Source organism: Triplophysa rosa, linkage group LG17 (assembly GCF_024868665.1).
Source record: "Triplophysa rosa linkage group LG17, Trosa_1v2, whole genome shotgun sequence".
Classification (NCBI taxonomy): domain Eukaryota; kingdom Metazoa; phylum Chordata; class Actinopteri; order Cypriniformes; family Nemacheilidae; genus Triplophysa; species Triplophysa rosa.
The window spans coordinates 5,772,628-5,916,806 of NC_079906.1; the positions used below are offsets into that span (position 1 = coordinate 5,772,628).

The 144,179-nt window shown below is 37.2% G+C and overlaps 10 protein-coding genes and 1 long non-coding RNA gene across 14 annotated transcripts in view; 4 read left to right on the top strand and 7 right to left on the bottom strand.

Moving 5' to 3' along the window:
- Nucleotides 1–5,411: 5,411 nt before the first annotated feature.
- On the bottom strand, nucleotides 5,412–8,361 carry LOC130568398 (E3 ubiquitin-protein ligase NEURL3-like). The gene is made up of 4 exons (XM_057357231.1): nucleotides 8,279–8,361; nucleotides 7,109–7,612; nucleotides 6,751–6,909; nucleotides 5,412–6,576 (listed from the first exon to the last, which is right to left on the bottom strand). Exons 1-4 carry the CDS (start codon nucleotides 8,322–8,324, stop codon nucleotides 6,404–6,406), a joined length of 882 nt encoding a protein of 293 aa, XP_057213214.1. The 5' UTR covers nucleotides 8,325–8,361; the 3' UTR covers nucleotides 5,412–6,403.
- Nucleotides 8,362–10,625: 2,264 nt separating this feature from the next.
- On the bottom strand, nucleotides 10,626–16,726 carry LOC130568108 (uncharacterized). Of its 2 annotated transcripts, none has more exons than XM_057356777.1 (11): nucleotides 16,595–16,726; nucleotides 15,998–16,495; nucleotides 15,860–15,922; nucleotides 15,593–15,709; nucleotides 15,265–15,506; nucleotides 14,734–14,877; nucleotides 14,416–14,630; nucleotides 13,614–13,881; nucleotides 13,361–13,521; nucleotides 12,005–12,237; nucleotides 10,626–11,826 (listed from the first exon to the last, which is right to left on the bottom strand). In XM_057356777.1, exons 1-11 carry the CDS (start codon nucleotides 16,596–16,598, stop codon nucleotides 11,576–11,578), a joined length of 2,196 nt encoding a protein of 731 aa, XP_057212760.1. In that variant the 5' UTR covers nucleotides 16,599–16,726; the 3' UTR covers nucleotides 10,626–11,575. The 2 variants fall into 2 exon arrangements, with proteins under 2 accessions (XP_057212760.1, XP_057212759.1); XM_057356776.1 differs by having other exon boundaries at nucleotides 15,998–16,498; nucleotides 16,595–16,721.
- Nucleotides 16,727–20,868: 4,142 nt separating this feature from the next.
- Nucleotides 20,869–22,966, top strand: nkx6.3 (NK6 homeobox 3). Its single transcript, XM_057357555.1, has 3 exons — nucleotides 20,869–21,283; nucleotides 21,847–22,013; nucleotides 22,549–22,966. Exons 1-3 carry the CDS (start codon nucleotides 20,869–20,871, stop codon nucleotides 22,777–22,779), a joined length of 813 nt encoding a protein of 270 aa, XP_057213538.1. The 3' UTR covers nucleotides 22,780–22,966.
- Nucleotides 22,967–25,147: 2,181 nt separating this feature from the next.
- inpp5l (inositol polyphosphate-5-phosphatase L) lies at nucleotides 25,148–52,319 on the bottom strand. Its single transcript, XM_057356931.1, has 16 exons — nucleotides 51,882–52,319; nucleotides 46,465–46,503; nucleotides 46,048–46,148; nucleotides 45,841–45,925; nucleotides 42,662–42,725; nucleotides 40,274–40,377; nucleotides 37,674–37,726; nucleotides 34,177–34,296; nucleotides 34,002–34,080; nucleotides 33,807–33,914; nucleotides 33,153–33,227; nucleotides 32,851–32,924; nucleotides 31,652–31,763; nucleotides 31,444–31,512; nucleotides 31,265–31,331; nucleotides 25,148–29,555 (listed from the first exon to the last, which is right to left on the bottom strand). Exons 1-15 carry the CDS (start codon nucleotides 51,939–51,941, stop codon nucleotides 31,290–31,292), a joined length of 1,185 nt encoding a protein of 394 aa, XP_057212914.1. The 5' UTR covers nucleotides 51,942–52,319; the 3' UTR covers nucleotides 25,148–29,555; nucleotides 31,265–31,289.
- Nucleotides 52,320–53,582: 1,263 nt separating this feature from the next.
- LOC130568372 (glycerol-3-phosphate acyltransferase 4-like) lies at nucleotides 53,583–69,443 on the bottom strand. 2 transcript variants are annotated; one of them, XM_057357196.1, is made up of 13 exons: nucleotides 69,279–69,443; nucleotides 68,337–68,818; nucleotides 65,887–65,956; nucleotides 64,983–65,307; nucleotides 64,017–64,091; nucleotides 63,111–63,200; nucleotides 62,359–62,452; nucleotides 61,965–62,080; nucleotides 61,773–61,828; nucleotides 60,990–61,075; nucleotides 60,522–60,650; nucleotides 55,739–55,818; nucleotides 53,583–55,422 (listed from the first exon to the last, which is right to left on the bottom strand). In XM_057357196.1, the coding sequence occupies exons 2-13, from the start codon at nucleotides 68,502–68,504 to the stop codon at nucleotides 55,314–55,316; spliced, it is 1,398 nt and encodes a 465-aa protein (XP_057213179.1). In that variant the 5' UTR covers nucleotides 68,505–68,818; nucleotides 69,279–69,443; the 3' UTR covers nucleotides 53,583–55,313. The 2 variants fall into 2 exon arrangements, with proteins under 2 accessions (XP_057213179.1, XP_057213178.1); XM_057357195.1 differs by having other exon boundaries at nucleotides 68,337–68,834.
- On the top strand, nucleotides 69,354–74,993 carry LOC130568373 (C2 calcium-dependent domain-containing protein 4D). The gene is made up of 3 exons (XM_057357197.1): nucleotides 69,354–69,466; nucleotides 71,404–71,580; nucleotides 73,036–74,993. Exon 3 carries the CDS (start codon nucleotides 73,060–73,062, stop codon nucleotides 74,203–74,205), a length of 1,146 nt encoding a protein of 381 aa, XP_057213180.1. The 5' UTR covers nucleotides 69,354–69,466; nucleotides 71,404–71,580; nucleotides 73,036–73,059; the 3' UTR covers nucleotides 74,206–74,993.
- Nucleotides 74,994–79,348: 4,355 nt separating this feature from the next.
- Nucleotides 79,349–81,607, bottom strand: foxb2 (forkhead box B2). The gene has a single exon (XM_057357036.1). The coding sequence runs from the start codon at nucleotides 81,254–81,256 to the stop codon at nucleotides 80,297–80,299; it is 960 nt and encodes a 319-aa protein (XP_057213019.1). The 5' UTR covers nucleotides 81,257–81,607; the 3' UTR covers nucleotides 79,349–80,296.
- Nucleotides 81,608–96,641: 15,034 nt separating this feature from the next.
- rfk (riboflavin kinase) lies at nucleotides 96,642–99,430 on the top strand. Its single transcript, XM_057356744.1, has 4 exons — nucleotides 96,642–97,005; nucleotides 97,511–97,662; nucleotides 97,928–98,030; nucleotides 98,188–99,430. The coding sequence occupies exons 1-4, from the start codon at nucleotides 96,924–96,926 to the stop codon at nucleotides 98,334–98,336; spliced, it is 486 nt and encodes a 161-aa protein (XP_057212727.1). The 5' UTR covers nucleotides 96,642–96,923; the 3' UTR covers nucleotides 98,337–99,430.
- Nucleotides 99,431–99,775: 345 nt separating this feature from the next.
- On the bottom strand, nucleotides 99,776–112,000 carry LOC130568089 (proprotein convertase subtilisin/kexin type 5-like; the record flags this gene model as incomplete). Its single annotated transcript, XM_057356741.1, has 17 exons — nucleotides 99,776–100,912; nucleotides 101,026–101,215; nucleotides 101,371–101,465; nucleotides 102,693–102,904; nucleotides 103,288–103,465; nucleotides 104,190–104,423; nucleotides 104,585–104,821; nucleotides 104,953–105,167; nucleotides 105,290–105,479; nucleotides 105,601–105,684; nucleotides 106,420–106,620; nucleotides 107,189–107,331; nucleotides 107,416–107,458; nucleotides 108,843–108,911; nucleotides 110,491–110,691; nucleotides 111,623–111,759; nucleotides 111,873–112,000. Coding segments are annotated over 17 exons (2,982 nt in total), but the record flags the coding sequence as incomplete, so codon positions are not given.
- The window catches only part of pcsk5b (proprotein convertase subtilisin/kexin type 5b), a 48,937-nt gene continuing 16,647 nt past the window's right edge, over nucleotides 111,890–144,179 (bottom strand). Inside the window, exons 4-21 of one of the 2 annotated variants that reach the window (XM_057356740.1) lie at nucleotides 143,920–144,063; nucleotides 141,838–141,914; nucleotides 135,867–135,955; nucleotides 133,598–133,770; nucleotides 129,139–129,351; nucleotides 127,823–127,923; nucleotides 127,033–127,136; nucleotides 125,488–125,605; nucleotides 124,913–125,101; nucleotides 124,697–124,833; nucleotides 124,454–124,579; nucleotides 124,265–124,367; nucleotides 121,831–122,024; nucleotides 121,060–121,144; nucleotides 119,100–119,203; nucleotides 118,312–118,450; nucleotides 118,114–118,229; nucleotides 111,890–116,677 (exon numbers count right to left, since the gene is read on the bottom strand). In XM_057356740.1, the coding sequence (XP_057212723.1) occupies nucleotides 116,571–116,677; nucleotides 118,114–118,229; nucleotides 118,312–118,450; nucleotides 119,100–119,203; nucleotides 121,060–121,144; nucleotides 121,831–122,024; nucleotides 124,265–124,367; nucleotides 124,454–124,579; nucleotides 124,697–124,833; nucleotides 124,913–125,101; nucleotides 125,488–125,605; nucleotides 127,033–127,136; nucleotides 127,823–127,923; nucleotides 129,139–129,351; nucleotides 133,598–133,770; nucleotides 135,867–135,955; nucleotides 141,838–141,914; nucleotides 143,920–144,063 (2,319 nt within the window). In that variant the 3' untranslated portion in view covers nucleotides 111,890–116,570. Of the gene's footprint in view, nucleotides 116,687–118,113; nucleotides 118,230–118,311; nucleotides 118,451–119,099; nucleotides 119,204–121,059; nucleotides 121,145–121,830; nucleotides 122,025–124,264; nucleotides 124,368–124,453; nucleotides 124,580–124,696; nucleotides 124,834–124,912; nucleotides 125,102–125,487; nucleotides 125,606–127,032; nucleotides 127,137–127,822; nucleotides 127,924–129,138; nucleotides 129,352–133,597; nucleotides 133,771–135,866; nucleotides 135,956–141,837; nucleotides 141,915–143,919; nucleotides 144,064–144,179 lie in introns of both variants that reach the window. The other variant, XM_057356739.1, reaches the window with a different exon arrangement.
- LOC130568094 (uncharacterized) lies at nucleotides 122,093–127,945 on the top strand. The gene is made up of 3 exons (XR_008964668.1): nucleotides 122,093–122,201; nucleotides 125,518–125,597; nucleotides 127,834–127,945. It is a non-coding gene; the product is annotated as an uncharacterized LOC130568094 (long non-coding RNA).

Genomic DNA, 144,179 nt, shown 5'->3' on the forward strand with positions numbered 1-144,179 from the left:
CAAAAATGAAAATTCTGTTATAATTTACTTAGCCTTAAGTTGTTTCAACCTGTATACATTTTATTGGTCCACTGAACACAAAAGAAGATATTTGGAATAATGTCAAGAACCGAACAGTTCTGGGTCACCGTTGATCTCCATATAGGAAACGAAACTACTATGGTACTCAACGGTGCCCAGAACAATTAGTATACATTATTCTAAATATATTATTTTTTGTTCAACAGAACAAAGAAATTTATACAGATTTTAAACAACATGAATGTAAATAAATGATGACGGAATTTTCATTTTTGGGTGAACTATCCCTTTAAAGGCAGTCACCCTACAACTTTAATCCTTGATTCCATCTTTTTTCTTATTGTGAAGGATTCGGCAGTACACTTAAAAAAATGTTTGTCTTAATAAATCTATAAATATAATAATATAATGGAATATTGCGAGTTTGAAATATACACAAATATAGATGAACTGTAAGTTAAGCAAATGCACATATACTCACATCTAATTTTCTGGGCACATAGAGATAGCTTTAAACATTCTCCCCAGTGACTCCATGTCACCTGTATTGTGTGCTGTCTCCCATTTCTGACCTCTCACAAAGGTTTCCCGTTGTCTGCGATAATCGATCTTCCTATCTGTCACCCTGACCTCACAAATAAGATGGTTTACTTCAAAGAGTTGTGGAATAGGAACATGGCACGGTGACAGAAATTGTGTTGATTGGTAAAAAAAAGTCTGGCTTTGTTTATTTTTGTTTCTGTCAAACAGCTATACTACGGAACAAATGTGATGATTTCTCTTTCTTGCAAATGTATTGGATAAAAGCTCCAGGCTGGGTCTGCAATGAAAGATCCCATAATACAACTTTGGTAATATAACCAGCTACATCACTGCCATCTAGTGTTTGAGTGAAGCAACAACGACTTTTTTATGTGTTGGCTAATGAATGTATTCATTCATGACAGACAAATTTATGTTGTATGTTCTTATGTTTTTATGTTTTATGTTCAAATTTATGTTATGCTGAAGGCTTTTATTAATTTATTATATTAGCCATAGGGTATTGTTTAATGTTGTTTGCTCTTATTTCTGCCCTTACAAGAAATGTCTAGATGTATTCATGTTTATTTTGATAATTGTGTGTTCAGATAGACATTGGTGTCATTTTGTTGTGGTGGCCGAGGGACAGATGTTTTTCATTCATCTCAAAGGCAGTTACTCGACTACTGCGGAGCTTCAGAAGCATAAGTATGAAAGTAAGTATGCTATATAGGCCTATAGCATATTTTTTCCCAAATAAAATGGTCTCCCTTGGTGTCCTTTCCTTTTAATAACACTTTATTAACACATTTAGGCTTGGACCCGCATACATTTGCATACTGGCACAACCTATGCTGGTCTAGTATTTGGTGGTGGCCTGTTTTATCTCCAATAAAAATGTAAGCATGGTCTTTCGAATGAAACATCAGAGGTGGTTTCCTGGTTAAGAACCCTTGTAGGGACACACACTATATTTAGGTGTACTGTAAGTGCCGCGTTAATGCAATATTGTTCGAGTAGGAGTGTGATGGGGCTCTATATCAGCATGGCTGTGATTAGGCCAGAGGAGGCAATCACAGTCGCTGATATAGAGCACTATCACACGACCACGAGAGCGATACTGCATTTATACAACAGTTGGATGGCACAAGTGTGTAGATAAATCAGAAACAACATCCCTCTGGTTTTTAAAGGAACTGGGGAAATACTTTCTTCCACAAATTTCAGCCCAGCATAACCTCTATTACCTCTGAGTACAAAATTATACTAATTAATCTTACTCGTAATCTTGACAGGCAGACTTAGAATATCATATCATAAACATAAACTCATATTTGTCAAGTTTTGCCATCCTCAATATGGCAGCGACATTTAAAGCTGATGGCCGCCAAGCCAGAGTCTCCAGCCGTCATGGCCGCCAAGCCGGTGGTCCCAATTCCGGTGGTCATGGAGGTGTCTGCTCCTGAGGTCCTGTCCTGGGAGTCTGCCCCGCTGGTGATGGTTGCTGCGTTGGTGTGTGTTTGGGCTGTGCATTGCTCTGCCGCTCCAGAGCCCGCTGCCAAGGTGGCCGCCTCACCTGAGCCTGCTGCAAAGATGGCCGCCACGCCCAGGCTTCCAGCCCTGCCTGTCACGTCCAGCCCTGTCCAGCCGGCATCCAGCCCTGTCCAGCCTGCTCCTCCCTGGCCTCCAGACCAGCCTGCGCCTCCAGACGGCCACCACGGCCCAGGTCCGCCTCTGCACCACGGCCCTAGCGCTGTGCCCCTTCACGGGCCTGGCCCTCCGTCCCTGCACCACGGCCCTAGCCCTGTGCCCCTTCACGGGCCTGGCCCTCCGTCCCTCCCCCTGTTCCACCTCCACTCCTCCACCCTTTTGGACTGTCATATAAGGGCATCTGGAATCCTCCCTTAGAGGGGAGGCTATGTCATGTCCTGTGGCTGGTGACTATGTTTCGCCACCTGAGGGCGCCATAGTGCTCTGTGTTTCTGCTTGTGTTTTGTAGGACTCCATTTCCCATTATGCCTTGTGTCTCGTTAGGTTTCACCTGTGTCTTATTTCATGTTTGTCTCTTCTCTTGTGTATATATAGTATTGTGTATATATAGTATATTGCCCCTTTGTTCAGTTGTGCTTTGTCGATTGTTGTTGTTTGTTACGCCTTGTGTCACCCTGCTGTGTTCCTTGTTTCATTGTGGATTATACTCACTTTGTGAATTGATTAATAGAAATTTACTGCACATGGATCAGCTCTCCTGTTTTCCCTGCTGCTATTCGAGTGGCCAGTGTAGTCTGGCTTTATTGTTTTAGTTGTTTTAGATTTTTTCATATTCAGATATTTGAAAACATTAGAGCAAGTGTGATTATAGTTCAAACAAACCTTTGCACTCTGATGAATTGAGGGTTATAAATTCTTTTTATGATTTATAATAGAATTAATAGAATAAAATGGAATAAAATCAATTTTTCACACTATCAAAAATCGACCGATAGTTTAAAAACAGCCGATGATCAAGGCAGTCATATCCTGTCAATCAAAAGAGGACAGGAAAATGAAATAAATTTGTGCTGTGTATACAGAAAATGTTAAGAAACATAACCAGTTTTGTTCAATAATAATAGTTATTATATGAAATAATAACTTTAAGAAAGTTCAGAATCGTATCGGCAGATATCACTCTGAGTAATCCGCTATCGGTATCAGTAGAGAAATTTTGTATCATGAATATATATATGAGAAGTTCAGATATTGTTTGTTTAAATGAGCATTTTTCATCAGGCTCCTTTTACTTTCACCAAGAAGTGTGGTATTTGGGTCAAAACTATTTGAGTAACGTATGTATTTATAAAAGAATATAAAAAAAGTTTTGTTAGAATAAATGAATTGAGTTATCATTTTCTGTGCTCTACATGAAACCCATGAACTGAGTAGAATTTCATGAAATAAAAAAGCTTTACTTTCAAGACAACAGCATTTCTTTTTCTCTTTTTGCGCATTGCTTTAAAGAGTGTCTTTTTATTTGCATCTTATATTTCTTTTCCGCTGCCATCCTTTTTGTCCAGTTACAGGTATCTCCATATTGTGTATGTAGGTGGAAGAAAACCTGCTTTATAGTACAAGCACATGTTGGGGTTTATGGATAAAGGAGGCGGGGCTGTAGAAAATTACCTTTCAAATGAATTCTCTATTATAGACTGACAACAGTTGGATTTTCTTTATTTGATAATGCGTACATTTCATGCATACAAAAAGAAGGCAAAAATTGTAGACATGAATTCTGACTGAGATTCAAGCACCTGCAGAATGAGTCACTCATAAGAAATCATAAAATGTATAATAAATATAGCATATCCCTGCTGTCCTTCTGAAACAATAAGTCGAACAAAATAATAAGGGTGGGGCACCAATCTTTGGACTGCATGCACATTTAGAGGGCCCTCTCGATATCCAGGCTCCTACAATATCATTTTCACTGTTTACATTTTTAGTTTGCAAACTTCTTGTGTCATACCAAGATAACCATCAGGAAGTAATATGTCATTAATTTTATCAGATCCATTTGTTTACTTTTTATTATGTGATAAGCTTGAAGAAAGAGAAATGTCCTTCTGTCACCAGGCTGCACTGAAAAAAAAGTTTTTCCTTGTAGGACGTGTATTGACTATTTTACAGAATAATGTATGGATGTGTTTTAATGTTTATTCTGACTTCATCTGATGAGAAACAGATTTAAAACGTGTTATTATACCAAGCCAGTAGAAAGGTTTTCACCAAGACAATGGAAAATGACTGCTTCACAACATTATCTCATTACGTTATTTTACCTTGTGATAGAGACCAATGGAGACCCATTTGTGAAGACTTAACAAACAGCATGTAACATAACAAAAAAATATGAAAGATAAATGGAAGATAAATATAGAAACATCTTCAGAAGTTAGAAAATGCCCATTTGAATAAGAAAGTGAATTGATATCATAGAAATGTGTTTAGAATTAAATTAAATTCAACACAAATGTACTTCATTCATCTCTCAGATAATGCACATGGTGTATTCATTATTTGTACACACAAGTTGCTTTCAAGAAACTTGGATCCTAAGAGCAGATTTCATGTCACTACAATGTGATCATATTTAATATTTACTGTATTTACATTTATAAGAATTTTGATCTTTTTTAAGTCTCTGATCCCTTCATAATGTAAGTCATTGGTTTGCAAGATGACATCACCTGTGCCTTGCTGCATGGTTTACAGGAAATCATATGTCTGTAAATTCATCATATCCATCCCTCTGGCATGTACCCAACCAGTAATTTTCCAATAATAAGAAAGTATAATCATGAGAAAAATCACATTATGATTCCAATAAAGACATAAAACAATGACAGCATGCATATAAGCAATCAAAATAAGAAGTTCTTTCTTTTCTTTAATTTATTTACATGTGACATTTGTAAAAAAAAAAAAAACAATACCTGTGGTCATTTTTAACAAAAAATAATACAAACATGCACATTTAGTATACAAATTATGGTAAATGGAGTAGAAATCTTTGTCATAATAAAAATATAGCATTTAAGTCACTGTATACTGAAGCAAGCAATTAAATAAAAGCTCATACCAATATAAAACAATGACATCACACATAAAATCAGTCAAAACAACTGATACAGTAATTTCATTTTCTTTAGCAGTTTATTTAATATATAATACATATGACATTTGCTAAAATAAGCCAAATAAATACTCACAAATACAGATGTAGTACATCAAAGTATTGACAAATGAACGAAAACATATTTTTGTCATAATAAAAAATATAGCATTTACAAGTTACTACTGTTGAGAATTTATTCTGTGCGTACAAAAAGAAGGAAAACGTAAAAGTAACTAAAATCATGAATGTAATAATATTTTATGAATGAAGATATTCCAAGCATATACTTATGGTTTCGTAATATGCATTTAAGATTAATAGATTTGCATTAAAGAGGGGTAGATTTGGATGAATATGCTGTACGATTAATAAACTCTTTCTCTCCTACTTTGTGCACAACAACTCAAAGACTCTGCATATGCAACATAATTTTAAACGTTTTTGAAAAACATGGACTCTATGTGGAATAATGTTTACATTACAGTACCTTACATTATTTTTTTAATAATTACTATTTATTTTTGCATTGTCTATTCTTAATCAAAATGTTTTTTGTTCTATACGGTATTGCTTAAAAACTGTATTCCATTTTAACTGCCTTATACAAATGAAATGTCTGTACTGCATGCATATGCGTTATGAACGTTTTTAGTGGAAACCTACTCAATACTGATAAATTGTGGGGTACGTTACCTACACACAAATCAAATTTGTGTTATAAAAGTTATATTTAAATTGTAAATGATTGGGAGAAATTGAGAAATTCTAAATATTGGTGATGTAGAAATTGTTCGTTTACATACTTTTTAAAGACGAATACCAAATAAAACCTTCAAAATGCTTCAACAGTTCATGACGCACTCACCTGGGTACGCTTTGTGTACTGCAGTTTAAGAACAGTTTAAGAAATTGATGAGAATAAAGTCACGCATACTTACAAAAAAAGTGTATTTAAAAGAATGTGTTGTACAATACATATTTACATTATCATAAAACAATGAATATGAATTAACTTTGAATAAACACAGATCCAAACAAAGAGAGCACCACTTTACATGTTTACATACACTAAAAAATGATAATGGAAGAGTCTATCACGTATACATAATTGTTGTATTTACAAATCAGAGACAGGTGGAGAGTGCAGTGATCTATACATATAACCACAGCACTTCTGAAATGACCAATAACAAACTAGTTTGGCCACTAGATAAACTGGACGAGGCATATGCACTGACGACACAGGGGACAGGTACCGAACTCATCATAAACTCTTATGGCACAAGGGGTACAAACACATTTATGACCACAACTCAGAAGAGTGTCTGAGACGTTACTGCAACACACTACACAGTCTTCGCAGTCGAAAGTTTCAAAACCTGAGGAAAACAAAACAAGATAGTGGATGCACATCAGTAAGAATGGTCAAAAATTCAACAATCACATCATTTAATATTTGCATTTAACATACTGTAACATTAACTGTACGCCTGGAAAATGGGGCAACACTTTCTTTGTACATTAGATTCACATATGACGTGTGTGATTCTTACCTGTGTTTTTAGGATGATGGTTTCTCTGTTCCTGCATGCTCATACTTTCCAGAATTGCTTTGCTCATGTGCCTATAGCCACAGTCATCATCATTTTGCTTGTTGTGTGTGAGCGCAGGGCAGGACGTGTAGGTGCGTATCAGACCCTTCTTTTTGGAACCTGCAAACACAAATATGAACCACAAACATTATAGACAGAATGTACGCCGTATATTCATAATTAAGCTTTCTTAAACTACATGCATTGGCTGTAATGGATATATTGAAGGTGCCATAATGGATATTAACATGGTAAAAATATACACCACAGTACAGTCTATGGTGGTACTTTTTGTGACGTTTGCAACTTGTCCCCTCACCAAGCAACACCACTGCGGTTGTCTGTCCATAGACGTCAATCATCGCCCAGATGGGCCAGTGAATATTCAGAGTGGTCGACTGAAACGACGTTGTCCCGTCAGAACTTCGCGTGCATAGACTGCCGTCCCTGTCGATCCAGAACTCAATCTCTGATCCAGGGTAGCACGTGCTATCGGGAAGCACTGTCGCTGCATACAGTTCGCAGTCAGTCAGGTCTGGTATCGCTAGAGGGGGTACAGATGTGTTCTCGGGTGAAACATTGGCAAACCCGACCCGCAGCGAGCCCTGCCAACTAGACGAGGAGCGCTCGATTCGCAGGCGCACCTTCTCCCGTATCTGTACCGGTCTCTCGCTAAACACAAGACCGTGACGAAACGACGACTCGTCTCTGGTCGCCCGTCGACCACCTTCACCCAGAGTTATCAGATGCCCTTTAACATGTGAATGGAAGGAAAGCGCACCCAGACATCTGCGCTTGTGACACACACACTGGTGCGGTGACTCTGGAAGATAAGTGTGTCGTTAGAGAGGAATACAGATCAAATGAAAATATTCCGTTTCTTTTATTTTCTGTTATATCTTTGTTTTTATAATAATGTATGTTTGCAATTTTCATTAGATTTAAGCGCTTATTAGCCAGCAGATGGCGTCATTGTTCACGTCACTGGCAAGAAAGTCCGTAAACCAAGTCCTACAAATATCGGATTTTCGAACTTTTCTCTCTTTAATTACACATTAGTAACATAATATAATCGTTCAAACTGAATATTAAATGGTATATAATGTAAATGTTGTCAATTATTTGACTATTTATAACAACATAAAAAGGTTTTTGTTAAAATAGTCTAGTCTTTTTTTTAGTCACCATGTCTGTTTTTCTTATTTTCTCCTGTTAAGCTGCTTTGGGACAATGTAGGCTACATCGTGAAAAGCACTATATAAATAAAATTGTATTGAATTGAATTGAATTGAATTTTATGAAATCCATGAAGTGAGCAGTTAATGAAGTTAATAAAATACCTCTATAGTTTATTAAGAGATTACGTTGTCCCATAACCTGCTAACTACATTCAAGGTGAAAACTTAACTACGTTCTTTAAACGCTTCTCCAAAAGTATTATAGTTGCTGCTTTATTTAAAAAAAAGTAGATTATTAAAAAATAAGTTACCATTTCTTGTTATTTGCATCTTCCTCTCTTTCTTTTTCGGTGTCATCCTTTTTGTCCAGCTTATCTTAAGTTTCTGTATTAAGGTGGAAGATAACTTGCTCCTTTATAGTAAATGCACGTGTTGTGGTGTATAGCTAAACAGTATTCCTCATTGGACGAGGAGGATGGAGGCGGAGCTGTGGAATTTTACATTCAGGAAAGTTAAATTAAACTGAAAGACAGTTGCTGATGCAAATTTTTGTACGCGATAAATGCATTTTATGTACACATGTGTACATTTTACGCATACACAGGGAAGGTAAAGTAAAGACGCGACTGAGATTGATAATGTGTCCTCTTTTTTTAAAGTAATGCTAATCGAACATTTAAGCACCTGCGAAATGAGTCAAAATTATTTGAATGAAATTCTTACACAAGGTCATGATGGATATGACTGTGTTATGATTTTGTTATCAACGGTACTTTCAACAGACTAAACACTCCAAACGTAGTGCAACATGCTTTCTCTTTCGGTTTGAGTCAAGATGAGGCTACTACGTTTTGGCGTATGTTATCATTGCATTGAGAAATAAACACGTATGATAATGATCAATTGTGTGATCTGAAAGACCGACTCCGTCATTCCATTAAGTCTTTACACTTTATCCAATCTGGTAGGTTCATAACGTAATAAAACGGGCTTTCACTAAATCCTTTGTGTTTCGAGTCTGAAGTCATCACGCAAAAGGTAGTTCAGATGATTCATTTAAAGGTTTCGTAAGACTGGAAACACCAAGGATTTTGTCAAAACCAACAAGCCACGCCCACGGATCTGACTCGAAAAAGTAGCGCGCTTTACGTGTTTTCCGGGGGTCTCATTTATAATAGGTAGGTACGCACAAAACGGGGCTGGAAACGTGCACATTTTGGAGACGAGTGGCGACACAAATGGTGAGCTGGAGAACTCAAGTTAGATTGCAGAAAGTAGGTGTGATAAAAACGATTATAAGCATTAATGCCTCACACACATTTAATTTCACCTCATATCCGTAAAAGATCCACATTATCACGAAGATTAAATCTGCAGTTATTTGCGCTTGAATTGAGTGATAATTGTTTCATGCACCTTCTTGTAAAATCCAACTCAAATCTTAAATAAAAATTCATTCTAAATATTTAATCAGCGCTGTCTCACCATCACACTATGAGCGCACGAGGAGGAGATGATCTGATCCAGCATCAAATACCATTAGATAACTGCAGAACACAGTGTAAATAAATAACTAAATACATGATTTTCCTTAAATACTGAGCATAATCATCGAATGTCAAAGTCTGGAAATACAGCCATTAAGCTCTCGCACAATCGTTTCGCTTTATGTTCTCGTTATCAGTCCTAATTATGTTCATAACCAAACCGGAATGAAGAAACGTTCGTCTTTTACAATTATGTCTTCAAATGTTATCTCAGGTGAAGGACACCACTAATTAATGATGTGATTTTAATAAGGTGTTAATGATCAGTCTAAATGCTGTAAACAGATAAAGGCTGCATAGACTTTCTTTGGCTTTAATATAATTATCAATAATTATTATTATTGATAATTATATTAAAGCCAGTTATCCATTTGTAAATCGTAGTGAATCTCATGTGTGGCCCTTTGTGATTTCGTTACGGAGATAAAAGATGGGATCGGGGGTTTTCGGCAGTTTTACATCATTTTTTGTTATTTTCCATGGCATGATAGTGGTTGGACCCGGAAACGGTATACGTCCATTATGGTGCGTGACGTCAGGCTTAACAAGCGGATTGGGATGCCAGTCTGATTAATATAAATCAGTATTCATGAGGTGCTTTGCATTAAGTATTTCTGGGTAAAAATGGGCGTGTACAGGGCGGGATATGAGGCTGATTCACGTACGCACACTTGCGATCTGTGATTTATAAAACGAATATTGCTTACAGGTGTGAGTACCCACGGTTTTATAAATCGGAATATTTTTTGGCGCACGTACACTTTAAGTCAGGATTCTAGCCTAGGCACAGTTTTATAAACGAGACCCCAGGTGACGAAAGTTGAAAAATGTTCAAACTCAGCACTCGTAACCAGCCGTCGAATCACAGTAGAGGCGGGGCGGGACAAACGTAACACTGACCAACTACGTGGCGTTTGTCACTGTCACTTTTTACCCAGCCGCCGAATCACAGTAGAGAAGGGGCGGGTCAAATGGAACACCTACCAACCACACAAAATGAAATGGAAGAAGACCTCACTGCCTGGCTACAATTCAAGTCACATGCTAGTGAGTCTATCACATCCATTCCTTTAAAGGTGTGTCAGCAGACTGCAATGAACTAAACTAATAATTTTCCTAAAAGAAGAATGTTTTTATTGCAGGAAATCACGTAATGATGCAATAAAGACATAAAACACTATGGTAGCACACTTGAAAGTGAAAATGAGGGGTAGGCTACAGTAGGACAATTACAAATATTATGAAAAATAAAGTTTTTACCAAAGATTGTTACCATACTGATAGCACCGCTGTCAACATTTTGTTGTTTAAATACGCATGCAAGGTTTCTCTTAAAGTTTTTAAAGCATTTTTTTCAAAGCATGATTTTCATCATCCTTACAGCCATTCCACATATTCCTCATAAATGGGCACATAAACATTTAAATATAATAACCCTTACTGATATTTTTCCGATGTCTACCCTCAACAGATGTATATAAATATGAAATAATAACAAATGGTTCAATATATTGGTAACAAATACTCTTGGCAGTTGGCATACAGCTAGCATCGTTTAAAGTGAGTAACTTTTATGTTACAGTATCAACACTTCAATTTCATGGTGCAAAGACTGACAATACTCCTAAAGAAAATATATTTTCCTCCAAATGAAAAGGGTAACTAATTGCTTCATTTTTTTTTTGCTTTTGTGCTCTCATTTGTATGCAAACAATAACTCTAGCACAAAATTTCATACAAGATATTTGTTCTCAAAATACACCAGACTTTACCTTAAAATGTACATATTTTTTTTTACAATCAGGTTTGTGCAATGTTTTGAATACGCTTAAGAGATGTTCTCAATAACATTGCTTTAAATAGATGTATTTGTACATACAGGACATGTTTTTGTGTGTTGTGCACACTGTTCCCCCTTAAAAAAAATAGGTGCATGATGCCCCTGGTAACACATACAAGCCTACTCATTCGTTTAAGTAGAGAAACGATAAACAAGCTTAAAAATGAATAAAATCGTGAAAATAATGATATTTTGAATGAAGATATTTCTTGCATATACTTTCATGTTCTCCCAAAATCAGCAGAGTCTTTGATTGCTCTCAAGAGCATTCGGTGAAGTTCTGCTTCATTTTTTACACCACTGGGAAGACACAGTCGCATCATGCATGTGTTCGCATACGGTAAACGACATCCACGCTTCTCTGGCTGGTAAAAGTGAATGCTGGGCTTTTGGGGAAACCCCAGTGGCGGGACTTGATCTGCTCCAGTTATGAAAGCCAAAAGTTCCTCAAAACGTAACTCTGTTTTTTTGTCTATTACGGAAAAAATATAAAAAAGTCAATCGCCAAAATATAATATCAATGTGCTTTAGGTTGCTTTCTCTCTTTCGGTCTTTCTGTTAAATGATGGCATTTTTATTGTGTATTTATGAATGTATAAAGTTAAAATGCAGTCGAATGATGTTTAACAAACTAACAACAGTAAACTCACCTTCAATCATCTTAAGGACCAATTCCCAGGAATGAATAGTCTCCTCTTCGGGCTCCCTCTTCATTGCTTTGCTCCAGTGAATTTGGAACAGGGCTCTGAAGGAGCTTCTTGTTATGGGCTCATGCGTGTTGGTAAAAATGGGCAGGAACTCAGCCCAGTAAGATTTAACCATATCCCAAAACTGTCCATAAGCATTCAGTCCCTCTGTGAACTGATGAATCATTTTAGAGGTTCTGTAAAAGTCAACACAGTTTGTTAGACATACATTAGGACAGCATGTATGTCTTATAAATGGTATAATCTTAACCAATGGTTGGGTAAAATCTGGAAAGAACCAACTATTGGTATATAAATTAAACTGTGTTGTTACTCAACCATGGATTCAAATTAATGGGTAATAGACAAATGTATAATATACGTAAATCTGACACTTTGACCATTTTCATTTAGTTAAACAATTCCTATAAAGAATTCAACTCACATTGAGAGTTTGTCAATTTATGTCAATGTTAATTTTCTGTGGAAAACAAAGGTGTCATACACTGTAAAAATACCCATAAATCTGTAATGTTTTTCATGTTATTTTACGCACAACTGTTAAATATACAGTTTATTTCTGTAATTTGACATTTTTACCACATTTCAAAAAGATGTGCAAATAAAATTTCGTAAAAGTACCAATTTTACAGTGCAATTTTTTTAGTTCGTAGGACAACACTCCTTTATTTTTTAAAAAGGGGCTAAGAGTTGTTGTATGAAAAACTGCTGCATTAATATTCTTAGGTCAATTTCATATTGTGTTCTTCTAAAAATATATAACGTAATGAATGGCATACCATAAGACATTTTTATTTATTTTAATAGAACAATTATTTATTTCATTTTATTTATTTATTTAACATATGATTTTATCCAGATTCTTTTTATTCATGGATATCCAATAATGTCCAAGATATTACTGAGTTCACATTTATTTGTGTAGTGGTTTTCACAATACTTTTCACCATATTTATCATTTCAAAGCAGCTTTACAGAAAATGCTACATTTCTACATTACAAATAATAGTTATAGGTGACATTGTCAAAGTAACGTACATATTGCGAAAACCGTAATCAAATAAAACAAACCATGCAGTTAGCTTAAGTCCAAATTGAGGTTAACAGCCGTTTTTCTATTATTTTATTTTTTAATAATATAGTTAACAATGTTAAACAACGTTTAACTGTTGAAAGTTGATGGTTAGGGGTTACTCAAGTGTGCATGGAAGAGGTGTGTCTTTAGTTGTTTTTTGTCCAGTAACCACTTTACATTTGTTTTTCAGTGCATCCAAAGTAATAACAAGAACGTCTACATACCTAAGATATATGTAGTGCCGAATGGCGTAGGAGTAAATCTGTGGTATATCTCGAATGGAAATGTCAGGCCTGTAAATCCCTGGAACACCACACTCACAGATCCAGTCTCCCTCCTCTCTCTGCAGCCTATGGAGATCTGTTGTTCTTTTACATGACAAAATCTAAAAAAAAGTAATAGTAATCAAAAATCGAATTAGACCTTGTTAGATCACAGAAGAAAGATGATTGAACAAATGGAGAAGTGGATAGATGCCCTTTGCAGTTTGTTCTGGATGTCAGCATCTGGTATGAGGCGCCAGTTGAAGTCTGCCAGTGGACATTCCTGAATGCACATCAGCTGGTAGAGACAGGGGTCAAGAGCCTTGAACCCGGGTCCACCATGAGCCACAGACCACGCGATCAGCTTCCCAGCTAACTCATACTTATGCTGCTCTAAGGCCATCTGGTCATAGGTGAAGAACAAATGTCCAGGTTTCCCCTCGAAGATACCCAGAGAGCTTTGCACCTCCATCATTAGAAGTCTGGAGAAGTTCAAATACATGTCAAACAAAGGTTTAATGTTTTTGTAACAATATGTTCAATCTACAGTGCATGCATCTGTTGGTTGGAATTATTTTGAATGACATCAAAGAAGAGACAAGCCATTCATAGAAAAATATTACATCCAAATCCTAATATGGATGCTGTGAAAGAACCATGTCAGTGATAGTTCAGCCAAAAAATTGTATTCTGTCACTTTAAACCTGTATGACTTTCTTTCTTCCGAGGAACACAAAAGAAGATATTTTGAAAAATGTTATTAACCGGCACCCATTCACTTAAATTGTTTTTTTGTCCATACAATAGTAGTAAATGGGCTCCAGTGCTGTTCCGTTACCAACTTCATTCAAAATATCTTCTTTTGTGTTCCGCAGAAGAAAGAAAGTCAAACAGGTATGAATTGACAAGAGGGTAATGACAGAACTTTCGTTTTTTGGTGAACTTTCAAATTACCTTTTGATACCGTTTCACAGTTTGATTTAACTGTGCATCTATTGAAACAATAAGTGGTGTACCTGAGAAACTCTCTCCTCGGACCTCCACAGTCAATAGCCTCCTCACCCACAAATTTCACAAGAGGGATTTTGGTCCATGAGAAATTGTAGTTGGAGACGGCATTTTTCGCACTCTGCAACAACCTGTTTCGGTTGACCAATATTGAGACCTGCTCACTGCCTGAAAGATGGTTTTGCTGAAACTCTCTGAGCAAAGATCCAACATCAATGTCCTCCTGTTAGAAAGATGCAAACACGGTTAACTACAATAAAAACCCACACAGTTGACTTTTAAAATTACCAAGAAGTTATTCAAATGATATGTTGAAAGAGTATTACCATTGAAGAGTTTGGGCTTGAACAAGACATATAACTAGTGGATGAAGTCAGTCGCTGTCTGCGTTGAGCAGGAACAGATGGAGCAGAGCGTGACGGTGATGAAGCATTTCTATTAATGACTGATGATAATGTGTGTGTGGGCATCTGAGGAGAAAAAGCCATCTAGTGTCATTTGTTGCTTGTGTAATTGAATATACTTTAAAGGATAGTTTATCCAAAAATGATAATTTTGTCATCATTTATCCACCCTCTTCTCATTCGAAACCTGTCTGTGACTTTTTTTCTTTGAAACACTAAAGAAGATATTTTGAGAAATGTGTCAGTGGTTTTGTGTTGATGGGGCACCAAATATTTTATTTTGTGTTCTGCGAAAAAAAAGAAACGCATACAATTTTGGAATGACATGAGGGTGTGTTGATGAAAGAATTTTCATTTCGGATGAATAATTTAAGGCATCAACCAACCCAACCAAACAACAGCAATGCTTAGTCCTTGAAGGTTTACAAATGAAAAACTGAATTCCGACAATACCTCATTTAAAACAATATCTTTATCAGGAATTATATAAAGCACGCTCTCGCCCAGCTCTTTTTTCAGTTTATTCATCGTTTTGGGATTTATTCGGCAAAGCCTTCCATTTTTGTCAGCCTTGACGGCACTGAAACCGATCCAATCTAGACCGACCGATGGATAGCTGGAGCAAATGAAGTGATGCATCTCTCTCCAGGTCCAGTTTAGATCTACCCCTCTCTCTGATTCATGATCAGGTATTCCTAAAAAGTAGCACATATTGTCAGATCCTCCATCTGTCTTCGGTTGCTGTATTGTATTTTAAGCTGGAAGCAGCTGTGAAATGTACCTAAGCCCGCTTGTGTGAGTTCAGAACATTCGGTGGGGCTGGGAACAGTCTTTTGATTGGCATGCCGTAGGAGGAAGACACTCGGTGACCATGATGTCTTCTGTACGCTTCTGGTTTCTATTAATGAAAGAGAAGATGTAGGAAGAATTTTGATGAAAGATTCTTTATAAAAAAGTATGATTAAAACCTCCATTCTTGCTTGGTGTGTAATTCTTGAGAAATCGTGGACAGTATAGTCAGGCTTTTCCTCTGAAACTTTGTTCTCACCAACAAGACAGTTGATGCCAGATGCAATGTCTGGGCACGATGTCCTACTGCCTCTTCTCGAGCCTGTGCACATAACAGAAACATTCTTTCAGACTAATTCAATTCTTACTTCTAAAAGCTCACAAGTTGCACACTTACCCAAAAGGCGAACGGTGCTTGTGTTCCCGTACAGATCAATGAAAACCCAAAGTGATTTGTTCAGGTTAAGTCCCTTTGCTTTGATGTAATATCTCTCTCTTGTTATGCCTTCAACGAGAATCATGCCAGCATAGTTCATCCAGAAGTGAATTTCTGCACTGTGCACGCACAAGTCCACAGGCACTGGCAGAACACAATAGCCGGGCGTATCACTCAGCTCTGGGATAGAGGAAGCTGGTATACAGCGTTTGTTTGGCCTGATGTTGGTGAATCCTACGCGGAGAGCCCCGTCCCACCTCGAGGAGCAACTCTCGATTTGTATACATATCTTCTCGTCGAACTTGATGGCGCGGCTTAGAAAAGCCAAACCGTCCATGAAGGACGAGGCGTCTCTGGATGCAAGTCGTCCTCCATGGCTGATGGTCACATATTTGCCTGTCATTTCCGTATGGAAGGTCATTGGACCCAGACATCGGCTGCCACATATGCGGTCGTGTTCTGCTTCAATTAAAACATTAAAAAATAAAAAACGACAATGTTATATTTAGCAACACTAATAAGCCTATTAACTAAAAAGTTTTGACCACTTGTACTCACTCATTGTTGCGTATTCTTTGCCTCATGCAAATGGTTGTGAAAATCCTAAATAACTAAAAGCTACCTGTGACTCCTGCGTTTACTGTGTTTCTGATTCTTATAAAACACAAAAGCCTGTTTGACTAGTTTCACTTGCTGCTTGAGAGAAAGGAAGCAACCAATGGGATGGGCAAATGCAGGTGTAGCCCAGTGAAGGAAATTCCTAATGGCTCTGTGCGTTCCGGAAAGGGAATTTTACATCTGACGCTTTTAAACTGAAAAGCAGGCCATGGCACCTTTCCATATATCATTGTGTCGTTCTCATGAAGAATTTCTAGAGAAAAAAAGGAACTTCTATTTAGCTTTAAGTCGGATAATTAAGTTTGTTTTTTGTGTTATGACATTATTTTCGTTACAATCAATTCCTCCCTTACTTAATTATCTTTACTGTATTTTGGGCATTTTACGTTAGTTGCCTTTTTGGGCAGTTGCTATTATTCTCAATAGTGATTTTTATTTTATTCCTATTACCATAATTTGGTAACTTCTAAAGTACAGGATTGTGTAGGGTCAAAAAGTAGCTATGTTACCTTTCTATTATCTCAATAGCAGAGCTTCATTTTAAGCAAAATATATTGACATAAAATTTTATGGAGATTTAAGACAGACATACCCTTGAGGCTGTTTCAGATTAGACAGATTTACATTATAACAGCTGTGTTTTAACTTTTGTAGATAAATAACAAATCAATAAATATGTGCAATATAAAGATACATTAAACCATAAAAGATCACGTCACAAACAGTTCCAAGACATCAAGGTCATGAATGAGTGATTTGTAAACTTGAAGCACGTTCTGAAACCATTTCTATTGTGTGTTCAAACACCACCACTTTGTACTTCAAAACATCTCTTAATCTCTAGTTCTGCTCTGTCAAAACATCCACCCTTTCCAAGAAAACATGAACATGGCTGCTTGTGTCTATGGCTGGAAAGTACATTGACTGTAAATGGCTGTAATGAAACTGAAAAACACCTTGTATCATTAATGTGTGTACAAAGGAATGTATACAGACACATTAAATATTGATATTATAATCACTTCTTTAATTTTTGTATAGTGCATTTCCACATTTATTTATTTATTGAAATTGTATATAACAGAACTGTGGATTTTGTCATTTTATTGATATATTTTCTGCATTTATTTGATAAAATAAGTATAATGTATTTATGATCTTTCACATAGTAAATGTGATAAAAATGTTTCAATGGGAAAATTTCTCTTTGGATATATTGTAAATGGCTGCTAGTGCACAACAAGTGCTGTCATGTGCTTACAAAAAACAACAATATTGCTTATCACCTTGTGGTTTACAAATGAGACAATACTTCTTTGCACTTCGGGGACAAAAATCTAGGCCATGAAGGCAGTGAAAGGTAATATTCATTGAAATACTGGTAAAACGAGGCATGCCGTAAACCTTTCAAAGACGAGTTTTGATGAACAATAGTACAAGGCAAACACAACACCTTATCTGCATGAAGAATGTTCACAGGTTATAAGTTATTTATGCTCAATCTTGCTAAAGTTTGCTGAGAATGTTATTTGGATAAAACTAGGGACGTTTTACAAGTTACGAAATCACTGACATTTTGTGCATATTATTTGCAGGGTGCGCTTCTGTCCAGACATGTGTGTGAAGCTACTGTCATAATGAAACCAAAACCTGAACTCTGATGATCTCAAAGGTCTCCGTAGAGTAAATGATTCAAATAATTCTTCACTGATTTTATTGACCAATTAAGCATTTAATACACTACCTTGTCTTGTTATAATGTAGTAATAAAAACAAAAAAAGTATTCAAATGAAAAGAAAAATACTAAATAAAACTAAAATGACAAAACAAATCTGAAAACCATTTCAAAATATGGAGAAAATTCTCAGGACGATGACTCTACTTAAATATTTGCTGGATTTATGGTGGAATTTCCTTTAGTCAGATCTGAACTTATCATTCATCATTCTGTGTGTTGCACCGTCAACAGGAGTGATGAAATATGAAGCAACTGAACAAGTACACAAAGATCAATGAAATGAAACCACAACATGTGTGACCACTTTTGGGTTTTCAGCCATCAAATAATACACAAAAATAGCCGATATTTCTCTATAATATGTGCATATTGACCAGAGAAACATGAAGACCTGGAATATAGTTCACATTAGCATCATATACAATGTGCTGCCAAATGCAAACAAGACTCCTGCATTTAGAGTCATGTCCATATATTTGGCTATCAGGCTCATATATAGCTAAAGAATAAATACTATAGCATGACATGGAATTAAAGTAGACATATTTAAGCCCTTTAAGCATTTGGTTACCCTGCTTGGTTGCAGGTTTGTTGTTGATTGTGTTTTAGCACATTAGATGCTTTTGTCTCTTCATTCTGAAGGATGTTTATCTCTGATACTATCATCTATCGCCCTCTACAGAGAAAATCACGCAATGCAGTCCAAAAAACAGGAAGGGAATTTGTGCTGATTTAGTAGCAGTACCAGTAACCGGACAGAATATCAAACCGTTTTCACAGGCCAGCAGTTACAGAACAAAACCCAGCATTTTCTCCCACAAATTTTTTTCTTTAGAGACATCAGACTGTTCTGCAGTGACTTGGTGAATATCTGGGGTCTTACACTATGTTTTTATATACATTGCCCAACAAACAGGCTATGAAGTTGAATGCTTACAGGTGGACAAAATATCAAACGCCAATAGCTTGCATGGTTTTAATTATGTATATCAACTAATTATTCTGTACTTCAGTTCTTCCTGATATTCTAATATATTAGTCATAGTTAAAGTTACATATAAATGTGCTTCGCGAACATTTGACTGAATGGTTCTTTATGGAACCAAAAATGGTTCTTCTATGACATCGCTGTGAAGAACATTTTAAGCACCATTGTTTTTTTTTTAAGAATGAATAGTCACATGTTGTCACATGCCAATTTCATATTTTAATCCAAAAACATTTTAAAATCATTCCTTTAAGATTGTGTGTTACCTTTTTTGTTTTTAGAGAAACAGTGACAAAAAGCAGAACCTTAGAAAGTTTGTTTCACGTGAATCAAACAACTTAGAATCTACATGAAGTATTACAGCTCAAAAAGCTTTTCTTAATGCCACAAAAATATTTAGCAATTGGATAATTTTCCTTCCTTTGAATATCAGATAGAATATCTATCCAGCAATAAAAGCTTATTCCTTGCACATTTTGAGGAGTATGCATATATTTTTAAATGTGGAATCCTAAGGGCTGGAAATGGGAGGAATGTGGGGGGCAGAGTCCAGGGAGTGAATTTCATAGGGGGGACAGAGTTTTCCTGCTTTCCGTGTTTTATTCATGAAATAGCTTCCAAACAATATGCAATTTTCATAAAGTGACATTTTCGTATTCCAAATATAAGAAAGGTCCCCCAGTGAATCTGCCATTTCCAGCACTGGAAATCTTAAACTGGTTTTTGAAAATAAATCTATCACACACAGAACATTTCAATTATTCCTCTTTCCCAATACCACCATCAACACAAAGAAAAGCGATGCAAGACATTCCAAATGGCCAAGAAAGATGACAAAAATCCTTCTCTGTTGTGTTACGCTCTAGCTGCTCCGCTGCAGCCAAGCTCGACACCCCATCAAAAATCAACTCCTTCTCACCCAGACTTTTTAAAAAACTATTAATCTGTTGTCAACCAATCCAAGACTGTCCTCCCAAGAACAGACCAATGAGGAGGTCGGGCACGTTGAATGCTCAGCCAGTCAAGGCAAAGCATTCAAATTCTAACCATCAGAATTATCACGAAAGTGCCACACCAGTGTAAGGTAGCTCATATTTATGACCGACAAACAGAGAAGCAGACGTGGGACATTTATTTGTTAGACTGAGAGTGGCACTGGGATAAAGTTGACCTGATAGCAGGTGTTGACTTTGGAGCTCCAGCACCCATTATGGAATAGTTAAGAGCTGAGAAGAGGAAGTACAAAGAATAGAATTTTAACTGACCTTTGAGACATTTCTTTCTAACTTGGGGTGATGTGAGGACCAAAGCCAGAACTGAAGCACTTTAGGAATCCTCAACATACTCGAAAGCTAAAAAATACCAGAGTTTTGAACTCGGATGAGTACCGGACTAAAGCCTTCGGAGTACTTGATGTCAGAATCTTGCTAATAAAATCACTCTTAATTCATCATCTTTGGAAACAGAAGAGGCGTACACCGGTTTCCATGGATTCCAATATTTCAGGGTCCTTTCTATTCAACAACAGCTTGAACCAGTTCCCCTCAGACATCAAGGCCCCCATGTGCCAGTACTCCATACCCAACTCCTTCTACAAGCTCAGCCCCGCCAACATCAACGCTCAACTGCAGGCTGGCACACCGCACGGCATCAGCGACATCCTGAGTCGAACTATGGTCGGTGGCCCGGGAGCCCCTGCATTGTTATCATACCCCAGCATGAGCGGCTATGGGGCATCTGTGCCTAGTCCAGGGATGTATTATAACCGGGATTATGGCCCTTCAGGACTGGGCAGTTTCCCTAAAACAAGTGTAGAATGTCCAAGTATAAAAAGTAAAGGCGGCAGCTGTTGGGTGGAAGGAGGGTACGAGTGGAGAGGAGCAAGACAGCAGTGTGGCAACAGTAAGTTTATTCTGTAGTTGTTTATCGTTAATGATTTCAAGTCATAATGTTTGTAAGAGGTATGTGTGGCTTATTTAGCTACAGATATACTTTTTGGTCAACTTATGTGAACATTTGAAAATGAAAATTAATAGAGCAAAATGGACAGTGTTAACAGAAGCAAAAACTATTTTTCAGCATATTTCAATATATATTAGATATACTATGTACTATATCATGTAAGTGTAAATAATACACTTACATTATTTCTTAGTAAACAAGTGAAAATATAAATAAAATCTTAAGATAAAAACGTTTAAATAAATGTTTTATAAAAATTAACAAAACATAACAGAAAAATATATATAAAACTTCAACCAATTTTATTACACACCTGAATATAGTTATATGATCATGTTGTGAAGCACAGTAATGCTCGCTGCTCATTATATAACACTTATTTTTATGTTTATTTACAATTTAATGTTTGATGCATTGACTTTATTTAGTTTTATTCAATTTAAATGATATTACATAAACGTGCCAGCAGATGTTCAATTTGACAATATTGCCTTGCCCTATAGACTTGCATAACACAGAAGCTTCAGGGAAAAAGAAGCACACAAGACCCACCTTCAGTGGGCACCAGATCTTCGCCTTGGAGAAAACGTTCGAGCAGACCAAGTACCTGGCGGGACCAGAGAGGGCAAGACTGGCATACTCACTAGGGATGACCGAGTCGCAAGTCAAAGTAAGAGAACATGTTAAAAACATGTCAGTTCTTTAAAAGTTCTATTTGTTTTCTACTTCCTGTCAAAGTGATGAAATTGCTTACTTTAGGAGACATTACCCTGTTGAAAGAAAACCAATAGAAAACATCACAGAAATTCTAATTGAATGGTTATGGAATTGTATTGGATTTAATTGACAGCTGTGTGGGTCTCTACCATGGTAATGTCTTGTTGTTGTTTTTTGATGAGATGTTATTTAATGGATGTTAACCAATAGAACTGAATTAATTACTATAAAAAACATAAAGGGATTTTGTAAAGGTTTTAATGGTATACAGTTGATGATTCATAATAGTTATAGTGGAAACAGTTGTATTTTTTCAACAGGGCACAGAATGTTTGAAAACCTGCACATCTTAGCACACAAAACCATCTCCTTAATTAGCTAAATTAAATTAAACTTAACTTATTTAAATGAACATACAAGTTTGGTGTGATCTATTTATCGTACACTTTTTCTTTTCAACGGTTATAAAACATTATGGTTTATTATAGGTGTGGTTCCAGAACAGGCGCACGAAGTGGCGCAAGAAGAGCGCGTCAGAGCCCAGCTCCACGCAGACCTCGCGGGGCGAGAGCGCGGGAGACGTGTCGGAAAACGAGGTGGAGGACGAAGAATACAACAGACCGCTGGACCCCGACACGGACGACGAGAAGATCCGCCAGCTGCTGCGCAAACACCGCAGAGCTTTTTCAGTGCTGCGACTGGGACCCCATCAAGTCTGACGATCCTGTAAAACTCACCAAATAACCACCACTCATGAAAAAACTCTCAATTTACGAAAGAAAAACGGAATATTCAGACAACGAATGCGCACAGAAAGTTCTCTGTATCACTTTCTATTGAGATTTATACAATATAATCCTAGATTTATTTTAAAGGTTTTACCACAAATAAATGAATATAATGTAGGACAACCATGGTTACATACATCATGCGAGGCACTGTAAATAAATTATATTGCATTAAAAACATTGTCGCATAGCTATAAAAGCTCAGTGTTATCCAGCTGTAATTTCTTTAAATATAAAAATGTTGCTCAGACATATTAAGAGGTAAATGCTCATAAAATCAGTAATAATGCGTAAGATTAGAGACAACAAATAAGGCACTGCAACACTCTACTAAAGAAAAAACGGTTCAAGTCAATGTAGTTTTACATTCTTTATGTTGCCCGTTGTTTGCCTATAATAAGAAACTGTATTAGTTATTAAGTTATTCGCAATAGCAAAGTGTTGCATTATGTCATGTAAAGAGATATTTGTCGATTTAAAAAGACCTTCAAAACACTGAAGTTTCATTTGTGAGTTTATTTTGACATTGATATCCTCCCAAAACAAATCATTAAAGAACGAATACACTGAAATGTTTACATCTAAAATGCATATAATCGAATGCGTATGACCTATGAAATATCATGATGAAAGTGCATAATAAATGACCGTATTGAATGTCGAGTGTGTCCTGTTATGTTGAAAAACGTTCTCTTTCCAACATTTTCACAAAGCTTTTAAGTTGGTAACGGATGCCCTTTTCTGCATGCTCCAAATTTGATCCAGTTTTATGACGCATTTTAAACTGGTCCCCGAGTCTCACCTGTTGAAGAAATCATTACAGGAAAGCCTGTCAAACTGCAAACGAATGTAAAACCCACTCTAATCATTTTAAAGCAAATCAGCATGCGCTCAATATGAAGTGGCCAATGTCAGTTTGATGAATCTGATTTAACTAATGGCTCCGTTGAGACCGCTGGTCTACAGGGACGCATTAGTCTGGTCTGAAGCGCTTTTAATCTAAATGAGAGACCAGATGGTGGGAGGGGTATGTGTGATGCAATAGTTTGTTAAACAGCTGTGTTTGTTATGGAAGTCATAACAGCACAAATCAATAAAAGAGACCAAACACGTAACATATTCGTACCGATAATGACTTTGGATTGCGATCGATGTAAAACAACAAATACTCATCAGTACTTAGTAATGCTAATTTTAACATTTGCCTATCCATTCGCTCCACAGCGTATGATAGGCTATTGGGGTCACTGCTTTCAATATTTTGAACAATTAAAGTGTACAGTATTTGTTAGTTTGTACAAACACACTTGGTGATAAACTAGAATAAAGCTATCAGAGTCAGGATGTGTTTCGCCAGCAGCTATTTTAATAAACAGTATGTAAACACATTCATCAAAGCCTGATTCAACAGCAAACAGAGAGCAGTGTTGAATAACAAGGCAGAATTCTTACCATAAGACCAAGGCCCGGTTTCACAGACAATGCCAGGCCTATACTGTATGCCTTAGTTTGGATTAGGATATTTGAGTCACTTTTATAAAAATACATTACCTGTGTGCATCTTAAGACAAAACAATGGCACTGACATGTTTTACAATATGTTAGGGCAAGCTATTTTCAGTTGAGACAGCTCCTTCATTCATTTAAGTCTGGGACTTGCCTTAAGCCTTGTCTGTGGAACCGGGCCCAAGAGTTACAAGTGTTAACCTGTTACTTTAAGGATCTTACTTGATCTATAGCCAAGTTGATTCAGTAATAATAAATAATATTACCAGCAAATTTAGATCCAGGTGAGGCACATGTGTGAGACAAAATGTTTTAATGTTTTAGTGTCAATCTCATAAGCAACATTGGGTTCAGGTAAAGTTCATATCTTAGGACCTAAAACTAACTATGCTTCATCGTGAATCAATCACTGTCAATTATAAACCTCTATTGCTGTTAGAAACATTTCAGGTTTCTCTAATACCATGTCTTTGAATGTCTATATTACCTGATGTAAACTGAAAAAAATATATTTTTCTGTAATTTGACGGTTTTTGACCGTATAACAAAAAACTGACATTTTCCAGCAGCTGGGGCGGCAGAAATATACAGTAAAAATAATACATAAAAAATAAAATATATTTTTATATTAATATCAAATATATGTTTTACTATAATATTACATGTTTTTCTCAGTCTTTTTTCGTAATTTGACGATTTTTGACCGTGCTTCAAAAATTTGTTAAAAATCTCTTAATAAAACAGTAAAATGTCGTAAAATTCCAGTGGGATTTTTACATTATACGTGAAATTTCTGTAAAAAAAATAACTGTAAAACTGTGTTGTTTTCAGTGTATGAGTATATTTTATTATAATAATAATTATTATAACAAATACTGTTGTAACTACCATTTTGGTCCATGTACCAAATACACTATATGGACAAAAGCACAAATATTAATGCTACAGCATATAATGATTTTCTATAGAATTGTGTGCTTGTAATTTTATAGCAACTGTTTGGGCAGGGCCCTTTTCTATTCCAACATGACAGTGTCCCTGTGCATAAAGCAAGATTCAAAAAGAAATGATTAATTTAGTCTAGTGTAGAAGAACTTGACTGGTCAAGAGCTGAACCCAGCTGAACACCTTTGAGTCAAACACTCATCACGCAAACCCATCCGTGACTTTTCCCACAGGGTCATTTCGGCAAAGACAAAGGCCCTTCCAAAATTGGTGTTGTATGATATAGGGTTCACATTTGTTTTGATTGGAATTAAACATGTTTATTAAAAGGGAGCGTCCCAATACTTTTGTCCATATCGTGTATCCAATTTAAGTGAAATACATCAAGTGCATGTTTGTTAATGAATATATGTATTTTATACATTTTATCAGGAAACAAAACACAGTATCATATTTAAGAAACAAAAAAAAACATTCATTAATGTTGAAGAAAGTACAGTGATGGAGTCTTTCAGGCTTTTCCAACATTCAGCAGCACCCGAGGCTGAATAAATGCATTGTGGTTCTTACTGCATTCCAAAAACATAAAATAGGAAAATTGAGGGGGGGTTTGGCACAGTATCTTATGTCCACAATTTGGGATTTTTTTCCTGCTTAGCTACATGAAATAGTACAGTAACATAACATTGTTACATACTGTATATCAGAACCAACATGACAGGTGGGGCAAGAACTAGTGACAAATTACCCCACATTATTTCAAGCTATCTATCCTGTTCCAATTCTGAGGTATGGATATGACTGGTCAATATTTCAGCATTTTACAACAACAAAAACAATTTCCTAATGCTAAATTCCATATCCAACATTCCCTCGCATGAATAGACAGATACTGTATACACTATTACTACTTAGTTTTCCATTGGTTCTGGTCTTATCCTGTGACAATGCTTTGTTTATATGATTTGGAATAAGAAGAGTTAAACACAAAGAAAAGAGAAACACCCTAAAAAGGATCAAATTAAAATAAGCACTATGACTGCTTTCTCACAAACGCTATTTAACAAACCTTTGTTGTATGTTCTACATATCATAAAAAAAGTAAAATAATTCCCAACAAGTGCAAACATATATGGCTACATACAAATTTTACTTAGCATGCGAAAGTACTCTAAATAACACAAAAAATGACATGTCAAAAGATTGTAGTGTTTCTGTATATAAAAAAGCAAACGCTAAATGACATCAACGCTGTTTCTACTGAAGCGGAGCTTGAGGTGATGCCCCAGAGCACAGTAAATTATGTCGACCATACCATGAATCAACTACAACAAGTCTATTATTGACAGGTGGGCTGTACGATTTAACCCTTACCCGTAAATTATACACGGGGGGGGGGGGGTTCGGAATATACGGATTTCATCAATAAATTCTTGTTGAGGTGAGAAATGACAGAATTGTCATACCTGATCGCTCGTGGATAACAGGTCGTGTGATTTGATGTAAATGAACCGTCTATCAGAAACAAAAACGTTGTTGAAAAGCATATTTACCGCAATACTTTCTCAACCAATACAGAGTTTAACTAATCACTGCATTTCCTAATTTATGAATAAACACAACTTGACTATTATTCCCCCAGCAATCGTACTAGACAAAAAAGGCTTTCCATGAGCAGTCATTCTAAACACAGTCATTTTAAATTGGAAATTGTGCTTAAATCAATTTAGTACATTTACATTTATGCTTTCAGCAAGCGCTTTTATACAAAGCGACTTACAGTGCAAGGTATTTTCTTTTGCCAGTATGTGTGTTCCCTGGGAATCAAACCCATTCTGGAGCCCAATAAAACATCAATGTAAACCAGGCTATTCAGCCAACTACAAAGGGATGAACATCCCCAATAATGTCAATAAAAACAATTAAATATTGAGATTTTAGATGTCTTATATAGGGCTTTTTTCAACTGGTCTTCATGTTAGCCATATATCAGATAGTTTGTTCAGATAAAAATGAAATATTTTGAGTATTTCTGTACTGACGTATTTCCTATTAAAACAGGAAATTAGGGATTTGAAGTGCTTGTAGCCAATAGCCATACGTATGCTTTCATTACAGCCATGGTATTGGTAGTCCCAAAAAAAGGTGGAATTAGTTCATGGGACATAATAAATCCATAAAGCAGTTTTAGACAAAAATCTATATATGTTGTTCACCCAAAAATGAAAATTCTCTCAAAATGTACTAATGGCATCCGTAAAGGACTTTCTTTCTTCAGTTGAACACTCCAGTTTCTTTACTAAAATAAAACTTATATGCACATAAAAATATATACAGTATGCACATATTGGTAATTCTTACGAAACTATTGAAACATCATGGCAGCAATGATTTTAAATATAAAACATATAATTTAGTCACACAAAAAATGATCACAATAAAGATAATTGTTTTCCACATTTTAAAAAATTACATTTATAATTTTCTTTAAAAAAGTACTTTTTAAATGTCTAATTATGTATGATGGCATTGCCGGAAGGTCTCATTTTGAAACAAACATTTTTCAAAAATGTCTTAAAATTTAAAATGAATGCTTTAAAACATGTCAGACCTTGTTTTTAATGCCTAAAGCAATTTATTGAGGCAAGTATTTAAAAAATCATGTTTGATATTGTGGAAACTAGGATTTCATAAAAATCATTCAAATTTGTTCCAAAATAACTTTAGTGGGTTTACAAATCATCGCCTTGGAACTATAATGTTCTGTGTTCTGAGCAGTTTTGAGATAACAAGCTTTAAAGTTTTTACATTCCATTTGACTTTAGATAAAACCTTTTCATTTTATAAGAAAAAGTCCCAAAATGTACACAGCACAAAGAAAAACCATAATGTAAATGAGTTGTCACAGAATATGTGAATAACTCAATTGTGACAAAAATGTCAGAAAGAATGTTCTAATTCCAAGGTGACGAAATGTCTTCTGAAACAAAACCATACTTTTGTTTTTGTATTGAAAACAATATTTTGAGCTTTTTAACGAAAATTCTAACCGAAACAACATATCAATTACTTCAAATCTTGGTGTATCATGAAGAAACTAATTGTGAATTATAAGAGAATTTCCATTTTGGGGTGAACTGTTCTTTATATTCCCCATGAGTCAATAATATTGGTGATTTTCCCAGAAACTAAATATAAAGTTCATTTAGTCAACCTGTTGGAGTACACTAGCATATAGATGACCACTAACATACCAGAGATGGAGCTCCTGAATTGATTTCATGGGGTCCTTAGAAAGCATTGTACCACTTCACACCTTATCGTATCTGAGCAACCCAACACAATTCCCAACACAAAAACTCAAACTAAACTAATAGAACCCAGATTCATCGCTGCTAAAAACAAACACATGTGAGAGTGCAAAACTCCACATTACCATTCTCCATCGCACATCTTCTCTAATTAAAAGTCTGAGGGGCGTCCAGGCCAGAGCACTCTGTGTGGGATTTCCATAATTCACAAGCGCTAATGGCTTTTTAACTCGTCCCTTGCTGTCCTGTACATATTCTATCGATCCGAGTCTGACTAACAACCCCACAGACACAATGACTGAAGCTCAAGAGAGGGTGACCGCCATAACTGCTGAGGTGAGTGTAAATGCAAAAACACACGCTTAATATTTCAAATATAAATCCACACGCGCACAAACACAAAGTTTAAGAACCAAAAAGCGGCAGCTGAACAGTGTTCCACCGGAACGTTCCGCGTTTAGGACAAGAGCATCAACCCACATACACGAATGTCAATAAAAACATCTACAGACGAAAGCTTGTGCGTTTGGATATGTTGCAATATTTTCTGCATACCTGTACACACATCATTACAAAAACAGCGAGGAAAAGGAAATCAGGCGATTGTATTTTGCATACAATTTGAGTTGACATGCGCTACGCAGTCTGAAGCTTATTTCCGTGTTGAAAGTCCAAGCTTTGAGAGGTGCCTTGAGAACTTTCTGTCTGGTTTTCTTGGTTCTGTTCATTTCTTACCATTTATTCAGCTATTTCTGAAGTAATATTGAAATTATAATCAGAAAACAGCTGTCAGAAAAGGAGAGGTTCTTGTGTTTTACAGCATGAGCAGCGCATGGTGGAGATTTCAGTGGTGTTGCATCTGAATAGGTTGCGTCTATTCGTGACTGTTCATGAGGGGTACATCTGTCCATGGAATAATCTCTGGGTACACGTTAACAGCAAAACCTAAAAACAGAGAAAGACGACATAAAATAGTTTATAAAAACGTACAGTACATGGCAATCATGCAGATGACAACTGCTTGGAGGAATAAAGATTATTGCCTTGTTTATAAGATCAGCAACGTTAAACATTTAAATTCTGTCATTATTTACACGCCCTCTTGACGTTTCAATCCAGTATGACTTTTTCTTCTTCTGCAGAACACAAAAGAAATGTTGGTAACATTGGCATTGGTTTAGTGTCCAATAGAAGCGAATTGGATATAAAAAAAATTGTTGTTACCGACATTCTTCAAAATATCTTCTTTTGTGTTTTTCGCAAGAAAGAAAGTCGCCCAAATGAGTAAATGTAAAATAATTTTTAGGTGAACTATTCCTTTAATTCCTGACAAGATATTATATAATAATAAATATATGAAATTATACACAGCATGGCATTTAATGACACACTGTAAAACATAAAAGTCTAATAAAATGCAATGAAATTATTACCAAGACAAATTCTTTTTCACACTTCTAATTCTTTCATTTCTTTTCTTTAGCCAAACCCCTTGTCTGCAACTGAAGCCTAATTGAACGCAATGACAAACCGACAGCAGTAGTAAACCCATCAACCCCTAGACAAGCATTACCTATAGAACACACATAAAACTGGCAGCAAAACAAAATTACGGCCCTAAACATGTCAATATGAGACAACAATGTAGGATTTGTGTTCTGTGTGTCTGTAACTAATGAACACTGGTGCTTTAACGGCGTGATGCTGAGCGTATCGCTGGCACTGGTTGAAGGAGACAGAGGATCCAGCAGACATAGATCAAGGGAGGGATCTGTCCTTTATCACACAGTTAATGAAGGCAGAGAGGCTGCTAATGACCCTTTAGGGAAATGCAACAGAACACTTGAACTGAACAGCATTTAGGGACAGACTCAGTATCCGTACAGAAGTGGGAGGTTTGTGCTTGGGTACACACAGGTACAATAGACTTTTTAGGGTGAACATTTTTTAAGGCCAACAGTTCAAAATTTTCTAAAGCTCTGACTGTTGACTATTTGCTATAAACTTTTGATTAGATGGAGAAAAGCATGTCATACACGGATCAAGTAAAGCCTTGACCAATGGAAATTTTATAAATAAATGCAAACTTTATTTACAGCTGTCTTCCTGATGAAAACCATTTTAAAGTGACAGATCGTATACTGTAAAAATGGACTGTGAGAGTCACTTGGTACATAGTGAAATAAGTGTGGAAAACATTTTTTATTCCATTTCATTTTGTGTATTTTTATATATTTCTTAACTATTTCATTACGATCAATGATACAATAATTTTTGGGGGTAATTCTAATGATCATTGTTATTATTAGAAATAACTGATCATATAAAAATTGTGGAAAACATTTGTAAATTAATTGATTACATTTCATTACCTATTTATTATTGTTATTATTTGTAGTAGTAGTGGTAATAATAATAATAATTGATTGTATTTGTAAATTCATGAATACAGACCTAAATTGGATAATGATAATATATTTTAATTATCTAATTATCTATCAATACTGTTAATTTTGATGAAATAATATTAGCCATTTTAATGGATTACAATAAAAGCAAACCGCTCGTCTGTATTTTGACAGATCTGTAACCCAAACTAGTTTATGACAAAAAACAGCAAGCTCCAAAATAAATAATTGAAAAAAATGTCTCACCTTCCGACTCTCCCAGTCCTGTGAGTCAATGTGCAATCGTCTTCAGTGTAAAACAGAGAAAAACAGGCTGGAAAATATAGAAAAAGAAAAACAATTATGTGTCCATCAGGTTTTATTATTCACTGAAGCGTATGAAATGAAAGGACAGGAGATGTGATATTTGAGAAAGATCTAATCACCTTGTGGTCCCCCATGCAGACATTGGAACCCAGTGTGTTATAAACAACATTTCTCTCACCATTTTCTCGCTGGAGACGAAACAAAAACAAACAAATTCTTAAACACATAAACATTACGTACATTCAAGTGAAAGATGCATTAGTCATTCTTGTATGAACATGTATTAAATGAATGCACATTTGTTCATTTTTCTGTGTATAAACCCACCCGATGGATGATGTCTTTCACACCGTGGGACATCAGGATGCGGTCACACCATGCCGGGCAGCGTGTGTTCATGTATTGGGTAGGTTTAGTGTTGTCTTCACTGTACGGGTAGCTAAAAAACAATATTTGTTTCAAACTAACTAAAGCAGATGGAAAATCGCAGTTTACAATGCATTTAAATCCTCAAATGCGATGTGAGTTAAATAGAATATTTAGTGGAATCAATGTAGGATGGGACTTATTCAAGATTTAATACAATTTGTATTATTTCGTTCTGCTCACTTATAGGTTACGTACAGAATATAGGAAGGAGATGTTATTATAGACCACTTCGGAAAATGTAAACAAAGCTGGTCCAGAAGCATTTCCTGCTTCATTTATAACCAAATCAAAATGTTAAACGAATATCTTTAAGATTTAATTATGTAAAAATAAAATGTAATTTCACAGAAGTTGTTATTTTCTTTTTTTACAGATTTTCCACTTACAATGTCAAAAAACTGTAATTTTAAAGAATTTTACTGTTTTTATACAGATTTTCATGTATTCTTTTAAATAAAAAAACGTTAAAAAAAACATAAAATTATGGTTAAATGTTATTTTGCGGTTTATTTCCGGCGCCAAAGCTGTCGGAAATGTTCAGTTTTTATACAGGATTTTTTTATTCAGGTTTATTTTTGAAAATAAGGACAAAAATTGTAAAAACACTGAAAAAGACTGCAAATTGTAAAGGAAAACAAGGAAAACGTGTAATTCTACAGGAAAAACATTTCTTTTACAGTTTATGTTAGCTTTTTATTGGAGTTTTTTTACAGTGCATGTAATATTTGGGAGGAAACCGGAAGTGCTTCTGGACCAGAGTTTACATCTTGCGAAATGGTCTATATTTGGATTTTTTCATTGGAAAATACACAGCGATTCATCACGCATTAGGGGCGATTCACATTTCACGTCTTTTGTGCACGCAAGTTCGGTGGCGGCACACACGTTTTTCTAGGTGCTTCGGCGCCACATCGAGATGGAAAAGTTCAACTCTTCAGAGTGCCGCGTGCGCACTGTGGGTCATTTTTTGACTATAGAGCAAGCGCCGCGGCTCGCGTTTTCCGCTGGTTTTAGATGCGAAATGTGAATCGCCCTTTAAATGTAAAATAATGTTTTATTTTTAAAAGTTGTCTTTCAGTGTTTATGAAGTTGCTTACCTAGGAGGAAACTGTATATCCTCCTCTGTGATGATTTCATGAAATGCATAGATCTCCTTATCGTACTTCAGGAGCTACAGCACAAAAACACACACTTCTTGATCTTTTTTAAGCTTACTGTATTTTTTCAGTAAAAACATTTTTTCATCATTTGCAGATTTCAGTTTCTCTGGCTAAGCTTTTATTCAGAAAACACATTTAGACATGAAATCAGCATGTTTTGAATAGACATCTGATTCAGATGTCAATAAGACACTGTCCTAAAAATGTGCACAACACTATTTATGAAATGAAGTTCAGACCTCTTTTCCGTTGTTTTCCCTGAAAACGGCCTGGTGCAAGTAAGCGAATAACTTGGTCTCTATGTGAAGAAGGACCTAATGATAACCAGAAGGACAAAAAGAAAGAATCAAGTATTGAAGGGGAAACGGCCAGAGAAAACAAAGAGGAAATAAACGCAGGAAAGACAAAGCGTAAAAAGACGACAGGTGGGGAGAGACAGAGGTTAATACGGGGCGAATAAAAACTAACAAACAACAAGGGGTAACTCCAACTTGGCCGGCAGAAAAAAAATGAATCGCACGTCGGCAGGAATGATCTAAATGCAAGCTCGCATTTTCTGGGCTGGCAAAAAGTCAATATCAACCCTCCAAGAACCATAAATCTGGCTAGACAGTGTACTGGATATGTCTGAGTGCACACAAAAAGAAAAAATTCATCATCTACTGGTGCAAGAGTCAGAACCTTTAACATCTAAGTGCAGAAAAGGTGACGGTAGATTTGCTCTGTAATTTTGCAGGTATGTCCACAGACAGTTTAAGACTATAACACTAGATTGTAGATATTTTACTTTAAGCAACTGAGAAGAACACAAGACATAAATCTCAATCATATTTACATGGATCAACAATTAAGCAATAGAATTTAGACAGCTCTAACAATAAATAATCAATCACCTTGTGGTCGTTGTCTTTCTCCTCGAAAATGATTTTTTCCACCTCGTTGCTACTGTCTTTGTTTTTTACCGTCTTTACCGTCTGGATATCAGCAGACGTCGAGAGATTCTGTACACAAACAAAAATAGACATTCACGAAATGACTCGTGAGTGTACATTGGAGCACAATGTACTTTGTGTGGCAGTCAAATGTACCTGTACTAAACTGAGCGTGTCAAGACGGAAATTGAAGTCACCAAACAGGAAGAAGGGGACAGGACTGCTATCTGATATCCTGCAAGACCAGCACAAAGTTTGATCGACCGCTCATTCATCATTTAAACGAAAAGAATACACGACGTGAAATATTCAAAGAACAACAGAGACAAACCTGCTGATGACGTATCTGAGAGCTGTCTTGCGGTTTGTCGAATACACAGACGGACTGGAGTCGCAGGCTATGAGGTTGGAAGCGTCGTGAAACAGGTGAATATTCACAAGATCCAAAGCCCTGTACACACACACACACACACACACACACACACACACACACACACACACACAGAGTGCACACTTGTGTTATGGTTACAACTTACTTGCCTGTTGCATTCATTCTTCTTAATCAAAACACAGCTTGCTTTTATTAATTATGAGCTGTAATAATGTTGAACTAAACCCCATACTGGCTAGCCAGTGTGCCTTATGCTGGGTTAACACCAAACGCGAACAATCGCGTTCCACACTCTATATTACTCGTGGGAAAATTTCATTATTTTCACGTGAGCGACGCGATCTGACAAATATTTTCAACCTTCAGGGAAGACGAAATTGAGACGCGTTCGCGGCAATCGCGCCGCCCGATTCGTGTCATTCGCACCGCCTGCCACAAGTTTGCATCTATACACGTCTTTGCATTGACTTTGTATGTAATTTACTTGCGCAAAACGCTTGGTGTGAACCCAGTTCCCAGTTAGTCTTTGCAAAAAATTGAAATGTACTCACATACATTTTCTGTATATTGCATTGCAACACACATTAAACCAACACAGTCTCACGGCAAAAATGTAAGTGTTTTACGATACTGCTCATTTTGGCTCATTCGTATGAATTCGATTTGTACGATTTGGGCAATTCCGTGAAAATGTCAACCTTACCACGAAAAAATTAAGTTTTTACCAGCGGTTTGTACTATGGTAACAGCACAGATTTTAACATTTGGTGGTTCAAATACCCATGTGAGATCTCTCTTCAAATTTGTAAAGCATTTTTTTATTTTTAGTGCATGATTTTTCATAGTCCGGCAAGTGCCATTTTCAGGATTGTCACATCCATAGCGCTACATATTCCTCATAAATGGACACATGAAAATGAATATAAAGTAACTATTTTATGTTCTATAAAGAGGCATCCCTTCTCCATTCATTGGGTATTATTGCTTCAGGATTGTGCATTTTATTTTATAGAAATCCTACAAAGTTTATCGTCTCCCAAAAACCGCATCCTTTATTTGTCACATCCATAACGCATGTTTATTTCCCTTTTTTTAAATATACATTTTTTTCATAAACTGACATTTTTTTATGTTTAGACTCTATCAACAAGGGTTCAGCAAAATATAAACAGATGGTTCAATATAATTGTAACAAATTCATTCTCTGAGCATTTTTATGTCACGTCCATAACGCAAAATGTCACATCCATAACGCTGGAATTGCCCATTTGCTTTTGCGCCAGTGATGTTAGGGTTAGGGGCGGTGCCTCAGTACTGCTTTTTTCTAGTAATCGTATGTTTTGTACAATTCACAGCGTAGTCATACGAATAAGCCACCTCATAAAATAGTTACAAGTGCCCGTGAGATCAGGTTGCATAAAACACAATGGTACAGTATTACTTGTATGACTTTCTTATTCACTTGTAATACAACATATGAAAGGATGGTTACTGAATTACATTGAATGAGGATTAAAGCTTTTTCAGTCAGATTTTTATTCAATAAATTGGTTCATTCAATGGTGTATATGCATGACGTAATTCGGCTAAAATCTCTGCCAGCTCTGTTACATCCGGTGCCATAGGGAACAATGGCGTTTCGCTTCAGGATGTACATAGGATTACGATCAACAACGTGAGTCTAATTATTCAAACACTTCGCTATACGTAGACAACCAAAAAGGAGAAGCACTTGAGGCTATCCGTTTCAAGGTACATCAACGAATATGAAAAAAAGCAAGTTTTCTAACTAAACACATCGTTATTACTTGGTGAAAAATCCCCTTAATGCTATGAGAGCGGAAGTGACCTAGCTGGCTGAGATTTTAGCGGAAGTAGGTCATCGTCCCATATGCATATACCCTAATAACAAAATTGACCTAAATTAGGGGTGTCCCAATTTACCTGTATTGACAATAAACGTGCAACATGCATGTGCTATAAAAATCTGTCACAGAGTGACGTATGTTTGTTGTATGCCAAAAAAGCACACATTTGACGCTTTGCCTTGAAGTGACCCCAAAAAAATGCCAAAATTGCAAATTCTGTCATCATTTACTCACCCTCTTGTCAATTCAAACCTGTGTGACTTTCTTTCTTCTGTAGAACACAAAAGATAGTTCGAAGAATGTTTGTAGCCATTCTCTTCTATTGTATGGACACAAAACCAATGCAAGTCAATGGGTACCGCCGTTGTTCAGTTACCGACATTCTTCAAAATATCTTCTTTTGTGTTCTTCCGAAAAAAGAAAGTCATTTTGGTGTTAACTTCATAAATATATACATATCTACACTGTAAAAAAGAATCCGTAAAAAAACGGATAAAGTACTGGCAGAAAATTACCAATACATTTTCCTTTATTTAACAGACATTTCCGTTATGCTAAAATGCAATTTAATGCACTGCAAAATGTAAAATACAGGTAAAACAACTGTAAAAATTGAATACGGAAAATTCCTTCATATTAATGCAGTATATTGTGCCCTATTTTTACGGATTTATTTGAGAGTGTATACAGTAGTATGACTTCAGAAGACTTGAAATATAACACAAACTAATTACATTTCTATGATACTTTCCTATTATTTAGGGGCTCAAAGCTTTAGTCCCCATTCATTTAAAATGTTCCCATACAATTCCTGTAGAATATTTCAACATTTCACTTTAAAGTTCAAAGTTTATTTGTCACATACAAAACCATACTGTACATAGTACGACATGCAGTGAAATGCGTTTTCGACTGTCCGAATAGAGTAGAAAGGAGATAGGAAAGGAAGGAAGGTTAAACTATATATGGTGTGTTGCATGGAAGAAAAAAAACATACAAGCCATAAAAACAAGCGTAGGTTAGTGAGTAAATTATAGCATTTTTCTATTTTTGGGGTGCACTATCCCTCTAAAAAACCTACTGTCAAAAAGGTCTCCTGGTGTTATAGACTACTCATTTTTATATCAAATCTGTTAGCCTGCATCACTTGGTGCACCGTCAATGTGCGTTTCTGCGAGAGTGCGTATTGATTTTATTTACATTGCGATATCTTCCATTTGTGTGTGGGTCTATCAGTGCTGTCAGTCTCGCTGACTGATGTGGGACGTTAGCTGATAGGAGCAAGTGCAGCTCCGCTAAACCTGAACTCTTTCACAGGCTCCATTAATTTATCACTCAGCCATCAGGTTCCAGTACTGCTCTATTGTACAGCTGCCACACGCCAGCTATTAATGTGCTTCTGATGAGTATGCTCACACACTGTTCCACCAACACACGGCTAACACAACGTTTGCCTTGAGCTGAGGCCAAAAACATACATACACTTAGACACATGCCAGACTGTAAAGGAAATTGTAAAGAACACCTGACAAGACTTGTGCTTATTGAAGTGTGTGTGTGTGAACATACTGGTTGTGAATGATCCACCGTGTCCTCATATAGCCTTTCCTAGACCACTTGAACTGTAATCAAAACACACAAACACACATTGCACGTTACATTGAGGTATATTTTACAGTGCATAGATCATTCTTAAAGGTTGCGTTTAATCCAAGATTATTAGAAAATGAAATGAAAAATGAATGTAAAAGCATTTATTGTATGTCCATAATGAATAAACGCCCTGGTTAAACTTTGTGGATTTTGGTATAATAACGTGAAACATTGTGCAGTTTTTATTGTGTTGGTAATGATGTGTGATGGTAATGACACTTCTGACATTTTAAGGAGCAAACTTTTGAAAAGGTGTTAGCTAGCCGTCAACTACTATTAAACTTAGAATATATGAATTGTTTGTAAAAACATTACAGCAATAAAGTTGTAGAACTCTCAGATGACAGTATGTTGGGTCATTCTCACAAACCACCGAAACATCATGGCAGTAAATATTTTAATAATTAAACATATAATTCGGTAACTCAACTCAACTCAACTTTATTTATATAGCGCTTTTACAATTTTCATTGTTACAAAGCAGCTGTACATGAGACACATTGTTGTACCTGCAAAAACAAGAAAAGGTAACACAAACATGATCACAATAAACATAATTGTGTTCTATACCTCGCACAAAACATAGGAATTAATTATTTCTGTATTTTTTAGCTTTTTCTGCTGAAAATATCATTACCGTAATGCGCCCCCGAGTGCATTATATGTTGTAATTTAAACAACAGTAAAATTTGTGAGAATCACCCGTGTATAGGGATGTAACGATTCACCGTGAGCTGGTTGAAAATCGGTTATAATGAGCGACGATTCAAATCGGTTGAGGCTTGAACTGAATCGCAATACATTTTTTGAACAGCAGGGGCCGCTATTTTCACTGCAAACCTAAACGTGGATGCTGATATTTCTTAAATGCAAAAAATCCAAGAAAAGCACAGACAGTATTAGTTTTTCTATTATTAATTTGTTATAAAATTGCAGTTTAGTTTTGTTATTTGAAATAAAACATTATTTTATCATACAAAGAAACGTGAAGCATTTAAGAAATAATGCAAGGGACGTTGTTCATTTCTAATTTGTTTCAACTCATTTTTTCAAAATAAATCGTGAGTAAATCGTGAATAAATCGCATCGTGAGATCAGAATCGTGAATCGCATCGCATCGTGAGCTGAGTGAATCGTTACATCCCTACCCGTGTATACAACAATATTTTCAACTAAACATTTGTATGCATTTTAGCTGTTTGTTTACTTAACAACTGCGTTTTGGTGGCGTATGTATGTGAAACTTCTAAAAAACAGAAACAGATTCCTGTTTTTAGTACATTGTTGTTAAGTAAATGTAACATAAATAAAAAATAATAATTATATAAACAAAAAAAAACTTTGGGAAAATAATTCAAATTAAAAAAACTCAAAATTCATCGAAATTCTTGGTGTTACGGTAATGACGGCATTATTGGGTAAAGTTGTTATAAAAATACTAAAAACTGTACATATGAATAGGAAGTACCAGCCGAATAGGAAATAAAATGTACTTTTAGGTTTTAGGAAAGTAAAAGTCTGGCAAATTTAACTTCTAAACAAACATATATCTGCCGTAAAACTGCAATGATTGTTTTACAGGAAACAAAACCTTTAAAAGCATCTCATACAGTATATTGGAAAAACGGACGTGTCATATAAAGTCTAGGGGTGACCCCGATGAATATGAATTAACACCTTCTCTTTAAATGCACGTAGTCCGTTACTTAGACTGAACTTTGCGCTGCATGATACAAAAATAAATAAATAAAGTAAAATAACCAAAATCACCGCATATAGCAAGCACGGATCTTTTGGAACTTGACATTCTCTGCACTGAAAGCAAGCGTGCGTCAGGAGGACGGAGAGCGAGTGCGCAGGAAAAAAAGGTGAAAGGGACTTTTTGACAGTTTAAATGGGAAGATGCTTTATTGCATTCCTCCTTTACATGCCGTAACTAAAGCCACTTTATTGGTAGTGCATTGTTAATGAACGTGCTGCATTCCCGTTTGTAAAAAATAATTCATTATTATCAAGTAGTTTTAAAAATAGTTTTGAGGTGAGATCTGGTCTAGTATTGTATGGCGCAGCATTGTTACGTGATGTTTAAGGAAAATGTCCATTAATTTTACTATTTGTGGCTTGTGTTTTGAAAATTATGTTCCCCTGCATTTCAGACATTTTGCCTAAACACGTTTATTTTGCACATTGTGACTTGATTCTGGCGTATTTCTTTTTTTATTTTTTATTATAAAGGTAAATTCTGTAAATTAATGTGTGATTGTTTTTTTGTGCATCAATGTTGCGCGCTGCACTGAAGAAAGAAACCACCTGGTGTCGTCCCCACATGCACGCACGCGTGCACACACACACACACACGTCTGATTCGACTATCAGTCGACTAAAGGCAAGACGTGACAATTCTGATTCGACTATGTAAATCCTTATTCGGGGACACCCCTAATAAAGTCCGGTATAAAGTCCGGGAAATTCAATGGAATCATTTTAAACAGTAGAGATGCACCACACACACTCACATCAGGCCAGAAGTTCTTTGGGAATTTTTCTTTTTCCACCGTTGTCACTTCTTCCAGTGAGCCCTCGTACTTGTTGCAGCCCGAGACGGCTTTAAACTCCTTCACTACAGGAGGAGGAATAAACAACCAAGACATATTGAAAGAAAAACATGCAAATGCAAAATCAATATACTAATGTTGGGCTTGTCCCGTGGCTGTAAGCTCTGAGAGCAGGATCTATGGAACACTGATTTGATGGGGCACCAAATTCATTGGTCCACTGATCTTAATGGCTCTTCTATTAGTGCTCTTCTAGAGAGCTTATTCATAAGGTGCTGTGACTCGAATAGATGAATACTAGTGAAAAACCCGCTCATCGGGTTAAATTCTGTTCTATCAGAGACACTAACCACATGAGTCGCTTGTGTCATGCCAAAGGAGAACATTTGTTTGTGTTGCGTTGTAAATTTATCTCTTGGCTAATGTGGCAGTTTTTTAACCGTGAGATTGTATTTTAATGAAATTCACAGTTTCTTTAAATGAAAAATTGTTCGCTGTAATATAGTTTTAAAACTTCCTTTGACCTTAATGTCAGTTTGGCAGTTAATGGAAATAATTATAATGGCCAAATAGGAATTCAATGATTACAGTCATCCCTTTCATTAAGCGTGATGATTAAAACACAAAACAATGTAATAACATGATAAACATCTGTATTAACAGCTCCTACACCCTACAATACATTGTGCTGGTTCATGTTGGCACAATGATAAAGGTCTAAAGAAAATATAATTAATATTTACAGCTGTTTGCTTTACTAAGGTGGGGATATATAGTAGCTGTCACAGCGCTTTATATCAGGGGTCAAGGTGAACAGTTCATATATTGAATACAACAACACTGCATGTATATGAAGAGTTTATTTCAAAAATGAGATAACTCATGAAATAAATCGTGTTTTTTATTGTGCATTCCAATTAATATCAATCAAACTGCAGTTGGTTTGTTTTGATTTAAACCATAATAACTAACACAATAAAACACAATAAAAACATGATAACATAATAAAAAACATGATTTTTGATTTTTTTTAAACGGAGTTATCTCATTTTGGAAACATACTCTTCATATGTATATGTACGTGACATTTTTTATGAAACAGACAGTTTCTGTTCTAATCTGGATGCTGATTATTCAATGCAATGTTCCAGTCGGACCATTAATAACATCTTTGCCGTGAAACACCTGCTCAACTAGATATTGTGTTTCTGTGAATGAGAACACCGTATGTTACTGTTTACTGCATATGTCAGAGACTGTAACCTGTAGCTAATGTATGGATTGTTTAAAAAAGTTCATATTAAAGTTTTAATGATATTTGTTGAATTAACAATAAAAGCAATAAGGCATTGTCAATATTGTCATGGCAGAAGATGTTGCCTCTAATTTTCTTTAGCATGACCTATATGGCCTTTTTTATATTAGTAAATATTAATGTACACCAAAAAATAAAATTAAAGGTTTTTGATTCATTTAATTCTATTTACTAGGGGTTTATTAAATCCTCAGCACTGTATGGGAGTATTTTTAATTATATAAATATTACAACATATCAGAGAGTGACTGTACAAAAACACTACCATGATGAACACTTCAGAATTTAAAGGGACAGTTCACCTAAAAATGAAAATGCTGCCATCATTTACCCACCCTCAAGTTGTTTCAAGTCTGGATAAACTATGATGAACACAGAGAACGATATTTGGAAAAATGCTTGTAACCAAACAGTTCTTGGCCACCATTGACTCCCATAAAATTGCTTTGTAAATTTCTTTGTTCTGTTGAACACAAAAGAAGATATTTTGAAGAATGTAGGAAAGCAAACTGTTCTGGGGCACTTTTGACTACCATTGTCATTTTTCCTTCTATGGTAGTCAATGGGGTCCAACACAACAAGAAAATGATACAGATTTGGAACAACTCGGGGGCGAGTAAATGACAGAATTTTTATTTTTGGGTGAACTGTTCCTTTAATAAACACATTTAATGGTCATAAAAGTAGGCTTTCTTTAAGCAAACTATATTACTCCCTTTTTTCTTTTAATTCTAAAATGTGACCCAGATCTTCATGAATTTCATAAAATTCACTTATAAATTATAGATGGTTTCATCGGACGTATGCGCCTGGCCCGAAGTTCATTTCCGATCTGTGTTTGGTTATAACCATTCATTTTATTGTACAGTATATTCATTGTTTTAAATTGCATTAAAACTACTCAACAGTTATTGATTCTTTGCAGACGTTTCCCGTAAATTAAGTTTGGGCCACATAACGTTTGTTTATGTTGTTGCCGTTGAAACCGTCTATAATGTACTATAAATACACTCAGTGTGAGTTTAATTTCTTACCATTGAAGTCATATTGTTGGATATTTTTCAGTGATTTGTGGATGTAATACATGCTTCCCAGAGCCTAAAATCAAATAAAACAAACAAACAAGTGAGGTTCTTCTTAAACAAGCATAATTTCAAGGTTTTGATGGAAGCCCTGATCATAATGACCTGCCATCTTAAAAGTCACACACAAGCAGAGGTTAATGAAGACATCCGATTTCATTTTAGATGATGATGTACTCGCATCATAATCATTAAACCTCCACCTTTAACAGTCAATATCCTTCTGTCTGTGAGACAAAACCATCCAATCACAGAAGTAGCCACAGTTTTGGATCCCAAACGTAAACCCAACATACGGACATCGCTAAACACAAGAAAAGCATTTGGAGAATGAATCCTATTCTATAAATGACCACGTTGCCCGTGTGTTTTCTGGCAGCACTGTGAATGGATTTAATGTACTGGCTGTTTGCTCCAGTGAGCGCTCATCAATCCAGCCCCACAGAGATCAATAGACAGAAAATTAAAACAATCACACAGAGATTAAACACAAGAGCCCGCTGTTGGCCCACCACGAGTCCCATCGCAGGTCAGAGAAAAATCACCTGCCGTTCTGGGAGGTTTGGACAAGAAGTAAACACGACACCCATTACATAAACACACACACTTATGCGTTAACACACACTTATCCTTAGAATTTAAAATATCCCAGGAGAAGGATATAAATCTTTTAAGTCAAATTATGCTTGTTTGAGAAGACAGAGATTTCTATTTTATCTGTCTTTAGAGACTGGAAATGAGCACAGGGACGTGAAGAAATTACTGAGATTCGGAACATGACGCAGACTTGATTCGAACCCGCAGCTACAGCGTGAGCACCAACTCTCAAGGCATTTGATGCACATGGAGCTTAAAATTGAAGTTCTTTACATCCAAATCATCTCAATTTTAGGCTTCTTTATAAGCAACTAAGAAAGGGTCGACCAACAGTCATTACCAATTTTGGAAGGCCTTTATTTGACAATTTTCTTCTACATGTGAACAACCCAGTAAACTTATCAAAACTAAAGAATAATTGTATTCTATAATAATTTATAATAATTGTAACTATAAAAATTGTTATGACACAATTTGAAAAGTGCAAAATAAAAAATTAAATATTTTGCAAAATTGTACTTTTGACCTTTTATCAGACAGCTTCTTGAGTTCTCACCCTGTGATGACAGATGCTTTTTTTAAACAACATTGAAGAAAATTGGCTGCTTTTTCCTTATTATTTGATCAAAGTCATTTATTTCAAAAATATTTTTCAATAAAATGTTCTGCAGTTTTATAAGGGGAAAAATGAATATGTTGGAACAATTATATTTTTGTATATACAAAAAGTCATTTCATACATTTAAACACCTTCGGATTAAAATGCACTAAAGCACTAAAAGTCAAAAGATTGTATTGCAGTAATTTATCATTAAACACATTTAATAAGAATCTAATGTATTTCTTCTTACAGTCTTCAAACAATTTTGCATCTTTTCAGGACCAAGGTTTTAACTGCACATGCTTGCTCTCTCTCTCTCTTTCTCTCTATCACACACACACACACACACACACACACACACACACACGTCGGCTGTTAACACCCATCTTCATTCTCATTTCTCTCACATCATCTGTATTGATTTGCAATTAGTTTTCCGTGGGCTGCGATTCATCGCTTCTGCTGGCGAGAGTGTGTGCGCGTAAATGCGGAGATCGTCTGGCACACTCGCCGTACAAATGGTGTTTTGATAAAAAATCACTTTTAAGTCAATAAATTTTTATTAAACGCTGCACTAGCCTGATTGATGAAGATAGGTGTGAGGCTGAGTGTGTGTTGATCTCTGTTTAAGTGTGTGTACGTGAAACTGGCTCCTGTGGTGAGGCAAATGAAAAATTTGTTTGATTAAAATATTTTTTTTATATTTTAAGCCAAACATGTTCACAAAAAGTACAAAAAATTGGTGTGGGGGTGGCAAAGGGTCCACGATCAGAAAAACTCCATGACCCTCCAGCAACAACACCACAAATACACACTCGCTCACCATCACTCGAAGACACATAAACCAGCAGTTTATTTATCATGTTCAGATGTGAAGGGCCTAATCAATAGTTTTAATCTGGAGTTAAACGTATTGACTCGGTCCGCTGGCTGGCCACTCCTGCACATTAACCCAGTCCATCAAGGTACACACCAAACACCTAAAATATATACACACACATGCAGCACCCCTCACCTGGGTGGGCTGAGGGTTAATATCCTGCCATTTTCACAAACACCAGCAACTTCTCGTCTTACTGGATTTTCACGCATTTTACTGGGTTACTTGAGTAATGAAAGGGCCCCTATTGTTGGACAGGCACTGGCATGAGGTTCACTTTAAGGTTTGGCTGGTTAGCAGGGACTAGGTATCATCTGCCGGTATTTGCCAAATCTATACTGGGAATCTTTTGATGGATATTAAAAGTACTGTTTGTTTTGAAAGCAAATGCTGTTGAAATGGGTGTGAATATTAAATTGCTTAACAGATGTGATCAAATATGATCTTCAAAAGTATTTCATACATATAAAAGATGTGGTGTGCACACAAATTGGCAATGAAAGACATCAAACAGAACAGTGTTGTGTCTTAATATTCACATACGTATGATAAAATCAATGTAGGGCAATACACAATAAAACATACAGTATGCACAGATTGAGGTCGAATATGACTTGGTCATTGTATAAAACTTCCAAACTAGTTTGTATGACAACACTACATGCAATTATTTTTATTTTTTAAATGTTTTTTGTAAAAAAAATCTATTCGAATATAATGCATTTTAGATTTAATCTTGTCTCTAATATCTGTCATTGGCATTATACATTAAAAACGGTCTTGATGGTTTTGCATCTAACTGTTTATTTATATATTATTTATATCATATTAACACTGAAGTCCTGCAGTGGCAAAAAAGCACTGGAATAACCGCCACAAATTGAGCAATCTCAAGATGGTTTCAGAGCGCCATCTAGTGGATATACAAAGCAACTGCAGTACTGAAGGTGCTATAATAATGATTGCATGACATTACAATGTATTTTCCCCAAAAGTCAATGAGAAACTAAATGAAGTCATCTTGTGATATATTGCAACAGCCTTATTACTCACCGTGAAACTGTTTGACTTAAAATCATTGTCTATATAGACACATGCTCTGTCAAAATCTGCCATCCCAGGGCTGGTCTCTATGGTCCTATTATCAGAAGACATAAATAAACATGGAAACCATGAATAAAAAGACGATAAATTATGAGTACATATAAATAAATAATAATAATAATAAATTATTCAGATTCCAAATATGACAGATCATACCGGAAAAACTTCTCAGCGTGGTCCATGTTACTCGTATAGTCCTTTCCACCGACTTCTTGAAAGTGCAGGGCAATGAAGCGCGGCTTATACTTGTGCACCGTCTGAAAACACAGAATGCATTCATTTATCAGTGGGGATAATTGAAATTGACACTGAAAACATGAAAGTTTTTGCTCAGATGTCAATGTTTTGTGGTTTAAATACCCATGTCATGTCTCTTTTTTAAGGCATTTGTATTTAAAAAATAATAATAATTTCAGGAGCAGTGACATAAATGTGACAAACGCTTTTTATGTTTAACAGGGTAAAGTTCACTCTACAGATGATGCCTGAGGTATGTGTGTTTATATTGCAGTTTGAACAGATGGAGCGCTTTGACAAAGAAATGCTTGTGTATATAAAAGACATCAAACTCACCGAGAACTCTCGCAGCCAGTCTCCTTCAATCTCACCCACCTGAGAACAAAAAACAGATTTCCCTGTTAGGGCACTTTTTAATATCAATCAGATTTAACCTCAGTTTAGTGTTAACAAAGAGAGTAACAAAGATTAACTAAGCTATAAAGCGATGCTGGATTGGAATATTGGCTATATATCATTCACATGGTTGCTTTAGATTATTAGGCAGACAGGTGTCTTTTTCAGGAGACAAGAAACAATAACTTGACATATCTCCGCTGTCCTTCCAAAACCTCGGATGTCCAAATTCAACGTTTTTCAGGAAATGATTAAAGGGGTCATATGGCGCGAACATGTGTTTTTCTGTGTCTTTGGTGTGTTACAAGTTGCCCATGGATGTATTAGACACGTAAAATTGCAAAAATGAAAGTGTCGGAACAAAAGATGCATTCTATCTAAAAGCGAATGCTCACCCAGACCTGCCTGAAACGCCTCGTGTAACCACACCCCCACAAATCTACGTTCGATCGTGGTATGATTTGACTAAGACCGCCCAAATGTATACGCAAGTGAGGTGGGTGTACCTGTCAGTACAATTGCTTTGGAACCTGATGTTCCAATTATGGTAAGAGGCGTTACATTTCCGTCACACGCTTGCAGTATTCGACCAATCACTACGCACTGGTGAACTGGCCAATCATAGCACACCTCGCTTTTCAGAGCGATGAGCTTTGTTAAAAATCTGCGAGTTTCAGAGAGGCGGGGCAAAGAGGAGAGACGAGCATGAACGGTATGTGGAAAATACAGCGTTTTTGAACCTTAAATCGTGTATACACATTGCATTACATCTAAAACAAACAATAATATTCATTTCAGCCGTGTCATATGACCCCTTTAAATGATTCAATAATGTGTTGTCAAAGATGACAAGCACTTTTTAGTATGTTTTGTTGGTTAGATATTTGCAAAACCCAGTGACAAACATAAAGGGGGATTAATAATAATGATTCATGGCAACAACAAAAAATCACTAAATATGGAGACACAAGGTTTCCGAAGGACAGCAGCGATATGCAATAATATAAACAAAATGTCACAATATAATATAAATATATTAGGTTTCAAACGTCAAACCACACAATATAAAGAACTTTGAGAGTGTGGATTATATATACACCGTGAGTGTTAATTTGACCTTTTTTAACACTGGCGATTTTACTGTGTACGACAGCAAAAATCACACCGTGTACACACGCCTTTATAAAGCACAAAGAAACGAATGGAATAAATGTACTAGGAAAACGCCAGCAACCGTGTGGCTGTAAAACAAATGATGGGTTCAAATCAATAAATGATACTTTTTTTTGGAAGATTTTTTTCTACACTTTCTACTTTCCATCAATGTGGAATATTCTGACAGTACAACATTCTCATTGGCACTTGAAAACATTATCAACCAATCCAAAACAACAATGTAGAGGGGCATGTCTAAATATTTTGTTCCAGTTCTGTGAAAATCTGATTCCATGCGGGTAAGTATGCTAACCGGTTATGTATATCTCTTTCATAAAATAGAATAGAGAGAAGCCAAGGAAGCATCGTGAGACAGAATGAACAAACATTACGCAATATATCTAACAGATCACTTTTTACTTCCTAACTAACGCCGGTTGCTACAAAACAAACAAGACTTTGTCAAAGTCACTTACGCCTGTGGTTTGGCTATACTACAGCCGCAAGTGTGAAATTGATTTATCTTCTTATCTCGTACGCTTAAGAACAGGAAGTTACCACTGCCTGGTCAGCAACCAATATGGTGGACTTGTTAGAAAGCCTTTGTTATTTTTGTTCGACTGTTTTATTCATGCAGTGACCAATGAAAAGTACAACAATATCAACGCACCCTGAACACTCCCTGTCATAACCTGTCAAGCATGCAGTGAAACCAGGTCATGAACATTTGACTGCAGAACAGGTGAGAGAAGGGACGGGTTGATTTGCACTTATTTTGATGTTTATACAAAACTGCAGACTGTATAATAATCCATATGGCCAGCAGCATATACTGCCACACGTTACTTTGATCTTCTTGTGGACGTTCTAGTTTCGTTCTATCCACTGAATTTGTTGGGTGGGGAGACCAATGGAAACTTCCTTCATCTCCGCTCTCAAGAGGATTTCCCAAATTTACAATGCATTATTTCCTGCTGCCTGGCTACGGTCCGTACTAACATTCAGCTTCAAATAGCATAGAAGAACGAAGTTCAGTGACTTTAAAAGTGTTTACTGTAAACGCACTTGCATGGCTTCACATGAAATGTCTAAAGTGAACACTGTATCAGAAAAGAGTGTGATATTTCATAGCCAACTATAATGAAATATTGGAGCTACAAAGCTCAGACAGTATAACTACATATCATTTGTTCCTCCCGTGCAGACAAAATGTCAAAACAAACATTAAAAGCAGGTAAAAAAAAAAATTCAATAAATAACTATTTTTGTTTTTGAAACACTCATTGTATACGTGTTGACACAAGAGATAACAACGTCAGCATTAAACATCATGGATTACAGTTAAACACGCCAAACTTCAGGATCTTGCGAAACGTCAGAGGTCTGGCAAACCCTTTGAGGAAAAACATTAATATCGACCTATTGAAAAATGAGGCGCTGAAAGGTTAAAGTCCTTTGGGAAACGATATTCATCTGTTTACAGTCACAATGGACTGTGACATTTTTTTTTTTTTCTCTGCCACACATGGCCTGAGGAAACTGGGTACGAGGCCAAATTTCCACTTGCGTGGTCACATGCATAATGAAGCCAATGCTTTAACAAATGCACTTTAAACTCAGGACAATCTGGACTGAACATAAAAGGAGAAAGGAAGATATAGATATTTCAGATATTTTCATATTTCCTGAAGATAAAGTTTACCGTGTTTTTGAAATGTGCCACACAGTTTCTAGGACGTTTTTGCCCAAAAAGAGAGCAACACGTCCCTCTTTGACATTCTGGTTGCTTAATATGGTCAGTGGGGTAAGCTGAATTACTGCCTTAGGTAAGTTTATTCAATATTTGAGCTCCATTTTATACAGTAGATTGACTTTGTTTATCGGTTTAGAAAGTAAACTAAATATTTATTTGCTTTTGTAACATAGGAACATATGTTGAAAAACAAAAAACTAAATAGCACGCACTTTGTTTACTGGTCTTGCTTTGTTATAGCTTTCCTGTAGCTCAGTGGTAAGAGCATGGCGTTAGCAACGCCAAGGTCGTGGGTTTCGATCCCAGGGGATTGCACATACTTAGAAACAAATGTATAGGATAACGCAATGTAAGTTGCTTTGGATAAAAGCGTCTGCCAAATGCATAAATGTAAATGTTATGTTTAGGCATTGCATTATAAAACAAACAATCACAAGACATTTACTCGGAACTTAACTCTCAACATAGTTTTAGTGTCATGCTGGTATCTCTAAATGTTTTTCAGTGCATTCTGTGTTATATCTGCAATGTAGGCAATACGAAGCCCCATCACACAGCCCCATCAAAATGATCTGAATGAATTGAGAAAGCCTAACATTCAAATATTTAAAGAAACACCCATGGATGTCAACACTTCACTTACATATCAACCAGATACCCAAATAGTGACAACTACAGTACAACATGAGAAATGAATGAGAAAAACAACAGCAGAGCAGTATAATGAATCCATGCCACCAGGGGCATGTCAGGGAAAGTGTATAAGTTTATTGTCCAACTCGAGATTTACGTCTAATAAAACAAATGCAAGAAAATTCATTGTAACCTATAAATAATAAACCAGTATCTTATACCAGTGGTTCTCAAACTTCTTCGATGTGAGGCCCCCTTTGTGTAGGCATCATTTTGCGCCCCCCCCCCATAAAGACTTAAACTTACCATTTTAATTACACCAATAACATATTCAGTTCTACAATGCTGAAACATAAATACGTTTGGTTGTTCGGCTTATTTTTCTGATGTTTAATTTCATAAAATGTATGATCATAAAATACCACAAAATCTGTGCCCCCCTGGATCCAAAATCTGTGGCCCCGGGGGGGCCACGACCCCCCACTTTGAGAACCACTGTCTTATAGACAACCATGTGGTAAAGTATTTATTTAAGATTTGGACGTCTCATTTTGATTAAAAATGTCTACACACTACAGCAGTTTCACAGTAAGATATCAACTGGTGCTGGCATGGATCGTGTAATCAAATATAAAAACGCTTTCACCAAAAACCTATGTGACCATTTCTGTGGACTATTTGCACTTCAGTTAGTCGACTGAGCACATGCTTAAAATAACATACAGTAAGGGTGTAAATGATATATCGATAATATGTTTTTTTTAAAGTTTGGTGCTTTTACTGCTTTAAGAAGTTCTCTCTTAGAGTTTGGTCTTTTAGTTTCCTTTCATACTTTTCTGTTAAAATTTAGTTCGTTATTGAGTGACAGACCGATGAAATTATTTATTCATTTACATAAAGAAGGTTCAAATAAACGTCCAATGCTGTCATTCTGTAACAAAGTGCATGCGCAACAAAAACGTTACTCTTCTGGAAAGAATGTGGTTATTTGAATATCAGTTCTTAAAAATGATGTTCGAAATATCGTGAACCCGGTATCGTGTGCTGTCTCGAATCGTCAGTCGTAACACCGCATTAATACTTTTATATGAATACTTCTCTATTCCATCCTGCACTGTCTTTCTCCTGCCACTCATAAACGCAGAGAGTGTTTGTTTACCCCTGTATGTAGCCTATTGCAGCACTTCAGTTTCGCGGCAGCACTTTTAAAAGTCTCACAACTGTCTGTCAGTTTCCTGTTTTATTTGAATACACACACAGGCCGGCGGTGATAGGTCGTCAGAGCTGTGGGGAGGTTCTGTCACACAGCTCGCTGTAAATGGAAGAGGATATTACTCTAGACTGGGGACTTAAGTGCGAGAAAGGCCCAGTGGAGCGAAGAAAACCTTAATGGTTTTCACTGCAAGAACCTGCCGTATGAAGAACGGGCCGAGAAATGGACCGCGCGCGGTCGTATCATCGATGAGACAGCGGCGACGCGCTGTTGCGTTTGACGCACCGACGCTGCATGTCACGTTACAGTGTAACAACAGTTTCCTCTATAATAACACAGAGGGTCTAGTTTTTGTAACGTTTAGGGCATTCAAAAGCAGACATGCCACTGTTCAGGTGGGTTTTGGCCTACCTATTCACATCGTTTTGTAAATGACCTTAAACACAGGTAGCATTCGTCGACAGGTTACTTTTCAACTGCGTGCAGTTGCTGTAAACGATAAGACGATAGAAGGGTCTGTACGCGCGCGCCGCGTTAGTATGTTACTCATTTGCAACGCGAACGTTTTCTCGCATGTTAAAAGCATGAGGGTTTTAAACTTACATTGTCAAACAGCGAGCCGACGTTCGCGGTGACCAGCAAGACGTCCGTGTGCGTCTCCATGGTAAGAAGGTTAGTCCAAGAAAAGTCTAATCTTAAGAGAATCCCGCTCGCAGTTCTTTAATGGATGAATAGCAAACGTCTTAAAGACACGAAGAGAAAAGTCGATCTCCTCCTGAAAGCAAGAAGACACGCGCGCGCGTCGCTCGCATCTCCGTTCGTGCTGCTGTCAGTCTCCCGAGTCATGAGGAAACATTCACATTCAGGGTCAGCGCTGGAGAGGGAAATCTCCTGTCTTCATGGTAATTGGACTAGGTTGTAAGCTGACTTAACCCGGCGTCGAGATCTGTAGCCTTTGAGTTGCTGCACTATGCACACAACTAGTTGCGCTGTCAGTGTTATAATGCTACACGACACGAGAAGCTCCGCCCTGTACATGTACACGAGCTACTGTAAAGAGATGAAGCGTCAAAGTTTCCGACAGTCAGTTGAGCAATCGAGAGACCTGATACGCACACACACCCAAACCAGCACACAAAACTGTAGACGTCCTCGTACATTTGCTGCTGCTTTTACTACCCGCAATATGTTTGTGTGAACATGCAAATATTCAATAACTAGAGACGTAAAGTTTTACAGACGTGGGACAAACAGAAATTGAATAATACGTCTGTGAACGAAGTGGTGGGGGGGCTGTGTAAATTGTCGTTTTGTCTTCTGGGAAACGTGCATATGAATGGCATTCCTAAATGAGTAAATAACATCTTTAAACAAAACAAGTACAATTTACACCAATCATTAGTGTTTACCTGACACATAATCCATTGTTTCTGCCTTTAAAAGGCATCCGCAAAGGTTTTTTCATTTGTAATAGTTCAGTTGTGTATCGGTCTTCATCTGTCCTCTATGGAAGCCCGTTTCCGCCAGGTTTGGGAATTTTTTATTTATTTTATAAGTCATTATTATGACTTAGTTTCTCATTATTTTGAGATACTAAGTCATTATTATGAGTTACTAAGTCGAAATTTCGACTTAGTTTCTCATTATTATGAGATACTAAGTCATAATAATGACTTATAAAATCTAAAAAAATTCCCTACCCTGGCGGAATTGGGCTTCCATAGTCCTCAATGTGAAAAGACGTCACTCCTGGAAACCCTCAGATATGCAAAAGATGCTGGCACAGTTTAATGGCTTAGATCAATCCGAGCCATTTAACCATTAATCAACCATGACAAAACAAAACCAGTCATTGATCTCCAAGTTACAACACACAGCATTTAGAATCAATGGTATTTAGTTTTGAAGTGGGTTATTTTTTGTCGTTTTTTTATTATCGTGTGCTGTGGACTATATGTAAACATCAATACTGCAAACTTTGTAAATAATATGTCATTTGTAAATATATAAATAACAGTTTGCATATTCTTCAAGGGCTATGTAAATTTATGAAGAGAATTGTATGAATATAGTAAGCTATGATAATATATCATGGTAATAGTTTCAGGGTTATTTTCAGGTCTGAATGCAGCGAGCAGTGGCAGGCTGAGTGAATGTTTATAATTCATGTTCAGTAAAAGATACTCTGGCAGAACAACTTGTCCCTCTGGTCCAGCAGTGCTCTACACACAACTCTCCAGTCATAGATCAATGTACAAAGCTTCACTGCAGTTTTCTTTTATTTTAGAGCAACCTCCCCAAAATACTTTAAGTTATTCTTGTTTTGCTCAGAGGAGAAAGCAAAGCCACTAAAATGCTTGTGCAGAAAGTTGGAAACGGTCATACATTTGAAACAGACAGATTGTTGTGTTGCGAGTTCTTTTATTTACATGTGGCATTGGTTGAATATAAAACATGATGTTAGCACAATGGTGTGTTTTTTAGTGAACTAAGTGCATGAATTGCTTTGGAACGAGCCATGATGGATTAACTCGTATACCTACCAACATGAGAGGCTAAAGCCAACAGCCTTCCTGCGATGTACCCAAATAGCCAGTATAGTGTATTTAGATGCTTGCATACAATCTTGCCATTCGAGAGCATCGTTGTGACCTCTAATTTTAATAATTGTATTAATAACAGGCAGACCTGACCTAAAAAATGGTAATTTGTGGATTACGTTTCATACCAAAAGCATACAAATGAGCAACAGGTATTAAAAACGTTATTTTTCTTGTATCAAAACTGCACAAATTCCTACACTGCTACATAAAAACAGCTTGGTCCGTTTTTTCTTCACCATTCATACAAGCCTTACTGAGCTCATCATATCTGAAGTGCTAAATACAGGTATATCAACCCATTGCTTTATAAACCATTTAGTGTCCAAGTTTTTATAGTTTTAGATCTAGTTGTTTGTATGTATGCATGCTGCAAAGTGTTGTTTAAACATTGCAACGTCCGATTTTAATTTGAAACACCTAAAGGACATGAACGTTTGAAGAGATTTCAATCGGCTTTCACTCGGCCAACATCATAAACACTCTTAAAGGATTTGACTTTCAGATGTGAACTACGATGGCAAAGGAGTGCTGGATGACAAATAAAACTCACGAGTTTTACAGCCACACAAGAATGAAACAAAAATGACCATAAAGCAGTCCAAACCTTTTACAAAGAGTTGATTGTACGGTATTCTGAAAAAATACAGTACAATTTTCATCTCAAGGCCAGTATAACCTGTCTAATGCCTTATAAATGAAACTGTAGTTTTTTGCACATATTCCTGCTTTTCTCTCCTGTACAAATCCAGGGATTAAAATGACTGTGGCACAGAGAAAATTGAAACGGAGAGTACGGTTGTGTATAATGGCTTTAGCAGACATCTCTGTGTCACGTCAACCGTATTTCAGCAAAAAACAAAAAAAATCCTGCGTCTTCTTCACTAACTCCAAGTACTTTAGTGAAACCTAGAAACCGTATCTGAATTAAGTCACTGACATGCAAACGTTCTATGGAGATGAGACTCATTACCGACATATTCACAAAATTCTGCACTATTTGCCTGGTCTATGCAAATAAACAGCGCCGTAGCTGCAGGTGCAGTTCATCTTTGGTAATATCAACCCTTATTATTCATTTGACCCTAATGCTTACTGCCATCTGCATTTGAAGTAAATAATAATCAAATAAATAACTTCAACTGAAAGAAAATAGAACACAAACAAACAAACCAAGTAACAAACAAAAAGGAGAAAGATATTTTCCTATTGCCGAGTAACGTCTAAACTTGAATTGCGCCCACAACTATGACTGAAATCAGCTACTGTAGGTTACACATGAAAATATGTCTTTTCAGAAGTGCATCCCCAGAACATGACCTCCCATGGACCAAGCTTGGGCCGGCTTGACAAGTCCTTTTGAATTCAACGCAAATCGGTGGGTCTGTCGAACTTCTTGTGCTCTCTGGTCCTCACCGGACACATCTTTCTCTTTTTAAGAGCGACTGCGGTCTTCTTGCACTCCAACCAAAATTTTGCTGTAGAGTTTTTGTTGCTCCTCTTTGAAGGTATCTTTCACTTTCTCTCGCTTTAACCCACCGTCCCTACAGACACCACAAGCACAGTTTCCACTTAACTCGTCATGTTAAATTAGAATTACAGTGTTGAGTCAACCGCTTTAAATTTAGCGCACAAACTACACTGGGTGAGTAACAGTTGACTCTAACACAGCACTGGGGCATTTAAAAGACTTCTCAATGTACTCTAGCTAAAGTAAAACATAAGCAATGTTCAGGGCGCCGGGCCATATCAAATCTTTACCATGAATTTAAACTGGTTTAAGGACAAGAAGGAATTATTTTATTATATTATAGTCTACGGTCAGCAGATGTGTTTTCAGATGTGTTTACCGTCGCTTACCACAGCAGGTCCACCAGACCACCCTGCCTGGCAATGGCTGCCTTGACTCTGTTAGCAAAATGCACTGCATCCTCACCTTCCTGCAGAAAGAAGAAAAGCTGTTGTGTGTGTTTGGATTGTTGGTCTTTTAGGATGTTGTCTGATGAATGACATTATTCATTTTTTTAAGTATAGGCTTTTTACCTTTTACCTAATAGTAAAAGGTAGAGTGACAGAAAAATCAAGGAAAACACAGTGAAAACGACACAGGCTGGATTCGAACCCATATCCCAGTGAGCATGTACTACATTTACATTTATGCTATCGGTGAACACTTGAAGAGTCCACTTGCAAAAACGGATAACTCCGGTTTTTTTTATTTTCAAATATCATGTTTCATATTGTGTTATCTTGTTTTTAGTTAGCTGTATTTTTTTAGTTATTATTAGTTCATCAAAACAAACCAGCTGCAGTTTGATTGACATTACTGGGGATGCACAATAAAAAACAACAAGATTAGTATGTTTTGTTTCTGTTTTTGCAAATGAACTTTCGTTTAAAGGTAATTACAGTGCATTTGTAGTATATACAGCCGCAGAAATGAAGAGACCATTCCAAATTTTCATTTCAAATCAGCATTTCTTGATGTATTGAGCCTATTCCAGTCCAGTGTTTGATGAATTTCATGACATGACACATGGAAACTGTGATAAAAATCCACGGCTGCGTTTCCCGATAAGGTTGTCTCTTAACGCGCTACGAAGACTCTAAAGGTAGTACACCTTAACTCAAGTTATACCTTTTCTAGGCGTGTTCCCGGAACTATACCTTTTGAGGTTACCCTCACGGCCAGTGTTGGGCAAGTTACTCTGAAAAAGTAATTAATTACTAGTTACTAATTACATATTCAATAGTGTAATTAGATTACTGTACAAATTACTCTCTCCAAAAAGTATTTAGTTACTTATTACTAATTACTTTCTATATCCTATATCAACCTTGATTAGTTAAGTGATTCAAGGATAGATGTGAAACGGCTCTTTTAATTCATTCAAATAAATAATATAAAACTACATAAAGTAGTATTATTAACTGACCAAAGTATTACAAATGTGAGAATTATACATTAAAGCACAGATCTTAAAGTTAGACTTTGAATTTTGATGTCAATTCCACTATTGCACACACATATATTACAACACAGTATTTAGTTTAATTACATCAGAAGTAACAGTAATTAAATTACAGAAAAATAAGAGTTACCCCTTACTTTACATTTTCAAGTGAAAAGTAATTTAATTACAGTAACTAATTACTTAGTAACTAGTTACACCCAACACTGCTCACGGCCATACGTTTTCTGCGTTAACCAGCTACATTAACTGGCTGTTTGGCTTCGCTTGTTTTTGAAAGGGTCATTTATATTCTCATAGTTTGCCATCGTGTGTTAATGTTCTCCACGATCTGTGTTGATTCACATTATTGGCGTAAATCACTCATTTGTGTATAGGGATAAGTGTCCCATCCAGAATGCCAATCACTCGCGGGACACCCGCAATGGCACGGAAGCCTTGATGTGCCTCCATCACGTCGTGGCTGGCGAAAGGCATACGTATGTAATCGGTGGCATGACGGAGCAGGATGTTTGTCACTGAGTGAACGCACCGCCACACCGAGGTCTTTCTCAGCCCACATTCATCCCCAAACACCTCCAGAAAACTCCCCACAGCATAAAAACGAAGCGTCGCCATGCAGCAGGTGATTTTTGGGGCTGAGGGGGTAGCTCCGTCGAGTTTGTCTCGACAAAGTTGGGCCAACAAGATGCAAGAGCTGCAGAATTTGCTCTTGTGGCAGCTTAAATTTGTGTCGAATTTTCTCTTCTGACATGGTAGGGGACTAAAATGTTCTCTAATGAAATTGTGCAAATACACTAACTGGTGTATTCTTTGATTTAAGACAACTATTTGCTGTCTCGCTGCCATAGTTTGACCAAACTCCCCATAACATTCATTCCCTTTATATACGCCTTTCCTGTCAAATGGTTTGCCAGCTGATGTGCCTTGGGATAATAGGCTGTAATTAAAAACGCTAACAACCATCAGTGTATGACAATTTTATTCATGAAAACACTTCAATAGCCTACACTGAGTGTATTAAACCCGAGTATTTTATTTGTATTTTATTTTGTAAATTTAATACTAAATAGAAGTTTATATTTAATTTCACATATAAAATTTAATATAATAATTTAACTGCGATGCAGAAAAGCTTTTTGCATAGCGGTATGAACCATCAAAGCCGATAAGGTATAGCTAAGAGCGGTCCAGACCAACCTTACGAAAGTGTGACTTACAGAAGGTATACTTAACTAAGAAGGTTTCGGGAAACATGTATTGACAATAAGGTACATTAAGGTATAACTTAAGAATGACGTGGCGTTCAGAAGGTTTCGGGAAACGCAGCCCTGGTTATCATTTTGTAACTTTTCCTAAATACATGTACAAATATTACTGTCGTATTGCTTCAAAGTGAATATGAACTACAGAGCATCTTTTCTGTTATTTTCACCTGTTTCTCCAGTTTTAATTTTCTGCAAATAAATGCAAATAGAAACAATATTTTTCTTTGAAATTTGGGCGGAATTCTGTTCAACAGAATGAAACAAAAATGATCACTTTACCTAAACACATACCTATAAATGGTACATTTGAAAATCAGAAAAATGGACTCTGAAATGGTCTCTTAATTTTTTCCCCAGCTGTTTATACTGTATATAGTCCATATGTCTCCTGGGAATGCATGACCTTAGCATTAGTCTAGTCTGAGTAAAAAATTATGTCACCTTACAATAAGGTTGTATATTTTAAAGGTGCCATGAATTAAAACCACAATTTTAACCCGAGCTTTTGTTATATAAGAGGGAATCGTAATCACGCGAACATCTGTAAGTGTCAGAACTGAAAACGCCCTTGTTACTGAGATTACAACTGTTATTGACACCAGGCCCAGCGAACGCCAGGTTCTGGAATGCACCTATCTATGACGACATTGATAGGTTGAACACCACCTCCACAGAAAGAATATCAACGGCTACTTCTCTAGCCCCGCCCACTGGTTCGTGCATGACAATTGTGAAGTAACACAAGTGGCGCGGAACCAGATAGAGCGAGCAAGCAATAAACAAACATGCCATTAAAGATAGCTAAATATTGTGTCATCCCTGGTTGTGGAAGAATACAGTCGCTGCATAACCTTCCTTCGGATTCCGATATTAGGAATGCGTGGTTAAAGTTTATTTTTAAAGACGTTCCAGCTCATGTGGGAAAAAACATGGAACGTTTGTTCGTTTCATTTCTCCGAGGATTCCTTCGTGAACAAGGCACAGATCGATGCTGGATTTGTGGAGAGACTAAAATTAAAAAGCAGTGCTGTGCTGTCAATATTGGATCCGATAGGAATGGCGCAGCAATCTTATATGAGTAAAACATTTTTGTACCATGCATCACTATTGCTTTGTTATTGATCGATTGATATGCCCTGAGCACTATTCGCACAAGATTAGTATTACCTGGGGACCTCTAGTCATTTGTATTAATTGCAGAGGTTACTGTGATCTTAAGCCCGTGCGAATCGGGATCTCTGTGATTTGGCGGGCTCATATATCATTTTTCAAGGTTTTATCCACCGTTTGCGAATAATGGAGGCTGTTTTGAAGTGTTTTGGTATTATTTCAGGTGCTGGGTCATATCCATAAGTTACCGGGAGTCTCCCGTTTGTTTATTTATCATGGAAACTCTCGTAACGTTTCAGACCCGCGATCGCGGTGATCTTTTGTCCGGTTCGCGATCACGGGTCTCAAATGCTGACAGGTACGATCATATATCACTAAACACCATACAACTATAGGCTATACAAACTATACGCAAAGCCTTGCCATCACATCCGTGAAATAAATCAGTAAATTTGAGTAAAATCATCCCGTGCGAATGCGTCACATGAAATACTGATGTGGGGAGGTCATTTATAAATCACACGAGGTCTCCAGATAATACTAATACCGTGTGAATGGTGCTAATGTGTAACCTAACGTTGCGTCTCTAACCAAATTCACAGAAGGCTCCAACTAAGTTTACTACGCAAACTGCTATCCAATCATAGCAATGGGCATTTACTTCCAAGTCTTCATGGCGGAACGCCCATTAAAACAGAGCTTTGTAGAGCTGGCCTCAAAACCCGGGTAGAAAATAGCCTATTACTTATTACATTTCAAATTGTTAGTTGTGTTGCATAATGAAAATGTAAAAATTAAAAAAGCAAGGGAGTGCAGACCTTCCTGTTTTTTTTTTCATAGTTTTCATATTTATTAAATTGTTATCAGCATTTTGCTTTAACGCACAAAAAAAATCTAACAAAATGTTAAAATCATCTAGTTAAAGTAAGGGTTCCAGCATTAACATAGTGATTTTCTGTGTCATTCAAATACAGAGCGTCTCATCCTGACTATGATTTACCTATGGTTATCATTTCTTTGAGTTTGGAAATACAGGTGCCTGGACATGCATGAAAAGGAATGGCCTATTTGTTTATTTGCAAGCCCATATGCAAAAGCAGACGTCCTTTTCCAATCTGCGGTGGGCGGACGAAAAGCTTGAGACTGAACCCTAAGCCACACAGGCCAAATTTGTGCTCGATTTGTCTACTAAATGCACCAATGCAAAAACGGCCAAAGCAATGCAAGTCATTTATACCACAGATATTTTACTGCAGTCATAATGAGATCATGAGGCTGTGTGTTTGTGGTCACCTGACGGGTCATGGGAGGCAGGTACCACACACTGCAGACGATCGCCCAGCTGCTCATCATGCGGAGCAGATAGTTCACCATCCCAAACTTACTGCTGTTCCAGAACGCCTCGCCAAACTTCGGGTCATACTGTACACACAATGGACAACAACAACAAAAAACACATGAAAAGCTGAAACCAACCTAATAATTCAGGCCATGCATCAAAGATTAAAAGACTAGTCAGACCACCCCTTCAGCTAGTCAGTTTTTTATATTTGTGTAATCATAAATATATAAATCCAATCAATGTCCTGTAGGTTTAAAGTGTAAAAAGAAGGTGAGAGGGCACGTGTCAGAAGGCATTTGCATGGAGAGTAAATAGGACGTAACTAGATTTTTATGAAACGCCATGATGCAAAGTAATAAAAAATGTTGGCCAAAGTGTTGTTGCAGATAATACTCAATAAACAACTAGAGATTGCTGACCTTTATGGCAACTGGGTAAACAGTAGAACCAATTTCAAAGCTTCCTTTCTTAAACATCATCACGGATGTGTTATTAATGCAGGTACCTGGAGATAAATTACACAACGCACACAAGAAAAAATAAAGTCAGCCAATGGTAGACAATGGTCATGAGCAAACCAACTCGCATATAAACACACACTCCATAATAATCACTATGTATAACGTGTATTAGAAAAAAGACAAAAGAACGAATCTTCTCTTCCTTTCTCTCTTTCTTACTTTTTTTATGTGTTGCATGCAAATGTATCTATTCTATTGATAAAAAATATAAAACACAATATTTTACAAATATTTAATGTAGGTCGCAATTTTGCTCTAAATCCATTTTATTCCTATGCATTAGATACATTTTACATTTATGGAATTTATATATAACTGTATAGAATACATAAACATTTATAGAAACAACACTGTTACATTAATACATATTTAATCTGTTATTACTTGAATTAGAAGTGTACAAATTTTTGTTCATATTTAGGATGATGTTCTTTAAAATCTTGTTTTCCAAGTGTTCCAATGTCAGCAGCAACTGCAACTGTAACATTCCGACTTCTATATTCAAAATGATCAAATCTTTCTCTGTGTAAATATTTGTATTGATACCGCTGGCTCACATAAATGTTTTCATTACTAAAAGAGGCACACAGATCTCTAGTACACTATGAATTATGAAGAAAAGTTATAAAACCATCTCCTCTGTACATACAGACTGCTTTCTAAAAATGAGATAAATCTTACCCTCGGGAAAAATTAGGATGGGCAGTTTGGTTTTGTCTTTTACATGATCGCTCAACCTGAAATAACATTCATTTTATTAATAACAATTATTTGAAAGAATGAACCCTATTGTATAACTAAACTTCAAGAAGAAGTGAGGTCATAATCTTTCTCGGACTCAGTCTGAGATCTACAGAAGCAGTGCTGTGTTACCTTTTAGCCACCAGGTGGCGATCTTTGACTTCTGACCGTTCAAACCAGATGTGTGGACAAGCTTTTACCATGGACCTCTGAATTATCCCCATCAGCCCTCCGTGGATTTGACCAACCTATAGCACACACACACCCACACAATTAACCCTTCACACACTTGCATGTGGTTTAAGAGGACTCTCCAGAGGTGTAATGATTTTAATAATGTATTAACCCGAACCCTAAATTTAACCATCACAGAAAACGTTTGTCATTTTTAGTTTTAAGAAATCGCCATTTAGTATGTTTTTAAGCAATTTGGTTTATGCAGACAAAGGAAGTGCACACACACGTGTGCACACAATTAACCCTTCATAAACACACAAGAGATTTAGTAAGGTACACAAACACTTACCATTGCATAGCATCCGTCACTGGCTAGTATAATGACATCAATGGGTGATGTGTGGTTGGCGACACAGATGCCTCCATTCTTGGGTTTATTTTCACTGTTCCAAGAAAAAACACACACGCAACTGTGAACAATGAGTCTACAGCAAGTCAATCTCATTATTCATGCTGTAATTTAACTCAAAGCTGTGCCGTAACCAGGTCAGAGAAACGGCTAACTTCATTTTCTAAATTCACTTCTCTAACTTTTTCATGGCAGTAAATCTGCACAGTACAGTAAAGTTCTGCACACTCAACGGTCTTAAAGGACATCCTACTTTAAACTCCTTGAAATACTTAAAGTAGAATGACAGGCTGACAGAAGTCAATTCATCGAAGTGTCATGACCTCTGAACCCACAGTCAATCAGAAAACAGTAGAATGTTAACGTGGCTGCACATGCAGAACATGCTTGAGGAGTCAACATTCTTAATGTTCAAAGAGATTAAAAAAAACCTGTTTGAACTAAATTCCAAACAGTGAAGAGTTTCGTGATCATATTATAGATCTGTGTAAGAGAATAATAAAAGAGCCTTGCTGGGCAAATTATTGTCCACACTTTCTACTAGTGTCTGATCTTCACTCCTGCGCAGATGCTTTACCTTTTACAGCTTCCCCTTATAGCAAACTCTGGAAATCCACCATCTGATCAGTGTTAAATATGTTTGCATATATATGCACCTGCTTAATTAACATCTGTGGCTCATTTGCTCATACCTGTGATGGTACGTGATGATAGCGGTCAGCGCTCTCACACAGATACGATAACACATCAGGTGCACTTTCTCACTGAGAAAACATTTCAGCCTGTGTACACACACAACCACACATTAGTATCTATAATCAAAACTGTATTTAATTGCTGATATTTAGTTATGAGTGAACATAGGGCTGATACTATGCAGTAAATAATACAATTACACTATGGTAAATGAAGCTTATTTACAATAAAAAATGTATTTTATGCAAAACTATAAAAATGTATATGATGTATATATGTATATGAAATATACAGGTAGTATGTTTTTTAACTATGGCTGTCAAATGATTAATCGCATTTAATCCCATCCAGAATAAAAGTTTGTGTTTAAATATTATATTTCTGTGTACTGTGCATGTTAATTTTGTATTCATAAGCACATACATAAATATGCATATATTTCAAGAAAAATATAAAAATGTATAAACTTTTAAGTAAATATGAATAAAAACATCAAAATATTTCCTAAACATATATAGATACATGCATGTGTATGTTTTTGTGTTTATAAATACAAAATTAATATGCACAGTACACAGACACATATTATGTAAACAAACTTTTATTCTGGATGCGATTATTCGTTTAGAAGCCTTATTTTTTAACATGTTTATCATGTTTTTATTGCGTTAGTTAGCTGTTGTTTTTTGTTTACTTTTACTTAATCAAAACAACCCAACTGCAGTTTGATTGAAAATAACTGGAAAGCACAATAAAAAAACCAGATTTTTGAAACGTTAAAAACAGAAAAATCTGTTTTTGCATTATGCATTTCATTATGCATTGACGAGAAGGTTGTTAAAAATGTGCAAAAAGCTGACAAATATTTTTAATCGCTAGAAAAATTGCATAACGTTTCTTACCTGCCATTGGGCAAAAGACCTATCAGGGTAGTGAAGAATACCAGCAGGCTGACTCCTGTGGCTGCTAGTGTTAACCTGGTCATGAAAATATGAAACACAAGACAACCTTTTCAAGTTTTGCCCTTTAAATCCTTTTTTTATTCAATATTTCATTACCCTTTACTTTTTAACCTTTATAATACAGAGGAGATTTGTGAAAAAATGATCTGTTGCAGACCAAACTCAACCCTGCATCTTCTATAGGAGCCTCACAGCTTCAAGAGCACGTTCACTAGTCACTGTACCACAGCTATAACTCAATAAGGATTTCATATTTAAAATGCTTTATTTCATTTACACTTAATAGTAAATAGTTTCAGTAAAACTGCTGAAGACTTTTGAGCACTAAGCATTTGGGTTTCTGCCCATGATTCAATTAATCCCACAATACCCAGCTGCAGACGTATTATTAAAGAGAGCTCAGATATCAAGCACTCTTCATCATCTCAAATGTGCGCACGGGCCAGTGAGGAGTTCCTATTAAAGAATGTGGGTTGAGTTCATTGCCCTGACTGACATTAATCCCACACAAGCTCCATATGGCCCTGAGGAGCGGCAAAATTAGCCTGTATTTCAAGACGCTAAATTCAGACGTGTGTACCAGAACAGGGCAAAAGAGACAGAGTTTTTAAAATGCATTGTCAAAAATAAGGTTGAAACAGAGTGTAACAAAACCTTATGGTGCCGAATGGTCCATGTCCAAAGCATTGTGGTATTATACCATTCTTTTAATTTTAGTCTTTTTGAGTGTTCCTGTAGCTCACATGGTACCATTTTACAAAGCAAAGGTCATGGGTTTAAACACATACTGTTAAAAATGTACATCTTGAAATCTACCAGATGCATGAATATGTTTAATTTATTTATTTGGCCTGAAAGCCCCGCATGCACCTCAGTGGAGATGTCGGAAGAACTGTTCTATCTCACCTGAGAGGCAGAAGAAAGCCATAACGAATGACAACTCCAAGACCCCACAGCACCGTCAGTCTTGTGCTGATGTGCTGGAAGTTATAGTTGCTTCTGGTCAACAGGTTCCACGACTCGAGTTCTTCCGCCGAAAAACGTTTGGTGACCTCATCATCTACGATGCTTTCAATCCCTCGCCGGAAAAAGTAAAAGATGTCGGACATTTCGTATTCTGAGGAGGAAGGGGTGTGGCCTATGGTGGTGGTGGGCCCGTTTAGCTCTCGATTGCAGCCGTTCCGCCGAATGAGCTCTTCTTCCAGCGAGGTAGGTTCTTTGGCAATGATGCCTGAGAGAAAATAACAATACAAACACAAACAAAAAGTGAATGTTGACTGAAGCTGGGAGTCCCTATAACAATCTCTCTAACCACAAATGAAGAAAATCAGGTTTGGAAAAATGATGGATTTTTCATTTTTGAGTGAACTATCCCTTTAACTTTGCCTTATGTTACACTGAACATCCACCTCATGTTCCAGGAGATCAAAAGAGCACCAGGGACCAGGGGCGGACTGGCCATCTGGCGTACCGGACGTTTTCCGAAGGCGTTGCCCGCTAACGTATGGGGCCGTAATGGACGCGTTTGCCGCTAACGTATGGGGCCGTAACGGAGGCGTTGGCCGCTTAGACAGACGTATTATAAAAACTAATGCACGCAACGCGAATGCAAAAGACACGTATGCATGCACCCCCCATTGACAGATTCAGTGGAGGGCCGATGCGGGCCTAAAAATGCCAGGGCCGATTTTTCTTCCCAGTCCAGCCCTGCCAGGGACACACCAAAACAAGCAACATCATTGACTGTTGACACACACGAGCACACACCACACAGGATATATTTTGTTTACACAGTCACAAACACGCATACCATTAGCGTTAGTCTTGTACAAAAGATGGTTCTTCTCCTTAGCTCCTCTTTCTATCCTCAGTGTGGCCCACTGGAAAACAAATGAAACAAAACATAAGAATGTTATACTATCTACGCTTAAAGGGATACTTCACCAAAAAACATATTCACCCACACAGAACACAAAAGAAGATATTTGAAGAACATTGGTAACCAAACAACACTGGACCCCATTGACGTCCATTTTATGTTCACAAAACCACTAAAAATCTTCTTTTGTGTTCCAAAAAAACACAAGTTCTTGTTTTGCTGTCCTTCTGAAACCTTGCATCTCCATTATTGATGATTTTTCGTTTTTGCCGTAAATCATTATTATCAGTCACCTTTAATGTTTGTCACTGGGTTCTGCAAGTACTGTGTGTTTACTATTTCCTGAAAAACATTGAACTTGGACATATGAGGTTTCAGTAGGACATCGATGATATACAGGTTTTGAAGGACATGAATGCAGTTAACATGTAACCCTACTGTAGTACAACTGTTGATAGCATAAAACTTATAACTTGAACCTATTTATTTAATGAGAATTTGCACGTTCCTCTATAATACGTTGTTGAATTTACATAATACAGTATTAGATTCATTTTAGAAATTGTGGCGGGCTGTAGCGAACACAGATAGAAACCCACACACACGCTAAGAAGGAACATTTTCCCTGGGGAACAACAAGCACTTTATTGAAAAGACGTGGGAGGAGGAATAATGCGAGGCTGTTAATTCAGGAAGGGCATGTGGAGAACACAATGCACACAATTGACTTACAGCACTGAAAAACAAGGAAACACATCTGAGAGTCAAAGCAAGTATTGGCAAAGTTTACCAAAAGCTTCCTTTTAATTTCTTTAATCTTGAGCCATGCCTTATTATATGATCAGTGTAAGAACTGGCTCCATAACCTTCATTTGTCAGTTTAAATACATAGTTGAAGTGTGTATGTGTATACATGGAGCACTTTGAGCTGTCGGGACAACATACTGACATCTATAAATCTATTTTATCTGGAAGAATTAGCGCTAAAAACATCATTTTTTGGAGGATCTATTGACAGAAATGCTATATAATATACATAACCATGTGTTCAGAGTTTTGTAAACACCTTACATAATGAAGCGTTATGTTTTTATTACCATAGAATGAGCTATTTCTATCTACATACACCGCGGGTCCCCTTACATGGAATTCACCATGTTGTTTCTACAGTAGCCCTAAACGGACAAAATGCTCTAGAGACAAATTTGTTGTGTGTCAGCCTCCGTAGTGTTTTGAAAAGGAGGGGTGGAGTGAGTCGTTTTGGTGCAATTTGCAACCTCACCACTAGATGCCACTAAATGTCATACACTAGACCTTTAAGTAAGTTCATGTTTAAAACAAGCAAAAATCTGTCACTGGGGTAAGAAAAATAAAGCTGAATTTAGTTTGCCTTTTTTTAAAGTACCTATTTAAGTTTCTTCAGTACTAAATATTTTACGTTGTGTTAAGTAAAAATGTCTTTTGATTTGCACCTACACCATTAAAACCCAAGTGTACACAACAACTGGCTTTTTGAATCACTGTTCACTGTGGTGAGCCCTATGCATTAAGGGGTTAAGTGACCCACTTTTTGCTGCTCAGCTGTGCCTTTAAGACGCCCTGTGTCATGTAACGCCCCGAACTATCCTACTATAAACTGAAACAGCTCTCTGCCACGCTCACACGCAAGCTGTGGGTTTAAAATAAGGTTTAAAAATAATTTGTGACCTTTCAGTCTCTTTGCAAAACCTGCATAACACTGTGAAAAGTTCAATTAAATGTGACACACAAACTGAACGCACAAACTCTTTTCATTATATTAAACCTGTTGGACAACAGCTGAATACATATGAATGCACTTGCATGTCCACACCAGTGATAAGAATGCACAGACAGTTACGTAACAGATTCAGAGAAGTGTTGGGTCATGAATCAGCCACAGCTGGAACAAAAAAGCCCCTCAACTCCTCACTCCGATAACTCATAATGTGGAAAAATATGTGTCGGTAAGGGAAGAAAGTGATTTTATCCTGAAACATTAACCAGATGTGCACTGATGCAACAAATCCTCCCCATCCAGATCTTATTTCTTGCACCTGGTCTGTCATACCCATTAACATGGATGGAAACTGACTATTAATTGTACAGTAACTAGGCTCTTTTTTACATTCAAGTAGGAATTTGGGACTGATATGAATATCTAACTTTTCTTATCAGAGAGCCGAGCTAAAGACGAGAAATTCAGAACTGCTAGTGTACTCTACGAAGATACTGTATTGAGCAACCAATGTAAATACCATGACCAGACTGTGTCCTGTCTTGATCCCCTTCTGTCCCTTTCACCCCAACTTTAATCCAAAAATAAATCAAGTCTGTAAAACATCACTTTACACCCAACTCACCTTAAACACCTTAAGCAGCGTCTTCATGTAGAGTGTCCGGATGCCGAAGGACAGGCCAAAAATGGCAGGAACAATGATGAAAACCAAGAGCAGCGTGAACCAGACAGTGAAGGAGATGCCCAGAAGCATGCATAGCAGGTTATTAAATGGAGACACAAAAGGACCCATTTGGCAAAATAAAAGCTGTTTATCTTTTGTATAAAGTGTAAGTCTATCAAGCTGTTTTATGGTCAAAGTCTCCAAAGCATGATGTGGAACGGATCCTCAAAGTAGACATAGTTCTTCATAGCCGTCGGTCTACAATTTCAAGAGAACACATCATTCTGTACATGGAGATTTAATTCGCATTCAGTAATTCATATCCTCAAACTTTTGCAACTTCAGATGCCTTGCGTCATGAGCGGCTGCTCCTCATATTCCACATGCCTCTGATCTGAGGACCATACGGCGGTTCAATCACAGCTATTCACTGTTGAAAGGCTCTGAAACATAGAAACCCTGCAGAGCGTAAAGAAACAGAAAACGGTTACAGTGCTCCTATAAGGAGACATTATAAAGTGGTGAAAGAAGTATACATAAAACAGCTAACTATGTCACATGCAAATTTGACTAAACACGTGTTTATCCTCTTTTGTTTAACTAAACTTGTTATAGACCAATGTTTTGATATTAAAACTATTAAAATCTTAATCCATTAGATTACTTCTTAGGCACATGCTCTCAGGCAGCTACAGTTTACAGATAGTAGCTGTGCTTGACTTCATGCGGCGCTGCTCACTGTGCGCAGACCGACCGTTATATGATATCAAAATGCCGCGAGAGCGTTTCGAAAGGAAAGCGCAGAGGTCTGATCTCGCGATACTTCATTTCATACGCCCATGGATCTGTGCAGCGCCTCATGAAGTCGAACACACATTGTAGTAGGTTAAAGAATAGACTTACAGACTTGAACGGCGGATCCGCTGAACTGTATTTGTCAGTCCATCACATATGCTGTCCGTTACACAGAAACACTTACTCGGCGATGTACAAGATGTTTTATCGTGAAACTAAAGGCACCATCCACATCGCACACCACTGACACCAGCAGACAGACTGAGAAGATGTGGAGGACCGAAGATCCGCGTGTCGTGAGTGACGTGCAGACTCTGGATCACACCATTGGGCGGAATGTGTTACTAGATGACAGTTTCATATTTTTTTAAGGGGGCGCGTGGTGGCCCAGAAAAACAATTTCATACCGAGATGCTTACTAATTACAGAATTTTTGCTAATTGACTAAATGTCTAGTCTCAGAAAAAGTATACCATTTTAGTTTTCTCATGTTTAGGCCTTCGGATGAAATAACGGTATTTCTTATTTACGTCCATTTCTTCTTTCTATACATAAACCAAAAGCAATTTTTTTATTAATTAGTTTTACAATTATCGCTAAAATATATTTTATGAAAACATTAATGCAATTCGCGCTCAATAGCCGTATGAATTTCATTACAAATTTGTTTATTAATACAGTAAATTAGTTGGTTTTGCCTATTTTCCTTTTTCTTCATGTCTCCACTGTACTAATATGTACAGTAAGTATGCAAACAATTATGAAAAACACTATAAATAAATGTGAAATTAATTTAATTGGACTTCCTTGTAACTGGCGATAGTTAGGTGCACTAAAAAGTTTAGATGATTAAATAAATTAAATCCTTGATGGGGAAAAAACAGAAAACATCACATACATTCTGATGTATCTCAATGGCTATAATAGTGATTGTACTGTTTTTAACTGAAACTGTAATGGTCTCTGTGGGTCTCTACTGGTATGTGCTCTGATGGGATGTCATCTGGCGTATACGACCAGTAGAACACTTTTCAGCAACTAACACACTAAATATAGGAAATTTGTAACAGTTTTAAAAAGATGACGATTCCAAAGAGTTTTAACAATTATTTAAACTCATCGTCCCTGGCCAATTATAAATAACTTCCGAGACCCTTAACTCCACCCACTTTGAGATTTTCATTTGCCGTTCCACCTATTTTGTTATTTCTGTGAGCCAGTCCAGCTCCAGCTAAGCAAGAGCGCCCTCTAGTGACCAAACACTGAACATTCACTACACGCTCCTCTTCTGTCCATAAAACTACTAATTAGCTATTAAATGCTAGAGCATAATAGTATATTTTGGTTTATCATTTTTCATAGCACGATTTAAACTAAGTTTATTTCTTATCTATAAAAAAACATTTAAATGTCATAAACAGAAACAGGTACTTCAATAAGCATTAAAACTTACCATTTAGGTCCACCAGGTGGAGCTTTATATTTGGTAGTGCAGTGCTCTACATTTAATTATTTTATTATTGACTTTTTGTAATATAGGCACTGTAGATATGTCCTAAAAACAACTTAAAACACCAGTACTACTCACTTTAAATATTTAAAGGCAAAAATATTTTGTTTGAAAAACAGAAGTGCTTTTTGCAGCTTTTAGTGGCTAATCGAAAACATAATTGAAAACTGAAAACATAACCAGATTAACTGAAAACAACACGTAATAAATTAAAACACTGCATGTGATTGTCATAAACATTTATGTTTGAATAGTGAGAGATGTAAATAAAATAATAACCAGGATAAAAGTCATAACCAATAAATATCACATTTTAAATGAATTATATAAATACAGTACAATTGAATTTCAATTGTAATGCAATCAAATAGAAAATAAAACTTATTTAATGCACAGCTCACCTGACACTAAAAGACAGAAGCATTTTGTTGTTCTTGTTAATAATTTCACCCAACCAAATCGGGACGTCAACCTTTAGACAGGGTAACTACACTCAAGGGAACGTCTAACCCCACAACATGTCAAACCATTTTCTAAGGAAAGGTCTCTCTTTGAACCAGCACCAATGAGGTCACTGCTGACCTTTAATTGTGAGTCACAGATATTCCATAGCCACATCCGTCTGACCTGAGAACAGTTTGGCTGTTTGATATAAGAGTTTTGGATTAGGATATTGCTTTAGAGGGCTTGTTTAAAACCCCTTTTTTATTCAACATCAAAAAGAAACTAGACTACACGCAGAGGAAAAAAGAAGCAGTCTGGGGCAGAAAGATGACCTGTGATTGGCTACTGGGCATTTAAAGCAATGATGGACAGACTAAAACAAACATTAAAACATCCACACGGACCACATATAACACAAGGTTGCTCACAGAGCTCAACTACAGATCATCTAAACAGGTAAGGACAAAAACCATTAATCTACATTAATCTCACAACATTTCTCTTAAAATTATGATAATCTTTTAGTTAAAATAATAAAGTAGCAATTGCAACACACTGAATTTCACGTTTAATCGGTTTTGTAAAATGCAAGTCACTTTTTTAGATGTCCTGAATTTTTTTAATCTTCTGGCTGTAATTATGATGTCTTATGTGTATTATTGTAACTTTCTTATGTATGTATGTATATGTATTTCATTTTTTTACTTAGTTTAGGATAATAAACTGAAAATGAGCGACGCCTGGTTGTTCCATCACAGCGAGGCACCAAATCGCTTGCAAAAACCTTTACTCATTCGGTTCCCCTGTGGTGGAATGAACTACCAGCCTCCACCCGAAAAACAGCTCAAAACATACCTGTTCCGCATTTATTTGACTAACCAATAACTGTCTATGTCTTGTGTCATAAAAAAAAACTTCATTGTTCATTCTCTCCCTTGCTTATTCCAGCTTTAATCCTCCTAGCAGCATGGCCTTGTACACTAACGGTACTGTTTAGCGTGTTGACAAAATGTTTATATGCTCTCCTATAAGTCGCTTTGGATAAAAGCATCTGCCAAAGGAACAAATGTAAATGTAGTTTGTGGTGGCACCAGCATACAACATTTTAATTTAAACAAATAAAAATAAAAATGATAATGTTCAAAAAGTATTAAAAACATTTCCTGCTTTATCAGTGATATTAATAATACATATTAAAGCAATGGCTATACAGTGTCTTTGTTTTTCTATTGTCACAACTCACATGAATGCATTTGGCAGACGCATTCATCTTTTTAATCTAAGACCACTGTTAAAATGGCTGTAAATGTAAAATTTTAAAGTCAAAGCGGATTTTAAAAAGAACAATGACTGTTTTAGTATTGGTACATTTGTGCCCCTTTCGCTTTAATGACAGCATGCACTCAAGCTGGCATGAACTCTACAAGTTTGTGCAGAACCTGATGATCCATGATATCCCAGCATGATTTGAGAACCTTCCAAAGAGCATTTTGTATGCTTCGGTGGAAGCAAGAAAATCTGACCTGCTTTACAAAGCACTTAAAATGGTTGATGTTGGAAATGTGCTTATTTAATGAAGAGATCCAGAGATTCCTGAATGTTCCTATTCATTTCATTCCATAATGTTTAAAACTCTAAAATCCGTTTTCACATTTAAAATAGACTTTAGACTGTTGCCTGTTTCAGAAGATGTGAAAAAGAAATAGTAAATAAATAAACAAATTAAATGTTAACGAATATATAAAAGTTACACTTGCCCTTGGTCTCATATGAGATTATAAAGAAAATATATGAATGTAAAACAGTATATAATGGGATTCTTCTTTAATCCTCGTTTTTACTCTTCAAAACTTATTGGTATTTGATAATGAATTATCTATATTTATTTATTTGTTTGATTGTTTATTACAGTATTGATTGCCATTATCCATCAGCATGTGGATCATTCAGAGAATGCAGGAGGGTGCAGAAAGCCTTCCATTGCACATCAGTCACCTCATCAGCAAGAACAAAGAGGAGATTTCTGCAAAGACCAGCATCTTCAATAAACTGCACAACAATGTGCTCACGCCTGATAAAATCCCAGACTTTTTCCTGCCTCCCAAGTTGACCAAGCGCTGCCTTGTGGCAGACGCCAAAAAAATTTCACAGTGTCTGAGTGAAGAAATAAAAGGTCTTAGCTGTGGAAAACTAGCAGCGTCCAGGCCCGGCCAGCGAGCAAGTCTGAACAAATCTACAGCAGCCTTGAATAAACTTAAACCGATCCCGTATTCGCTAAAGTGCTACGAGTCTGGTTTGTTCGAGAGTCCGAACACACGTCGCAAAGAGTCTCTGTTTCATTCCACGCTTACTAGTTATACGCTGGAGCGAATGACCATCAGAGCACCAAAGCTTGCATGCAGGTCACTGCTGAAGGCGGCCAGCACTGAGAGTGACACGCCTTCTGCTGACTCCACCCCTCATTCATCGCCACCGCCAATCAGAAGAGAGAATTTCAAAAATGAATGTTTAAAGCCAGGAGATCCACCCGAGCACAACCTCAGAGATGACAGAGTTTTCTCCGATCTAGACAAAAAGCCTCCCATGCCAAGAGTTCCTCAACGCACTAAGGTCATTCAGGCCTCTAGGTCTGCAAAGCTAGCCCCGCCCATTCAGTGCCCACTTGACATGCTACACTGCCAGGAACGCTTCCATCAGGAGCACGTCCTTCCCCTTCCACAGAGAGGTCGTGTACGCCTCTCCGCCTTCCGGTCCAGCGCCACCGGGTGCTCCGCTACAGTCCGCATCCGTGTGGTCTCGATAGAAGGCTTGAGAGAGCCCGGTGACCTTCGACCTCTGACCTGCAGCTTGACCCTGAGTCTTAATCCCGGCAAACTGCAGCGGCAGCACAGCGCAATCATCAGGAACTGTCGTAACCCTGTGTTCAATGAAGATTTCTTCTTCACAGAGCCTGAGGAGCAGGAGCGAGGCCTGAGAGGTTTAGACCTCAGACTGAAGGTACTGGATAAGGCCTCGGGTCTGGGGAGAGGTGTGGTATTGGGAATTGTGGTAAAACCTCTCTGTCAACTGTTGCCGCTGTAAGACGCTCAAACATACACACACTGAAAATACGCTCTGGCTTTTAGGGGTCTTTTGTCAACAAATTTCCTGTAATTCTGAACCATTGACTGTAATGTGGATCTGTGCAATGCAAGAAAGGTTTATAGAGATTTATAGGACAAACAAAAATCAATTGACAAAGAAAGCCTCCGACCAGTTATAGACAGAGATACTGGTACAATATATTATGATAAACGTATTGAAATTTTGGTTTTGTAAAAAAATATTTGGTAGCATTTTGAGCTGTTTTTTTTATTTTTATGTTAGAAAACTACAGGCCTGATTTGTTATACAGGCAGTTCTTCTAACTAAAAATAGAATTTACACCTTTTTTCTTTAGCTGCAAAGATTGTACAGTAAGATTTTAAAAAGGTCAATGTTAATAAATGTACTTCATTTGATTTGCCTGAATAAAGTGCTGCTGTATAATATTAAACCAAAGAGACGCCTCATACAGTGACAAGTTCTGAAGATTGATCATCACATTGCTTGCATTGCTCATCGTTGTTTTTGTAAATTGTTTATTGGTGTTTTAGAATTTTTTTCACATATCCAAATCTCAACAATACCAGGATCTGTATCTTTCACAAATGTACAGACTGACAATAAACTGATGGGTTTTTGTTTTTTTACTCGTGTTCTACTGTGATTTTAAGCATGAACAAAATGATAGACATAAGATGTAAATCCACGAAATGTGCATAATTAAATATTTATATGCAGTATATTACTGTTTTTATACAAGTAATAAAGAAGATTGACTTTTAAAAGATCTGACAAAACCAAAGACTTATTTTGTTGAATTTCAATACATGGATGACTTTTACATTTACTAAATCATAAGAAATTATTACAATGTGTTAATATTCTATTCGTTTAGTTTTGTCTGTTCACCAAAAACAGCATACATTTACAATATAATAAAAATATGTTGTTATACTATATGGGGAAATTTGCCCTGATTTGAAATATGAAATTCTACTGTAAAAACCATCTGTATTTACAATCTATTTTAGACTACTTAATAGTATGAAACAGGAAAATAATTGAATAAATAAAAAAACAGCGAGATTGGATATATATGAAAAAATAAACCATCATTTTTGCCAAAAGAAATATTCATTGAACTATAAAAACACAACATATAAAAAAATCTTTAATATGAGATGCTCAGACCTGACATTCAAAAAAGTACTTGATTGAAATATCTTGTGTCAAGAGCCATTACAAAATATGACTGTATATGTGAATATTTGAAATGTAGTGTAAAAGACAGAATTCACTCAATAAAGTCCAATTTAAGAAAGCGTTGATGTTTAAACCAAACGTATAACCTGTGCTAAAAAAATAAGCATTCATGCAATTGAAAACTGAACACTTCGCATTGTGACAACTAGCCCCAGTCTCGCCCATACAGTATCTGCATGCATACTATAGAAAAATCACAAAACATGATCGCACAAACAGTGTTTTTGAAATCAAATCTCTGAACACCAGGGGGCGAGAGTGAGTTTCCTTGTACCAGATCTCAGCTGTGAGTTGCTAGAAGACAACGTTTACAAGACGTCAACTGAACCATTTGACAGACAGAAGTGTTTGCCTAACTGAGGTACTTGTCACACACACATGTATAGTCTATAACCTTTCTCCCTGACTCCCACACACGAAGCAGGACATACAATCTGTTAAGCAGATATAAAGAGAGTCTTAATTAGTCCAATAAAAACCCAAGTGCCTGCTCTAATAGAAAGATAAATGTGCAGGGAGGCAGCGCAAGACCTTTCCTTTAACTGCTGTCAACAGCCAATTAACTCTAAATGAGCAGCGTGCGCATCTCGGAACGCTCATCTGCGTCCCGCGTAAAAAATGAAAGCGCGTGCTCGTGCATTTCATTCAGCTGCAACCAGATGAAATCGTTTAGTTTCCTCTATATTGTACGACGGTGCTCCAAGTCTGTAGGACGTTGAAAGATGTTGGAAGTTATGGAACTTAAAAAAAACTTTCCGATCTCAGGCTGTCGTTGCAATTCATAGAGGTAATCAGAAAAAGTAGTCTAACGCGAGACAATCTGCTATATTGAGTAGCTGCCATTAACGCAGGAGTTGGCTGCATCCAACAACCCTTGTTAAAAGGACAACCTCCGACCATTTTAATTAGCCTGGAGGGCAGTCTGAACGTGGCTCTCTGATCGAGGTGAATTACAGAGAGAGAGATGAGAGATTTAGTGATGGCCATTGCAACTCTGGTGACCTCTACTCATCTTTTGTTAATACGTGGTAGATGAGCTTTTTATTACGAGCCCGTGACTCATGGCCGGCGGTGTGTTGAAGGGGACAGTCAGAAGGCACTCGCCCAGTAATGAAGCTCAGCGCTGGGAGAACAAATCAATGCGGTTTCGCTGAACCCGGGCCCCTGAGAGCTGGCACGCATGAATCAAAACTAACCCGCAGAACAAGAAAGTACTGTATTCTGTCCTTCCAGGGCAGATTCAATGTTCATTTCGTTCGGATGGCAATAGTGCAAGTTGTAAAATAGATTTGATAGCCGCAGAGGTTGGACTCTTAATTTGTAAAGCTCTTCTTACAGCCTTTCCTAGGAGTTTAAGCAGACAAAAGTTCTAAATGAGCAAAAATGTTTTCCGTTTTATCACATGCAAATTAGATGGGGATTGTGAATTTTTGTAAAAGAAACGATGTCAGTTAGAAACACACTGTCATTATCATTTATACAAATCACATCAGAATTGATCTCCTATTTCTTTCTAAAGTCAATCTCATATCTAAAACAAGGTAAACCAGTACACTTGTCGTGGTGGAAATGACAATCCAACATAAAATGTACACAAATCATTTTACCTAGAGAAATGGTTCATCTTTATTTTACACTTTGTTTAGATGATCACATTAAAAATGTAGTAATTAATACGTGTAAGTAATTAAGTAAATGGAATTATGTTAATCGTTTGGGCTGGAACAAGTGCAGAGTTATACATAAATGCATTTAAATTAGAATAAATTATTTAAAAAGGGCTTAATAAAACGTCGTGACATACCATAAAGGTGCTCGTAGTTAGTAGAAAAGCACCCAATGAACAAAAGACAACGGAAATTTTAAGCTGAGCACATGTTGTACATCACTGTTACCGAATACAAAACACCATCTTGACAGTAAAGCTATCAGCAATAAGAAATCCCCTCATTTCACGAGACAGACAAATTCAACAGTGAATCTCTCAGTTCAATTATGTGTTTTGAGGAATGAAGACAAAATATCTCCTCTCATTTTCTACCCTGTATCATAAAATAGATTGAAAAAATGGTAAATTTGTACTACGTTGCTGTTGCCCATGGTGGCGAGCAGCTTCATGAATTAAACGGTTCATTACGAAGGCTTTGCCGTCATTTACACACGCATGTAGAATGTGTCACCTCCACCCCTGTCCAAGTCAGAGTAATTAACAATAATACCTCATAACCAATTCTGGCCCTCGACAAGCCACGACCAGCAACTTCACGATGACCTCATTCCTATTCATCAGACTTTCTAGATAATCCATATTTAAAAGACTCAAGGATTGAACAAAATCCTTAAGCATATCATTTTCATTGAGAAAGCCATTTACAAAAATGATAACTGCGATAAGATATGGCCACATATTTGCAAAACGATTTCCGTTCATTGGGCGTTCGTTTTCAACACATGCACATTTCGTCTGAGATTCACGCTGTAGCTGCTTATGGTAAAAGACAAATCTTATTCCTTTTTGGATGCCAGGAAATTGAGATGGAGAACATAAGACGGCAATGAATCCAGAGAGTAATGAAGAGAGATGAAAAAGAGACGGATCAGCTACAATGTGGGTGTAGTTGTCACATCACCCAGCCACTTGTGCATCTTATTTGTTCAGAGGGCAGGTTGAGCTCACTCCTGGTGCGAGCACACGCATGAAGACGTTTAAGAGAGCCTTTGCCATGCTAAACAGTGACACTCTAAATGGCCTTTTGTGTTGTGAAGAGGACCAGCTTCTCAACTTCAAAGGTGAAATTATGTCAAGACGAGCGGGACAAAACAACTTTATCAAACGCCTGCTTTTGAAGTCATGGGACCGTCGTCTTCCTCAGCGCTTTATGTGATAAGCAGAGCGTCCTAGACGCATACAAAAACACTTGCTGTACTGTAGTATAACAATTCTGTAGAAAATCTGATTCATGGTTGTTATGATTTACAGGATAATCATCAAAAAAATAAGAAAGTGTTGCTCTCATCAAAAAGCGCAAGATTAATTTTGAAAAATATATTTTTTGATTCATTGATATGGATTGTAAGGCGACAAACAAAAATCAGGCCACTAGGTTAATGAACCAATCGAACTGATTGACTCAAAATAGCTTGTAAATTTGTGCTTGTGTTGTTTTCAACTAAGATGATTTTTACTTAGAGGTCCATTTTTATGACATTAACTAACAAACCTTTTGCTTTCTCAATGAACTGCCGCATATACGTATTACATCTCAGATTCAGCTTTTTAGTTGCAATAGGCAGCCTGTTAACAATTATGTGAAACTCATGTGTTGCTTATTATTAAAAATATCCATAAAATACTGATCATTAAAAAGTAATTTACACTAATTGAGGAGCACTCCTTCTTATGCAACATTCAATGGGATGGATTACAGGCCAGGCCACTGCTTCACTGTACAACACTACTGTAAATGCTTCTCTGCTGGACAGAGACATATATTTTGTATTTTGGCAAATAGATTGAATGATTTATTTTCTTCTTATGCCTCGAAGCAACAATTGTCTTAATGCTCAAAAATGGTGTTGAAGAAAAGCCATTATCAAGCTATTTATTTTTTTGGATGTTCAGCCGCCGTTTAAAATGTTGCTCTTTTATGAATCGACAAAGAATTTCAATAATCGACAGGGTGGATTGCAATATTGTACATTTTTTCTGAAAGCATGCAGGAAATTGTAAATACAATACAAAATGTATTTAATTCTTAATTAAAAAAGGTTTCATTAGATACCTAAATAATGTGTTTTTGTATTCATCAATGACTACATGTATGCCTTTATTTTGTAATACAAGTACATAATTCGGTGTTCACTAACAGACAGAAAGAAAGGAAGATTTAAAGCATATGTGATTTACTCAAAAAAATATTTAATTTACAAATCTTACACAAGTATATCTGCATTTCTTTTATTTCAGGAAAGCCTTCATTCCATTGCATTTCATCTTGACACATCACTGTTAAACAGCCACACATAAACCAGTCCTGGTTATTAATCACTTTAACTGTACATTTGATTGTTTAGGTTTTCATAAATATTTCAATGCTGTGTTAGTAAATACCACAAGTGCAATTCAAATACTGTAAGTGACCATATTCTGTACATATTTACATGTATAACATTTGAGATCATATTTAACCATTTTAACATATATTATTTACGGTATCTATTATACAATATTACAACATTTAGTAAAATTCACTTTGGGTTAATTCGTGACTTTCAGAATCCACTTGACTGTTTTGACAGTGGCATACGTGCATGCAAGGTATGTCACAGTTTGTGCAAACACGATTTTTTAAAATCCATACAGTGTAGTCTTAACTTTTCTAAGGCTTATCTCATAAGTGTTAAAATGTACATTTTTCTAAATTAGAGTGCAAGAGGGCACTTTAAGACAGGTTTCTCTTTTTTCCATTTTACAGTCCTTAAAAAATGGTCTCTGTAAAAGACAGAAAAATCTGTCTAGAAGTTTACCTATAGTTAAAACGTGGCGGTTACATCACTTAGCTTATTCTACATGAAGCAAAAAAATCTAAATTGCAGAGACAGTTTGTACTCTGCACATTACACAATAGTCTTATATACACGCTGAGAAATGCACATAATATAGTTTCCAAAGGTACAGTACAGAAGTCAGGAAATCAAGTGGCGTACATTTCTTCCTCTCCTCTTCCGGTGATGGAAAAGGTTGGCAATTTTGCTGAAACAGAGAATTAAAGAGTCCACAGCTGTCCCCCAAAACATGCTCTTACGTACCCTCACTTCTGAATCTTCAGGACTGCAGAAGAGCAGGGTGTAGAGATGCGCTCTTTTCCTCCGTAAGAGCTGTTCCGTCTCTCTCCATCAACGATGCTGTTCTCGGGCATATCTGTGTTACTCCCGGTGTCATGCCAGTCAAAGAAGGAACGGTGCCCAGGGTGGGTGTGGGCTTAATGGGCACGGGTACGGCAGGCATGCTCTGGGTCCCCGGGTGATGGTACAGCCCCTTCACCGCCACGCTAAACGGAGGATAGTCTGAGGACACTGGAACTGACTCGGACAGCATGCCGACATGCGGCCACACGGAGTTTACCATGCCACCTAGCTGAGCAGGCACAGGATAACCGAGATGATGCATGACGGATGCGATGGGCAAGCCGCTGGCCATCACTCCTTTATAGTCTCGACCAATCAGGCTCTCGATGGCAAACGGGTGCTTAAAGCTGCCGCTCTGCCCACCACTAAGCGTGTAGCTCTGGAAGTGGGAGAGGCGGCCCATGGTGCCCAGGTACTCTGGATGGCCCATGCCTAGTTTACCTGAATGATGGTGGGACTGATGCAAAGAATGCTGGGTGTGAGGATGAGAGTGGTACGAGTGGAGAACCGGGGTGCTCTTGCACGGCGAATGCTCCACCCGCAGGAGCTTGAAACGCTTTCGGCGACGCAGGAAGCTTCCGTTCTCAAACATGTCTCCACAGTCTGGATGCAGGGCCCAGAAGCTGCCCTTGCCCGGCTGGTCGGGGCGGCGGGGGATCTTAATAAAGCAGTCATTGAATGAAAGGTTGTGACGGAGTGAGTTCTGCCAGCGCTGAGTGTTCTCGCGGTAATACGGGAAACGATCCATGATGAATTTGTAGATGTCGCTGAGGGGGAGCATCTTCTCAGAGGAGCTCTGGATGGCCATTGCAGTCAGCGAGATGTAGGAGTACGGAGGCTTTTGGTCACTGTAGGAGTTCTTTCCCGGCCGAGGCATGGCTTTGAGTAGACTTTATTTCTCCTTTTGAAATTCTATGCAGTTTAGGTCAGAAGAAAGCCGGCATATCTTCCATTTAAACACAAAATCATTTGCCACAGCTCTGCTTTGATTTACTGCAGTCGTTTAATGTCACATCTGATTTATAATAGTTACGTATGGAGCATCTCAGATTGTCAAGTCCACAGGATCACAGGCAATAACAAGTATGGAAATGAAAAGGCACCGTTTGAAAGTTACCTCTCTAGTGATACTCCACACGTGCGCGACACCTGCGTCCTGTCAGAGCGCGAGAAGTTCTCCCGGCGGAAGCGCGCTCTCGGTTGTGACTCGCGGAGGATCTGAGACGCTTTTGTAAGAATGGCAGAGGTTCAGACCCCCTGCCAGTTGCGCTTTATTAGGATGACACTGACTTTAGGACGAATGAGGGGTAAAAAGGGGGAGGGTCTGACTTCATTTGCGTTTAGTCTTATTCATCTGTACCAATCAGAGGCAAAGAAGAGCGCGCTCACTAATGAGTCTCATAATGATAACACACGATGCAGGAAAAAAGATGTGAATATATCGATATTGTAAAAAAATGAAATCATTTTAAATGTCGAACTGTATTTAGATTGCAAACTTTATAAAGTTTTTCTATATATATAAAAGTAGCCTATATAAGACTTAATTTACATGTATTTACACATTGATTTATTTCAAGCTGTGGTTGTATTTTGGCTTTTAGCTGTCTCGTTGTTGTCTGTATCTAAAGTTGTCGATAATATTTTAATGTCTTCATTTCAGTAAACGTCAGTTGTTTTATTCTTTTGTTGTGTTTTTTTATTTATCCCTTAATTCATCCTTAGAGAGAGTTTATTTTACTTATTTCCCAGTATAATTCAAATTTTTAAGTTAAATCCGAATTGTATTAACTATGTAAATGTTGATATTTGTGATATTTTATGCAGGTTTTATCCTTAGAATAACTTTATTCTTACTTTTTTTATAATGTTTGTGTAACATTGTGTTAAAAAAGTTTGGCTGTACGATTCAGTTAGCTATTTATTGTATTTATTATAGTATTTATCTCGGAGTAATTTGAGGTAAAATATTTGTCACTCAGAAGCTGAACGCGCACGCGGAGGCGCACCCCCGTTTTAACCGGGCTCATGATCAACCTGTCAAGCTGTTTGTACTTTTCCAGTATTTCACAAGGATAACCACTTTTCCCCCACAACCCTCGAGAGCAGGTACTCTGGTAAACAGAATAACAAAAGCGCCGCCGTTCTTGTGTGGCCAGGTGTCACGGCGCGGTCCCGTCAGGCGCCTTCTTACTCCGGTTCCCGGCGGGTCGCGAATACATTACATTAATTAAGCCTTCAGTGATTTACCGTCCAAAAATATAATTAAAGCGCTTATATTAGTGATGAATATTCAAAACTGTGTCAATTCATTAGCCCGCAGATCTTTCTTATTATGCTGCTGAAGAGCTTCGGTGTTTCTCCAGTTTAAAGGGTCACTGGTGAACGAGCCGCGCGCATATTTCACACACCCGACGCTATTATCATCTCCAGAGTTTAATGTCTTTGGATACGCTGCCGGACCGCTGACGAATAACGTGTGTTTGTAAGAGCCTTTGACACGCGAATCATGCGGCGCACTTGGCACGTCTTGGCCCCGGCAGGCCCCGGAGAGGCTGCGACGGGAGCGCGCGTGTTCCTCCTCACCGTGTTGTTTAGATCAATATTAAACCTGCTCCCACAAAGCGCGGTGTTAAGTAGACGACACGCTGATATGCATAAGAAATTAATTAGACGGTTTTCACTGCGCTCAACTCCTGGACAAATAACAACTTGTAAAGTGCACCTTCTGGGCATATCGAACATATGCTGGAATTAGCCTTAATTGACTAATTACATAAATTACTCATTAATTTTACAGCACATCAATTATAAAAGATATATCAATTAATTTTGCATAAATTAAAGGCTGAACGTGGCAAAAATGGAGACGGGGAGATGAGCGCGCGAGGAGGGGGTCTGCTCCGGGCCGCGAGGCGAAAGGGCGGGAGGGGGTTCGTCTGTTTGTTCCGAGATGCTAATAATTATTTTTTCAGCTTTGGGCGAGAGATTTTGACTCTCGTCGTACAATATAGCAAATGGAGAAAACCGCAATTCATGATGATAATAATAACAACGTTAAAGACCCCTTACTAAGTGAGCATAGTAGCATTGCCGCAAGGACGAAGCGTTTAAATCAATTAGAGTGGTCCTATTGGGAAATGAGACTTTGGCACCAGCATGAGGACTTCCTGGCCACCAAATGATTAATTGATGGCGATTAACATATGATCACTTTATTCCCCTAAAAGTGTGAAGAGGATGAAGAGTTTCCCGTAAGTTTAGGTGATCAATTTAATTAATTCATTTAATTTAATTCGGGCGGGTTTATATTTTCAGGACATATGCTGAGTGCCCAGAGTAAAATTTGTATCTCATGTAACTGATAACGGATGAACCTTAAAGTAAAGTTTTAGGATTAGTCAATATGAAGTAGATATGCATAATTGTCCTATAGGCCTATATACTGTATTCCCATTGCCACGGTGCTAACAGACCAAGTCATTCATCTTCCTAAAGATAACGCAGATATACACAATTGAGTCTAAAATCCATTCCCATATTTAACACGGAATGCATTATTGTTTTCCATATTTGCATTATTTCTTTTTGCCTCTCTCACACACATGCACATCAAAGCCGGCTGCCTCTCTCCCCTGGTGAGAGTTTAGTGAATCGTGCAGTTGGCAGACTCTGTCTCCCCCGCCACACACGCACACCCAGGGGCCCACAGTCAGTGGCCCTTACCTACCACAACCCTTCAGTTATTCCTTACCTTTAACAATACGTTCCCTATTCCTTACCTTCCACATTTCATTAACTACATTATGGTTGTTCCATACCTACCGCAACATATTCCTGCAGTTATTTATACCTGCTGTAATCCACTCCCAACTGAGTTTCAAAAACCCATTTTATTCTTTAGCTTCAGAACTGCCCTGAATATTTGATTCTGTGTAAGCCTCCTTTTAAAAAACTATATTTTAAAGTAGTACAACAGAAATAGGGATCAAATTAAACATCGGATGCTACCAAAAATGATTTCACATGGGTGTCAGGATACACGTTGGGTGTGGGCTCAATGTTCGAGACGGGGAAACCAATGACCAACGCATCTCCCCCCAGCCTCATGTGCATTAGCACAAGTTGAAAAAAAACCCAGACAGACAGACATTATTCTTAATGTGTTTGTTAAATCTTAGCGAAGTCGGCGAAGAACTGCGAGACCATTTGCTGTAGCGGCTGCCAGGGTCTCAGAGTTCAAAAGATACGGTGAGCGAAAGCCCGCATCCTGTCAGAGGGGTGTCGAGCACAGCCCGCTCTGCTTGTGGGTGGCGGGCGAGCGACGTACTCTCTCTCCAGCAACGATCTTCCCGATCGGCCCTCTTCTGCTTCCATTCACAGCTCTCCCCCTCCAAGTCTTAATGTCCCCCGTAACACTCACTGTTCTGATTTTCATAAAGCTCTTCCTCTCCCCTCGATGCCCAGTGTGTGATACCGGGCTATGTGTAAAATAAATGATGTATATAGCTGTAGGGGGAATCCTTCCTCCCCCAGAACTACCTTAGCATCCAGGGAACATTGAACATTAGATCCTCGTTTAGTGAATAAATAAGCATTCAACTGAATGGCACTGTTCGTGTTGGACTTTTGTGCATATTTTACCAGAAAAAGAGCTAGGCCATTAGGGAGTTAATATCAAATAAATCTCCACTGGTCGACTGGCAGAAAGGGACCGGCGGCTCTGTAGCGCCCTGTTGGGTTACTAATGACCTGAGCGGGCTTCAAATGAAGCCGTTATATGCATGTCATTTGCAGTATGTATATATTTATATATTATCTTCTAATTGTGTTTGAGAAGAGAACAAAGCCAAGAGCACAGCATTTAGGATTAGGGCCGTAAATGCTTTACAAAAGACTAAATAAGTTTGCTTTGATTAGTGCATCAAAGCGTGTTGGTGTGGGTGTGTGTGTGTGTGTGGGGGGGTAAGGTCATAAGCTAGTACTGTATAATAGCTTATATTTAGTTCCAGGAGTGTGAGGAAAACCTGATCCACACACACAACAACATACACATACCAGCCAACATGCCTCATGAGGAAAATAGATTATTAAACTGTATTGAATAATGCCTTAAGGGAATAGTTCACCCTAATATAAAAAAATCTCTCTTAATTTTCTCACCCTCGTGCCATTCTAGATGTGTACAATTTCCTTTCTTTAGTTTAACACAAGCTTATAGTTTTATATTAAAATTATGTCATATTAATATAAAAATAGACCCATCTAGATCTATTATTAATGGAACAAAGATCAAGCATTATAGTAATCCAAATGACCAGTGATAAACTGTATGTAGGTGCAGTGGCCTAGCGAGGTAGATCTGGGCCCAAATGCAAAAACTTTTAGCGTGCCCCTTCTGTCAGTTCGCGGCCGTGTTGCTCATTACTGGACATTAGAATCGGTTGTTTACTAAGCATCGTTATTTAAATGTTAATGCGTGTCAGTCGCACTCAAATAGTAACAGCACACCCCAAGGGAGCGCAAACTCCCACGCACCAGAAAGAGGAAGTAAGCGAAGCCAGCATTTTGCACGTGTTTTCAGAGGCGACATATGAACGGCCCTAACATTTCTATGATAACAGTTGTCAAACAGTAAACATGTAGCTACTTACACTAGGCTACTTGCCTCTTTCAAAGTTAAAATGGACCTCAACCTCGGCTTCTAGCAAATCCCACCTTCTTTCATGTGATTGGACAGTAATCGTTTTCTACAGTATTGTACGGCCATGAAGAAAACTTGAATGCGGGCCCCCAGTCCCTTATGAGAATTAACCATGTTTTTTGTCGTAAAAGTGTAGAAACCGTGGTTTTTGGTGCATTGATTACTATTGGCAAAACCATGGTTTTACTACAGTAATCATGGTTTAATAGTGATTTTTGAAAGACGGATAAGATTGGACATCATCTTCTTGTGGAGCACTTTGGTCACCGTCGGGTGTTTTTAAACTGTGCTATATAAATAAAATTGTTTTGTATTGTATTGTACAAGTCAAATGCACAAATCAAGCAAGATTTTAAGTTATCAAAATGCCGCCATATTTGCGTTTACTGCTTTCAAGTTTTGACCTGTCAAGGCCCAAATAATAAGATAATATGGCAACATTTTAATTCATATTTAATATAATTAATTGTTTGTGTATTTATGAGAGAATCGTCATATTTGGGTGAACTATTCCTTTATGTGGTGTGCATGAAAGTTTGATTTAGTGAGAAGGCATGAGAGGTAGAAATATCTTTAGCTCGCAGTACGGAAAGCCGCCATATTGTTTTGGCTATACTCGCGCGACTGAGCAGTGACGTCATCGCTTTCAGAAAGTTTCGTCTTGTAGTTTACATGGAAAGGTAGAAAGTTGCGCTTTTAGTCACGTTTTTAAAAGTTTGCGTTTTCAGTCCCCCAAAATGCCGTTTCCGGCTAAAATGCATAAAAAGTTTTCAGTTTTCAGTTGAAAACTGTGTCGTATAAAGACCTGTGTATTAATTTACTTATAATTTGTAAATATAAAGAATGTACTGAACGTATTGAACGTACTAACATCCAGTCCTCCATTTACAAGAGAACCTACATTTTTTGTTCTTGCGGCTAATTAAAACTTAAGAAAAAATCTAACAACGAGGCCTAGTTCTCTGCGGAGCTCTGGAGCCATCTGGAGCACTCTCAACCTCCTTTCTCTCCATCTTACTGCCTGTGAGATTAAATATGCACAACAGCTTAGAGAATGGTGCTATACTTTCAAATAGACTTTGCCAGCAATTTCGAGAGAACGGAGGCTCCGACAACGATCAATGAAATCAACGTATTGTATCCGATTAGTTCGAGTTAAACATGACACTCAATATTTACCCAACACACTCTGTGTGAACGCACTGTAATTGATAACTATACTAGAAATGAGTGTCTGTGCGTTATGGGCCGATTAACCAACAATTTGTTTATTCCTGCATACAATAATCCTTTCTGTGAGATAAAAAGTGTGGTTTGTTGTTGGATCAGTTTATTAGAGAAACTAAATTCAGAATGCTGGAATATTCAACTTTACGAAGATGTGGTTTATTTTAATCCCAATAAATTGTGTGTGTGCAAAAAGAGCGGATTCAAATTTGTGACAATTACCTCATTAGCATTACAACATGCACTCCAGGCTACGAAAAGTCTCAACGATTTCAACTTTGAAACCTTTAATCTTTTCTCCCCCGTTCTTACAGACAAGGAAAAAAGTCGTAAAAGCAAAAGGCAGGGCACGTCTTCCGACGCCAGCGCGGTTCTGAGGTTTGAAGCTAACCATGGTCCAGTAATTAGCATGTGCAGGCACTGCGTTGGTTAGCAGTCCTCGTGCTGTGGAGTTGATGAACTGTGCTAGAGATAAAACCCTGGAGCCACACACAAATAAATCTGTCATTTCACACGTTATCATATTCATGAGCGCGTGAGGCCGGGTGTGTATCCATGTGTGTGCGAGTGTGTGTGTGTGTGTGTGTGTGTGTGTGTGTGTGTGTGTGTGTGTCACCACATTACAGATGTTACAATAGGCCTACTTGCGTGCCTTAAATGTGATAGCTATTTGGGAAACGATTGCTTTTTAGACCAGAAGTTTTTTTGGGGGGTATTTTTCCCCCGGGAGCGAGTCTACATGCTGCTAGTGTTTTTGCCGTTTGGGCAAAAACGAGCGAAGAGCTAACGATGTTTGTCGTGTGTCTCCAAGCCGCCTGTTTGTTTATGCTAGGCCAGTTCTGCCCAGTGCTGCCTGTAAATAATTACCCACCCTAATTATGGCCTGGAGTTAGCGAGCGCGCTAAATGCTTTTCTGATGAGTACTGCCCTGGGTTAGCAGGTGCTGGGTGGCCCTCCTAGGGATTCAGATTTAAGAGGGGGCCCATATTCCTCCCTGGGGTCCCACGGGCGAATGGCTTGCGTCCCTGCGACATACCCCCCAAAGAATAATGTGTTTTACGCGGGGGGGGCGGATCTCTGCGCAGGGGGCGTTACGTCGTGCGCGGCTCGCCCCAAGTGCGAGATTCATTACGGTGGCCTTGAGATCGGCCTGTTTTTAAAGACCTTTGTCATTAAGACGCGTCTTGCTGATAGAAATCAAAATAAAATTCGCCTGAGAAATCTCCTTGCGTCGTTTTCGCCGAAGACTGTGTTGATAATGCCCCTCGGTACACCCCCCTGAGTTATTTTTGCAATTAGCCGGGGGCCTGATTAAACATGCTTTATGTATTTGACACGCCGAATGTATCAAAAGTTTATCCCGAAACCCATGCGCCGCTAAATCCGAAAACGCGTCTTACAACTCGCTCTTTGTGGCGGGTCGGACAGGGCTGCAGCTTGTGTGTGCCATCATGAGTACTGTGTGTGTCTTGTAGCATGTCGCATCAAACTTTTACCCCCCACGGACGCGCTCAGTCTGTCTCCCAAACTTGCGCAGACTTGCATTATGTCAGCTCGCGCTTTGCCACCCCATTTGCTGTAGCTGTACTGCTGTGCGCGCAGACAGACTTATCAATCAAACGCGGCTTGATGGATTCTTCAGAACGATGGAACAATCGCTTCAGAAGAGCTGCAGAGTCTCGGAGCGCTTTTTTCTTTGACATAAGGGTATGCAAAGAGTGTAAATGGATGAACGGTTGATTGATTCTCGCCAGCAATGTTGTTGACAGCAGGAAATGTGTTTTGCATTGACTGTGTTTGCATGGGAATTTGCACGGGGCATGAGTTATCGAGCAGGAGTTTGGACCTTAGGCGATTCTACATAATGATGGCAGGTCGGAGGATCTGAAATTCACTGTTTAACAGCCGTTACCTGTGGAGGGTTTATGGAGAGAGAGAGAAACAGAACGAAAGAGAGAGAGAATACAACCACAACAACAACACATTCAATATTTAGAAATAGGATAAGAGGTTAGGCAGAATTGAAACAATATTCAGATCTACAAGAATCTTAATGATTATTCATGGTGCTGAAATATTTGGGGATGGACTACACTTCCCGGTTCGGATGAATGGGTAGGCCAGAACTTTAGTGAAGACCCTCCCCCCCCCCACCTTTTACTTGTGGCTGTGCTTGTTGTATGTGTTTGGAAGAGTGTTACTAAGAGGGGTATTAAGACAGTAGATATTGTCAGGCGCTCTCATCAGGGTATCTGTTGTGAAAAACGACCCTGTCCTGGAAATGGTAATAAAGCAATGGCTGCACACAGTTTTACTTTTTTACGCACCCTCTTCCCCACTCCCTGCGTTCTTGACAAAATATTCATTTATCCTCATCTTTCAAGTTTCTGTGACCCTACAAGGACAAAATAAACAAAATTCCATTCCTTCTTCAACATCTCTTCACTGAAAAAGATAGGTTTGTTGGAATTACTCAATTTAGTTATGTACATCTGTGCCACATGATTTAATAACGTTTTTTAACATAACTTTTTTTTAATTGCAAGAAAGTTATGTTAAAAATTTTTAATTAAATCGTGTGGAACCGATGTACATGAATAAATTGAGTAATTTCTTTTTTTAGTGTTTTTAAGTTCAGACTGTGACATTCTTGTCACATGCTCACCACATCATAAAATTAACATTAAACTGTACAGCAGTTTCTTTAGGCAGTTTTTATATTAGCTCATTTCAAGATATCTAAAAATTTGACAACAATTTTTTTGCAACAATGTAAATATCCTTTAAATAACTAGAGGATGGTTGTGAAAACATTACAGTCAACTTAAAAATATATATATTTGCGTTCATACAGTCAGAACAGAATTATAGGCATCTCTTTTTGAGGTGTCAAACTGGATTAAAAAAAATAATTGGTTACACTTTAGATTAACGTATAAATTCATTCATGCTTATTGGTTGTAAATAAGTACGTATAAAGCACATATTAATGCCTGACCTTATTCTACATCCCTTAATCCAATAGCTAAACCTAAAAACTACCTCATAAACAGTAATTAAGAATTTATTGAGGCAAAAGTCGTAGTTAATTGCTAGTTAATAGTGAGAAATGTACCCTAATCCCTAATGTGACCGAATATTGGAAACTAAAAATTGGTTGTAAAAGCAACCCTGGTCAAGTCCCAAGACTATGTGAATACTGAACATTTTATTTAATGAATTTTGAACATTTACATTTCAATTACCTTTCAAACAATAAAATGATTCCAATAGTAAATGAAAGAACAAAGAATGCTTTCACATCCTGAGTAGGACTATGTAAGTGTATTTTTGAATGAAGAAGTGACATAATAAGCCTTCATTATGATTACATGAACGTAAACAAGATTGGAAATAATTTTGTTTTAAGTGCATTTCAAACAAAGTTACTTAAAACTTCGAATGAATGTAGTACACTCAACTATAAACACATAAATATGATATTGCGCTACACGTACGCACACACGCAAACAATCAAATTGAGTTTTTTGATAATTTCAAAAGTCATAAAAATGCTATAAACACTCTGGCATTAAAAGAAAAAATGCAAACATGACGGCATGTATGATTAGCCTCTCTTTCAAACACGAAATAATCGCTGTAGACACTTTTTCACTTCTATTCAAAACACACATGGGGGTCCCATTACGTCGCTGTAAAGCTTCGAAAAAGTGTTCCAAAGCAACCATGAAGACGAGAAGAAATCCATTCTCCGGAGACAAACAAAACCATTAATTAAAACAAGCTCTCAAACATCAATCTCTCTGCCTGTCACAAAATTATCATAATCTGAGAATGTTAAGAGTCTGTAGAGTAAACAGTTAATTTAGGGGAGTATTAATCAAAAAGTCTGCTTTTCTGTACCCCCTCTGTGCTGTGGCACTTGTACTTTTTCATCAGATGCACTTTGTACACTTTGCGCAGAGAGGGGGGGACTTTTAATTCACTTCTTCACGTGTGCGCTTAAACGATGCCCACGACACAGTTTTCATGAAAAAATATTCTTTTTTACCTTGAGTACCTAAACATAATGGGGAGATTTGTAAACAGAATGCATGGCATTACTATTTACCACCCGTACGGATAATGCGAAACAAAATAATTTTATTTCGTAAAAATGACTGCTCACAGTAAACAGATTCCCTTCAGGCATAACATTTTTGTATCACAAACTAATCTTCAAACCATCGCAAATGTTTGAAACACTGAGCTCTAGTGCTCCTGTGGGTTCAAATCTGGCACGCAACGTGTCCCATTCGCGCTCTCTTGCCTTGACTTCTTGTAACTCTCAATATACAGTGTCTTTGTTTAACAAAAGAGCCCAAAAAACATTAAACAAATCTACTGAGGACGTTGCCCTGTCCATTATCAACACAATCAGTTATCGGCATCTCAGTGCTCTGGCAGCCGCGCTATAACTGCAGATCACAACAGATGGCGAGAGAGTATCATAGCAGTTGAAGGTTTATTCACAGGTGTGCGTGTCTCTTTGAGTCAATGTTTGTGCTTACTATGTGAGGGAAGGTAAGAGAAAAGCTAGAGAGACGGGGGGGATGCTTTTGTAATAATGTTTGAGTGGGTGTATAATGTGAGTATACAAGCTGTTAATCTCTCCTGTGTAGCTGTGTTTAAATGTGTTTATGCTTCATTAAGCATGCATTACCTGCTTCATTACTGCTGTGTTTCAAACACTGACAATGAGACAATGAGACACAGTGTGGGTGTGTAAGTTCATCGCTCTCACATTCTGACCCGGGCCTGACTGACAGTCACCGCCACATACCATTTGCCTTGTGGCCTTGACGCATATACAGCACATTTAAAGAAATAGTTTGCCAAAATTGGTCATTTTGTACCTCTTGAAAATGATATTTACTCTCATGTGGTTCAAAACCTGTATATGACTCTTTCTTCTGTGGAAGACAAAAGAAGATATATTTAGAAATGTCTCAGTGGTTTTGAGTCCATCGGTTTAAAGTTGTTTGCTTACTAATATTCTTCAAAATATTGCGTTCTGCTCAAGAACGAAAGTCATGCAGGTTTGAAATGACATGAGGGTGGGTGAACTATCACTTTAAGGTCTTTCCTTTTCTTCTGCAAAATACAAAATGTGAAGTTTCACAGACGTTTGCCCTTTTCTGCAAGGAATGTGGACCAAGAAAACACAGAACGTTCCCCTAACGTTAGTTTTTGGTTCCTAACGGACAAAATTTTCGTTTTTAATAACATTAGGGAAATGTTGGAGGAATATTCGTTTTTGATTGCCAGAAAGTTCTGGGAACCAGAAACTGAAATTCTATTTTCGTAAGGAACACTTGCCTGAATAACTAAAAACCAACCTTAAAAAAAACAACGTTCTGGGAACCAAAAGCTAACGCTCCGGGAACGTTCTGAGAACCAAAAATGGCTAGCTCGGGGAGCATTTCAATCTATAAATGGACACAATGGGAACATGAAAGCATAATAAAAGCATGCCATACAACTTGCTATCAAATAGGCTAAGATCAGGCCAACAATTGAATTCACTGAAAATCTTGATATAGCACTACTGTTACTGACTAAATTGTTCGGTTGCAACAGTTCACAGATTCTCTGTAAAATGGCTCTGTAACGTGAGAATATAGTTTATATCAAACATTACCTGACAAGTAAATATGAAAAAAATTTATTTAATGAATGTAAAAATATTTATTTTAACGTTTTATTTGTCAGTCGCGTTGAGTGCAGCAAAGAAACATAAAAATGATATTTTTATGAAGTATTATATTTAGGCTGTTTGGATAACTAAAATCCCTGACAAAGATCAATATATATTTCAATTTAGTCACGTATTGTATAAATGTAGGTGTTGTTTTACCTCATTTCTTAACTTACCCTCAGAATATGAATTATTATCAACACTACTTTTAAAAGTATTGCTGGACACACACAATTGCACAATGCGTTAAAATGTATGTTAGGCCTACATTTGCACTGATTTGCACAGAAACTTTGTGACTTATTTACACCGGGATTTTCCAGTTACATTAAATAAACTTTATTATATCTAGTTTTATATCTAGCTCACTCCCTGGTCTCCGCCATACAACATCGTAGGTGAAAGTGTAGTTTTTACTTTATTTTTGTGTTTTGTTAGTTTTGCTTTGCATATTTCCACATGACATACTCTGTCTGCCCATATTAGCATCTGAAAGTTATGTTTAATTGTTGACAGACGATACCTCAAATTCACCCAACCTATATCACCCAAACTATAGCCATCCATCCATGCAGTTATCAGCTAGAAGCATGTATGCTTTAAAGGGCTTAACCATACAAAATGCAGCTCTTCTGGCAGATCAAAGTGAATGCAAGTACCCATAATATGTTAAATGTAAGTGCAAAGTAAGTTGCATTGGAAAAAAGCATCTGCCAAATGATGTTCAAATACTGAGTCACACACACACTCATACTTACTTCCCAGAGTTTAACACAGTTCCCCTTATGGATCAACAAAAAGGAGAAAAGACTAAAGATTGTTATTCTTTACTCCGTGCCCCATTGGCATTGTGGGTATTTTGTTTTTGGTAGCACTCTTGAGATGTTGTGGTTGTACAAATGTACGGTTGAATAACTCTCTTTGAAAAAGCTTGCAATGTGGTAAGATAGTTCCATGCCAGCCCAAATAATGTCTTATGGTAATGTGAAACTTGCCATGTGTACAGTGGAGACAACAATATGTTTAATTCATCCTCTCTTTCTCTCTCTCTCTCTCTCTCTCTCTTTCGTTCCCTTTTACTTTAATAACTCTTTTTCTACATTAAGCATTAACTTAGAAGGCATTTATTTTCTACCAGTGGAATGATAAAACAAAATGTTCCTTATAATGTGAAATTGTAACATAAAACCATACTATACAGCTGTGGTTGTGCCATTTCATGTAAGACAAAAAAACTTGGCTTTTAAAACACAGACACATAAGGACAATTTGCATTGTGATAGGTTTGCATCTTTGTAATACATTCCTTTTAATTTTTGTACTTTATTTATACTTTAATGTATAAAATGTATCCTGGCTGGGGATTTTTTTTGTGTATATTTTAACATTTAAAAAAAGATGAAATAAGGTATTACAACACAACATCAAATAGAACACATGGAAAAAAATAAGAAATAAATAAACATGAGATGTTATTATGTTTAATCAGTTACATAAATGGTTTCTTAAATTAGCTATACAAACTGAACAGTATTTTGATTTGTATTTGTATTTTAGTATTTGGCTAATTTTACACACCAAAAAGATGAGCTAGATGAATAATTTCAAATTAAATTGTATAAATATATCATATTTCATTTAAATTATATAATGTTGTTCTTTAGAATTCTGTTTCTTCAAACCCTTTATGTTGCCTTAGTGCTCCGCTAAGTCTTTTTTTTTTTATCTCAGTTAATGTGTGTAGTGCTGTGTGTTTGGATGTGGGTGTTTCATAGACATGAAATTTAACATTGTAATTATTTTTAGGAAAAGATTACAGAACCACTTAGGAACATCAATTTTTCCTAATTGTTACATTCCAAACGATTTGCTTTTACTTATGAGTTGGTTGTTAGGCCTTCAGTGTATTAGAATTAAAGCAGCACCAATGACTTCTGACATGAGAGCTCAAATCATAGGATAACACTTCTATATTAGCCTATTAGAATATAACCTTTTAATGTCCAAATCGCATAGCTAAATGTGGGTCTAATTTATTCATCATATGTGAAATCCAGTAAAAAAATACATGTCATCGATGCTTCCCATCTTCAAAGACAAATATTTTGATAATATGTCTATACAGATGAAGTGCAACTAAATTTGAAAATGAAAGTTCTAGCTAATATAATGTAAAATTATAATTTTAGAACATTAAAAGCTTGGGTTATGGGAGGAGGGATGGTGAGCTGAAACTGAAAAGTTGCTGCCACAAATGAGGTTTTCTGAGAGCGCTCCATAAAGAAGTGTCACGTTATTCTGCAAACACCAGCACAATGGCGACACCTTCAGTTCATTGATTAAACAACATGATAGAAGTCTTGGCGACCTGTGTGAATTACTGTGCTTATATTGCTCAAAATACAGTATTCTTTTAATATGTTATTTAAACCTGAGATCTATATGTTGTCTTTTTGTTAATTAACATGTACATAATGATGTTATATGACACCACACCAGTGAGTTTGTGTCACTGTAATTGTTAAAGACACACAAAATGTTTTTAACTCGCGTTGCGTTATCAATAAAAAAGTAATGAATTGATGTAATTTTTAGATTTTGTCTTACTTTGAGTTATTCTCACCCTATCACTATCAGCATCATGTTAAGTGAAAGTGAAGTGAAAGTGAAAGTGACCTATTAGTCAGATATGGTGACCCATACCCGAAATGTGACCTCTGCATTTAACCCATCCAGAGAGTAGTGAACACACGCACAGCAAGCCGTGAACACACGTGCAGTAACGCCAGATCATTCTAATTTATTACATGTAATGGCATGTATATGTATATATATATATATATATATACTGTATATATACAGTGTTGGGTAAATTACTCTGAAAAAGTAATTAATTACTAGTTACAAATTACATATTCAATAGTGTAATTAGATTACTGTACAAATTACTCTCTCCAAAAAGTATTTAATTACTTATTAATTACTTTCTATGTCCCATATCAACCTTGATTAGAATGAATTCCAAGGATATACTTGAAACGGCTTATTTAATTCATTCAAATAAATAACTACATAAATTATTCTAATAATTGAAGGATACATTAAAGCATACATTTTAAAGTTAGGCTTATCATTTTGATGTCTTTCCACTATTGAATATATAACACAATATTTAGTTAAATTACATCAGAAGTAACTGTAATTTAATTACAGAATAAATAAGAGTAATCCCTTACTTTACTTTTTCAAGGGAAAAGTAATTAAATTACAGTAACTAATTACCTAGTAACTAGTTACACCCAACACTGTATATATATACATATTTTTTTATGTAAATTTTTGACATTTGACCCTTTTAAAATATTTTTATCTTGGTCACATGTGACGGGTTGGGTCTTTGGGGACGAACAGGCGTTATTGTTCCTGCCATAAAAACACATTACCCAAATAAAATGATAATTGTTTTTATCCAAGCATGGATAATGGTGGTTGAATTATTTAATTGCACATAAAATTAGGTATTATGAAAAAAAGTGTTTTATTCATTTCCGTTGTAAATCTGCAGGACTTTTAAACTGAATCAGGAAATACGTCAGCGAAGGTCGTTGAATAAACCTGCTGCCGGTGTCATGATGACTGTCATACAAACGCTTGGTGTGCTGGTGACATTACAGTAAGGAACTACCTTTCCCCTCATTCTGGCGGACTTCATTTTGACACATTTTCTCAGTACTCTAAAGCTCGAAACTCGAAAAGGGTCGTTTTATTGACCTCATATTTTTGAGGTTTTTTTTAAACGGGTCCATTTAAAAAAGACGGAAGAGTCTAGAATAACCGGGTCACTGTATCACTCCCATCAGTTTAACCTTACACGACATGAGGAGTTTACCGTATTTCTGCCGAGGAAAAGTCATCCACGGGTTTGGACGAGGAAGTAAAGATCTGGGAATCCCGACAGGTGAGACTATTCCTGTGTGTTATCGTTTAAAGACACCACTGTAACGTCTCTTTAAACTCTTTCAAATACGACGTTATTTCGACATTGTTACTGTGGGCCCAAGTTGTTTAAGTGATTGTGAATCTATGTGGTTATTTAACCAACATTTTGCCAGTTTAAATAGACAACAAATGTTGATAAATGCTACATTCGTTACATAAGACCTGTCTTTACTAAAACACCGACTCACAAGTAGTGGTTATAATGGTAATTGTATTGGTTTAAGTGTGTTTAATGTATATCATTTAACTATAATAGTCACTTTGGGTCTCTACTGGTAATGTGTTGGGTTCTGTCGGGTGGATGGGCACCAAATCGTATCTGTCATTCATTACTACACAAAGGAATTTTGTTGTGGATTTTGAATTGTAAAAAGCGCACGATTCATAATGAAAATTGTTATTGTAACCATTAGAATTGTTCTTTTGAACAGAATGTTTAAAGTAACATTTTCTTTCGATCTCAGCCAACTTCCCAGAGTCGGTGGTGGACGGTCTCCCTGCTGACATCAACACTGGTATATACTACGGGTGGGCACGTGTGGGTAACGGAGACGTTCACAAGATGGTCATGAGCATTGGCTGGAATCCTTACTACAAAAACAGGAAGAAATCAATGGTGAGTCCATCTTAAGACCATTCAAGGGTGCAACCTTCCATGAGTTTGGAAGAACTCTTTGCTTTTAAAATATGCAGACATACCCTGTGACTATTATGTGTTGAAACTAATAGTCATTGTTATGCTGCTGACTCTTTAAAAGGATATTTCAGCCAAAAATAGAGTGACGTTAGCTTGAAAATGTTGCCACTATTTCCTTAATGACTCGTAATGCATATGATGTCACACATAATACATTTCTGCCTCTTTTTGTTCCTTGTGGTAGGAAACGCATGTGATCCACACGTTCAAGGAAGATTTCTATGGCCAGATATTGAGTGTGGCTATGATCGGTTACATTCGTCCTGAGAAAGGATTCGCATCACTCGGTAACTGCTTTAAACGCCCCCACTTTAATCCCACAACATCCTGTACGCGCACCCAAACAAACCTTTTCACATCATATAAACAAGATTAAACCTAGTGTCAATACAATGGCGCAAAGGATTCACGTCACACTAACTTGAAGTTTTGTCTACATTACAGATGAGTTAATTTCAGCGGTTCGCAGTGACATTGAAGAGGCAAAGACAAAGCTGGATCTTCCGGAACACTTAAAACTGAAGGAGGATAACTTCTTCAAAACATCAAGATCTACAACAGCCGATCAGATCATGAACGGGCACAGATTATAATATTATGATGGTCTCTCTGCAGTTTATTGTTTTTGTATTTAAAAAATATCCCGGTTATATTTTGATTATTTTATTATGTTGTGGAAAGAGGGATTTAAGGTTTCATAAAGCAGAACCACTGATGTTTCTCTTCAGTTTACGTGAAATGCCTCAATTGGAAGTCGAATCATATCCCGCGAGAAAAAAAAATTGCTTACGTAATGTTACACATTGTGAATGGGAGATTTCTTTCCAGAATATGCTCAGTTTACCAGATACGTTTAGTCGGGGAGTTGAAACAAAATTCATCTTTCTGCTGTAATTCCTCTTTAAATGAATCATTCTGTATCTCCGATAGGGAATTTCTTCGACACAAAACGAGTGGTTTTTATATGGTTCTCACAGAACCGCGGTGTGCCCTGAGGTGGAAGTCCAAGACTGAGATAAAAAAGAGCCCCTCAAAAAAAAAGAGCGACTGGTTACACAGATTGCAGTGACTGAATCTAAATTTGGCTGTACATAATTATTAAAGTGAATTGTATTTATCTTTTTAATATTTACGAGCGTATACAGATGCCCTGTTTAGCAAACAATTGTATCAGTGATAGACCTTCACCTAAAATAACCTCTGCCTTTTTTCATGTAATCTGGTTAAACGTTTTTACAGAGACTCAACAGACAGGAGTTTGGTCAACTGGTTGTCAGTTAACGTTAGTTCTGTTGCTGCTGGTATAGTATCAAACTGTAGCAGTTCTCTGTTAAATCTGTATGATGGTACTTTCACAATCATTTAATGTTTAGGTGCTATTATTTAGACTTTGGGCATTAACCAATGTTTTCTCAAATGTAAATAATTTGCTTATGTCAGGACGGTGCCTTAAATATGATGAATCGCAACACTAGAAACAGTTACTGCACAACCAGGCATTCCATTAAGCTTGACTAATAATTCAAAAACAATGCCTTGTTTGTGTTTTGTTTTAATGTTGTCTGTTTACAGATCTATGGAATCAAAACAGGGCAACTCTTTCTTGATGTCACATACATCGAATTATTTCGGGTTCTATAATAATAATAAAGCATTCATTAGAAATAAGTTTGTCGTTCATTGCTTGTTTTGCACCATTGTGTTAAAATTCCTTCATCATTTACTCTCATGTCATTCCAAATCTGTGCTACTTCCTTTTTTCTACAGAACACAAAGGAAAATATTTTGAGAAATGTTCGCTCAACCAATCAGTATCAATTCCAGAACTGACCGTTTCGTTATACGTCATACACATTCATCCGAGATCAGCTGACTTTTGGTTTAGAGTTTCATTCGATTCAAAAGCTCAGACTGATTTGATCTAATGTTACTCGACTATATATAATATTTGACGTCACATGTGATGGCATCAGCACTGTGATCATTTTGATCAACTAATCTGATACAGCTCTAAAATAAAACCCATAAGAGACCACTTCAAATTTGCTTTAATCAACATTTTTGCAGGTATTGCACTTATTCCAGTCCAGTGTATGTTAAATTTCAATGAAAACAAACATTAGGAGTGCCAAAAATGATCATTTTACTTAAACACATACTTAGTAAAGTGGTTTCTTACTTTTTCAAGAGCTGCATAAACCCACTGCAAATAGCCATGACACCAAATTCTTTATACAGATACCTATCTGTATCCATCTAAACATAGTTTCATTTATTTGACAAAGTGCATATTGTCATCTGTACAATGTAAATCATTCACAGCATCAATCAACAAGACATGCTGTTGACATTAAAAACAAATCTACTAAAATTACTGCAGTATTTGCAAACATTTGTTAATACAAACTTGCCAACATTGTTTGTGCTTTTGCACTAGTCAACATAAAACAAAGTTGACTAAAATCGTTTCGTGCATATTTGCTCATAATGCATAGCACACAATATTATAAAAAAGTTTGTTCTTCATGCACTTTTGTCAAAATAAAGCCCCCTTTTCACAATCCCAACACATCAAGTCCCACATTTAAAATGGGATGCAAACTACATTTCATATTAACATAAAATTGGTGATAAGGCGATATTAACGTAAACTTTCCTCACTATGTCACAATTGACTAAAATCATCTGTAATAAATAAAATATTGATATGCACAAAGACAAATAAACAAAAGAATATTAACAATTTAAAAATGATGTTTTATGTAAGAATGTATACCATCATCATACTCTAACTCCGCCTCCTCTTCCGGCTCCTCCCCCTCTAACATGCTGTATTTAAACTTCCGATACACTATCCCGTCCCTTCCCATGTAAACGATATCGTCGTCCTCATCCTCATCCTCTTGGTCTTCATCTTTGTCGCAGTATTCCGGCTGTACGCTGTCTTTAAGGGTGGCGGAAGTAAAGGGGTCGTCTGGGATTTTGGCGTAGCCGTTTGATTTGACAATGGGCTTTGAGGGGGTCCTCCGTCGAAAATGCAGGAAGGAAAAAATGGCAAACCACAAGCTCACCAGCACAAATATGACTGTGAAAACAACAACGCCAGGACGAACTGAAGGCAGTGGCCCTTTGCGGAAAAAGTTGTAGTTCAGTCTGACATCGCATTCATCTGAGAAATGAAAAGAAAATCAGATTTAGAGAGCAAAAGGTTTTATATTGCATGTGCCTGTGATACACGTCAATACGATAAGATGCTGTTGAAACACAGATTGTATATTTTACCGTCCAGTTCATTGCACAGGCAGCATTCCCAGGGAAATCTTGAGGAATGTCTGTGTGTGTCTTCTCCACAGCAAGAAAGACACCTGCCGTCCTCTGAGAGGCGCTGCAGAGCAGGGCATCCGGTGCAGTTGTAGGGCCCAGGACCCTTACATTCATTACACGATTGATCACAATATGCACAAGTGTCATTCTGTGCGAAACAAAAACAAAAAGCAGGCATACAGCATGTCAAGAAACAAGCAAAATTCGAAAATATTTTAATAAGAAAATAACTAATGGATGGGATGAAATTGAAACTTCATCTAACCAGGGTTCTGTTTTTATGAAGTATTAAAAGACATTTACCGTTTTATATTGTCCACTTAGACAGTCAGACGAGCAGATTCCTGCTAACATCCCAAAACCTTCGTAACACGATGTACAGTAGATAGCCCCAGATCCTGTTTACACAACACAAAACACATTCATAAATAACATGATTAAACGCATGGGATCGACCTTCGCAACAAAACATCACAGGAATTTTCAACTATTTTACGAGGTGGCTAATTTGCATTAAAATTCTTCTGATCTTATTGTGTTTTAGTACGATTTGCTTTTGCGACAGTGGCGTTAGGTTCCATATTTAATATTGCTTTTTTCTAAAAAAATTTGTACAATTCACATTGTGCAAATTTATAAGAATTAGCCACCTCATAAAAATATTTACACATTGATATTAGATTACATTTATATTACAGTTTATTACCCACTAGATGAACTAACGTCTAAGATATTGTTTTATAAACGCATGCAATGCAGCAAGGTCAAAATTCCACAGAAATCCAAAACAATTCAGCCATTATTAGGCTACATTGTGTACCTGAGCTACTGTGACTCAAGATTCAAAAAGCTTCAAGACTAAATGAAAGTTAAATCGTTATCCCTCCTTTCTTCCCTCTTATATTAATGGCTCTCTAACTTTCCTAAATGTTGTAAATTATTTTGGATATAAGCGTCTGCTAAATGTAAATGTAAAAATGTACAATAAAAATCCACTGATGTCAGATCCTTTGGTTAATCACCATGTAGGTTTAAAGGAATAGTTCACCTAAAAATGAAAATTCTGTCATTATTTAATCACCCTCAAGTTGTTCCAAATCTGTATGAATGTCTTTGTTCTGATGAACACAAAAGAAGATATTTTGAAGAATGTAGGACAGCAAACAGTTCTGGGGCACCATTGTCTACCATAGTGGGAAAAAAAAGCTTAATAAATGTCTTTGTTCTGTTAAACAAAAATAAGATATTTTGAAGAATGTAGGAAAGCAAACAGTTCTGGGGCACTTTTGACTACCATTGTCATATTTCCTAATATGGTAGTCAATGGTGCCCTAGAACTGTTTGCTTTCCTACATCAAAATGTCTTCTTTTGTGTTTGTAAATTTCTTTGTTCTGTTAAAGTATTTTTCCTACTATGGTAGTCAATGGTGGCCTAGAACTGTTTGATTACAAGCATTCTTCTAAATTTCTTTCTCTGTGTTCATCAAAATGTATACAGATTTGCAACAACACGGGGGTGAGTAAATGATGTCAGAATTTTAATTTTTGGGTGAACTGTCCCTTTAAAGGTTATAGACAACCTTCAATGAAAGTAAACAAAAACTTGAGGTCTCGGGGCTTCTTACCTTCACATGTTTTACAGGTAGGGTGGCATCGCTTGCACTCTCTGTCATCATCAGGAAAGTAATGTGATGGGCATGCATGCAGACAGAGGCCGGACTTTCTGAAAAGAAGATATCCATCTCTACAGCTGAGACAGAAACCACCGCTTCCTGAACATTCCTCACACGTACGATCACAAGCTTGACACACTCCACTGCTGCTGTTTACAAAGAAACTAAGGGAGAAATATGTGGGTATGGTTTTTATATATAGCAAATAGAGGTTATAGAATGTAAGATGGTGTTATTATGGAACTCTGTGCAGATTTTTACAATTAACAGGAAGAATTAGGGTCATCTGGAACAGTGGATTCATGTACGTGAGACAATGACCACGTTTACATGGACGTCAGTAATCAAATTATTTGCCTTAGTTATTCTGAGTAAGCTAATGTTACGATTAAGGTGTTTACATGAGTTGCTTTAAGAATATACCTTTCATGTTCCAGTTTTACATGTTACACTACAAAAATTGAATACCACCCATCTCTACAAAATAAAACCAAATAGATTTTGTGTGTGAGAGAAAAATAAAGGTCAACGCTCAGTTATGCGATACCTCGGTGGACAGGTGGAAAAGCAGCTGTGTCCGAGCAGAAACAGGCTTGCTTTACATGTTAGACAGTCATTACTGTGATGGCCACTGCAGGACGCACAGTTCATGTGACAATGAACACATTCCTGCCTCTCCTCATCACCATAGTAACCACTCGGACACGTGGACACACATGTCTGATCTGACAAATACACATACAAATAACATTATTTTGTGTTTATATGATATATTCCACTTAGCTTCGTATACTGTGATAGGCTGACTGAGACCAGTTGTACTGCACCTATGCATTGTTGTTCTTTTGTTGCACAAATTGCTTCTACTGTTTTTCCCCTACTTTGTACGTTGCTTCGGATAAAAGCGTCTGCTAAATGACTAAATGTAAATGTTCATGTAATACATCAGTATTTCTAATATGTTATTTAACGCTTTTTCGTGGTTACTTTGCAATTTAATAGCAACAATGAAACAGAAAAAAGGGACTTTAAAGGGAAAGTTCACCCAAAAATGAACATTCTGTCATCATTTACCCTTTTGTATGACTTTCTTTCTTTAAGAAGATATTTTGAAGAATGTTGGTAAACAAAAAAACGTTGGTCTCCATTGTTTTCTATTGTATGGACACAAAACCAATGCAAGTCAATGGGGACCGACGGTTTCCTGATACCAACATTCTTCAAAATATCTTCTTTTGTGCTCTGCAGAAGAAAGAAAGTCGCACAGGTTTAAAATGATGACACGAGGGTGAGTAAACGATGACAGAAGTTTTATTTTGTGGTTAATTAACTGCTACTGTTACATTACATTTGTGAAGATTATCAAATGTTGAAATATCAAATGTCTCTTGTAGACCTAAAATGATGTTATTTATGTTCACTTATGCACAAATTCGTGAGGATTCTTACTAAGCAGGAAGTGTTTGGCGTTGCAGGCGAGGCAGTGATCTTTGCCTGAGCCGGAACAGCGGAGGCAGCTGGGGTGGCACCGCCGGCACTGCCCGTTACTACCCACGAACATGTGCGGAGAGCAGTCGCTGAAGAACTCGCAGTGACCGTTCACATCTTTCCTCATGTTGGTGCCGCAGGTCAGGCACGAGGACGGGCCGGGCCCTGAACACATCAGGCAGGACCTGTCACAGTCTAAGATAAACACATGAATTGGTTTAAGCAGCAGTTAAGAGAAGAAATGAAACTTGAAAAATGTGAACAAATGATTGTTACATTTGCAAACACGGTAAGTGACTTAACACGTCCACATTACAGTAGTTATATTATATTAGCACATAAATACAAGAGCACACCTCGACACTCCGTTTCGTCCAGGTAAGTGTCTGACGGACAGTTGTTCAGACACTTTCCGTTATAGCGTAAAGCCCTCGAACCCTTGCAGGAGATGCAGTCATCCGGGTCTGGTCCATCACATGCTGCGCAGTCAGTGTGACAGGGCTCACAGCGTTTCTGCTGGACGTTTGTGAAGAAGCCTTCAGGGCAGTCATCGTGACACCCGCCCTCATGCAGGAAGTAATACTCCAAACACTCTGACAGACACAGCATGACCACACAATCAGAAAATGGAATGGGTTGTGTAATTCACTATTAATAGATCAATACATTGCACAATACAGACAGATACTGTATATAGATGGATATAGACAGCCGAGTTCCTCACCACCGCATGTGCGAGTATGATCACATTCGGCACAGCCGCCTGGACAGCGCTCACACGCTCCATCTTTAACAAAGTGTTTGGGCGGACAGTCTTGCACACAGGTGTGTTTGATACGCAGGTAGTCTTCTTCACAGCTCAGACAGTTCTTGGTTTCCCCATCACAGGAAGCACAACCCGCCGCACAGCTGCGACACACACCATCATCTGGGTAACCCCTGTGAAAACACCGTGTGAACTATCATAGGCCACATTAACTTGAACTGGGAAACAGATTCCTTTTAGAAGGACAGATTCCTTCTAAACTTGCACACTATTTAGGATACACATGTCCATGAACCTTTTACACTCTGCGACACATTTGTCATCCTGCAGATAGAGTTGACCCGCTTTGCATTTCACACAGTGATGAGCGTCCTGACACTTCGAACAGCCTGCTGAACAATCTTCACAGCGTCCACTCGTCCGGTTCCCATACGTCTCAGCCTGACAATCGGACACGCACGTCTGGCCATTGGTAAGAAATATTCCTGTGTAAATAGAAGAACATACCCATAGATTTCAGATGAGTACATTTGATGGATAGATTTCAAGTATGTCCTAATTGTTTTTCTGGATGTCTGAGCGAAAAATGACGTGCGCTGGAATCACCTTTTGGACAGGACTCGCACTGATCTTTCTCCGGCCCTGAGCAGGACTTACAGGTGGAACGACACTGCTCACACACACCCTGACCTACACACAAATCAAATAAAAATCATAACATAACACATAACGGCACACAAAACATAACATAACATGATTAATAAACAAATAATTTGGGGCCAAAATAAAATTTAAAGCCATAATAAGCAATATTTACAGAAACAATACAGAAAGTAGCTTCAGATGTTCAGAAGGCCATCATTTTGTTTTTTTTCAGAAGCTGAATTATTGCATCACATAAACATCACATCACATAAAATAACACATAACATCACGTCACATAAAATAACACATAACATCACATGACATAAAATAACACATAACATCACATCACGTGACATAAAATAACACATAACATCACATCACGTGACATAAAATAACACATAACATCACATCACGTCACATAAAATAACACAACATCACATCACATAAAATAAAATAACTAGGGCTGTCAAAAGATTAATTATGTGTTATGTGTTCTGTTGTGTTGTGTTGTGTTGTGTTGTGTTGTTGTGTGTTCTGGTCTGTTATGTGTTATAACAGAACACATAACACAACACAACACAACACAACACAACACAACACAACACAACACAACACAACACAACACAACATAACATAACACAACACAACATAACATAACATAACACATAACATAACAACATAACAACACAACACAACACAACACAACATAACATAACATAACATATACTATACTATATACATAACATGCACATAATGTTATGAGTTAAATGAATGTCTTACCGCTAAGAAATGTTCCATCAGGACACTTGATCTTGCTCTTGCTGACACACTGACCATCCATCGGACTCATGTCATCTTCACATGTATCACAGTCGTCATGATTCGGACCGCCACATGAACGACACGCGTGATGACACGGCTCACACTCCTGCTTCATGTCGCTATAGAAACCCTCCTTACACGTGTTTACACAGGTGCCATCTACAGGTGAACAGGACAACAGTATGAAGCTCCTTCAGTATACGGGTATGGGTTTATATGAAGGGTGTGCAGACGGGATACAAATCATCTAACACAAGGGAGCAACGCCTCACAACCATCAGATTTTTAGGGTGACTGGGGCTAGTTGTCACATGGGAAAGTTGACACACATCCTATATTTCAGTAATTAGAAGGTTTGGAGAAAAAGGAGAATTACATTATTACATGTGTGGTTTTATAGCAGTTGTTGTATGTTGGTTTCAAACTATTAGATCTAAACCCTCTTACATAAGAATGTTTATATATTGTGTTTTCTGAATATTGGGTAAACATTGATCACAATAAAACCCCAAATAGATGTTTTAGACCGGGGTTAACTAAATGGATGGACTTGCCAATATTTAAAAATAAAATAAAACAAAACCATTTTGAAAGAGATCAAATTAAAGACAATAGCCATTTATCGTATATTTCTTAGTTTCTCTGTATCTGTAAAGAAAAAAAGTTTTAGGTTTGTTGATGAATGAAGGCCAATACAACGAGAGGTCAACATGTTACAGTATATTACCTGACAGCAAGAAGCCGTCCTCACACAGATAACAGTCAGTGTCATCACAGGTCACACAGTTATCGCCACATCGAGCACATGTCTTCAAATACTTCTCCTCAAATGTTCCAGCTGGACATATCTTACGACAGCTTGATCCCAGTCTGCAGAAAGACGCTGAACATCCATCACTCTTTACATCATTAACACAGAGATTATAACCACAAAGACAAAAGCATTAGACTTACTGGTAATAGTCCGGCAAACAAGCCATGCAGTGCTCTGGATTTACTGAAGGGAAAGTTAATTCTCTTTTATCATATACAGGAATTCACTCAAATGATGTAGCAGTTGCAGAAATCGGGGCAAATGTGAAAATGCAATTGAATGTAATGTTGTTCTATAACAACAAGCAGCAGTTTTTATAGACATTGTACACATTTAACTAAGTTCTACAGAAAGAAAATAATAGTTTTATCGCCTATAATCCATATTATTTATTGCAGAACATTTTGAAATACTTGGTGCTAGGTTTTGTCCTGACCGCAGTTTTAGGGCGCATTTATTATAGTGACCAGCAGATGGCGCCATTGCTGCAAATACAGCACGTGAGTCCTGAAGCTTTTCGGGGTTAATGGAGGTTTTTAGGCATAATAGGAACAATACGATGACATGCTAATGTTATTCATTTATGAAACACCTGCTTTTATGTTTCAATATCTTTCTTGGGGTTTTGAGGTATCAAAATGTGCAACCAGGGCTGTAGAGAGACAACAACGGTTTCAACGGACGCACGCACGCACTGGCACAAAGTAAACTTTTGGTCTGTGTTTGGTTATATATAAATTGCATTAATATTAATTTATATTAATATCTTATTGTATGTGAATTGTATTAAATAAAATGAAAAGTACTCAACAGTAGGCTAATTGATTCTAAGTGGAGGTCTACCGGAAGTTAAGTTTGGTCCACATAACGTTTGTTGTTGCCCTGTAACGAATGACTTTGAAGTTAAAAGTGCAAATATTGGCTATCCTTTAAACATCACAAACATCATATTATGGTTTTTTTTGTATAAGTAATTTGGCAATTTTACAACATAATGTTCGCAATACAGTGACCGTTATGTTCAAGTGCATTCTGAACCGTTTTTTATGTATGTATGCCATACTTTTCTCCCATATTTGTGTGTTAGAAAGATTTGATCGTTTATCGTTTGTCAGACTAAAATAGGCTGGTGATAGGCACTTATCTTCACTTATAGTCTGCTTTGGTCTTCCGATTTCTTATCTAACAAATGTATAAATACATGTTTCTTTTTTAAGTGTTTAAATGACACATAAAGGGATAGTTCACCCAAAAATTTAAATATTTTATCATTTACTCACTTTCATGTCATTCCAGACCTGTATGACTTTAATTCCTTTGCAGAACACAAAGGAAGATATTTTGAAGAATGTTGCCAACCAAACAACACTGGACTGACTTCTGGACACTGAGACAAAATTTTCTTTTGTGTTTCACAGCATGAGGGTGAATAAATCAATCAAATGTCAGAATATCTTTTTGGGTGAACCATCCCTTCGAAAGTATGGATAGGGGGTCTTTTACTAGAGTTGTCAATGATAATGATAAATGGTATATGCATTTAACATCCATTCAATGATATACTGACCGCTGAGGCATTTCTCACAGCCTTCCTCACAGGTAACACAGTCTTCATGATCCAGGTCGGCTACCTCACCTGCGCAGGAAGCAAAGTATTATGACAGGATTAGCTTCCAGTCAGTAGAAGAAGAGAAAATCCAAAGTATATAGATACTGTTGCCAACACAGTGAAAGAAAACCCATGACACACAATAACCACATCACATGCATGTACGAGCATGTAGGAAGAGGAAGAAAGTGCGTGTGAATCTATAAATAGGTCAAGAAAATGAAACAAAGAGATTATGTGACAGGTAGTGTGCAGTAGCCCTGAAGGCCATAGCAGAGGATCCGTTTATACATGTCTGCCACTAATGAGAAGATTTTCTCCCCATCGTCTCTCTTCTGACTCCCTCAGTCAAGCTCTTCCCTCGTGCACTTCATATCTCTGACCACGATAGAAATTTGTGAAGAAGATTAGATAAACAGCAGTGGGTGTCGTGAGAAGCCAAACATCATTTACTTAGATCTCCAGATAGATGCCGGCTTAAAGCGATCCAGCATGGCACACGTGCTTCAAGTTCAAGAAAGTCACGTCCTGATCACATTTTAACCTCCAAATCAAAAGTAAACGTATTCTATAACAAAAAAGCCTTTACCCTTTCATATTAAGATTCATATATCATATTTTATGACACTTTATTTTATACACTATATTTTCACACCATTCATTATTAAATCATTTCAACTCAAAATAGACAATTTCAGTTCTAATAAGTTACGACAACAAAAGAAAAATTTAGTAAGTTGAAATGACTTGTAAAGCTAATTTGATTGTACAGTTGGAGGCGGCACATATTTTATAATGCAGAAATGCAATGCGTTTCTCATAAAGTTAATGTTAAAAAATGTTCATTTTTTCATTAATAATATGTACAATTATAATAATATATACACAATATACAATTACAATAATAATGCTGATTATTATTGTTTTATGCATAACAATACAAGAATAATATAAAATAATAATTTTGGGGTGAAATATGCAGTTTTATATGGATATAAAATGGTATAAAAAGATATAAAAATGGTCAAATTACAGAAATAGACTGTAAATCAGGTGTAACATAACATGGAAAAACGTGTACATTTTATTATACGTACAGGTACATGTTATTTTACTTTTCTTTTGGGGTCCCAGCTTTCGGAATATTACCATTTATATGTGTTTATAGAGTGTGTACAATTTATTTGAAAAGGATTTGTGAGGTTTTCGCAATATTAGATTACTTTAGACGGTTTCAGTGTTAACATAAACAAATGTTATGTGGCCCAAACTTAACTTCCGGTAGACCTCCGCAAAGAATCAATAACTGTTGAGTAGTTTTAATTTAATTTAACACAATAAAATATTAAAATAAATTAACAAATATAAATTTATATTTAAATTAAATTTATTAATTTGTGCCTGGCCAGGCGCGTACGTCCGATGAAACCATCTATAATAGAGTTGTCTTTTGTATCTATACAGGACCTACATTTCATCCATTAATAGAATCATTTTTACACTCAAAAATAAAGGAAGCGGAATCCCAATAGCAGTCAGAAAAATAAAGTGTGCAAACAGCTATAAGCAAGCCAGAACATTCTGAAAAGGGTATGATGCAACTGACCCTCTCCGCACTCCAGTTTGGCACATTTCCCGTCTGTGGGGTAGTAGGAGGGGGCGCAGTAAAGGCAGTGGCCTGGGGAAGTACACACTGTGCAGTTTGGAGGGCAGGGATCACACGTTCCCTTTGAAGAATGGTAATAACCCTCTGGACAGCTCTCACGACACTCCCCTTTAAAAAGGTACCGCTCCACTTCAGACTTATCTGCAGGAAAACAGACACGAATCAGGAATAAAATGATAAGAACCAAAACACAGGATTCCTACCCGAGGGTGAAGTTTTGGTTTGAATATTGAGGGGGTATGAAGTGTGATTTTGAAGTTCAAAGGTTTTCATGATCTCAAAAACCTTTTAATTTGAAGGTTTATGTATGAATGACTAAAATAATTTCAACATTAGTGTCAACATTAATTTCTTTCTTTGTAACAGAATAGTATATTTAAAAAAGACCCCTTTAAATCAAATTGAAATGAATGACTTGGACCACATAATGAAGAAAAAGAGCCCAGAATAGATGTGAATTCCTTCAATACAGTTTGAAGAGCATCCCAGGGTGATACCTGAAGAAACTGACAAAAAATGCCTAAAGAACACTTCTGCAAATTTAAAGCAAAGACTTAACTCTTAAAATGCTCAAAAATAACAAATCTTTGATTTATTTTATTGTATTTTCTGTTTGATTTTAAAATCAAATCAAATCATTGAAATATTTAATATCTAAAATCATCTCAAATAATTGTACAGATAAATGAAATTATATTACATTAAATGACATTAAAATAAAATAAAATTTTAATTTTTCACATCACACAGTAATTCTCATTTTTGTTATTTCATAATTATCATGAATCGACTATTATTCTAAAATGTGGACATAATATAAAAAACAATCACTTATAATAACTTTCCAACAGTAGTTTGTTTACATTTATTATTGTATATGATTGCAAGTTCAACTTTTTTAAGGCAATCACAATGAACAATTTCAAGCCAAATGAAAAGTTTACTCTTGAACATAACTAGAACGCCTGTGATTTCCTTTAGATTTTAGTTCCATTCCATATCTAAAAAAATGATACTTTCAAGTTTTCCTTGATCTCACGCAGTAATGGCCATTGTTTAAGACTTGAGTTACCTTTGCCACAGCGGGTACATCTATCCGGTCCTTCATCTTTACATTCAAGACACGTGTGGTGGCAGAGAAGGCACTGTCCATCCCTCTGATACTTCCCAGGATCACATCGGATCACACAGCTGCCCTTATCGAAAAACCTGCCAGAGATGAAAGACTCAAACCTTTACCCTCACAACAGACATCCAGTCCTCCTGCATCGCAACCACCCACGCTGCCATCAGAAACAAGCCATCATTGGTTCATGCATCACCTGGTGGATGAACAGCTGATGCAGTCTTCACTCTCTGGTCCTATGCACTTGTAACATGTGACGTGACAGAGTTGACATTTCTGATGTGTGCCTAAATACTCCCCTGAGATGCAGATATAGAAAACACATTAATAATAAACCTCACCCACTCTGTCTGAATGCGAGAGCAGGACTGTGAATTACATAAAGAAATAATATCTACAGTCATGTAATCGTTCAAACTTTACTTGGGGTGTAATGATGTATGGCGATTATTTTAGGATATGACATCTGTTTGATCCTATTGGGTGAACTACCAAGGCACAACCTGCATCAACATATTTTTATTTTATAGTTCACCCTTAAAAAAGTAAAAATGATGGCATTTATTCATCCTCATGTCATTATGACTTCATTCTGTGGAACACAAAAGAAGATATTTTGTGAAATGTTTCAGTAGCTTTTTGTCTATACAATGGAATCCAATGTTATTTGGTTCCCAAAAATTCTTTGAAATATCTTCATATCTTCAGTCATACAGGTTTTGAATGACACGAGGGTGAGTAAATAAAATATTCATTTTGGGGTCATTTTATGTTGCATGTAACATTATTAATGTTTTTCAGTTTCATGTATTAAATTTCAAATTCATTTTCAAAGTTTAAATGCTTCAAATTTGAAAGTGTATTAAACCCGTAGCCTTTACATTTTGATGATTTATTTATTACATATATATGTTTCCAACTGCATCAGAAATATTGTATGTTTTAACAAAAGCACATCTGAACCAGAACCAGTTCAGAACCAGAAGGAAAGATGGAAAAATACAAAAGGAAACCAAAGTGCTTACCTGAGTTCATATGTTCAGAGCTTTAGAGATAATGAGAAAGGCGTCTGGATGAAGTTTTGGCCAGATGCCGTTTGTGATTGTAGATGATTTAAAGACCATGAGAACGCCAGATTTATAAATCAAAATGCTCACAAAGCATGCGAGCCCAAACCCTGGTTTAAAACCCATTCACACTGCACCCGTATGATCAGCAGGTCTTTAAAAATAACTTTCTGAAAAGTTGAATATTTATAAAAAGATGATTTTGAGATAGAAAATATATATATCTAATACTGTATATTGATCTCACATAGGAACAGAGTGAAGGTAGAATATAAAAACCCAAACTCAGCTTTTTAACTCTCATCTATAATTCAAAGATATAAAGTAACTATCAAGAAGTATTTAAATACAACATTAAAGCTTTTAAGTTCTCAGAATTCAAACCTGTCCCAGATCTCAACCATGATGTCATGGGACTGTGAAGAAAGCGTAAGATATTGAGCTGACCTTTGACCCCAGACTGACCGGTGTGTTTGTGAGATTTACCATAAAGAATCTTGGAGGTCCGTGGTCGACTGACCCTTCATACGACCTCCGGCTTACGCTCGGACACACTCCATTCATTTAATCGTGAACCAAACATTCACACACAACGCGTCCCAAATGACCCAACATGACTGTAACTCTTACCTAAATAAAACATCCGTACAAACGCAAAAGTCACAGCAGCTCCTACCCGAGCTAAATTATCCTACATCAACTAAACAAATAACAACCGCCGTTTGACATGTAAAAACTGAAAACAGGTTTAGCAGTCACAGTGATGGCTTTATCATGTTATCCACCCGCGGGGACAGTCACAATAGTTGCTCGGGGGGTGCAAATATTCCTTTCTTGAAGGAATCAGTCACAGGTCAAAACAAAAGGCTGAACGCATATTGTCTCTTTCAAACGGTATTGTCAGCATCCGAGCGCTTGTGGCTTCCCCAACAAATAAGACTTCTCGGTTAGATACTGAATTGTTCTTTTCCGAACAAAAAGGGCCTTTTGTAAAGAAAACAAGGCGAGGCAGAAAATCATTCTCACACCGGTTCACCACAAGAACACTACACCACAAAACATTTTTATTAAAGCCAATGAGAGCAGTGGTGTATTGTCTAACACTGGGTTCAAACCAAACGCGAATTAAGCGTTTTGCGCGAGTAAATTACATACAAAGTCAAAGCAAAGACGCGTACACACACGAACTCACGGCAGGCGAGTGACGCAAATCGCACGGCACCCGATGACGCAAATCGGGTGGCGCGATTGCCGCGAACGAGCATCAATATTGTTTTTCGCGAAGGTTGAAATATCTGTCAGATCGCGTCACTCACACGTAAATAATGAACTTTTCCCGCGCGTAATAAAGAGCGTGGAACGCGATTGTTCGCGTTTGGTGTGAACCCAGCATTACATCTTTATAGATTTCAAACGAGTCCATCCCCAAGGTCTTAGACATGGCTCAAGTCCTTCCTTCAGTCTTTAATCATTTGTTTTAATCGCTCAAAAATTTTGTAAATTAGTCAATTTAGTACAGTAATAGGGGGCTCACACCAAACGCGAATTAAGCGTTTTGCACGAGTAAATTACATATACAGGCGATGCAAAGACGCGAAATCGCAGCAGGCGATTCAAATGACTCAAATCGGGCGGCGCGATTGCCGCGAACACGCGCCAATCTCCTCATGCCGCGCAAATTGAAAATATCTGTCAGCTTGCGTCACTCATGTGAAAATAACTAACTTTCCCCGCGAGTAATAAAGAGCGTGGAACGCGATTGTTCGCGTTTGGTGTGAACCCAGCATTACAACATACCTTTTCATAACAAGCCACATGGAATGAGGTATCGGATTCGGAGATGCCCATGGCACAGACATATTCTGCAAACCATTAATTAAACTATATTCTGCAAAAGCAACTAATTTTTTAAGCGAAGTATCTAAAAGAGCAAACAAAAGTCTCATATAATCTCTCTGGAGTCTTGTTTTTATTTTAAAGTTCATTAATAAAAAGATCAGTAAACCATTTGTTTTCCCAGTCTTCTCTACATAAAACATTTTCCCTGGCCCTGACTACAACAAATCTTCATCTAGACTAACCGTTCGTGGCAACTGGCTAAAAACAGAAATGTAAAACAAATTTGAAAAAAACTTGGATCACCCCCCTCCCCGTATCAATTGACCGTGGGTGCAAAATATATTTATAAGGTTAATAGTGATAAAAATACATATATACAATAAGAAAAAAAAAACATGACCAGAGTAAATATAACACGTTTGAACATTTCACGTAATCCTATATAACATTAGTTAGGTGATGTTGAGTGTACCGCAGGAATCGTACTACAACGTTTTGAATACACGATGAGCGTGGTTGGACAATCCCATCCCACCACACTCACCTCATTTCACCTACATGAGCATTTATAAATCTTTTTCATAAATAAAAGGCTACGTCATCTGAATCCACATCATTCATAAATAAAAGACACAGAAATCCCCTTAACATTGAGCAGAAGTGGATTGGTCACACATGTCCTTAATGAATGTAGAATCCAATGGTGTTGTGTAGTATTATTAGTAAAACTAAACATTTCACCTCGTTTCCGATTTAAATGTAATGCTTCTCCCTTATTTCAGGATACGGCCATGTGTAATATGCATCGCAAAAATTTGGACTAGGACAAAAAAACAATGCATTGATAAATATTTGTTGGTTTGCATCACTGGATTGGACACAAATGTGAATTTAATAATGCAACATCCCTTTTCATTGTACACAGTCCAAACAGTTCCAATACATCAATAGCACCAGTCATGACTAAATAAAAGGATGATGTCATTTTACTCCATCATCATGACCATCTCTCATACGTATAAATACCTGGAATAATGAACTATTTTAGGCGGCCATTAAAACAGAACCGTTTCAATTTTTAATACGCATGATGAATCAATGGAGCAGAAATAGCCACAGAGGGAAACGTAAGAACGTAAAACCACTGAAAATTTTCACAGGTTATAATTTTAACACCGGTTTATGAATTGGAGATACAAGTCTATAGGGATTAAAAAAACAAACATTTTAAGGATATATTATGATGGTCTGGTAAGATAAAAAAGAATGAAAAAAAAGTGTTTCGCACCCCATTTCAGGCATCACTAACTTTAGTCAAGTCTTATCTTCCGAGCTACGCTAACACCTGCGGTTACGATTAGGTTTCCATGAAGTATTTCTCAATCACGCACGCACACACAAAAACGGCCTGAGGTGAAGAATGTTTGAACAGTGAGAGGACGTCATGACGTACATCACTGCGCACTACCAGGTCATTCGTGTCAATACAACACTCATCACTTTCAGGAAGTACCTGCTGTACCTCGTACCAGTCAATGAGTGAACCTGTGCTATGGATTATTATTCTCCCATATACTTATAAAGGTCTTGCTGAAACTCTTAGAGGTTGTCTGAGAGTCATTTATTCAGATTGTGCACAACCGGCTTTGATCATCGCTTTCATTGTACTTGTGGAAAAATGAAGCGCAAGTCAACACCAGCATGTCTTCCTCGGACCCAAAACGGAAACAAAACAAAAAAAGATTTAAAAAAATTTGGCATCCATGCTTTGGTCACAAAATTCTGACATGTATGATTTGTTGTTTATTACGGATCCCAGTCGCACCACCCTGACAGCTTCACACGCACACACACACACACACAGATAAAGGTAGGTTTGTTGTAGTTCTGGCATCGAGAGACCTCACGATGTAGTCCCGTATTAGAGGTTCTCATATGGAATATAAATTAGCGGAACGCGAGCGGCGAGTGTAGCCGGAGCGGTTCCTTCAGCCCTTTAGTGAACACGTTCTACAGCAGAGCTGCTGCAAAACCTTCCTCTGGCACAGATTGTTCTTTTTCACAAGCACACAGAAACTCCCCTCAGCCCATGATTCTTCATTTGCTTTCCACAGAGCAGGAAGAGGAGAGAGGAGCAGAGACAGAGCGATTGGTCAGCGGACAGGAAGTGGATTGGGTCGCAGTGAGAGGTGAAGGTTGCATTTGTTAATCCGGTTGATTGTTGGGAGGAGGAATATCCAGGTGGGATTGAAATCCAGCATGGAAAGATTTGAAGGGAAAGATCATCGGGAAGAAAAGGAAAACAAACATTTAGAAAATGATCAAGAGAAAATTTGTTCGTTATCAATCTCAAGAAACCTGTCAGAAAACATATTCACCCCAAAATCAAAATACTAGATCAATAATAAATGGGACAAAGGGCTAGTTTGAGAACCACTACGGTTTTATCTAGCACAAAATCATATCATTTTATGCATTGCAATATGAAGAATATGACTAAATTTGGGGGTAAAATGTGACATAGACATGTTTTCATTCAATTCAATTAAATGGCACGATATCGGCTTTGCACTTCGCGGTTATCAGGGCTAACCAAATTCTCGGTAATTATATTATCAATGCATCTATTTTCATTTTTTTATTTTTTACATCAGTCAAAATTCGTTTTTTGTTCAATTTAAAAACGAATTAAGTGTCATTTTTTAATTTTGCGTTTTCTCTTTATAGTTATCTCCTTTATAGCGATTACGAGTGTGAAAATATACTGGTATTGACAATAACCATGATCATCGAAACCTTGTTAATTCTAGCATTATTTGTTCATTAAAAAAACATTTCAATAGACATCGTGATGATATCGTAACCGGGAATTATTTTGGTCAGGGTAAAGTGTTTATAGTCGTGCCTCGTGTGTATGCAGTAGGTAGAGAAGCGTACGCTACGACGTAGCCTGACGCGCACCTCTCCAAAAATATAACAATGCGTCAACTCAATGCGGACCGCAAGCGCTGTGATTGGTCTTGTTTGAACCCCTCCCTCAGGTAAAAAAAACTGCAATAGCGTCATGTTTACGCAAACGCATTTCCGAATGAATTATTTAAGTAAATTAACATCTCGAGCTGCAACAAAAGTGACTGTTTACTTGCTGCTATCACTGCTAATGCTTCTCAGAAAGCGTACACAACGAGCTGCATCTTCTTCAGCTTTTGTCTTGGTTACACAACATGCGCGTGGACACTGGCGCCTAGTGGTCATTGCCTGTCGACGCGGACAATGACGCACAAGTATAAATGAAAACCGGCGTGTTGCCTACGGCGTAAAGTCTAATGCACGACCATAACTTGCCCTTTACCGTGAAGTGAAAATCTGATATCATGACAGCCCTAACAGTTATCATTGTTGGTGTAACGGGCTTTTAATCATGACACCATGAATCCTGATTCAACACCGTGCAAGATTCAGATCAGAGACTGGATGAAAAAACAACACGAAATGAAAAGTGAAGACAGGACATGAATGAAGTATACTCACCATCTCTGCAAACAGTGCTGACGAGACACACGCCGTTCTCCAGGTTATAGCCGCTCACACAGGAGCTGCAGTTTCTCTCTCCTGGACCCGTGCACACGAAACAGGTGGGGTCACATCTGAAGAATCACGATGACAGTCAGATTGCATCACTACAGTTTCTAGTGTAAAACCTTTCATGTTTAGCACAGCGATACTGACTTCTGACAAGATTTCTGGACATCTCCATTATCCGTCGTCTGTTCTGCCAAATAATATCCCACACTGCAGCTGGAGACGCAGCGCCACTCCTCGAAGTAAAAGCCCAGAGCGCACTCGTTACACGCTTCCATGCCCGTTCCTGAACACAGGGAGGACCGTTACAAGATTGCAAATCATTTGGAATACTTTAGTAAATATATTCAATCATGTATACGTCAATTTAGGGCTGTTCAACGATTAATCGCGATTAATCGCATCCAGAATAAAAGTGTGTGTTTACATAATATATGTCTGTGTACTGTGCATATTAATTTGGGATTTATGAACACATACACAAACATGCATATACTTAAGAACAAAAAACAAAATAAAAACAATTAAGTGTTTATATATAATTTAAATTACATACAGCTAGTAATATATACACATGTAAATATTTACTAAACATAGACATGTATGTGTATGTTTTTATAAATACAAAATAAATACGCACAGTGCACAGACATTTATTATTATGTAAACAAACTTTTATTCTGGAACGAAAAGGTTCATTTTTCGCTGAACTAATGCTTTAAATATAGAATTTGAAAATGACAGTAATTCTGTATATCAAATGTATGTGCCCATGATGCTTTATTTCCACAAAAAGATCCATTACAAAGGTGCTAGATATTTAGAAGAAAAACAAACCATGCTAAAAGCCAGGAAAAATGATCTTGTAAATGAGAAGTTATAATTAATTAAAGTACAAAAGAATGCAAGTAAAGACTGTAATAAACAGTTTTTACCTGCACAGGTGGCACAAGTAGGGTGGCATTTTTCACACAGCCGTCTGTGCCCATTATAATAGGTGCCAGGTTCACAGCTCAACTGGCACTTATTTCCCTGTAGACTAACAGTAAAGAAAGGCAGAAGAACAGAAAGAGGGAGAGACAGAATAAAGAGATTTAACAGATAAATTCATACTGACGGCACAACGTTTCTGTATTTCCTACACAATCTTACACACTTTTCACTTTGTACAAAATGAAACATGTTAAAGCGAGTCCATTGCTTTTCCAATGCCTTCCCAGGGGGCACCAGAGCATATCAGCAGACGCCAGAGAATGATAAAAAACATACTATAGAAAAACTCAACTTAAAGTCCCCGTGAACCCGGAAGTTGCGATCGTTTTTACTTCTGTATTTTGACGCATTTCCGATTGAAATGGAATTTCTTATGAGACAAATAGTGGGCGAGGCTTTCATCTTTTTCTGCGATTTGATTGGATGTATAAAAACAGCCGTTGCATTTTGAAATGGAACTGGCAGCAGACTGAGTTGAAGGGGAGGAGTTAACGGATGCTCCGCCCAAGCCGTCTAACATACGTCATTTGAGATGGATAGTCATTACAGGAAGGAAGTGCATTTTCAGATTTTAACTTTAGATTATGAGGGCGCATGAATTTTAAAAAGAGAATGACCCACATTGATAAACTATTTACAATAAACGCTGCAATATTTAATGAAAAAAATAGGCATTGTAATTTTTATTTCACTGGGACTTTAACCACTAAATTAAAATGTTATTCAACAAGAACTAAAGATTAGTAATAATGAGATAAATATTTCTCAAATTGTTACATTTAGGAAAGAAATTATCCTCAATTTCTTAGGAAATTTTGAGAAATAAGCACTTAAATGAAATGGTGTTTTTGAGATTTTTTTACAATAAATAAAAATTCAGTCTATTGGAAATGTTTTCCCCCTCAATGGTGTATTACCGACAGTGTGCAAGTGCCAGAATAAAATGAAGGCTATTGATCGCTGGCAAACATCTACAAAATAAATTATGTTTATAATAGAAAAATAGGGGAAAATACACAATATCTTGCGAAACAATACAGCACTCTGCGTTATTTCAATGGAACAAAGTGATTTTCTGATATATAAACAAAACTATTGTGTAAGGTGAACAATAAGTCCTTCTTCACAAGACTTCCTCTAAACAGTAATAAATGAACATTTACTGCCATAGTAGGGAAAATAAACACTATGGGAGTCAATGGGGGATGAGATCTGTTTGATTACTGACATTCTTCCAAATATCTTCCTTTGTGTTTAGCAGAACAAGTACGTTTATACAGGTTTGGAACAACCTGAGGGTGAGTAAATGATGACAAAACGTTCATTTTTGGGTGAACTGTCCCTTTATGAATTAGACAGCAGGCAGAAATGTTAGTCTCTCCTGCCATCCCTTTCATACCTGTCGTAGTCTAAACAAGTCTGAAAAAATCAACAAAGGAGGATTAAAGTCCAAAGTAAACCCCTTCATGGTGGATTCAGAGAAGTCTTGGAACATGTTTCCTAAGCATTCACAGAAAGCAGCTGCTCCGCATTACGGCATATTGTGTGCCATGACCTGTTTTTGCCTTTCTCTCTGTTTTTCCACCTCTCTCCCTCTCTCTCACTCGCTCCTTTATCTCATGTAGGAAAAGCTCAAGCCGAATCGCTCACTAGAGACTGTATTTCAGCACAGATCGAAACCTAAGCGCTTCACAACATGTATAACAGGATGTCTCCAGCCATATTTCACAGTTTAGTCAGTGTGACCTTACCATGATAGCTTTCAGTGTAGCGCTACACAGGTATGCTCTGAGCCTCAGTTTACGAACAACCAAAACCAGACTACAGATTCTGACTATACCTCAGTCCAAATCTTGGCAAAAAGAGAGGTAGAATATTGTATTTGAGACGTGGAGGTCTTACCTGAGCCCAGTCTTGCATTCTGTGCAAATGTTCGCTGAGGTACATTTCTTGCAGTTCTCGCTGCATTTTCGACACATACTGGAATCTGCGGCACAAAATGTTGCATAAGGCCTCAAATGCAACTAATGCCATTATTGTGTCTATACATGTTCTTATTCTCAAATAAGAACGAACAGAGCCTGAAACGTAATATAGTTTCACCTTTTTAAATTGTCATTTAAAGGGATGGTTCACCCAAAAATGAAAAAAATAAACCTCAAGTTGTTCCAAACCTGTATAAATGTTCTGTTAAACACAAAGAAATATATTTAGAAAAAATGTTAGAAGCTGAGATTTCTGGGCCACCATTGACTACCATGGTAGGAAAAATTTAAATGGTAGTCAAAGGTGGCCCAGAGCTGTTTGTTTTCCTAAATTCTTCCAAATATCTAATTTTGTGTTCAACAGAACAATTTTTTTTAATTCTACTATGGTAGTCAATGGTGCCCCAGAAATCACATTTGATAAAATTCTTCCAAATATCTTTCTTTGTGTTCAGCCAAACCAAGAAGTTTATACAGGTTTGGAACAACTTGAGAGTGTGCATTTTTGGGTGAACTGTCCCTTTAAACGTTCGTAGAATGTGCCAAGGAAAGATCATGTGACCATGTAACAAAAAACCTACAACTACAAGCCTTGCGGAAAAATCCATTTAAAAAAGAAAGAGAGAAGAGCTTGTCAATAAGCGTGCAGGGTTTTCATGAGAGTGACACGAGGTGTGAATGGACTTGCCGAGATCCAGGTAGAAGCCATCTGGGCAGGAGCTGACGCAGGTGTTGGCTCCCTCCATCAGGTACAGCCCCGACCGGCAGGTGGAACACTGATCGCTGCGACTGCCAACGCAAGACTCGCACAGGGGAGAGCATTTCTTACAGCGCTTCTTATCGTCCCGGAAAAATCCAGGCGGACACTCGGGCACACACATCCTGAGGAGCACGCAGACAGGCATAGAAAGACAGACACAGACAGGAAGAAGCAGAAAAATCAACATCTGGCGGCCACGTTCACCAGGAAACAAAGGCAAGAGTCTCAGGTCTGAGAAAGTCATCAGCTGCAGATGGCTTGTGTAACACTGGCTGCCTGACAAAACAAAATCTATAAATGTAAGCGAGACATGCGAGTCTGGATATGCAGATCTTTGATATGTTATGCAGATGCGCAGCTGTTGTCAGCATGTGTCTTGGTGTTTTTAAGGGGTAATTAATCTTAAACTCATCGGTTTATAAATATAATTTTTGATTAAAAATGAAACAAAGAGGTTTTAGAAGTAAAGGATAATCTTTTTTATAGCCATTTCAGATTGAGATTAGGCCTATCAAACGATAAATCACCATTAATCTCCTCCGGAATAAAAATTTGTGTTTACATAATATATGTCTGTGTACTCTGCATATTAATTTTGTATTTTTAAAAACATACACATACATGCATATATTTAGGAAAAAATATAAAAAATATCAAATTTAGCGTCTGCTAAATGACTAAATGTAAATGTAAACATTTTTATAAACATTTTAATTAATTTTTAAATGATTGGTAAATATAAATAAATACAAACAAATATTTCATAAATATATATGAAGAGTTTATTTCCTAAATGAGACATTTGAAAATGTTCAAAATTCATGTTTTTTAATTGAGCATTCCAATTATTATAAATCAAACTGCAGTTGGTTTGTTTTGATTCAAGCCATAATAACAAAAAACAGCTAACTAACACAATAAAACATAATAAATGATATAATAAAAAACGTGATTTAAATTTTTTTTTTTTAAACGGAGTTATGTTATGTGTTTATAAATACAAAGTTAATATGCACAGTACACAGACATTTATTATGTAAACACAAACTTTTATTCTAGATGCGATTAATCGTTTGACAGCTCTAATTGGGATGCAGGTCACTAGGGTTTATATGATGGCTGACTAAACATAATGCTTATTATTAGGGATGCACTGATATGTAAATTTTGTCCGATAACGATAAACGATAATTCTTGAACACTGGAAGCCGATAACCGATATATTGCCGATATACAGCACCTAAATATTAATTTAACATTTTCTGAGACTGAACATTCTATTTTCCCCCTGAAAATCATGTACCAAGCCTACTTTACACTAATTAAAGATTCTTTAACTTTTAAACTTTTCTGGTATAATGTTTATTTAATAAACACATTAAAGATGGTCTTCCAGAGCAACCCAGAAAGGTGTTCTCAATAGCCACAAGTCTAACAGGTCTCAAGACAGAAAGCATTCAGACAGCAGTCGGCTTCAAACATGTTTTTGTTCCTACAATTTACACATTCATAAATATCTACATATGACATCAACAATGTTTTGCTAAGAGCAGTAAGTGAATGATCATGACAGAAAGACAGTACTGTACTGGATTGTAACTGTGAGCAGAGTGCAGCTGAAGTGCTTCAACCAGAGGAAATGATTCATAATTTATCAGCTATAATATATCGGCCTAAATTTTATTATCGGCCGATACCGATAATATTAAAAATGACCATTTATCAGCCGATACTGATATGACCGTTAATTTATCGTGCATCCCTACTTACTATACTCACAGCACAAAAAAAACAAAATAAAATAAAAATATTTTGAGCTTTCTGAATTGTTTTATAAAGTGACAAGAAAATCGTATTGGTCAATGATTTTGCAGTCAGAATTTCTTGTCACTTATTAAAACAATTCAGAAAGCTCAAATAATTTTTTCTATTTTATTTTTTTGTGCTGTGTAGTACAATAAGTAGGGATGCACAATAAATTATCAGCCATATCGGTATCGGCCGATAAATGGTCATTTTTAATGTTATCGGTATCGGCCGATACCGATACCGATATGGCAGATAATTTCAGAATCAGATAATTTCAGAATCAAGTATTCAAGACAGCCCCATAATAAGTGAAAATCAACTTCATACCAACATTGCTTTTAACTAATAATATTATGACAATGTTAAAACTATTACAATGTAAATCAATCTGGAACAACTTCCTTCCTGCCAAAACCAGGAGCACTGTTAACACGGCTCAACAAATCACACGTACACCCCTTTGTCAAAAAAAGTAATTCTTTTGGGACGGTAGCTCTGCGGAAACATTTATTACATCTGCGGTTATTACACTGAAATGATTTCAGCAGTCTACCTGGTGTTGTTCTTGAACTTGAGGAAGTAGTGCAGGCAGGTGATGCACTGCTGAGGTCCCGGACCCTCACATCCGTTCTCCCCGCACTCTGGGTGGCAGGGGCCTTGTGTGAGAAAGCAGAACCGAATGAGTTCAGAGGTTTCTCGCTGACGCTTTGTGATGTGCAGAACAACAATTAGGAAGCATTACCAACATATTCCTCACTATATTCTTCCTCAGGTTGAGACTCGGCCAGTGACCGAGGCTTGTCGCTGCGGAACGAGTACGGGTGCACGGAGGTGCCATAAAGCACCAGCGACCACTCTTTCAGCTTGCCTGGAACAATCACAAGTGGATTATTGAACGATAATATTTAGTCTATATAGTATAAATATATAGTTATAAGGCCATGTGGGTTTTCCAAAGACAGGCGGTGTGTTTTGGAGGAAATACCTGGTGCTTTCTGACTTCTAAGTTGAGAGGGAGAGTCATAGATCTCCAGTATCCAATCACCAGCGGCTTTCTCTCCCCAGCAGTGAGTGGTCATGAATTCCCAGTTCTTGAAGCCCTCCATAGAGTGATCGAACAACCTGCGATTCAACATCGAGAGCACATCCAATATATAAACATATAGCAACAAAATCAAACCAAGAGCACTGAATGTTTTACCTGTTGGCAAGCAGTTGCGATTTCGTCCCCGATGGAGAGGTGAGGTTGATTGACAGGTCTCCTCTTCGTGGGTGTGTAATAGTTATACGTACAACAACGTGCTCTAAATAAATAACGTGATTGTTTGCATTATCCGTGCACCCCGTTGCCTTGTACACCGACCGGACGACGTGTTCTGGACGAATTGTTCTGCGAGAAGGAGACATTTCATTTTTACTTTTGATTATATAACTTTGATATAACAATTACGAGAATAAAAATTCTGTCATCATTTCCTCACCCTCTTGTCATTTCAAACCTGTATGACTTTCTTTCTTCCACAGAACACACAAGAAGATATTTTGAAGAATGTTGTTAACAGCCCCCCCCCCATTGACTTGCATTGGTTTTGTGTCCATACAATAGAAGTGAATGGGGGGCTGTGCTGTTCTGTTACCAACATTTTTCTAAATATCTTATTTTGTGTTCTGCGGAAGAAACAAAGTCATACAGGTTTGAAATGAAAAGAGGGTGAGGAAATGATGACAGAATTTTCATTTTAAAGGTGAACTACTCCTTTAAAGAGCTGTGGGTACCTGATCTGTTTGTCGGCATTCTCTACACAGATGTGCTGAGAGGGAACCTGTTTCCAGCGCTCTGCCTCCTTCACCATGGCCTCTGCGTCCATCAGCCCAAAGCCATACAGGTGACTGACTGTAAGAAGATGTACATATAACTACTCGACAAAAACAACAAGTACAGTGCACACATTCAGAATTACTTCTGATCATGATGCAGTTTGGGATGCTGTAAAGGCCCGTTCATACCAATTATGATATTTATAATGATAACTAAATTAGTTTAGTTGTCATTTTTACTCATTAAAACAAGGTATGACATGATTAAAAGCATTAATTTCAAAACTTTTTTACTGAGAGTTTAACACAATTTTGAAAAAAAAAGTGTAAAAAAAAAGGCCTTAAAAAATCTCATTACCGTAAGCATCAATCATTTGAGAACATCTAGTAGAACATCACATTTTTTCAGAATATTTTAATTATACATATAATAGACGAATCGGGACCTGTTGCGGTTTTCAGCAGAAAAAGCAATAAAATACATGAATGATTTATTTCTGTGTTATGGTTTGTGCAATTCAAGGTTATTTTAGTTTCCTTGAAAGCGTTTTTGTTAATTGAAATCAAATAAAATATTGGCCTAAAAATCTTGACAAAAAATTGAAATGTAGCCTCAGAAATAAACGGAAATAAGTTTAAAGCACTAAAATTATAATAATAATAATAAACAACACTAAAACTAAAATGTATTAATCTTATATAGCAAGTTAGCAACATAAAAAATAAACAAATAAATAATAAAATGACAAAAGCACACTTAAGAAAAAGTGCTTCGATGCCATAGAAGAACCTTTTTTGTCTAAATGGTTCCATAAAGAACCTTTGACATCCAAAGAACCTTTCTGTTTCACAAAAGGTTCTTTGTGGGGAAAAAAGGCTCTTCACATTATAAAAAGGTAAGAATGAGATGGTTCTTCAAACAGCCTTTGGCTGAATGGTTCTTTGTGGAACCAAAAATGGTTCTTCTATGGCATCGCTGTGAAGAACCTTTTAAGCACCTTTATTTTTAAGAGTGCATCTGTAACAAAGTTGCTACATATTTATCTAAAATTAATATAAAAACTAAAAATCTTAAAACAAAGGCTAATGATCCAGTTAATTTCCTACATCTAGAAAACTATATCTATAACAGTACAGTACACTTATCTTTCTACATCTAGACAATGTTGTCAATTCCATTTCTTTATTTACCATTTTCCTTCAGCCACCTTGTCAATGAAATCTAAACATCTATACTGAGCTCTATCTGTACATTTCCCCCATAAACACAGCTTATATGTCAACAATTATTTGCCACCTGTATTTTCTATCTTTCAAGAAGTCTGTGCTTCCAAACAGCACAACCAGACAGCCCATGTCTCTGTAAGGCCAGAAGACCAGTTTCTCTGGTGAAGACATTAAAGTGAATATTTAATGGGTACTCAGTGTACCTCACAAGAGCCAATTAGCATCCAGTGGCCAAAAATGAGACAGCGCAGCTTAAAAAAATTAAAAGACTGTTACCATTATAACCAGCTGCGTTGGTTTTCCAGTCGGGAGCACTGAGATGCCCGGCACGAGATGTCTTCACTACAATGTGCTGCACGTCTCGCCACGTCAGGAAAGAACTAAGCAAATATACAATCAGATAAGAATGATTAAGTTTTGCTTTACCATAAGAACGAGCGGATGATGGAGCATCTTGGATGCAGCTTTGCACCCTTTTTGGTCTAAACTTTTTTCTATAATACACTGTGCACAGCAGGATAAAACATCAAGAGAGGTGGATGCCATGTGTCTACACCTAAAAAAATCAATCCACCTCCATTTAAGTTGCTACATGCAGGGAATAATACAGTCACATGGCAACCATATGCCGACGTTTTTCTCAAAATGTCCTGTGTGCAGTTTTTAAAATTCATACACGTACTAGAAATACTATAAAATTCACAAAGCAATGCATAGAAATTGGTCTGACCAATATACATCAAACTAGAAATGCACCGATATATCGGCCAATAATCAGTATCGGACGTTAAAAGCAATTTTTCGTTTAAAAACAGCCGATATATACTGCCAATCAAAAAAGGACAGGAAAATGCTATGAATTTGTGCTCTGTATAGAGAAAATATTAAGAAACATCACCAGTTTTATGTTCAATATTAATAGTCATTATATGAATTAATAGTTAAAAATATTAATTTAATATTCAGAATTAGTATCGGCAGATAGCACTCTGAATAATCGGCTGTCGCATTTGCGTTAAAGTTGCTATGCGTGCATCAGACACTGAAAGCTGATGACGTCTCTTACTTTGCCTCTAGAGCGAGAGCAATGATCCCCGCTGCCATGGGAGCTGAAGCTGATGTTCCTGTGTGACTGTCTGTGCATCGCTGCCTCAGATCTGTGGTGATCTAACAAGAAACACAAAGAAAGAGGAAAGAAACCCATGTAATTCACCTGTGTATATTTTCATATACTTTAATTCTGTTAACTGAACTGACACTGTACGTACACTTCCAAAAAGCAACATGAAGGAAAATTCAAACGAACGAACGAACAAACACACAAAACTACACAACTGTCTCTAAGCTTTCAACACACGTCTTTGGTTGATTATAACAAGAGGTTGTGAGTTTTGTAGAAGGGCTGTAAAGGGTTCCCGTGTGGTTAAAAGGATTTCCCTCTTTTATTTAAATAGCAAACAGGTGTTACAGCCACGAGCAATGGTTGGATACTTCTTTGATGAAAGGTGGTATTAGGGGGAGGGGCAGTCTAGCTTTTGATTGGACAAAAATCTGTGTAGTGCATGATGAGTCATCAATATTTTGGGTCCTTTTTTCCAGGAAGAACTGTGAACTTGCTAAAAGTTTGTCAAAGTTAAAAAACATGAACTAAACGCCACAAAACTCCGATTTCAAGTGGTTCAAGTGGTTAATATGCTGAAATGTAATTTTCATATAGAAGATGTTTTTATCCACGTTCATCCCACAAGTGGTTGCCGGGGTTATTCTGAATGGTTTTTAAAGCGCCCAAGCCCAAGTCTCCATAGAATTCTGATCCACAGAATGAGCCCTTTTACAACGTCATTTTACAACCTAGCCATAATCGCTGAATTACCTAAACTGCAGGAGAGAACAGAGAATGCTGACAGGTAGCGAGAAAGGAGTTCAAAAGCCAGTGTGTGATTTCACACGTCACTTTGCAACAAGCTGAGAGAGTGAACCACAACGGTTAACACCACAACGGTCTGGTGACACACTGACCAACATAACAGACCAAACCAGAACCATGACTGACAACAGGACAAAGCATCATGCCCATAAAACAGAAATCCATGGGAAACATATAAACGGCATCTCTGCTCTGACAGACAACACCCTGGTGTTTTTCCTAAAAGGAGATTTTCCCTTGAAATGTTCGCACAATACTTTCATGACAAAAAAGTAATGAACGATATAACTGGTCTCGGCTAAAACGCATATTATTTTGTCTTTAAAACCTTACCAACATCATTGTCTCAGATTAGTAGGGTCTCTTAACTGTGAACAGTGTCCCTAAAGAAAAATTCTTTGTCGTGTTTATTAGAAAGTAAGATGCTTTAAAGGGCAAACATGTTGGTAACGTACGATTTTGCGGTCGTAATTCTCTCCACTGCTGTAGGTGGTGGTGAGGGTGGAGGCACACTCTTCCAGATACCAGGGTTTGCTGCCGCTCTCTGCAGTGCTGCTGATGGAGATGGTGTAGATGCTGTTAGTGTAGCCATCACATGAACAGTGATCACGGCTCCGCCCACCGTTTCCTGAAGCCCACACGAAGATAGAGCCCCGCCCCTTTCTGCCCTGTAAAGAGAAAGGTAATACGAGTTTGTCTAAATTCTGTCCAGAATTAGGAAATACGAATATTTCAGAAGTCGATATTAAACTAAATGTTATTATGCTCATGTTTCTTGGTCAAAATAAATGTGTATATGCACTACCGGTAAAATGATTAGGATCACTTGAAAAAAACATTTCTCGTGCTCTTAAAAATCTTTTCATCTGAAGGTGTGTGTTGAAATCACTTTTGTAGACAAAAATCATTCTGCCAACATAATAGTTTATTTTACCTCATTTTTATTACAAAATATTTTTGAAACGGTTTATTTGGACCAAATAATAAATCAAAAGCAGTCAATAAGAGCCCAGCATAGATAGAAATTCCTTCAGTATCAGGGGCGGACTGGCCACCAGGGGCGGACTGGCCACCAGGGGCAGACTGGCCACCAGGGGCAGACTGGCCACCAGGGGCAGACTGGCCACCAGGGGCGGACTGGCCGGTGGGCCGCTAACGTATGGGGCCGTTACGGACGCGTTTGCAGACGGACGTATTATAAATGCGAATACACGCAACGCGTGAAACTTCATATCCCCCCCACCACCCCCCCTTTGACAGATTCGATGGAGGGCCGATGCGGGCCTAAAAATGCCAGGGCCGATTTTTCTTCTCAGGTCAGCCCTGTTCAGTACTGTATAAAAAGCTTCCCAGGTTGAGACCTCAAGAAGCTAGATGATAAAATGTGAAGTGTACGATTCTAGTCAAAGGGTGGCTACTTTAAAGATGCTAAGATATAACGTAGAGTTCATTTATTTTGGATGCATTTAGTCACAACATAATTCCCACAGCTACATTTGTTTCATTTCATGGTTTTGATGGGTTTACTCTAAACTATGGAAAAATATGAATAAAGAGTGATCCAAAACTTTTGACCGGTAGTGTACGTTATATAAATCATTTTTATATAATTTTATATAAATGTATATTTATATATTTTACATTTATATAAAGAAATATTCCATTAACATATAGGTCAAAGACGAAAAAGGGTTTAAGCATAAAAACAATAAGTGTAAAACTGCTTGAAATTTTAAAAAATGAAAAGTTTTCTTTTTAATTTAAATGCGTTTTTGTTTTTCTGAGCAAAAAATAAATATCATACATATGTCCCTGATTTACAGAAGACGCCCACTAAAATGTCATTCAGTGTAACAATCTTGTCAGGCATATTTACAACAAAAATCAATTTATGACAAAAGACTAATTTCTTTCACACCACATGCTAATTAGTTTACATTTGGTTAAATTTGCCACCATCCTAGGTCTTCCCCATTTGTCAATAAGAATTTTTTACTCATTTAAAGCACAATACAGAAATATTGTTGTAGCGAGGAAGGCGGGACGAGAGCCGTGGGGCAGGAAGTCGGGGCCGGTGGCGTGAGTGATAATGAGTATCAGCTGTACGCGCACCAGTCCCGCATGCCTCACGGGGAGCTAGGGAGCATAAGAGGACGAGCGACGGGACTGCCGACGAGAGAGGACCGGGCCCGGACAGTTAAGTTTTGTGTTTATGTTTGTGTGGCCAGCAGTCGTCCGTGAGGGGCTGCCGGCCTTTTACTTCTGTATTATTGTTTGTTTATTTTTGATTAAAGTTTAAATGTTCGCCGGTTCCCGCCTCCTTCCTTCCCTACTTTGAACTTTGCTACAATTGTGTTACACTGAATGACAATGTAACATAATTTCAACCAAATTTTGACATTTTATTCTCCAAAAACTTGGTTGAAACCATAAAGTAGACATTTTACGTACATTTAATGTTCTTTCTATGAAGAAAGAACTTCATTTATTTTCTTTATATGAAGAGTTCCGCCGTGTTATTCCATCATGTTTTCTCCCTTTTTTTCCAAACCGCAATATACGCCCGTCTCACTTCTCTGCAGAATGCGATATATCCGCTCAACCAATCACAGCACACCATTCCACGCATTGTAAACAGTAATGGCGGCACTCTGAATACGGTCGGCTCCTAGTTTCCCTGATCTACTTCGTACTTTGTGTTCAACAAACAAACAAAAAATGAATAATTTTGATGGCATTGATGAACCTGTGCTGGTGGGGAAGAAACGTAAGCCATCAAAATCTAATCATTTACGTGAGGAGATTAAGAAGACAAGGCACTAATTTATAGCATTAAAAAGATGACCCGTTGAATTCATTTTAGGAGCGATGACCGATTGAATGTATTTTTAGTCCAGTGCCTGTATGTAAGATTAGTATTGTATCGATTTCAGAGGCCGTCATATGTGGATCAACTCACTTTGTTGTGTATCTTCAACAGTTTCAATATGAAAAATAACTTTTATATTGATTCAATGGATTTATTGCATTTTGAAAAAAACTGTCATGGATTTATTGCTTTTTGGGGAAAAAATGATCAGTTTTTATAATAAATCTTTTAAAATCAAAATCTGGATTTCAATTTTTTATGTTACTAGAACCTAAAGATGCTATGTGAAACTTTGAAACAGAAAATAGTGGTTTTCATCTTACCACTTTCTTTGTAAAGAAAACACATTTTTACTCAAATGAATCAATGGATTTATAGCGTATTGGAACGTGGACCAGACTTTATGCTCAAGATATGTCATGCACAATTCAAAGTCATGCATTCATGAGTCACATACTGAACCAAACTATTCAAAAAACAAAACCGGAATTAATACAATCTTCAGACATTAATATCCTTTCTCTTGCACAAAACGTGACCAGTATTTTTTGATGCCTACGACTCTTACAATACACATACCTGAAACATGCCTAAACCACTCCAAACACACCTTTGGCACAGGATACACGCCAATCACAGACACTGACTCGTAACTCACAAGAGATAAACTTCAATCACGCTCTAAAGTTCACTCGGGCAGAAGGGTGTGAGCAAAGAAACACCTTAGATGGGCCTGAAAATTACACTTCTTATTCTACTCTATGAACTCTTGCATTTTTACATTAGGCAGTCATTTTTATCCAAAGAGTCTTACGGTGCATACGTTTTATCAGTATGTGTGTTTCCTGGGATTCAACCTTTGACCTTTGTGCTGATAACGCAAAGATTTATCAAATGAGCTACTGTAACAACAACCAATTGAGCCAAATGAAACCATTACCATTATATGAAAAAAGACTGTTTTTACATTTTTATTAGTGCTGTCAATCGATTAAAAAAATTAATCGGATTAATCACACATTTTCTGTGATTAATCACGATTAATCACACATAACAATAATATTTTAAAATATACTTTTACATTTGAATAATTTCACATTTAATCTTCAAATTGATGTAGAAACAACATATTTCTTTAACAGCGTCATTTTATGAATGAAAGAAAACATTTTGATATTAGTACTGTAACTGTCTCTATTAAATTGATTATTTTAACATTAATTATAGCATTCAACAATATAATTGAGAGCCATCATGAAATATACAGAAATTGAAGGAAGTTCTCAAACACTTTACAGTCTTCAATGCTAAATTATAAATTAAATGCAGAAGAATTCTCATTAAAGCTACAAAATCACATTGATTTCTTCTTTTATTTTGTTCTTTGATTAACATTAGTGACAGGAGTCACAGCAGCACGTTTAAGAACGTGGCCCCTTTAAGAGCTGTCTCAGTACGCAGATCTGACCGTCACCGCACTCCCATTTTCACAACTCTTTGCATTCATTTAAGATTTTATTTTACACTTTGAAGTCTTGCTTAAGAAAACGCTAGACAAAACGGGCTTTCTGACATAATCTTGTATGGTTTTATCCATTCAAGCACGAAAGAGAACTTAACATGGATGCGCTGTCTGACAGAGATTCACCGACGCAGCCTTCAGCCCATGACTGTTTACACCAGACTGGACCTCGCGTTGCGTTTTGCCGCGTCCCACAGTTTAGAAGCTGTCTATCTTCATTGAACACGGCGTCAAAGCAACTGTTTAAAATCGCGCTTAAGTGGTTTAAAAGCCTGTACACGAATAAGAGCGTGATTACATAATGTAATGCTAGACAAAGAATGTCAAAACAAACGGATGCTGCGTTAATTGCGTTAAATATTTTTCACGCGTTAATTTGAAAAAATTAATCGTATGCGTTAACGCGTTAACATTGACAGCCCTAATTTTTATGTGTTTATACATTACATGTTTGCACAGATAATCAGCTGTGCTACTAATAATTCAGAGTGAATGTCATCAATTTGCACAGATGGTTATTTACCAGTCGGATGCCATTTTCAAAGGCCTGTCTGGCGAGGGAGGCGGGCCCGTCCACGGTTTTGCCGTCGTCATCTGGACCCCAGCTGGCACTGTAAATGTCTATGTGTTGAGGGTGGAGACTCAGCGATTTGGCCTCTACCATGTCTGTCACATCTCCATCCAACATGCGGACACCTGCAGCACACGGCAAAACAACTTCAGATTACAAGCCATTTAAAATGTTACATTTAAAAGTAGTTTGATCATAGCTTCGTGAGTAAACATACATTGGGTTCCTTTCTCAGCTACACTTAAACATGTTTGAAACATTAGATTACTTTATTTCAACGTACTTTGCAAAGACATCTGAACTTCATATCTATCCATGTTAATGAGATGAATGATACTTCTACTTTGGGAACTGTGTGAAACTAAATTCAAATCGTAATATGCGTTTTTATAGTGGTTCAAAGACAATGTCATTTAAAAGTCCAGTGTGAAATTCTTTGGAGGATCTATTGACAGAAATGCAATATAATATAGGTAATAGGTATAGGTCTTCAGAGGTGTATAAAGAGCTTACATAATGAAGCGTTACGTTTTTATTACCTTAGATTGAGCTATTTCTATCTACATACACCGCGGGTCCCCTTACATGGAATTCGCCATGTTGTTTCTACAGTAGCCCTAAATGGACAAACTGCCCTACAGAGAGCGTTTCGTACGTTTTCTCCTTCAGCAAACGTGGCAACATTTTAGTCCTGTGTCAGCCACCATAGTGTTTTGAAAGGGAGGGGTGGAGTGAGCCGTTGGTTGCAACTCGCAACCTCACCGCTAGATGCCGCTAAATTTCATACACTGGACCTTTAATTTTGTACATTTTTAAGTGTAGTTTAAGTGTCACTGTACATTAACAATCAAATGTTTTTTATTGATTCCAGGTCACTGTAGCCTATCAGTAGTTCTTTGTTTCACAGTTTTATTATTTTATTGCCCATCTGTCTGATTACAACTGATGAAACACCATGAAATGAGAAATAAAGTTCAGAGACATTTATACAGTACAAGTCAAACATATGAACATGAATGACTAAATTAACTCATAAAATGTTTTGATGTAAAGTCTTTCACTTCAAATTAGTTTTGTAGACCAAAAATGATTTAAAATTAAGTTATTGATTGAGATTATTGAGACTATTGAAAGAGATTAAAAGTATAATAATAATAAATTCTGTCATGAATTAGTCTCTAGTCGTTTCAATCCTGTATACATTTCTTTGTTTGGTTAAAAAGATATTTAGAAAAATGTTAGCAACTGAGATTTCTGGGACACCATTGACCACCATAGCAGAAAAAAATAAAATGGCAATCAATGGTGTCCAAGAACCTTTTGCTTTCCTAAATTCCTACAAAATATTTTTTTGTGATTTAAACAGGAAAAAAAATGACAATCATTTTTCCTACTATGGTAGTCAGTGATGCCCCAGAAATCTCAGTTGCTATCATTTTTCTAAATGTCTTTCTTTGTGTTCAACCGAACAAAGAAATTTATACAGGTTTGGAACAACACGAGGGTGAGTGAATAAACAGAATTTTCATTTTTGGGTGTCCGTGTAATTGGAGATTCGGACCAGACAGTGAAAGTATGCAAATATCATTTATTTTTGGCCATTACATCATCCTACGATTTCATTTGGGTCATTTCCTAGTTTTAGCAGCTCTTACTATTATTCTAAAATGTTTGTGTAGGTGTGTCCAAACTTTTCACTGGTTCTGTATATGCAGTCTTGGCCAAAAGTGATATTCAACTGTGGAAAACTGATTTACTCATGTTGCACAGTTGTGATTGGAAAATAAACAAACTCAGCGTTGAGAAGAATTTACGGAGGCTTGGCAAAAAATTACACGTCACGCATGAGCAAAGCTTAATGATTCAATGCCCAATTGAGCGACTACAAAATATTACTACAACTGAGTCTCTATACTCCTAACAAATAAAACTGAAGTCTATGTATGCCTTATTTCTAGTAAGCTTTTTGTTTCCTGGGCATTTTTTGTATATTTGAATAAAAATGGATATTGCTTGCTTTGCTTTTGTGTCAAATAATTTTGTCCAATAAAAGTGCTTTGTTCATTTTGTACTAAACACATTATGTTTTGATGGTTTTATCAAAGACATCACTTTTGGCCACTACTTTATGAACAAGTTGTTCAAGCAAGTGATTATGTAAAAGGCAGAATTCCAGTCACACTGGTGTATAAACTGGACAGTGACCGTCTGCCACACTCACCCCCGATCTTGGCGTTGTAAGCGATGCCCACTGTGCAGTGAGAGTTATTGGCGGATGCTGCCACTTCACCAGCGCATCTCGTGCCATGCCTGCGCAGAACACAGATCAGCCGGTCGTGTTAACAATGACACGCACACACACATACATAAACTCATCCAGAACTGCATACGCAAGCACAGACACTATACACACACTTGTTACAGAAAGAATGTGAATGTGTACAGGAAACAAAACGGGTGAAACAGCTGGGCTCAAACTAAACATGCGCCTCCAGAGCCGACGGAGCTAAAACATATCGGCTAAATATTTGAGATATTGAAGGAAAACATTTGAGAGGTTCCTCAGCTTCAGACACCACGTGGACGCATTCCTGACCCAAACTAAACTCATATAAAAGCAATAGAAATCAGCAGCAAAAGCAGCACCAGTAACTCAGTAAAGACAGACAGACAAACGGCGAGAGAGAGAGAGAGTGTGAGAGTGAGTGAGTGAGAGTGAGTGAGTGAGTGAGTGAGAGAGAGAGAGAGAGAGAGAGAGAGAGAGAGAGAGAGAGAGAGAGAGATTCTCTATAGAACCTCCAGCAGAGAACAGCTGCATAGCAAAACTCATGCTACCATGGTAACCGCAGTCTCGAATCCAATCCATTTAAAAAAGGAAAACAAAAAGAAGGAGAAACAAAGATTGTAAAGATCCACAGCAGCACCAGATCCCGGGATGACACCAGTGTCCTGTCACCATCGTAACCATAAACACTTACAAGGTCAAGGGGTCAAAAGGCCAGAGGAACTCCCAGGTGGTCCATGGGGCTCAATAACAAACCAATGTCTCTGAACCACAACCACTGATAAACGATGTATAAAGGCTTCTGACACATTTTGCACAAAAATAAGTCCAGTTTTACTAACTTAGTAAGACTCTTTTCAAACCATTTACTCTGTTGTGACAGTTACCGACTTTTGTATAAGATGAAACAGACCATCTGCTCCAATGCCATTGGAGTGTGCCATTTTTATTGCACTGCACACATTTTAGAAAGCAACGGCATGTGAAACTAGCTAGAAGCATTAGCATTCACGTACTTTTGAAGAGCGTGTTTTTCTCAAATAATAAAATACCTACATGCTTTATATATATGTATGCTTCAATTGACCGTTTCAAACATGGCATCCGCCATCTTTGGTAAACATTTCAAAAGGGTACCTCAGAGAGGACGCTTTTTTGTATGCAAAGCCCAGAAGCGAGCATTGTAGCAGTTTTGGTTCCATCGCCCCAAAGTCAATGGGTTGTTTGAATGGGTTTTTGATAAATTGCCTAAAATAAGATCCGTGGTTAACAAAACCGCTGAATATTCTCACATTTTAATCTATGACATAAAACATACCAGTTATAACCCACTCGTGACTTTAAAAGCTTTATTGTGTCTTGAAAACGACGGTTGCTAACAAGTTGCTAAAAGCGATTACATCCTTTGGTGGGGACATTAGACGTCATCACGCAAATATATCCTACAAATAATGCAACATGGACACAAATTTCTAAAAACGTAGATGGGGATTCATTCACGGAGTAATTACTTACCAGGAATGTGTTTTTAATAAAGTTTGAAAAAAAATGTCGGAGAATTGGTGGTGTACACAGCACGTTGATATCGAGCAACCGTAGTGTGGTCGTTTACTTCTGTCAATTGGTTTGAGGCTTCAAAAGTAACAAATGTTGTGTTAATCTGTAAAGATTATCCTGATAGACGAAACGTGTAGTCTAAACGTCATAACCCTTAGTTTATTTTTTGCGATCTTTCAAAGGTCTATGGGAAAAATGCATAGGTCTTTCAGTCTAAATTAGGGTGCGCCGCTAACTTCCGGGTTGGCCTACAAAAAGGCGTCATCTCTGTGGTACTCTATTGCTGTCGTCATTCAAAGAACACAGACTGGCATTGTTTGTTCCTATATGGCGGACATTTTGCGTATATGGCGTCCAACAGAAACCACTAAAGAGGGATCTATGCATATATACATCTATGATTTTATCTGTTGGCAGAGCCTCGTCCTGTTTAAATGGACAGTTCTTGGCCAGAATAAGCAGCAACGTAGACCAGACTTCATGCCAAGAGTCAAAACCTTGGCTACGTGAGGCTAAGTCACATCTGCTAGCAGAATACAGGTCAATGTAAAAAGCAGAAACACACACACTCACACACAACACCTGAACACAGCATTCCTCAATCTACAACACACATCTCACCAACAGCTGCAGAACTTTAACTTTCAGCTTAAGCAAACAACAGAATTAAACTTAACATTGAAACCCATACATTGCATCCCAAACAGTCACTGTTTCACTTACTAAACTACACGATGTGCTGTACATCTGACATACAGTTTAAAGGTCAAACTGGGTCAATAACTTGCTTTTTTCCACCTGAAGTCTTGCGCAAAGCTCACTTCCTCTGCGAGATATACAAACGCACAATATTTACAATACAGCCACTCGGTTTGAAGTCCACAGCCACTGAGAACAACCCCCAGAAGTGAACCTCACGGTCAAAATCCACCACAGGGAAATAAAGACTCACATTACACAAACCATCAGCAGAGGAACCAACACAAAACATTCCAGCACATAAAAGATGGCCAGCGTGTGCGGGACAGTCGCCAAACAACAGGGGAGACCTTGCTGAAAACTGAACGTACACACTTACCCTGAATGCGTATATATTCACAACATTAAATGTCACATTTAAATGATAAATGTCCAGATATTTCATTAGTAGATATTCAACTAAGGTATATACTACTTCACAGGAATACTCGATGTCTCGTGACACCTGCTCTTGGTTCGGTTCCCTTACGACCTGCCTTGACCATAAAAAATATGTTAGTATGCTTTCAGCCAATCACAACAGCAGCCAATTACCTACAGAAGTCTTAAAGTTACAGTAGACCATTGTTATCGTAAGTAATTGTATACAAGTAACATTATGAGACTTGATGAGACATGAACTTTCGACTCATCTATGTATATGGCCTGACAGAGAAGGTGGATGGTATACAGCATGTCTATACATGCAGAACTATACACCCCCTTCTTTCTACTCTCAACCACCCATTTCATCCTCAGGCCACAGAAATACTTCTGATGGGGTTTCTGAAAGTGTAAATTAAGGGGCGAGGAAGAGATGTGCTCACAGAAGCAAAACGTGCACGCAGACGTGCTTGCAGTCACACGCAAAGACGTCCAGATGGGGGTTTGTGGAGCATTCGGAGAGTTCTGACTGTGTACGTCTCTGCAGTGCATTCAAAAATAGATCATCAGCTTCAGTCACAGTAATTCTTTTAATAGTCCTCAGTAAGAAACAGAGATTGGGAGAAAAAGATTTAAAGACAGAGTACGTTTACATGATAAAAAACGTTAAAGTTTTCCTTTGCGTTTTTGAAAAGGGGAATACTCGCGCATGCCTACAGACTGAAAGCGTAATACGCATGCGCGTGACCTCATCGTTTTTGGAAAACGCCGCTTTCAGAGTTTACACGGAAACGATAATGCTGTCATTTTCAAAAACTTGCACTTTGAGACCCGTTTTCAAAAGTTTGCGTTTTCAGTCCTCCAAATCGGCCGTTTTCATGTAACGGTCTCGTGTAAACAGAAAAAAATTTACATTTTGGCATGTACTGTAGGTCATTCCGCACATGAACGACATCTTGAAATTCAGCAGATATTTGTGAGTTGTGCGCTGTTCCTTTTCTAAGACTTTCTAAGACCTACACTTTGGCTAAATCTCTACCCCTATGAACAATAAATTTAGTACAACAAATACAATGTAAACAAATAATAACATTTACCACGTACATCATATTATCATCATTTTTAGTAATTGAATGTGGTGTCTCAAGACCCTCAGTGGTTCTTATGTCTTTAGCGATCAAGAATGATCACAGCATCATATTTGATTTGGGTTCTGCATACACAAGTTTATCAAGACATGGAACATACCACTGGAGTCAGATGGTTTACTTCATTTTACAGTCTTGTTGAAAGTTTGGATGCCCATTTTAAAATACAGCTCAGGCATTTCTAAAGAAAATGTCATATGGTATTGAAGAAGGAATCCGAGTCATATGCATGAACCAAAATATTAGGAGTGGATTTTTTTTTACAGCATATAAAGGCCTGTTCACACTATGAACAAAATCTATAATTATATATTAGCGTCCATACCAAGATGGTAATGTTATTCCTTTTAGGCTTGTACGTTGCTGTTTTAGATTTAGATTTTATTCATCAGCTGGAAAACAAATCACTCAGAAAGTCATCTCAAAGATTTCATTCTTCTGTATCCTTCTAGTCGAGATGTGGACTTCTGCATTTTCTTTCATTTCCATAAATCCCTCATTTTTAATTAACATATTATTAATGTAATACCAATTTTTTACGGTAATGATAACATTATTAAAATAAAAAAACGTAATAACTGTAAGAAAGGCTTCATATTTCTTAAGCAAAGTAGAATGTATATATTTTAATTTTGGAGTCAAATATGACCATGACAATGTCCACAGATTACAGCACATATCGCTGCAGTCCTTCTGAAACCTTGTTTTTTATTGTATGCAAAATAAGTATTATTAGTCACCTTGAATGTTCGTCACTGGGTTCTGCAAGTATCTAACCAATAAAAAGTATTTAAAAAGTGCTTGTCAACTTCAACAACACCGTATTTAATCATTTCAAAAGTAGTCTTTTTTCCATTTCCTGAAAAACAGCGAATTTGGACATCTGAGGTTTTGAAAAGACAGCGACAATATACAGTTGTATGAGCTATGAATTACTTCAAATGGGATTTTTTGGAGATGGATAGGCTGTACACATTGTTCGCTGACACTTTACTCGATAAAGCTGTCACCATATGTCCAAATTTCTACATTTGTCTTCCAAAGAACTGAAAAACTTTCCTGTAACTCAGTGGTTAGAGCATGGCGCTAGCATCACCAAGGTCATGGGTACGATCCCAGGGATTGCACATATAAATGTATAGTATAATGCAATGTAAGTCGCTTTCGATAAAAGCGTCTGCCAAATGAGTAAATGTAAAACCCAAAAAGATTGGAAGGACATGAGGGTGAACATAGATTTTCATTTTTGGGTGAATTTCATCAAGGGAACAGGGGCGGTGGATTGTTCGGTTTTCTATAATCAGTTTGAGAATTCCAGGTCTTTAGAGCCCCTGAAACAGCGATGGCACACAGTGGGCTTGAATCCTGGGCCAAGCTTTCTTTCTGAACCATCCAAAAAAAGCTCAGAGCCATCTGGCACAGACTCACACACACTGGCAGAGTGGCAGCCACAAAATCACATGGGGGCCTCCACCCACACACCAAACACACCCTTACATACAACAATAACCATATATCATTCAGCAAACCATTTCAGCTTCTCTACATACACCTACACACGCACTTCCCCTTTTTGAACATGTAAACAAATCCCAAAATCCCATTTCTGCTAAACAAACACGCCAAATACACTTGCATACACCAACTGCAAGCCAAGTGCCACATTTCCTCACATACACTCTTTTTAAAAAAAGGTGCTTCAAATGATTCTGTGTTGCCATAGAAGAACCTTTGGGTTCGATATAGAACCTTTAACATCCAAAGAACCTTTCTGTTTCACAAAAGGTTCTTTGTGGCGAAAAAAGGTTCTTTAGATTATTAAAAGGTAAAGAGATGGTTCTTTTAATGAACCTTTGACTGAACGGTTCTTTGTGGAACCAAAAATGGTTCTTCTATGGCATCGCTGTGAAGGACATTTTAAGCACCTTTATTTTTTAAGAGTGAACCTCAGATGCAAAAACCCACATTTACAAAACAAACATACCAAACGCGCAGATCACAAACCAAATACACAACAGAAAAGACCGTATGAACAAAGACTGTCCGCGGTTAATGTAATGAATGAACTGTAATGAACTTACTTGTTCTCATTACTGGCATCATATCGTGGCATGGGATCCATGTCATTCCCGTTCACATCATAACTGGCCTCATTATCCTACAGACAGATCAAAAGAGAGGTGTGAGGACATATTGTGCAAGCAGCTTAAAACATGCGGGCTGTGTCAAATGAACCATGAGTAGGCCACTTTGACATAGTGATTGCTTTATTTCTCGTTTTCTTTTTTTTTGGAGGTTCAATACAGTTTAAGATTTTTGGACTTTGACATGTGACCGGTTTTCCAATTCAGATCTTACACAAACACAACAACAAATATCAATACAAACAGCCTGAGACGTGTGTGGTTTTGATATTTCCATAACAGCACACGTGTTCTTGAGGGCACAAAATTACAGGTGTAATATACATTGAAAAAAAATATTTATACGTGTTTTTTAAACAACTCCCCGAAAGCACACGCAGCAAGATCTTTGAGCGAAGCCAAGTGTGCAATTCTCAAAAGCAGTTAAAATGCCATGAACACCTTTTATATAAACTACACATGGTGGTTTGCATTTTAAGGCAGAACCAATTCTCAGACAGGCTATGACACAATTTTTTTATGTTTAACCAAGACTTATTGTTGGGAAACTTGGTCATTCTCAGTAATATTGTATAATACAAAAAACATAATCCAACGGGTTGTAAATGTAATCCTAAATGGAAATAAAAGTAGACTTTGTTGCTAAATAAGGATTTGCTCAATTCCTGAATGAGCCCCATTACATTCAGAGACTAATGAATGAACATTAATATCAACATTTTCAGTGACTATTTAGGTTTATTATTTGAACACACGGCCAAGTTATCACACTTTTATCCAAAATTGTCTTTAAAGGGACAGTTCACCCAAAAATGAAAATTCTGTCATCATTTGCTCACCTACGAGTTGTTGCAAATCTGTATGTATTTTTTTGTTCTGATGAACACAGAGAAAGCTATTTGGAAGAATAATTGTAACCAAACAGATCTTACCCCCCCAGCAAACAGTTCTGGGGCACTTTTGACTACCATTGTATTTTTTCCTACTATGGTAGTCAATGAGGTGCAAAATCTGTCTGGTTATAAGCATTCTTCCCAATATCTTTCTCTGTGTTCATCAGAACAAATCAATTTACAAAGATTTGAATCAACTTGGAAGTCAGTAAATGATGACAGCATTTTCATTTTGGGAATACTTCACCTTCAAAATGAAAATTGTGTCATCATTTACTCACCTTGTTGTCGTTTTAAATCTGTGTGATTTTCTTTCTTCTGCAAAACACAAAAGAAGATTACCAAAAGAAGGTAACCCAAAACTGCTGGTCCCCATTGACTTCCATTGTATGGACACACAAAACCAATGCAGGTCAATGGGGACCAACATTTTTCCAAATATCTTCTTTTGTGTACTGCAGAAGAAAGTCATACAGATTTGAAATGACAAGAGGGCGTGTAAATAATGACAGTAGGGCTGTCGCGATAAACCGACGATAAATATCACGTGATTTATGCACAGCTTTTGAGTGAAGTACGGGAAAATGCTGCTGCATCCGAAAGCCAGAGGGCGCTCTCGTGCGGAAACTCCAAATACGCACTGCAGAAGAAGACCATAACACGTTCTAGAATCTAGGAAATGCCTATGGACATCTTTTTATCACTGTTACTCAAGCCTCATCGGGTATTTTCATGATAATAAAATATATTTATAATGATCATGTTTGACAGGTGTTGCTTTTTCAAATGCACATTATAAGCGACTCAAACTCGCACTGCTTTTAGATCGAGCAGCATTTCCTACTGGTCCCAGAGACGTGCTTCATGGAAACTACGCATTAACATATTTTATGTCGCAGCCAGCTTGATTTCAATAGGATTTAGTGGTATCGTGATAAATTATCGTGCAGCCCTAAATGACAGGATTTTCATTTTGAAGGTGAACTATCCCTTTAAGGCAAAATACACATTTTTTGTTATTATACTGATTGCTGGAGGTTATCTGATAAAAATAGTGAAATCGCGTGTGAGTGTGCACTATTAATGTTTCAGACAGAGTCATACGTTCAATAAAACAAAGACTTACATAGTTCTGTATAAGATCCGGGTGGTTCCTCTCAATCCCATCATCCAGTATGGTAACCACCACATCCTTCCCTGTATATCCTCTCTTCCAGGCACCCACGATATTCATGTCAGACTGGCAGTTATGGATATTATCATTACAGTGCTGCAAAGACCAGAGGAGGAAATTAGACAACTTTACGAACAATCTTAAGTAACATAAGATTACATTTTGGAAAGCCTTTTTAATTGAACATTACCGGGAGATTCGAACCCGCACCT

What these genes read in the sequence shown, in the direction of transcription:
- LOC130568398 (XM_057357231.1), bottom strand. Translation starts at nt 8,324, where the DNA reads ATGACACCGAAAAAGAAAGAGAGGAAGATGCAAATAACAAGAAATG. An exon ending in GATGCAAATAACAAGAAATG is followed by an intron (nt 7,613 to 8,278) that starts GTAACTTATTTT and finishes CTTATCTTCCAG; the next exon opens with AGTCACCGCACCAGTGTGTG. An exon ending in AACCGCAGTGGTGTTGCTTG is followed by an intron (nt 6,910 to 7,108) that starts GTGAGGGGACAA and finishes TTGTGTTTGCAG; the next exon opens with GTTCCAAAAAGAAGGGTCTG.
- LOC130568108 (XM_057356776.1), bottom strand. An exon ending in AAGATATTGTTTTAAATGAG is followed by an intron (nt 14,878 to 15,264) that starts GTATTGTCGGAA and finishes TTTTCTCCTCAG; the next exon opens with ATGCCCACACACACATTATC. An exon ending in GGTCCTTAAGATGATTGAAG is followed by an intron (nt 11,827 to 12,004) that starts GTGAGTTTACTG and finishes TTTCCGTAATAG; the next exon opens with ACAAAAAAACAGAGTTACGT.
- nkx6.3 (XM_057357555.1), top strand. Translation starts at nt 20,869, where the DNA reads ATGGATTCCAATATTTCAGGGTCCTTTCTATTCAACAACAGCTTGAAC. An exon ending in AAGACAGCAGTGTGGCAACA is followed by an intron (nt 21,284 to 21,846) that starts GTAAGTTTATTC and finishes CTTGCCCTATAG; the next exon opens with ACTTGCATAACACAGAAGCT. An exon ending in TGACCGAGTCGCAAGTCAAA is followed by an intron (nt 22,014 to 22,548) that starts GTAAGAGAACAT and finishes GGTTTATTATAG; the next exon opens with GTGTGGTTCCAGAACAGGCG.
- inpp5l (XM_057356931.1), bottom strand. Translation starts at nt 51,941, where the DNA reads ATGGAGACGCACACGGACGTCTTGCTGGTCACCGCGAACGTCGGCTCG. An exon ending in ACTGGCTGCGAGAGTTCTCG is followed by an intron (nt 46,149 to 46,464) that starts GTGAGTTTGATG and finishes CTGTGTTTTCAG; the next exon opens with ACGGTGCACAAGTATAAGCC. An exon ending in GATATACAGTTTCCTCCTAG is followed by an intron (nt 31,764 to 32,850) that starts GTAAGCAACTTC and finishes ATTGTTTTTTAG; the next exon opens with CTACCCGTACAGTGAAGACA.
- LOC130568372 (XM_057357196.1), bottom strand. Translation starts at nt 68,504, where the DNA reads ATGGGTCCTTTTGTGTCTCCATTTAATAACCTGCTATGCATGCTTCTG. An exon ending in GTACAAGACTAACGCTAATG is followed by an intron (nt 65,308 to 65,886) that starts GTATGCGTGTTT and finishes ATTTTCTCTCAG; the next exon opens with GCATCATTGCCAAAGAACCT. An exon ending in GGCTTTCTTCTGCCTCTCAG is followed by an intron (nt 64,092 to 64,982) that starts GTGAGATAGAAC and finishes TTTCATGACCAG; the next exon opens with GTTAACACTAGCAGCCACAG.
- LOC130568373 (XM_057357197.1), top strand. Translation starts at nt 73,060, where the DNA reads ATGTGGATCATTCAGAGAATGCAGGAGGGTGCAGAAAGCCTTCCATTG.
- foxb2 (XM_057357036.1), bottom strand. Translation starts at nt 81,256, where the DNA reads ATGCCTCGGCCGGGAAAGAACTCCTACAGTGACCAAAAGCCTCCGTAC.
- rfk (XM_057356744.1), top strand. Translation starts at nt 96,924, where the DNA reads ATGAGGAGTTTACCGTATTTCTGCCGAGGAAAAGTCATCCACGGGTTT. An exon ending in AAAACAGGAAGAAATCAATG is followed by an intron (nt 97,663 to 97,927) that starts GTGAGTCCATCT and finishes TCCTTGTGGTAG; the next exon opens with GAAACGCATGTGATCCACAC. An exon ending in GAAAGGATTCGCATCACTCG is followed by an intron (nt 98,031 to 98,187) that starts GTAACTGCTTTA and finishes TCTACATTACAG; the next exon opens with ATGAGTTAATTTCAGCGGTT.